The sequence below is a fragment of the Myodes glareolus genome, chromosome 1 (genome assembly GCF_982192425.1).
Source record: "Myodes glareolus chromosome 1, mMyoGla1.1, whole genome shotgun sequence".
Taxonomy (NCBI): Eukaryota; Metazoa; Chordata; class Mammalia; order Rodentia; family Cricetidae; genus Myodes; species Myodes glareolus.
In genome coordinates, this window is record NC_142026.1 from 61227800 (window position 1) to 61367895 (window position 140096).

General features: G+C 48.2%; 6 protein-coding genes across 13 annotated transcripts; 2 read left to right on the top strand and 4 right to left on the bottom strand.

Annotated features, from left to right (window-relative positions):
• Positions 1-6443: 6443 nt before the first annotated feature.
• Erfl (ETS repressor factor like) lies at positions 6444-11101 on the top strand. Its single transcript, XM_087907888.1, has 5 exons — positions 6444-6510; positions 8986-9220; positions 9452-9647; positions 9759-9876; positions 10560-11101. The coding sequence occupies exons 1-5, from the start codon at positions 6444-6446 to the stop codon at positions 11003-11005; spliced, it is 1062 nt and encodes a 353-aa protein (XP_087764014.1). The 3' UTR covers positions 11006-11101.
• A 1169-nt stretch (positions 11102-12270) lies between these two features.
• On the bottom strand, positions 12271-32915 carry Arhgef1 (Rho guanine nucleotide exchange factor 1). The gene is given in 30 exon segments (XM_048440505.3): positions 12271-12299; positions 12302-12365; positions 12438-12592; positions 12943-13029; positions 13109-13176; positions 13437-13523; positions 13613-13700; positions 14422-14589; positions 14674-14749; positions 15087-15164; positions 15424-15524; positions 15611-15725; positions 15877-16002; positions 16164-16246; positions 16519-16665; positions 18950-19095; positions 19402-19569; positions 21242-21347; positions 21796-21936; positions 22288-22323; positions 22402-22498; positions 22636-22735; positions 22935-22964; positions 23279-23525; positions 23723-23765; positions 23955-24053; positions 27318-27431; positions 27766-27849; positions 27951-28001; positions 32762-32915. Coding segments are annotated over 29 exon segments (2901 nt in total). The 5' UTR covers positions 27981-28001; positions 32762-32915; the 3' UTR covers positions 12271-12282.
• A 1103-nt stretch (positions 32916-34018) lies between these two features.
• On the bottom strand, positions 34019-48890 carry LOC125404549 (B-cell antigen receptor complex-associated protein alpha chain). Its single transcript, XM_087910476.1, has 9 exons — positions 48820-48890; positions 48506-48606; positions 45360-45543; positions 44877-44931; positions 38598-38661; positions 36999-37295; positions 36675-36793; positions 34586-34654; positions 34019-34444 (listed from the first exon to the last, which is right to left on the bottom strand). The coding sequence occupies exons 1-9, from the start codon at positions 48888-48890 to the stop codon at positions 34331-34333; spliced, it is 1074 nt and encodes a 357-aa protein (XP_087766602.1). The 3' UTR covers positions 34019-34330.
• An 8824-nt stretch (positions 48891-57714) lies between these two features.
• Positions 57715-64470, bottom strand: Dmrtc2 (DMRT like family C2). Of its 3 annotated transcripts, XM_085694199.1 has the most exons (9): positions 64337-64470; positions 61769-61996; positions 61542-61696; positions 60591-60667; positions 60159-60339; positions 59887-60013; positions 59221-59281; positions 58908-59082; positions 57715-58229 (listed from the first exon to the last, which is right to left on the bottom strand). In XM_085694199.1, the coding sequence occupies exons 2-9, from the start codon at positions 61990-61992 to the stop codon at positions 58060-58062; spliced, it is 1170 nt and encodes a 389-aa protein (XP_085550325.1). In that variant the 5' UTR covers positions 61993-61996; positions 64337-64470; the 3' UTR covers positions 57715-58059. The 3 variants fall into 3 exon arrangements, with proteins under 3 accessions (XP_085550325.1, XP_085550328.1, XP_048296472.2); XM_085694202.2 differs by lacking the exon at positions 64337-64470 and having other exon boundaries at positions 61769-64162; XM_048440515.3 differs by lacking the exon at positions 64337-64470 and having other exon boundaries at positions 58080-58212; positions 61769-64161.
• A 97-nt stretch (positions 64471-64567) lies between these two features.
• On the top strand, positions 64568-70317 carry Lypd4 (LY6/PLAUR domain containing 4). Of its 3 annotated transcripts, XM_048440518.3 has the most exons (6): positions 64671-64963; positions 67728-67821; positions 68164-68350; positions 68741-68884; positions 69477-69803; positions 70048-70317. In XM_048440518.3, the coding sequence occupies exons 3-6, from the start codon at positions 68284-68286 to the stop codon at positions 70248-70250; spliced, it is 741 nt and encodes a 246-aa protein (XP_048296475.1). In that variant the 5' UTR covers positions 64671-64963; positions 67728-67821; positions 68164-68283; the 3' UTR covers positions 70251-70317. The 3 variants fall into 3 exon arrangements, with proteins under 3 accessions (XP_048296476.1, XP_048296475.1, XP_048296474.1); XM_048440519.3 differs by lacking the exons at positions 64671-64963; positions 67728-67821 and adding an exon at positions 64568-64649; XM_048440517.3 differs by lacking the exon at positions 67728-67821 and having other exon boundaries at positions 64672-64963.
• Positions 70318-125943: 55626 nt separating this feature from the next.
• On the bottom strand, positions 125944-138650 carry LOC125404553 (cell adhesion molecule CEACAM1-like). Of its 4 annotated transcripts, XM_087907892.1 has the most exons (10): positions 138482-138649; positions 137299-137658; positions 135496-135771; positions 134775-135026; positions 133176-133451; positions 131377-131652; positions 130240-130515; positions 128960-129235; positions 127481-127756; positions 125944-126603 (listed from the first exon to the last, which is right to left on the bottom strand). In XM_087907892.1, exons 1-10 carry the CDS (start codon positions 138543-138545, stop codon positions 126257-126259), a joined length of 2679 nt encoding a protein of 892 aa, XP_087764018.1. In that variant the 5' UTR covers positions 138546-138649; the 3' UTR covers positions 125944-126256. The 4 variants fall into 4 exon arrangements, with proteins under 4 accessions (XP_087764018.1, XP_087764020.1, XP_087764024.1 ...); XM_087907894.1 differs by lacking the exon at positions 130240-130515 and having other exon boundaries at positions 138482-138650; XM_087907898.1 differs by lacking the exons at positions 128960-129235; positions 130240-130515.
• Positions 138651-140096: the final 1446 nt, after the last annotated feature.

Consider the following 140096-nt stretch of genomic DNA (forward strand, 5'->3'; position numbering starts at 1 on the left):
TCTCCCTGATTCAGTCTCTCCTGTCTCTCAGTCTCTGTGGGTCCAGCTTCCTCTTTCTAGCCTAGCTTGGGCCAGTCCACTTTATCTGTTCTGTATCTCTTGCTCTGTCTCTGGTCTCACTGCCTCTGTTGGCCCTTCCCCTCTTTCTATGACCCTCGGTGTCCGTTACCAGCCCCCCAGCCTCTTCCATGACTCAGGGTCTCTGTGAGGAGTAGCCTAGGCTGGGCTGCTTGCATCTCCACTTCCTTCCCCTCCCCCAGCACTGTTTGGTAGGCGGGGTGCGTGGCACTGCAGCTCCCACCTCCCTGGGGACTCTCCCTCACCACTACCCCCACTGACATCGTTCTGAACGCTGGCTGCAGCCCCAGGGACATCTGTGCTGAGACTGGGGCTCCAGGAGAGAGACAGAGACTCAAAGAGACAAGCATGGCTCCAGACAGAGATACCTAAAGAGAGAGAGAGATAGAGACATGACTAGGTGGGGTGTGAGTCTCCATTCCTGCCCTTCCAGGCACTGGGCTCCTCTGCCCCTTGCCTGGTATGTCCTGACCAACCCAAATCTGGTACCAGCTAGACCTTGTCCAGACCCTGGCCCTGCCGTGCAATGAAGCCTTGTCAGAAGTCCCCTTGCGTGTGCCTGTGTGTTGCAGTACATGTAAATATGGCATGTGTCGATTGTTGTGCGTGTCCCCAGGCACAGGGATTGGGTGTGTTTACGTGCGAGGTTGCAGGGCTGCGCAAAGCCGCGCACACCATGTCCATGAATGTGACAGTGGGACACGTGTGGTGCCCAGCTGTGCGTGTCTAGTATGACTGCCCAGAACGTTGGGTTGTGCTGTGTTTGGTGTTTCTGCATCGTGTGGCTGTGCAGGGCTGTGCAGGGCTGTGGAGTGACCAGGGTAGGACAGCCCGTCCCTGAGGGTGAGGAGGTAAGGAGACTGAGTCCAGGAGAAGCCTGGTGGGAGGGCGGGCGGTGGGGGGGGGGGCATTGGCAGTGGGGTTGCTGAGAATGAGGGGCCCACCAGGGAAGAGCAGCAGGGCATGGCTCCAGAGGTCCCTGGACCTGTGTCAGACCCCAGCTGTGTGGCAAATTGATTTCAGTGGGAACTGCGTCTCTGAGCCCACGTCCGACTCTGGCTGTGGATGCTGATGGTGTTCTCTGTGTGTGCATGCACATGCAGTCATTTGGGAAACAAAGTGTAGTAGGCTGGATAGAAGGCTGATCTGCAGCTGTGTGTGTGCATGGCCAACCCTGAAGAATGCTAACAGCTGTGTGTGTGTGTGTGTGTGTGTGTGTGTGTGTGTGCACACAATGTGAACTTGGGCCAATGCTGTGTGTGAGGCTGTGTCTATAAACGACATGTGAGAAAGTGTGTTTGGGTCACCGTGTCTGCCTCCATGTGGGCCTGCGTATCATGGGTGACTCTGTATGTAGGGGTTATAGGGGATTTCAGTTCTTGCATTTCCTGTGTTTGTGTGTGTCACTAAGTAACAAAGGCTGTGTTTAATGTGTGTGGGAGGTGTCATGTGTTTAGTATCTGTATGTGATGTGTGAAATTTGGTATCTGTGTGTAATATGGGGATAGCATGGGTAGCATGTGGAAGTGTGACATTTGAAATATGGTATCTGTGTGGTTTCACACATACCACATGGAATGTGCCTTTGTGTGGCATATAGTTTCTATGTAACCTGCATGTGTAGTATGTGTGTGGTGTATATATGGGGGTGTCATGGGTATGTGTACACACAGTACGTGATAGGTTTGTGACATGTGGTATGTAGTGTTTGTGTATATGTTACATGGGAATGTGGTGTGCTATATGTAATGTATGTCGTATGTCATGTGCTGTGTGTATGGTATATAGGAGGAGTATATAGTTTTGTCTGTGGTGTATATATGGTGTATGGTATGTGTGCAGCATGTATGTAGAGTGTATACAGACAATCTGCTGTACATGGTGTGTGATGTAAGTATGTATACTGTGTGTATATGGCATGTTACATGTGTACAGCATGTATATGGTATGTGTGATATATAGGATGTGAACTATGGAGTGTTGGCACAGAGACACTCCTGCCTAAGCGCCAGGCCAGAGTGTTTGGTTGATGACAGCAGGGGTGGGAATTGAGTGATATTTGAAGTAAGGGTGGCAGATACTGGTCTGACAGCACCTCCAGACCTCTTCTTTGCCAGGACAGCCATGGGTGTCTTGCTGCCTATGGTGAGGTAGTCCCTGAGTCTGCCTTTGTATATACCAGACATGGCTAGAACCTGGACAGATAGGTGTGTTGAGTACAGGCACCCCGTTGTATGTGACTACAGGGACCACAGCCCTACACTGGGTGGAACAGGGTACGCACTGCTTATGGAGAAGGGTTCATAATCAGGGGCTAGCAGCATGGCCCTGGTCTAGGGGTGTGTATGGTCTGCATGTCTGTGACCGAGCAGCGTCCTTGTGCATCTGGACATCTGGACTGTGTGCACAGCTGTGTCCACACAGACATGTGATATGAAGAAGGCTGCATGCTCCAGGGTGTGGTGTGTGTGTGTGCGTGTGTGTGTGTGTGTGGTGTGTATTCAGGGGCAGTGGGGGGAGAGGGGTCTTGGGCCGTGTCTCTCTCCTCTTTAGACAGAGCCCTGGAGAAGATATGAAATTTAAAAAAAAATCAATTTTCATTCCACTTGTGCAGATTGTGTTAAGGGGAGGTGGGAATGGGGGGGCCTGGGTGAGGGATGAAGGGGCTGGGGGCGGTGTGAGGCCTGAGGCAGCTCCCGAGGCGGCCAGCGCAGCTTAGAGAAATCAAAACAGCTGGTTAAACCCCAGCCCAGGGGGCTGGGGTGATGGGGTAAGGAGACAGAGGCAGAGAGGCCCAGAAGCCAGGAGGGACAGAGGGATGGACCCGGAGCCGGAATCAGAGGTACACAGAGATGAGCAACAAAAGACCCTCAGTGACAGATAGACAGACAATGAGGGGGATATGATTGAAGACTGACGACGAGACAGTATGAGGCAAGCACACGTTTTGAACACACACACAGAGAAATGTTGAAAAGACCCGTAGACGGTGGCCAGACAGGCCCATGGTGGCAGCAACAGCAGTGATGCCAAGGTCCAGTCGGGCACCTCTCAGTGGGCACCCTCTCTGGGGGTGGGGGCTGCTACGCAGGTTCCCCACTGTGCAGATTGTTCTGGGGACAATGACTGTGGCTATGTGTCTGAGTTGGCCCCAGACACAGAGCGGCACAGCCAAGTCAGCAACGAACACACAGGGCCACATAGACAGGCACCAGAGACCCTCCGCCAAACACACACACATTGGGTCCTGTGCAGACAGGCACACAAAGCATCCCTGACATAGACGGGTGTGTCTCTGTTTTCCCTGACACTGTCTATGTGTGTGACTGTGTGCCCGTGATTGAAGGTCTGCCTTCCCATATTTGTGACCACTGGTGAGTGACAGTGTGCCTGTGTTAATATGCATCAGTCTAGTCAGATCGTGTGTTTGCTACTGTTGAACATGACAATGTTGCTGCTGTGTGTAGCTTCAATGATGTGTGTGGGCTGGGCTGCATGGGTTGTGTGTGACTGGGGATGTGTGTGATTCCCTTGATCTAGACAGGGTGTGTTTTGTGTGTGATGGTGGAGTAGGGGACGTGGTAGTGTACGTGTGACTGTGTTGGCCTGTGTGATGTGAGCTGTGTGCTTGCAGTAGGTGTGGGTCTGTGTGATTGTGCTTGGCAAAGAGCAGAGGCGGGCAGCCCCTGCCCGCCCAGCCCCTCTCCAACTAGCTGCCTCACACGCTCAGCTCACACATTCGGTGCCATGGCTGCGGGCGCTAGAGATGGGGGTGAGTGGGGTGGAGGAAGCAAAATAAAATTAAAAATTAAAGCTTGCCCGGAGTCCCCATCCGCACCGTGCCGGCCGGTGGGGAGGAGCACATGATGCGGCTGCTCCCCCTCCTCAGCCACTGGGGCTGGGGCCTTCTGTCCATCTGTCCAGTGGCTCTGTGAAGCTCCTGCCTGGTCCTATAGCCCCAGGCCGCAGGCCCTACTTCCTCCCCGGGTCGATCAGCAATCAATGGGGCCAGGGGGGTGCCAGGGGCATGGCGAGATCAAAGGGGTCCCAAGAGAGGGACACTGGGACTGAAAGAGAGACCTGGAGATAGACATGGAGATGGGGACTTCGCAAGAAACAGAGACTCAAGACAGAGATGTGGAGACCCAGAAATGGAGAAAGGAGCCCTGTGGAGACTAAAGACCCAGAGACCCAGGGACAGAGAGATGTGGAGACCCGGAGAAACACTGGTCATGGGTGGGACCCAGCTGGAGGGGCCAGTCGCGTCCTGGGGTGTGTGTGGGGGTGCTGACACACACAGGACAGAGACTAAACACAGGAGATATAGAGAAAAAGTGGCGGCAGAGACTGCAACAAGGTAGAGACGTGTGGAGAGACGACGGGAGGGAGCGTGGGAGCAGGGCCCGGAGCGCCGATCCCACGGCTCCTCGTTATAACGTGTCCGGAGGAGGCGGCGGGGAGTTGAAAGCGTTGGGAAGAGAAATCAAAACCAACACGGAAATGAGAGGGGCCAATGGGGGGTGGGGGTGGGGAAGGGAGGAGGGGGGAACACAGAGAGGCAGCGAGAACAGGAGGGGGGAGTTAGATGAGGGATGAGTGTAGGGAGAGAGATAGGGAGATGGTGGAGACACGCGGCAGAGAGATGGGATGGGCGGGGCTGAGAGGAAGGGAGCAGAGAGGAGGGGAGAGAGAGAGAGAGAGAGAGAGAGAGAGAGAGAGAGAGGTGGGGAGGTGGATGAAGTGAGGGTGGAGAAGGAAATAGGGGTGGGGGACCAGGAGACAGCCGTGGGAGGGGGTGCAGAGGCAGAGAAATGGGAGAAAAGAGTTGAGGAGAGATGCAGGAAGACACTCCAGGTGCAGGGAAGAGGAGGCCAAGTGCAGGGAGAGAACGGGAAGAGGGAGAAGCAGAGATAAAGAAGGGCTCCCAGAGAGATGGAGTATGGGAGGGATGGCCATGGGCAGGGGAGACCCCAGGGCTGAGGTGGGGTTTATTATGGAGATGTGGTAGGGGTGAGGTGTGTGGGTGTAGAACTGCAGAACTGCGGGTGCGAGAAGACCTAGTGGGTGGGTGTCTGGGGGGTGCATGGGGATCTCTGAGTGCAGGCGGGATAGCTAAAGGATTTGTCTGAGGCTATCTGCAGTGGAGGGGGGCAGAGGAGTGGGGGGCAGAGGAGTGGGGGGGGCAGAGGACTAAGGGTGAAGGTGTCTGAAGGGCAGAGCTCATGGAGGGGGGCAGTGCTAGGAAAGGGGTGAGGTTTCTGAAGGAATGGGAATTCAAGGGGTCTGTGCAGGGAGGAGGCAGATCCAAGGGAAGAGGCTGTCCTAAGCAGGGGCACTGCCAGAGGAAGTGGTGTCCGAGGGCAGAGACCAGTTGAGGAAGGGGTATCTAAGTGGGGATGCCAATCTGAGGGGACTGGTGTCTGAGGGAGAGTCTAGGGTGAGGGCAAGGGTGTCTGTGGGAGGATACCAATCTGAGTGGACGTGTGTGTGGAGGACTCTCTGCTGGGAGGGAGTATCTGAGAGGGAGGCTGGCTGGTCTTCGAAGGAATGGCTGGAGAATCTTTGAACAGCAGGTTTGAGGCAGGGGTCCATGGGTTCTGTTCATCGTCTGCAGGCTTGGGTCTGCTTTGGGAGGAAGGGAAAAGACTACTGGTCTGAGGGGAAGGACTGGGGGGGGTTGGAGCTCCTAGAAGGGGTGCCTAGAGGGCCAATCTCAGGGGAAAGGATGATGGAGAACCTTTGGTGAGCGACAGGTTTGACAGGAGGGTCTGTGGGCTCAGAGGACAAACTAGGGGTGTGGGGGAGGTAGTGTCTACCTGGGGAAGAAAGGGAAGGGCTGGGTCTGCTCCTCCCAGCCCGGCTAGCAGGTACCCAGCTCTGCTATCTCTGAGCTGGCCACTGCTGCAGCATGAGCCACAGAGGGAGCTGCCGGGGGTCAGCCAGGTGGGGGCGAGTTTGTGTTTCTGTGCGATAAATCTGAAGTAGCTGGAGAGAGCCACGGGCACAGGGAGACACCCAGGGACCAACCCCTTACTCCCCCAGAAGTCAGGCGGGAGGCAGGATAGCAAGAAGTGGGCCTGGGGCATCGGGGTGAGTGGAGGGTGTTGAGAGCCTGCGGCTGGTGAATCCCTCACTGGGCTAGAGTGAAGAGGACCAAAGAGATGGGGAGGCAAGGAGGACGGAAGGGGAAGGATGGTGGCTCTAGTTAGGGAGCCGGGCTGCCAGAAGGGAGAGAGTGGGGACTGAGGGCAGCTGGGCGGGCTGATAGCAGAGAGCCTGGGAGGGGGAAGACCCGCAGCACCCGCTGGCTGACCCGGTTCTCTCGCTGTCCTGTCTGTCCCGGCTTCTGCAGGGCTCGCTCTGCCATGGACTGTAGCTGCGTCTCAGACCTTCTCTTCGCCCCGCCTGCCCTGCCTGCTCTCTGGACCCCTGGTAACTGTAACTGTCCTGTCCATCAGCCCTCCCCGCTCCGCTCCCAGGGGCTGCACCCTCTCCTGTATATTCCCTTTTCCTCATCTGTCTTATGTACCTGTGAACCTGTCTGTCTGGGTCTCCATCAGTCCCCTAACTACAAACCCTTTCTTGAGGAACTTGACCAGAAACTTCAGGGCCCTCTCTCTCCCTGCCACCTGCTTGCTGGGACGCAAGGGTTGAAGGTCTTTTGGAGGATGAGGACCAAAGGAACTGAGATCTGGTATTTCTCTGCCATGTACACCTAGTCTGCACCCACTCAGGACCTACTGTGCTGAGGGCAGAGCCTATACCTCTAGGATAGGCACAAGGGGAGGGATTCAGCCTAAAGAGAGGATGCAAGAAGATGTGTGTGGTACTCAGGGGAACAGGACCTGCTTGGGCATGCAGGGCTCACTAATAGGGGTGAGTCTTTGAGAACCAACCGTTTGGCTGGTTGCCGGGAATTTCATTGTGGCGTGTTTGCAGGCATCACATTTCAGTGTTCCTGAGGGGGTAACAGGGCAGTGTCTGCAGGAGGCTGTCTTTGTGTGAACTTGTGCCTGCTCCACAGACTGCACCCCAGAGGGAGGCCACAGGAGCAACTCTGGGCTCAACATCTCGGGGGTCATGCATGTGTACATTTGGCATCTGCCAGCTCGTGTGCTATGCCTCTGCCTTGGTGGGGAAAGGAGGCTGTGCCTGTCTCTGGTAGTCCGTGGCATCCTCAGCAGGTAGCTGAGGTACATTTTGGAGTGTGTGGATAGATGGCCCTGGACCTGTATATCAGATCTGGGCTTGGTTTTTGGGCTGTGTCTCTGTGTGCCTCCCATTGCTTGGTTCTGGGGATTGTCTGTGTCTGCTTTCTGTAGCAGGTCCCCTCTCCATTGAATCCCTTCTTGTCTTTTGGTTGTGCAAACATGTTTGTGACGCAATGGCTTTCCCGAGGAAGGGTACTAGGAGTAAGGCTAGGCCACTGTCCATCTAGACTGATTGATCATGGCATCTGAGGTGAGACTGACCCTGATTAAAAATCCCTCTTCCATGGGGAATGGACAAGAACTGCCTGTCCTTCAGCAGGTAGGGCATCATGTGCCCACTTACACACCAGAGGGCAGCCTGGGTGGGACTCTGCAGCTCCTTGCCTGCCTCTGGGACCTCAATCCAGAGAGGGCAAGGAATGTTCCCCTGGCTGCACAGCACTAGATCCAAGGACACAGGTCTCCCAGCTCAACACAGTCCCTTTCATCCCCAGCTCTGCGGCGGCTTCCCCGAGCCCTCTCCCGCTTCTCTTGCACTGCTCCCAGCCTGCTAGAGGTCAGATTAAACCATGTGTTCACACCTGGGTCATGCCAGCTCTCGGAAGGTAGGAGGAGATGGAGGATGACATAGGAGTTGCTGTGGACACTGGGACCCAAAGCCTTCTAGGTTGGGATGACCAGGGGTGGGCAAGATCTCTGCCTGCTCCAGGCTTCTAGGGGCATATGGATAGTAGATGCTCCTTCCAGGGTGAAGTAACACCAAGTGGGCCATGGGAGCGCTGACATACACATGCCTGGATGTGGCCATGGGAAGGGAAGTTGTTCAGTTATCACTGTTACCCTGCATGTGTTCAGCTGTCTATCTGGGGACTTTGGTGTCATTGCTTCATTGTCTGTCACACCAGGTATTAGCTGGGCTGTTGGGCTCATGTGTCTCTGTCATACACTTGTCAGGGGGACCAAACAGAGGCCTTTAGTGTATAGTGGTGATTGTTGCAATGGGTGCACAATGCTGGGTTTGGGGTCCTTATATCTTAGGCAACCTCTCTATCTGGTGTTGGCCTTAGTGGCCCCAGGCAGGAGTGTGGCACTTGGGTGAGATTGTGTCCTATGGGATAACATTGCAAGTGGCTGTGTGATCTGCTGTCACCATGGGAACCTATAGGTCTGGGCCTGCGTGCAGACACACACCTCACATTGGAAAGCTTGAAGATGGGTGCATGGATGTGGGAGGGGACACATTAAAGGCACATAGATACATACATGGATACATGTGTGCTCCAATGGGGCCTCAGGGAACCGGCCAGTTGTGAGAGCTGTCAGGACACAGGAAATATCAAAGGTTTCCTAACAGTGTAGCAGGGTTAAGGGTGATCACTGTGAGGGTGTGCCCTCTTGGCCACCCCTCAAGATAGCCATGGATGCAGGAAATGTGTCCCCCTCAATTCCATTCTCCCCTTCCTTGGCTGAACCTGGGGCAATTGCACAAAACATGTTGGGAGCACAAGCCTAGGGGCTTCTTCCAGCTGTTTAGGTAACTTGGGGAGCAGACTCAAGCAGGAGAGGTCTGAAGAGTGACACACAGGCCCCTAGAGATGCTCCTCAGAGACTGAACATCTCAGCTGCAGACTCCAGTGAGACCCAGAACCCTATCTCAGCTTCCTAGCCCTAAAGCTTCCCTGTCTTGTGTCTCTAGGGTTTGCCTTCCCAGACTGGGCCTACAAGCCGGAGTCCTCCCCTGGCTCGAGGCAGATCCAGCTGTGGCACTTCATCCTGGAGCTGCTGCAGAAGGAGGAGTACCAGGGCGTCATCGCCTGGCAGGGGGACTATGGGGAATTTGTCATCAAGGACCCTGATGAGGTGGCCCGTCTATGGGGCATTCGCAAGTGCAAGCCCCACATGAATTATGACAAGCTGAGCCGGGCCCTGCGGTGAGGAGGGGCTGTGGGCCAGGCTCCCATCATGCTCTCTTCTCCCTTCACTGTCCCTTCTGGTCCCCCTAAAAGGTGGGGGTGCTCCCTCTGTATCCTAGAACTGAATTCCATTGGATCTCAGTACTTGTGAGTGGAAGTTGGGTGGGGGTGGCAACAAGAAGCACTTGAGCCCAGCTACTGCCTCACCCTCCCCTGCCCCTCCCCAGAACCCCATCCTCTCTCCCACAGTTACTACTACAACAAGCGCATTCTCCACAAGACCAAAGGGAAGAGGTTCACGTACAAATTCAACTTCAGCAAAGTTGTGCTTGTCAATTATCCACTGCTGGACATGGCTGCTGCTGCTACTGGCTCCCCACTCTTGTTGACACCTGGACCCTTTGGGGGGGCGCCTGGGCCAGATGCTCCACCCCTGACCCCTGAGGTGAGTTTGGATACTGCCATCTTAGGGCTGGATCTTAGTGGGGTGTCCCCTACATCATGACCCTCCCCACAGAGGGCTAAGCAGTACTGCCTTCCCTACTTTCCTCTCTAGACCCTGCAGAACCTGTTCTCTACCCCACGCCTAGGAGAGCCAGGGGGTCGGACACCCCTATTCGCCCCAGAGACTGATAAACTACGTTTGGACAGTCCCTTCCCATTCCTGGGTTCTGGTAAGGGCCTGGGGCTGGGGGTGGGGGGATCTGCTCATGTGGAAAAAGAGGCCTGCAGGGGACAAGACAGAGGGATGTCCAGGCTGGGGTGTCTGGAGTTTCTGTGTGGTTGCATGTGTTTAAAGGCCAGGGAAGGGGGTGACAATGTAGCTCAGCTTACACAAAGCCTCAGGTTACCTACGCAGAAGCAGCTGGGTGTGGCGCACATACCAGTGACCCAGAGGCGAGGGGCGCACTGGAACTGGAAGGTCAAGGTCAGTGTCACGCTGGACTACACAACCCAGCATTCAGGAGGCAGGGAGATCACAAGCTGGAAGCCAACTTGGCTCACACAATTGGAACACCTCACAAAACCAATCAAGGCAGAGACGCTGCTGCTGAGCAGCTTGCCGGGGAGCTGGCAACTTGGCAGGGTTTTGGGGGGAGGCAAGTTAAAGAAATAGGTAGGAGAATGGAGAGATGACGTGGAGGAGAGGTGGGAGAGCCTGAGTAGAAGTACACTGGGGAGGTCCACCTGGTGCAAGCTGGTCCCCTTGGGCAGTGGGCCAGTCTGACTTGTTCCCTATGTCACCCCCCAGGTCCCCAGTGGGCAGTGGGCCAGTCTGACTTGTTCCCTATGTCACCCCCCAGGTCCCCAGTGGGCAGTGGGCCAGTCTGACTTGTTCCCTATGTCACCCCCCCAGGTGCCACCAGCTACTCCAAGCCCCCCAGCCTGTTGGGTCCTTACGGCCGCGCCTTCCCTGACTACCCCTGGAACTTTAACCCATACCTCACGGGCCCTTTCCCCAAGTTGCCTACCTCTCTCTACCCACCTCACTTCTACCCTAACCCATTGGGTTCCCTGGGACACTTGCCCTCTGCAGGAGCAGGGGGAGGTCCCATGGCTGCACCCCTGCTTGCTGCAACAGGGGAGGGCCTGGGCCCTGAGCGCCCCTCGGGGCTGGCAGTCGCCCCTCGTCTGGCACTGCCAGGGGCGGGAGGTCCAGAGGCCACTCAGGGTGGGAAGGAGGACAGCGACTCTGAGCTGGAGATCACCGACGTCAGCGGCTGCAGCTCTGACAGTGAAGGCGATGAGGGTCTACCCGCATCCCCCAAGACCAAGACAGGCAAAGGGGGGAGCGGCAGCTGAGCGGTGCAGGGTGGATTCCGCTGGTGACCAGGGTAGTCTGGTCTGCCCTTAACACCAGCCCAAGGCCCAGGACTAGCCCTTGGCACCTCCTGGCCATCTCCTCCAAGACCTGAGTGGAGGTCACACCTTCTCCACAGAGTGGGAAAGGGAGATGATGGCCTCCAGTCTCCCCCAGGTTTCAATTTGAGGGGGAAAACCAACTGGCCCCACTCTCAAAGTGCAATATGGCGCCCAGCCTCCCCGACCTCCTATGTGCTGTGACCTGCGTGTTTGTGTGGCAGTGTCCCCAATCCAGTGCCAGCCCCCTCTTGAAATTCTCCCAGTCAGGTCCCCCTGGGGACAGGGAGCTCAGAGCAATAACCCCGCCCCCACCCCCACCCCCAGAAGGGGTCCCCTCCCCATTGGCTCCCCTTGAAATCCCACAGCCACTTCCAGAGTTTACTACAACAATAAAAGAACACGAGTGTGAGCTATGGGCTACCTGGCTGGCATTCTGGATGACCATGGGGCTCCAAATGTGGGGGGGGCACACACCTCATATCCACTGTATGTGTGGTGTCACTGTTACAAGTGAATGGGGACAAGATGGTTAAGGTACAGATGTTTGTTGTCAAGCCTGACGACCAGAAGGAGGACGGAGAACCAACTCCCACAGGTTGTCCTGACATGGCACCCATGTGTGCCCCACCACAATTTACTAACTAAAAATGTAAGACAAGTGAATAAATGGATGGAGAGCCGGAAAGGAGCCAAGAGTCATGGAGGTGACGTGGGTCAAACCCAGACATGGGGCCCCATCGCTCTCACACACACAGACATCTCCTTAGATAATATATATTAAAAATAAACCTCCATTCAGGGTATAAAAACAGAGCAAAGGCACTTGGGGTGGGGGGATGGAGGGGTAACCCCCCCATAGGCAATACTGAGATGGCCTGGAAAATGGGGATTATGGTGGTACTCTGGGGGTGAAGCCCTGAGCCCCGAAGCAAAGGCAGGAGGGAGAAAGGCAGAGGCCAGTGTGGGAGGCAGGGACTCCAGCAGGTCCCCTATCAAGTGTGGCCAGTCTCCCTCTCCTCAAGGCCTCTGGGGTGAGACGCTGTGGCAGCCGCGGGGGTCTCTTCACGAAAGGCCTGAGGGTTACAAGAAGCAGATAAGGAGAGATGGAGGAAAGAGGTTGAGAAAGTAGTGGTAGGGAGGGATGGACTGAGACAGATAGGACAGTGGAACAGGGTATCCTGGCCCCAGTTCCCGACTCACTTGTCTGAACAGAGCGCTCAGGTACAGCCAGGCTAGGTGACAAAATTCCGCTAAGCTGAGACAGGAGGGATCTCAGGCGACAAAATTCTTCCTCTAACTCCTGGAGAGGACCATAGATGAGGAATGCCTTTCCTTCCACGGCCTGCCCCAAGTCCCCTGGCCCCAAGCATACCTCCAGCTGCTTGACAACCTCCTCTAGGCTGAGCAAGTTCTCCTGAATCTGTGCTGGGCCTGGGGGACCACCACCAGGCACCCCATCCCCATCCTGGGGAGGCCCCAGTCCACCGTCTTCCCCAGCAGGCAACAGGAGCTGCTTCAGGGACAGCACTGGCCAAGGCAAAGGGGGGCAGGGTCATGAAGGCAGAGGGCTTGGGATTCTGGCTGTGTGCAGAGAACTGGAGATAAGGGCCAGCTGGGAACTGAGGGATGGGGGTGAATATCATTCAAAAGGATTAGGATGGGGCAGGGGACCTGAAGTTGGAGAAACTGAACTCAGCATCCAGGGTGGGAGAGTAGCTGAAGAAGAAAGATCAATGTGGGATGCCCAGGATCTGTGGGCAGGGCAGAGTTTCTTGATTTGTGGACAAAGAGAAATCTGAAAGACGGAGCCTTTCTCTAGTTCGAATTGAGGCACTGTTCGGCTAGCTCCCGGACCTGAGGGTGCAGAGCTGGCCTACCTTTCTGCAGGGCTGTGGCAGCAAGCTGGCCCTCTGGGCCTGGTCTGCAGAAGGGCAGGAGATCGCTGAGAATGCGCTCTGTCCGGGCTGGGGAGGCAGACAAAGAGGGAGGCTCAGATCCTGCCTGGTTTCCAGTCACCTCCCCCAGCCAGACCTTTGGACTTACCATCAGCTGGAGGCATCTCTCGGCCTCCAGTGCCATTCTCCGAGCTGCTGAGCAGGGGTTCTCGGATGCTAGGGAGAGAAGTGATGGGGGTGACCAACCCCACATCCCGGACCCCAGGGAGTGGCAGGGGTCGGGGGACAAAGAGCTGGAGGAGGCCTGAATAATAGGAGACAGAGGCCTAGAGACAGGAGGCAGGCCATGATGGAGTCAGCACACACATACATGTATACATGCTTATGCACGTGCGTGCACAGAGACAGGCTGGGGCTCAAGTTCGTAGATGCACAGGGACATGGTCTCCATTCCCTGGGTCTCTAGCTCTCCTTACCTGCTTGGGCTGGGCCGGGGCTTGGGGCGGGAGGTAGGGGCAGGGACCTTTAGGGATCCGGCAGTCTCAGTGATGAGAGAACACCAGCTGGGGAGACAGGCCAAGACCAGAGGCATTCAGCACACCTGAACCCTGTGTGGGACACACACCTTCACACCATCCCTGAGGACTCTCACTTCTTGCGCTCTGACGATGTCTGTGCCACCAGCTCATATATCTGGGCCTCCTGGTCCCAGGTAAAAATGACGTAGAAAGCTTTGTGATCTGCATAGGGAGGGGAGAGACAGGGCCTGGTACTGAGGTTCCCAGTATGGATCCCTCTTGGGGTAGTGTCTACTATTTTTTCCTTATGCAATATAGTTCCCAGTCACTGTCCAGCTAATACTGAGGTCTTCTTCCGCGGCCCATCACACCAGGCTGGAGTGCTTAGGCAGCCTTGACCTGCAGTTACCCCTCCCCCAGCTCCACCCACCATCAATGACACTAGCACAATTTCCCCCACAATGCTTGCCAAACTCTCTGCATGCAGTTCCACCTTATGTCCCAAGTACAAGTCAATGTTGTGAAAAATCTCCATGAGGCAGACCATGCTTCTCTGTAAATGTAGGCAGTTTCCTCTATTTTTATTTATTTTTAGTTTCTTTCTTCCTTTTCTGACACAGTGTTTCTCCGTGTAGTACTGGCTGTCTTGGAACTCACTCTATAGACCAGGCTGGCCTTGAACGCAGAAATCTGCTAGCCTCTGCCTCCCGAATGCTGGGATTAAAGCCATGCACCACTAAGCCCGGCTCTATTTTTAGTAGGCTGATTTCAAACCCAAGGCACCACGTTTGCCACTCTTACTTAGTCCCGCCCATTTCTGCCTCTGTCAGTCTTTCTACCTTTCTCAGTCTCTGGCCTGTTCCAGAGAGGGCGCTATGGCGCTTTTAGGTTCTACTCCCTACTTCATGGGGCAACTCCACTCAGACAAGCTGCCCCAGCTTACCAGTGGCCACCTCTCGGGTCATGGCAGAGGTGAGCCGGAGCACAGGCCGCAGCATGGTCTTGCCATCAGGCGTGGGTGTGAGCGTCCGGCTGTGTGATTTGAGCAGCAGCTTCTCATCCTGGCGCTGAAGCAGCAGTAGCAGGTCGTCCAGCAGTAGCACGTGGACCTCTTTGGGTGAGGCACCAGGATCACACCTGACCTCTATGACCACCAACCCCACCCCTCCTTCCCCTGGCTGGAGGGAGCACTCACCTATAGCCTTGTCTTTGGTTACCCGCCATGTCAGTGGACCTTCATGGACCAACTTCTTCTTAGTGATGTCCAGGTTCTAAGGTGGGAAGGAGCCATGGTCAGTTAAGTGGCAGGAGGGGATACAGAAGGGAGAGGAAGGCAGCAAACAGAACAGCCAAAGACCAGGGAGTGATGTCAGGGGTCACCATGGTCAGTTAAGTGGCAGGAGGAGAGACGAGAAGGGAGGGCAAGGTAGCAGGCAGAACAGCCAAGGACCAGGGGGTGAAGTTGGGGTCACCATGGACACACATCTGGGAAGGAGGTGGGGACAGCGGTTCCTTGGGTGCATTCTCAGCTGCACATATTATATGCAGGAACCCGTGGGGCAGCAGAACCAAGGTGAACTGAGGAGAGGCAAAAGCCACTGGGTTCACCTTGAACTCGCTCAGCATGGGGTCACTGCTCTGGCGTAGGTGAGTCAAGTCCAGGCGCCTCTGGTAATCCTTGAGTCTCTAGAGCAGAGAAAGGAAGGGTTCCAGGGGGCTAAACCAGGCACAGATGCTGCCCTCAGCGACTCCAAGGAGGGTGAGTAAGCAACGAAGCAAGGCCAACTTCTGAGGGACATGCTGAGGTCCAGATCAGTCTCCCAGCAATCCCAAGAGGAAGACACTAAGGGATAAATGACCTTTGGACACTGACCCCAAGGGAGCAAAGGCTATGTCTGATCTCTGAGCAAGGTGAAAGTATGACCCTTGCCATGCCCAGGCTCACCAGCAGATCCTCCATGTCACGAACGGCTTGGTTGACATGGTGCAGAATCTCCCGGCAGCACTCTTCTGCGCGGTCCACTTTCTCCCGTTCCGCAGGCTCTTCTGCAGGCAAGGCCAGAGGTGTAAACCCCCACCGTGTCACGTCCTGGCTCAGTGGTCATGGTCAGAGGAAGGCCTCGGGGGGGTACCTGTGTTCTGCCCGATGCTCTGCAGCAGCAGTGGGTACTTGGTCAGCCGCTGCATCTCAGTGGGGATCATGTCCTTTAACTGCAGCCGTCTGCACCGAGGGCGGCTCTCAGCTTCCTGGGGAGCGAACAGCACTGAGGTGGCCCAGGGCCATGCCTTTCTCTAAGACCCCAGAGTTTAGCTCTAGCCCTCCTCCCTCACACGCAGAATACCCTGATGTTTGTGTGATGTGTCTTGATCAAACCCGAGGCCTGTGTCCCACCCTCACCTGCACAAAGGCACAGAACCGAGGCTCCTTGCGCTGTTTGACTTTGAGTTGCTCTAAGGCGAATGACTGGCGGCTACAGAAGCGGGAGGAGATCTTCTGGAACCACGAGCCCTCAGCACCATCGAACTGCAGGGAGATTCAGGCAAGGGAAGGTCTCAGGGGGGCTGTCAAAACAGCCTTGTTTAGCGATGGAAGCTAAAGTGGGACAGGCCTGGGGCCCGGATGGCTGGGGGATGTGGGGACGAGACTAAGAGGCAGTGCCTGAGGCCATGCAGGGGCACCCTCACCCGGGCCAGCAGCACATCGCCAATCTCCTCAATGAGGTAGCCGCTCTCTTGTCTCCGCTTCATCAAGCGATCGAGGAACAGGGCTGTGGAGGACACAGGAGGTGCTTGGTTGGCGCTTAGGAGACTGAATTGCCTGCTTGGAGCTGCTGCTGGCTCAGGCTGCAGCTCTGTGTCTGACTCTTGGGGCTGGTGAGCTGGCATACACATGTCATGTGCATGTATGCACCTCTGGGGTGTGTGCTTTGGGGGTCAGAGTGTATGATCCCTAGGAATAGTCCAGGTACTCAATGGAGAAGGCCCAGAAGAGGGAGCTGATGAAGGGTGTGGATTGGGAGGGGTTGTGGCCGGTACTCACAGTGCACCTCAATGAGTTCATCCAAGCTAGGGAAGATGTTCTGCAGTTCCTCCAGAGGGAAGAAGCCCCCGTCTGCCATGGGCTGGTAGAAGAGGTCATGGAGCACCCGCAGCATGCGCACGTGAGCTGCCTCCGTCACCAGCAGCTCTGTGGGCCCAAAACCAGGAAGTATCACTAGGGAGGACGCAAACTGTAGGGGAAGGTTCAAAGGCAGGCTGGGAGAATGGGGAGGTTCAGGAAGGATCCTGAGAAGTTTCTGAGGTCAGAACATACTCTGGATAGAGTCATTACTGCCTCATGTAGCCACTGAGGACAGACAGACAGACACACACATACAGACACACAGCTATCTACCTATTGACAGGGACTCTCATGTGGTACAGGCTGGCCTGGAACTCAAGTACCTTCTACCTCAGCCTCCCAGGTGTTGGGAATACAGATGTCTGGCAACACATAATGATTCCTCTAATACAGGTTGGTAGCTTCAAGTCCAGGGGCAACCCCATTCCTCCACAAGCAACCAGTCACTGGGTACCTCAATGAGTTTCAGGGGCACACAAGTCTAAGACTAAATGCACCGTGTGATGATGATGATGATAATGTGTGTGTGTGTGTGTGTGTGTGTGTGTGTGTGTGTATGAGAGAGACAGTGTGTGCAAGAGAAGTGTGTTGGGAGAGACAGAGTGTGTATGTGTGTGAGTATGTGCGTAAGAGAAGAAAGTGTGTGAGTGTGTGTAAAAGAAGTGTGTTGGGAGAGAGAGACTGTGTGTATAAAAGAGAATGTGAGAGAGACAGTGTGTGTGTGAGAGAGAGGTGAGAGTATGTGTGTGTGTGGGAGAGTGTGTGTATGTGATGTATGTATATATGTGAGGAGAGACAGACAGACAGAAGGTATGTGCGTGTGCATGTCGGGGGGGGTGTTTCCTGAAGCCTGGTTTGGTCTTGCACTGGCTTTGCAGCTGAGGGTTACCTAGAAACCCTGGCCTCCGACCTCCAGCTCTCAAGTGCTGCAAGTGCACTGTGCGTCCCCATCTCACTGCCCTGAACACTATTCCTTGTAAGAGGCAGCCATGTAAGCTAATGGGAGGGTCGCTAGCCACATGCTGCTATTTCCACTGTGGCTACAAAATGTAAATGAAACATAGAGCACAGTACTCGGCTGTGGCCACCACACTTTGAGAGCTCCACAGCCAAGCTAATGGTGCAGTCCTGTAGGCCCAGCTACTCAGGAGGCTGAGAGAAAAGAATCTTGAGTCCCAGGCCAACCTGGGCTACAGGGTGAGACCCTGTCTCAGAAAACAAAAGTCAGAGCCAGGCCTAGTGGTACCCAACTGTAATCCCAGCACTTAGGAGGCTGAGACAGAAGAATCAGGAGTTCAAGGCCACCCTGAGCTACAAAGGAAGTTGGAAACCAGCCTGATCTACACGAGACTCTAGCTGAGAGGCTGGAGCGCTGGCTCAAAAGCTGAGCGTACTGGCTCCTCTTGCAGACTTTTAGCCCTCACACAGCCGCTCACAACCATCTGTAACTAAAGCCCCAGGGAACCCAGGGACAACAGGCATCCACATGTAGACAAAATACCCATACAGATAAAAATAAGCAAATTAAGTCAAATACAAATGAAAAAGTTGAAAATGGCTGGGCGTGGTGGCACACCCCTTTACTCCAGCATTCAGGAAGCAGCTGGATTTCTGTGAGTTTAAGGCTCTACTCTACAGAGCTAACTCCAGGACAGCCAGAGCTACACAGAGAATCCCTACCTCAAAGAAACAAAAACCAGAAACAAACTGAAACTGAAATGCCTAAGAAGAGCAGAGGGGGAGCAGCTTCATATTGTTTCTGGCTCCTTTTTCCTTTTTGTTTGTTTGTTTTTAAGAGACAGAATCTCTTGATGTAGTCCTGAAACTTGCTATGTAGTTTAATCTAGTCTGGAGCTTACAGAGATCTGCCTCCCAAGGGCTAAGATTGAAGTGAATATCCTCAGTGTAAAAAATTACATTTACACATACACACACAGTATGTGTGTGCAAACGCATGCACATACATGTGCATACCATGGCACCCATGTGGAGGTCAGAGGACAACCTGTGGAGGTGGCTCTCTCCCAGCATGTGGGTGGATCCTGGCGCCTTTTACCCAGTAAGCCACCTCATGGGTCCTGGCCTTGAACCTCTGATTGTCTTTCCCTTTGGCCTCCTGACCCTCCCCAGACCATCCCCAGGGATGACAGTGGTTGTGCCTGGCTCCTGACATCAGAACTGCTGCACCATCTTTGGAAGCATGGCTCTGCTAGCGACCCTGGCTTTCCTGCATCTCTTTTGCAGCTGTGCATCCAGCTGTCCTCTGTTGGAAGCCTCGGCCCTCACGCTCCCGTCTCTGCCTCAGCCAGCATGGTACCCCTGCTGCTGCAGGACTCAGGGTGGAACTCACCGCTGATGACCTCTTGCCGCTTCACTTGGCTTTTGGGCAGGCTGAGCAGGGTGTCTGGGGGCACGAGTTCCCTCCAGCCGGGAGGTTCCTCTGGTTCCAGTTCCAGGCCTGTCCGTCCCTGCTCCCCATCATCTCCAGGCTCAGGGCTGTGGACAGAAGCTTTGTTAGGCCCCAGCCTTGAGCATCCCAGGGAGCTCTTCTTGCTCCTTAGTTACAACCCCTTAGTGTCCTCGACATTTGATGCCTCTAGGTGACCCATGACACAAACCAATCAATCCCCAGCTCTCTAGACAGCAATGTCCCACCTCCCAACTCTTCAGTGGCCTGTACTGTCCATAACTGGCCCTCAGCAACCTAAGTCTTTGGCTAGCTATTTCCTTGAGAGTCTACCATCAACCCACCACCTCCCAACTATCTAGGCTTCTTCAGTTAATGAGGGGGAAGTGACGTACGTGGCTCGTCGGGTAGGGCCAAGCACGGCCGTGGCGGAGCCGGGGTCCATGTCCACGTCGCTCCGGGAGCGGCCCCCACCCCGGCCCTTAGCCCCGAGGCTGCCCCGGGAAGGTCGGCGGCGGTCACTCACCCGCAGGCTCTCTGAGCGCCCCAGACGCCCTGATAGCCTGGACCCCGAGGCCAAGGACAGAGTCAGGCAGAGGCCAGGGCAGAAACAAGGAGAGACCAGGACAGGGACAGGACAGACCAGGACAGAGACAGGGGAGACCAGGACCCAGACAGGGACAGGGAAGACAAGGACAGGGACAAGGGAGACCAGGACAGAGACAGGAATAGGGACGGGGGTGACCAAGACAGGGATAGGAACAGGGTAGACCAGGACACAGACAGGGGCAGGGGAGACCAGGACACAGACAGGGACAAGGGAGACCAGGACACAGACAGGGGCAGGGGAGACCAGGACACAGACAGGGACAGGGGAGACCAGGACACAGACAGGGACAGGGGAGACCAGGACACAGACAGGGACAGAGGAGACCAGGACACAGACAGGGACAGGGGAGACCAGGACACAGACAGGGGCAGGGGAGACCAGGACACAGACAGGGGCAGGGGAGACCAGGACACAGACAGGGACAGGGGAGACCAGGACACAGACAGGGGCAGGGGAGACCAGGACACAGACAGGGACAGGGGAGACCAGGACACAGACAGGGACAGGGGAGACCAGGACACAGACAGGGACAGGGGAGACCAGGACACAGACAGGGACAGGGGAGACCAGGACACAGACAGGGACAGGGGAGACCAGGACAGGGATGAAACAAGCAACAGAAGAGAGAAGAGAGTCAGAAGTCGTGGATCTTGGGGAAGTACCTGGGGTGGGAATGGCCAGGAAGGGTAATGAAACTTGGTATGGGGGGGGGATGGAAACCAACTGTGGCCCACAGGACAGACCCCCTCCCTTCCCTGAGGTGGAGGTGGGGAAGAGGGACAAGGAGAAAGGAGTTCCATACTTAGCTTAATCGGGAAGGTGACATACCTACCCACCCCTCCCCTCACAGGGGGTGAAGGGGAGGAGGTGGCCATGGGGAGGGGGAGGGGCTGGGAGAGATGGGGGAGGGCTGGTCCTCCCCCCACCCAGGGCCCAGGCACCCACCTCTTCCACCTTCTGGGGAGAGAGGGCACAGGGTCAGAGGTGGACCAGGTGTGCCCCAACCCAGCTCCCTAGCCCCACCAAGGGGTCCCCAAAGCAGCAGCACAAGGACGGGCAGGGGGCAGAGCCTGCCCCCCAACTGTGAGGGGGACAAGGCCCCCAGAACACAGCGTGGAGCACAAAGGGGCAAGGGACACCAGGAGCAGGGCCATGAGGGAGGCAGAGCTTACTGAGAAGAGGGGAAGGACGGAGAATGAACAGGTGAGAGAAGTTGAGTGGGGAGGGGGAGAGGAGGGGAAGAAACCTGGCCAGAGGGAAGGTCACAAGAGAAGAGGAAGGAGAAGAGAAAGAGAGAGAGAAGGAGAAAGAGAAAAGCTAAAGAAGAAAAGAGAAGAGAAAGAGAAAATGAAGAAAAGAAAGAGAAGATAAAGAGAAAATAAAGAAAAAGAAAGAGAAGAGAAAGAGAAAATAAAGAAAAAGAAAGAGAAAGGGGAGAGCAACATAGAACAAGGGAGGAGAAGGAGAAAGAAAGGGAGGAGAAAGCAAGAATGGAAGGAAGGCCCAGAGGTAGGCAGACGAGGGGCCAGCAGGCGCAAACTGCAGCAGCAATCCCAGGCACCCGCCCTGGTCCCACTATGCTGCCCCTGCCCTGCCCAGGCCCTCCCAGCACCACAGGCGGACACCTCTCTGTCTCTGCATTCTCCTCCGTGCTCTCTGGGGCTGCCAGGGGCTCCAGGCTTGTAGGGCCTTGTGGAAGTATGTCCCCCAGCTCCTGGGGGGTATCCCCACCTGTGGGTAGAGGAGAAAACAGCTGGCTAGCGAGGTCTACCCTGACTGCACTGGGACAGCCCTTCCCAGGAGACAGTCTGACTGCAGCGCTAGGAGGGATAAGGTTCATTGGCACAGCACTTGGCTAGGACCCACCAGTGAGGGTGACAGAGGGCTTGCCTAGCAGAAATAAGGGAAAAGTTTCAATCCCCAGTGCTGAAAACCCCCAAAACAACAAAACAAGGAACCTAGTTCAGGGTGAGGAGACATGTGCTGGGACAGAGGTCAGAACCCAAGAAGAAGGCTGTGGAAAGGGTAAACTGAGGTAGGGGGAAATCACTACTCCTGACCAGGAGCTGGAAAAAAGATGCTACAAACAAAGGAGAGATTCCTAATGGAGACAGTGGCTTCCATCTGAGTGAGGGCTGAGGGGTTGGTGGCATTCCAGTCCCCACTCCGAAACGCTCACCAGGTTCCCGGTGGTCAGGGCTGTCCACAGACAGAGGGTGCAGAGAGACTCCTGGGTTGTCCTGCCCAGGAGTCCCAACAGTCCTGTCCCGAGAAGGCATACCCAGGCCTCCCTTCCGGTCTGTAGGGCCTGGCTTCTCACCTGGGGAGACAGCAAGGAAGAAGTGGAAATTTAAAAAAAAAAAAAAATAGAGGCTTCAGGTCCCATCTGCCACTATACCCCAGGGGAACCAAGACACTGTGTTCTTAGCCTTCTTAATCACAGCAGACCATCCTTTCTTGCTCAAGGTTCAGGGATTCCCTACAAACAATCTTCTCCCTTAGACACAAAGGTCCAGGCCCAGCCTCCTCCCTCAGACCCAGGGGTCCAGCCCCAGCCCTCCTCCTTCAGGCACAGGGGTCCAGACCCCACCCTCCTCCCTAGATACAGGGGTCCAGGCCCAAACCTCCTCCCTCAGATCTAGGATGGATACCCTAGCTATGAGTCCATTACCATCAACCTCGACCTTTAGATGTCGAAAATCTGGAGCTGAAACAAAAGAATGGGACAGTGAGCTGTAATGGCCTGGGTCAACAGGGCAGGCAAGGCTTAGGCTAGCCCTCTTACCAGGTGGCTCTCCCCGGTTCCAACGAGCAGGGTCTAGGATACTGCTCAGCCCCTTTTTTGTCTTGGGGGGTTCGTCTGACCGCCGATTGCCCATCACCTGTGGGAAGAGGGGGAAAGGGAAGACTAATATTTCCAAAATGATACAAAGCAGAAAAGGACTCCAGGTGTTCAGTCTCCAAGCCTAGTTCCCCAGGGGCAACTCAAAGAGGAGAGGGCCAGACTTGACCTCAGCACCTTTTTCCGGAAGAAGTTCCTCCCTGACTTCTTGTCCCCACTCTTGGTCCGAACTCCAAGGTGGCGCATGTACAGGCTGATGGCAGTGACCACAGCGGCACTGAGGGGGAGACAGTGAGGTGAGGCCCCAGTTACAGACAGACAGGAGCACACTAGTCCTTAGAGAGAAAGACACAGTTCCCCACAACCCCTTAGCCACTTCCTGTGGTTAGAGGAGCAAGGGTGATGCTCCAGGGAGCATAGCTCCCCACAGCCCAGACCATCCGCCTTTCTCTCCCAACACTTTCCACGGCCATCACCTCTTTTCTTCATCTGTAGAGATGGTATGTCTGCAAAGAGAAGAAACTTACAATAAAACCATGCAGCCTGGCTTCCTTGTGCACCAGGGCACACTTCTGGGCTGCTATCTCTTTAATAAACAGGGTGAGAAGAAGGGAAAGTGGATTAGGAGGGCCTTGGAAGGTCCATTCCAGAGGACAAGTGCTAGGCCCGAACATGGACAAGGCCCAGAAATGTCAATAGAACCCCAAAGTTCTAAGAGTTAGGCTGAGTGACACCTCTACTCTTGTGGTGCGAGAATAGTAACACTAAGGCTCTGATAGCGAGGGAGCCGCTTGCGGGGCGGGACTCCTAGGCCACTCACTGCATCTCTTCCAGGTGGGAGAGCAGCCGCTCTGCAACGTGCCGCTCCCGGGCCTCGTAGTTGCTGCGGTCTTTCCCAATCCACGGTTCCAGCAGGCTCAGCTCCTGCTCCCAGGGCGTCATGCCCATGAGCCGCTTGGAGCGGAAGTCCTCCAGCTGACGGCTCACGGCTGCTTGCTGGCTCTGCACCACTTCTTGCATGAACCTCTTCTGGACATCCTCAGAGATGAGGTCAGGCCTCGTGCGGTCTACAGATATGTATGCAAGGGCTGGTGTTCATATTCAAGGGGGTCTGGCTCCCACCTTGGATCAGTGTCCCCACCCACCCACGGATTCCAATGTTTCCCTGGGCTGCCGCCACCAAGAACAGATTCAGGAATCATGGCTTCCAACCCAGGACTCTCCTGGGAGGCAAATCCCTGCCAGAGACCACTCCTCTCCTTACCAAGTTCAAAAGCGACGTTGGGAGGAACTGGCACCCGCAGAACCTGCTCAGAGGAGACAGGAGTGAGTAGCAGGAGATACACCTCAGGAGGCCTTGGTGGGAAGGGTCTGAGGGGAGACACTGGGGAGGGCCAGGGTTGGCAGTCACCTCCACAGGTGGACACTGGGAGGCGCACTATAACTCCTCAGAGCTACAAAGGGGTAAAGGCCTGGTGGCAGGAGGCGTCTCTTACCGCAGTCTTCTCCAGGAAGCTGTGATAGAAATCGAGGAAGGCCTTCTTGGCTTCTTTGGGGCCCAGGGAACTCAGCATGTCCGCATGTAGGCAGCAGAGCTAGGGACACACGGAGTGTGACTCTTTCCTGGCCCCACCAATCACATGCCCTCTTTGGAGAGCCTAAGTGGTTTTCTGACCACTGGATGTCTGTGGGGTCCGAACATGACCTCCCCTGTGAAGTACACCCTGACTTCTCTACCCTAAACGCCAACTCCACAGCGTCGCTTTTCCTTTGCAATTCTTACTAGCCAGCTAATCTAAGAATCTGGGGGTACCCAGAGGCCATTCTGAGCCCTTCATACACATTCAAGAACCTATCCCATCAGAGACCATCACTATCACACTTTGCAGGAAACACTGAACCAGGGGCAGTGGTGCATGACTATAACCCTATCACTTTCCAGGCAGAAGCAGGAGGATCGGGAGTTTAAGGTCATCCTTGAGCACACAGAGAGTGTGAGGCCAGGCCCGGCTACAGACTCTACTGCCTCTAAAAAGCTGTGGGAAAATGGGAGTTCAAGCTAAGAGTGCTGGCACAGGCCTGCAATCCCAGCCTGGAGAGTTCAGGCAGGAAGACCAGGAGTTCAAGGTCTCTGTCTCAAAAAATAAATCACCACCACAAGGAAGGAGAGAAAACCTCAAAATACAAGGTAAAGCCAGCATCACCGGCACACCCCAATGTTCTGAAAACAGAAGCAGGAGGACCACTGCGGGTTCAAGGCCACCCTGGGTGGGCTTGAGCAAATCAAAGGAGGGGCTACAAGAGGGTTCGGAAGGGAAAGCACAGGCACCATGGGCATCACGAGCACCCAAGTCTGCAGCTCTAGTACCCGTTAAAAACTAAGCCTGGAGGGCTGGAGAGATGGCTCAGAGGTTAAGAGCACTGACTGTTCTTCCAGAGATCCTGAGTTCAATTCCCAGCAACCACATGGTGGCTCACAGCCATCTATAATGAGATCTGGTGCCCTCTTCTGGCATGCAAACATACATGGAAGGAATGTTGTATACATAATAAATAAATAAATAAGGGGGAAAAAAAAAAGAAGCCTGGCAGCCTGTGCCTGGAGCTCACGGCTTGGTCAGATGAGCTCCCTGATCATGAGACCCTGTCTTAAAAATAATGTAGCTAGCCAGGCGGAAGTGGCACACGCCTTTAATCCCAGTCCTTGGGAGGTAGAGGCAGGAGGATCTCTTTGAGTTTGAGGCCAGCCTGGTATACAGATCAAGTTCCAGGACAGAGAAACCCTGTCTTGGAAAAACAAAACAACAACAAAACAAACAATACAATTTAAAAAAGAGAAAGAACACAAAGTAGAGAGAGATCAAGGAAAGACACCCAGCGTTGACCATGAGCACCCACATGAGCACATACATATATCACATAATACATTAAAATGAGGATTGGGATATAGCTCAGTGGTAGAGTACTTGCCTAGCATGGCTAAGGCCTGGGTTAAGTACTTAATAACAATAATAAAGATATAGGCCTGCTCAATGTCCCATGGCAAAGTTGGGTTCAAAGGCAGGCAGCTTGTCTCTGACTGTCTAGAAATACTGTGAGCAGTTTGGCTGGGGTGCAGAATGGGTTCTGATTCCTGTATGCTCAGACCAGTGCAGTGTACAGTGAGAGCTGGACAGACAGGCAGACGAGCGGGGCTTACTCATTTACTCCAGGCATCTCCTGAGGTTGCCTGTGTGTCAGCCTTGGAGGGGCGACCCTGGGAATGCAGAGGGACTCTGCCGGTCCTGGCTCCCACAGCTGCTGCCTGGCGGGTGTGTGCTTGAGGACTCACTCCAGTACAGGCAGAACTTTTTATATTTATTGGTTTCAACAGATCGATGTCTATTCTCATGAATATGGTGGGGTGCAGAAGCTGCATAAAGACAGCTCTCACAAAGCCAGAAGCCATCTGTGTCACCTCAGTTTCCACATCAGTAGAACAGAGCAGTTAGCATGCTTTTCTGAAGGATGTAGGTGGGAAGATTGTGTCAGTTTTTCAATTTTCTAAAGCGTGGTATCAGGACAACTAGCCCCAGCCTTGCAGTTCATGTCTTTTTTCTTGAGACAAGGTCTCATGTAGCCTAGGCTGGCCTTAGACTTATGTAGCTAAGGATGACCTTGAACTTTTTTTAAAAATTTATTTAATTTTATTTTATGTGCATTGGGGTGAGGGTGTCAGATCCCCTGGAACTGGAGTTGTAGACAGTTATGAGCCACCATATGATTGCTGGGAATTGAACCCAGGTCCTCTGGAAGAGCAGCCAGTGTTGTCTCTCCAGCCCAACCTTAAACTCTTGATCCTTCTCCCTTCTCTTGCTGAGAGCTGGGGTTACAGGCCTGGGTCACTATGTTTGTTATGTGATGCTGAGGCTCAAACCCAGGCTAGTCATGTATTCTACCAACCGAGCTACATCCAGCATGCCCCTCTCTCTTCACCTCTGGGTGTCCCAGTCCTTGATTTCTTTTAGTCTCTTAGTTTTCTGGGGGAGTCAAGGTGTATCTTCATGTAGTACAGTGTCCTGGGTCACCTTCTGGCAAGTTGCTTGTGCTGGGTGCTACTAAGTCTTCTTAGGAAAGGATCTAACCTCCCCCCACCAGTGCTGTAGCTTCTTGCTAAATCAAGGGGCTGAAGTTTTCTACTCTATAGGTGTTTTTGGACCACATGGTTCTATATCTGCATCTCCCAGTATCTTCTGTCTAGCCCTGACAGTTTTTTTTTTTTATTTGAAGCCAGGTCTTGCCTCAGTTGACCATGAAGGTGTGGCAATCCTCCTGCCTCAGTTTTCCACATGCTAGGATCACAGGTGTCAGGCTAAGCTCAGGAAGTTTCTAGGTTAGCAACCACATGGGGTTTGCCTGGGTATGTGATCAAGGTCTGCGGTGCCCTCCAGGTCTGAGCTGGCTAATGGCACCAAATCCTGAATGCCTGACTAGTGACACCAGCTGGAAAAGCCTTGCTGGGCGCCCCTCCAAGTCCCCCTGGGTGAGTGGCAGGGCTACCAGTTGGAGAGGCTGTCACAGGCCTGGAAGAGCACTGAACATCGTTTCTGCCAGGACGCTGGGTTCCACTGACTCTTAGTGTATGTACTTAGGCCTTGATTCACTGCTTTCTGAGGCTCACGGGGGCATCTGCAAGTCCTTCTAGATCACATGCCTGCTTTCTCCTTCTTGTCTGCAGTCCTATCTCTCGAACTCACGCTGTGTTCTGGATTTTCCAGAGTCTCTTGGCTGATCCTCACTGGTCTAGTCAGCTCTCTGAAAGTCTGATCTGCTCAACCTCATTCCTCCTCTATCCCCCATACTCCCTCCTGCATCCTTACCAGGGGTCCTGGCTCAAACTGCAGGGCCACATGCTGCAGGAGGGCCATGAGATGGGCCGGGCGTCGCTTTACCTGCTCCAGGCTCTGGAACTGGCTGTTTTGATCTTCCGAGTTCTGGAGGGTGGAGACAAGGGTGCTGAGTGCCACAGAGAAAGAAGAGGCCTCTCAGGCTTGCCCTACCCAGTCCCTGGCACTTCTCAATGACTCTAAGACAGGGAAGATCCCGGAAGAGTGGGTGGATATGTCTACACTACAACCTTGACAGTAAGGGCAGGTAGCTGGGAAGAAGGGATGAGAGTCATACTAGGTGGGGGGTAGTGATAAGTTGGGGCTAGAGGAGTAAGGGTGGGAGTTGGGAGATGAGGAGGGACTAGGAAGACGACAGACGACAGGCGAGCCGAGTGTACACGGCAAAGGATGGAGAACTTTCCCACCCTATCCTGCTCACCGCCTCCAGCTCATTCTCAAAGTCCTCATCCTCAGCTCCGATGATGCTGACGGGCATCACGCCAGGCCGGGGAGGCCCTGGGGCCTGCAAGGGGAGACAGGACTTCAATCCCCAGGGCTCCCCTCCTCACAGAGCACCAGAGTCCCCTCACCTTAGATCAGCTCTCCTCCTGGCACTGCACTCACCGCCCCTCCGGCTGCGGCAACTTCTCCCATCTCTGGGACTCCTCCACAGGGCTGCGAGAGGAGGAGCAGCGGTTAGGGGGCTGGCGGGAGGAAGTGCCTGAGGCTGGGCAGTTACTCACTGATTCCTGGCCCAGGTGCGGAAGGTGAGTAAACAGCCCCCCCCCCTCAGCTGCGTTAGCTCAATGGAGCCTCTGTGTGGCCACAAAGAGCCCTTCACAGGCCAGTTGAGGCGGGGAAACCGAGGGCAGAGAGCTGAGGGGGGGGCGGGTGCTAGAGCCCAGACCATGGGTCCATGGGTGGGCTGGGCGGCTGTGGGTAAAAGCCACCAATTTGGGTCACTAAAGCAGGAAGAACCAGCGACCCAGGGGGCTGGCTAGTCCCTAAAGGGGCAGGACTTTGAAACAAGCAAAATTAATGTAAAGGTCCTTTAGGAGAGTGTAGGAAAAGTGAGTCGGGGCGGGGCAGGGGGGAGCTATCCTCTCATCTGTGGCAGGCCTGAGCCAGGATATTGCCTCTGAACCCACCAGCCCCATTTCCTGTGACAGGAAGTGACAACGGTGAACCCCCAACCTCCAACACCCTCTATGCAAGAAAACAAAACTGAGTCCTTTTCTGTAAGGCCCCCTGAGCTCTTTGAGCACAGCGGTTCCCAGCTTTCAGTTATTGTCCCCGAGAAAAGATGGGAGGTGAACCCCAACAGCCCACTCTCAGGTGGGTGCCTTCCCCTTCAATCCAGTGTGGTAGTGGCTCCCCGGAGTCCCTGTCTCCACCTCTCCTCTCCGACCTGCTCTCCTTCCCATTTCTGCCTGCCCCTCCTTTGGCTCCCTAAGTCTCCTCCCCCACCTCAGTACAGCTGTCCTTCCACAGCTGGTGTCGAGCTCCAGCCCCACACTGTGGTGTCTCATCTTTCTCCATCCCTTGTCTGCCCCATCTCGGTTTGTCTTTCCCATCTTCTCCCTGGGTCCTTCCAGCAGTATCTTCTAGGCCCTAACTGGTCTGACTAGTGCTGTGTAGATCGGGTGTCAGAGAAGGAACTGTGGAAAGAGGGGTGGGGTGGACCAGTGGGGGGTGGGTCCCCACACCCCAAGCTATTTATAACTCTGGCTGCCTGAGACCTGCCCTTCTCCCTCTTCCATGAGCCTCCTCCCTAGCACTCACTCAATAAGCCATAGCTGTGATTCTGGTTTCTGAACAGTGATGCTTCCTGGAGTACCCAGGAGTAATCCTTGGGGGTTCGCCCAAGCAGGCATCATTTGTATCCTTTCTCAGAAACTGTATCTGCCCACCTTAAAAGCTTGGCTAATTTCAAGATTTGAACATTGTTGAGTGCTTAATAAATAAACTTGCAAACCAAGACAGCAAAGTAATAGTAATTATTATGAGAGCTAAACTTATTTATTTATTTATTAATTTATTCATTTATTTCGGAGACAGGGTTCCTCTGTAGCTTGGGAGCCTGTCTGGAACTAGCTCTGTAGACCAGGCTGGCCTTGAACTCACAGAGCTCCACCTGCCTCTGCCTCTTGAGTGCTGCGATTAAAAGTATTCTCCATCACTGCCTGGCATTCCAGGCATAATATTAACTCAGTTTTGTTTTCTTTCTTCAAGACGGGGGAATCTCACTCTGAAGACTGACCTCAGACTTGAGGCCATCCTCCTGTCTTAGTCTCTCAGTTTCTGGTATTATAGGTATGAAGCACTGTGTCCAGCTCTATTAATTCCATTACCTTCCCAACTACAAGCATCCCATGCTATGCTCACCCCTCTGAGAACCTGTGATGGCTTCAAAGACCATCCTGGCCAGCCAGACCTTCTAGGCCAGAAGCAATGACCACAGACCTGGAACTCCCACACTTAGCAATGAATATCTTCAACTGAGAGATCCCAAAGGGCCAAGGAGGGTTTTAGTGTACAGCTCAATGACAATGCTTGTTTGGCATCTAAGAAGCCTTTAGTTCTACCTCTAGCAGCACCAAACAGAGCAACCAAATCAACCAAAGAGAACAAACCCATTTCTCTGAGACCTACACTCATCTTTTCATTCTTTCTTCCTTTCTTTTCTTTTCTTTTCCCCTTCCTTCCTTTCTTTTCTGAGACAGTTTCTCTGTGTAACAAACAAGCCTCTAACTCAGAGATCCACCTGTCTCTGCCTCCCCAGTGCTGGGATCAAAGATGTGTGCCACCACACCTGGCTCTCACATGTGTCTTTCAAATGACCCCTTACCTCTCATGCTTAAGTCTTTATTAACTCATTTCCCCAAAAAGAGAAGCCAAGAAAGGCACACAGTTTGAACAAATGTCCACTGCTAGACCTGATTCCCACACAGCTAACACGCATTATCTCCGTGTTCCTCATCACAATAGCATGGACTAGCTGACATCCGAGGTTTCTCAGTGTGTTGACAGACACAGCAGTGCTGGCGTGTGCACACACACACACACACACACACACACACACACACACACACACACCTCGGTTCAATGCAGGGCTCAGGCTCTGTCGACAGGTGTTCATGCATTTAATCTTCTTACTGACCCAGTCTGGCTTCACATTTTAAACATTTAGCACACTATACAGCTTGTTTTGTTTTGTTTTGTTTTCTGAGACAAGGTTTCTCTGTGTAGCTTTGGAGCCTGTCCTGGAACTTACTCTGTATACCAGGCTGGTCTCGAATGCACAGAGATCCGCCTGCCTCTGCCTCCCGAGTGATGGGATTAAAGGTGTGTGCCACCATCTGGCTACACTGTACTGCTTTGAGGCACCCCCACCCTCAAACACAAACACATCAACCTTAGGACACTAAAATCTGCCATCAATGCTCTGTCATCAATGCCATCTAATGGTGCCTGGGGAAGTCATGTGGCTGCTGTGGCCTCAGCAGTCACCCAGGATGGACCCAGCAGCTCCAGAAGCCTGGGCTTCGAGAGGGAGGGTTTGAAAATTAGGATACAGGTAAAGCTGGCAAAATGAGACAACTGACAAAGTCTCCTTTGTCCGGCAGATGGAGCACTTTGCACTTAGGGCTGGTGTGTGTGGGGGGTGAGGGCAGGTTTAGGTTTATGCAGTGGGGGTCTGGTGAAGTAAGAACATAAGGGCGCCTGAGTTTTAAGGATTCAGGGTCTCCAAGTCTTTCGATTGGATTGTTCAGGTCTCCAAGAACCGCTAGGAAAAACCTAAATGAGGCCTATGGAATGTATATGACCCAAGAATCTATTTGATAGAGCGGGCCTCAAGAAACCAGATAGATGATTTTAAAGGTTTATGGGACCTCGATAGGGGTGTGTGCTGAGTTTTGTAGGACCCTGCATTGATCTAGGAGAAGCCTGTGTTTATTAAAAGTCGGGTTTCCGTGAAAGGCTTCCTGAAACCTGAAAGGTATGTAAGATCTTATAACCTATGTAACGTGGCGGTCTTCACGAGCACTAAATCTTACACCGGACGTGGCTAATTTACACGGGCGCTCAGTACTACAGCGATTGTGGCAGTATGGATGGCAGGAAAGACGTGCAGGGTCAGGTTTGACGGCAGCCAAGGCTGCGGATCTCACCTGTCGGATGGGATGAGAAGCCACAGCAGCCTCCGGAACCGAAGCCTCCGCGCCTGAGCTCAAGGTTCCCCCACCCGCGCCGCAGAGTCGCTCTAGCCGAGCCAGAGGCCACCTTTGCGTCCAGCTCCACTCCTCCCTCTGGCCGCTCTAGCCCGCCTCCTGCCACTCTCCGGCCTCTGCAACTCTACTCCTCCTGCCGGCCGCTCTATCTCTCCACGGCGCCACGCTGGCCCGATAGAGCCACTCTGGCCCGTCTTGGAGGGCCCGCGTTTCCGTATCTCGACTGCCTCTGTCACTCTCCCGGGCCCCACCCCCTTTGCGGGAGTGGTGGATGGTTCCAGCGCCAGGTTAGCGCTCAATCTCGGATCTCCAAGTCGCTCAGGTGCTAAGTGCCTACTCGGACCTCGTGTGGGGTCTTCCCACCTTGTCTACCTCCCCACCTCGGACCTGTTAAATTCCCAACGCTGTATACCGGCTCCCTCTGTCACCCCTGTCAAGTCCTCCCGCTGTACTTGGAAAGCAAAGCAAAACAAAACAAAAAACACCCATGCGCTTGAATATATCTTTCCTCCCGACAGATTAACCTGCAAAAAGCAATGGCTTCCCCTTAGGACTCAGTCTTTCCATCTGTTCAGTGCGGATGTTTCCGGCTCTCTCCCCTACAGCCATCTCCCAGAGTATATAATTAACCCAGAAAAAAAAAAAAGCTTTCTGAGACGTTTTCAACGATCTGTAACTCTCAGCTTCATAATGGCCCGCAGAGATACTGTTTATTTTAGGTACTTCTAATTAAGCATCCATGATCTCTACGACGAGGAGGTCCGACTCCTTGGACCTCAGATTCCCAACTGGTAAATGGGTGTTATCGTTCTGAGCTGCGCTGAACAGTGGGTAGTCTGGGTCCCAGTCTATTTCATCTCTATCTGCTGTGCACTCGACAAATCTCTCTCTCTCTCTCTCGTTTTGTTTTTCTTTTTCAGGCAGGGTCACGCTAGGTTGCCTAGGCTGGCCTCGAACTCAGGGCAATCTTCCTGCCTCTGCTTCCCAAGTTCTGGGATGACAGGCGAGCGCCACCACGCCGGGCTTTCTCTTTGCTCTCTTTGACAGATGAGAAAACTGAGGCCCGAGGAAGGGAGGCTTGCAGGCTCACTGTCCCCCACCTCCGAGGCCCTCGGCGCCGGGCCCCCTCCCTGCTCCTCCCCATCCCCCCCCCCCCCCGGCTGTCGAGGGGGAGGAGGCCGGGCGGGGCCAGGGACGATGTACCTGGTGTCCGCGCGGGGAGGTGACCGGCGGGACGCCCGAGGTCGGGCTCGGCGATCCGGAGCCCGGCGTCCCGGCTCCAGCTTCCTGGCTCCAACGGGCAGGAAGTCGGGGCGTTTTTCCGGAGCCCCCGCCCGCCGCCCCTCCCCGCTTCCTGCCGGCGCCCCGTGCCCGCCCGGCACCTCGGCTTCCTTCCCCTTCTCTCTCACTCGCCCGGCTCCTCCTTTCCCCGCGGGTGCGGCCCCACCCGGCCCCGCCCGGCTCCCCTTCTTTGCCTTTGTCCTCCTCTGCTGTCTACTGCCCTGCTGCTGCCCAGCTCCTGCCCTGGCCCTTCCTCTTCTCTTTCTCTTCTTAGTTTGAGACAAGAACTCACTGGGTAGCCCTGGCTGGCCTTGAACTCGCTTAGTAAACCAGGCTAGCCTCGAACTCACAGAGATCCTCCCGTCTCTGCCTCCGGATTGTAGAGGTTAAAGTTAAAGGCGTGCACCACATGTCAAAGCTCCACTCTCTTGACCCAGCACTTTCCCCGGAAGCTGTTTTCCTCCCTGGCCTCTGCTTCTTCACCAGCCCTTCTGCTCCTTTTATCACTGTGAGTCCTTTTCTTGCCGCTGGTCTCTTTCATCCTCCCAGACCTTAGGCTTTGTCCTTTTCCCAACTGTTGTTATCCCTCAGGCTGGGCTCACTGGACAGCCAGTTCATGTCTGCTTCTCGCCTTGCCTTCTAGCTCTGTGTCCCTGTCTCTTGGGATTCCCGTGTTTCCTCTTTGCTTCATTCCTGCCCTTCACTGCCTTTCTGCATCTGCTCTTCCCATGTTAGTGCCACTGGGTCACACCGCTGTGCATCTCTCCACCATCCCCAGGATCTTGACAGAAACACTCTAAATCTGCCTAGACAAATTAACCCAGGAGGGAATTAGGTCCGACCCCCAGGAAATAATACCTCGTGTTTTCAGAGTTTAAATATGCATAATAATTTGGTAACACCCCCCTGGTTCCCCCTTTCTTAGGGACACAGGGAGGGTGAGGCCCTATAAAAAGCTAAACCAGCCCTTCATTTGGGGTGGGGACTTCCCCAAGAGACTTCCTGTTTCTTGGAGGGATGGGGGTTGGGGGGCAAGACAGACTGTCTAGTCCCAGATGTCAGAAGTAGGCAGGTGAGAGCTTAGGTCTGAGGGAGGAAGGGAGCTTGGGCTTCCTGCTCCCGGTTGCCTGGCACTGTTGAGGAACAGTCCTCATGAGATCCATGACTCCTGCCAAGGGCTGCTTTAGGAAGGATTTATTAGCACTTAAGTGGCCATGACAGATCTGGGAGGAGGGGGTGACACTAACGAGGCTGCTGTAATCAGCTCCCCTAGAGGCAGCGATTAAGGGCTCATTACCCACTGGAGAGGGAACCCGGGACAGACTTGGGGAAGGACAAGATTAGGTGGGAGAGTAGGGTGGGGTAGTCTGGAGGCAAGGGTGGGACACTCTGGAGGGACAAAGACTGGGAAGGGGAGACTCCAGGGGAAGAGAAGTGAAGCAGGGATATGGCAGGTGGGGACTGACAGCACAGCAGGATGGGGGATGTCAGTCACGGCTTTTCCAGCTGGACATCTCCAATGTGGAGACTGCCCACATCCTGGTAGGTGCCCTGGAGTCCCCTGGAGATGTCCTCATACATAGAGCAGTCATCAAGATTCAGGCCCTGCAAGGGATAGAGAGTAGATATCAGTACCCTGGCAGCTGCGGTCCCTGTTCCCAGTCAACCCCAGAGTTCTCACTGCAGACGTCCCCCCTCTCCCTGTACACCGACCCCCACTGCAGCACCACCCCATCCAGTGCCCACCTCATAAAGATTTTCATCTTCATAGTCATCTGGCATGTCCACACCAAACTTCTCGTTCTGCCACCGCTTCTGTAGGTGATGAGATAGCCTCAGTGAGCAAGGGGAAGGTGAAGGGTTTTTCAGACCCTCACACACCAGCAAGTGCTTTATCAGAAAGTAGAATGGACAGGGGGCTAGGGAGATGGCTCAGAGGTTAAGAGCACTGGCTACTCTTCCAGAGGTCCTGAGTTCAATTCCCAGCAACCACATGATGGCTCACAACCGTCTATAATGAGATCTGGTGCCCTCTCCTGGCCTACAAGGATACATTCAGGCAGAATACTTTATACATAATAAATAAATAAATAAATCTTTTTTAAAAAATTATTTATTTATTTATTACGTATACAATATTCTGTCTGTGTGAATGCCTACAGGCCAGAAGAGGGCACCAGACCCCATTACAGATGGTTGTGAGCCACCATGTGGTTGCTGGGAATTGAACTCAGGACCTCTGGAAGAGCAGGCAATGCTCTTAACCTCTGAGCCATCTCTCCAGCCCTAAATAAATAAATCTTTAAAAAAAAAGGAAGGGACATGCCCAAGGCCACATATTGGGAATCTTGGCAGATTCTGTTCTCAGATCCTCTCCTCTCTTTCTCCTTGTGGGTTCTCCTGCATCACTTTCCAAGGAGTGCTGGATATGTTTGCTACTATATTCCACTAACTTCCTCAGCTTTCTATCTAGCATGAGATGCTGGGAACTCACGAGGTGGACTAGGCTGGCCTTGAACTCCCAGAGATCTACCTGCCTCTGCCTTCTGAGTGCTGCTGGGATCAAAGGTCTAATGCCACCATGCTGGCCCGCTACTGTTCTCCAGTGCTGAGGAGTATAATAGTAAGCCGGAAGTGGCGGTGAATATCTGTAATCCCAGTCCTTGGCAAGCTGAGGCAGGAGGATTGTGAATTCCAGACCAATATGATCTATAGAATGAGTTCTGACCCAGCCTGAATTACTTAGCAAGATCCCGTCTTTTTAACCTCCCCACTAAAAAGGAAAGAGAAAACTGGTGGTGGAAGCACATGCCTGTAATGGCAGTACTTGGAAGGTGGAGAGAATCAGGCCAGCCATGGAGATAACATGTCTGAGGCTAGCCTGGACCAGGATCTGTCGTGAAAGAGAGAGAGACAGAGACAGAGACAGAGACAGAGACACAGAGAGAGAGAGAGACAGAGAGAGACAGAGAGAGAGACAGAGACAGAGAGACAGAGAGACAGAGACAGACAGACAGACAGAGACAGACAGAGAGACAGAGAAAGAGACACACAGAGAGAAACAGCATTTGGGAGGCAGAGGCAGGCAGATCTTTGTGAGTTCCAGGACAGCCAGAGCTGTTACACAGAAAAACCCTTCTTCGAAAACAAAGGAAAGGAAAGGAAAGGAGAGGAAAGCAAAACAAGTCTGGGAGATACACAGCTGGTAAATCTGTTGCCATGCAAACCCGAGGACATGAATTTGGTCTGGGCATCCTAAGTGGAAGGAATGAAGGGACTCCAGAAAGTTGCTTTGTGACCCTGCACACTCACATGCCCAAACTCTCCCACCCACTATCCATGTACACACACCGATGAGAAATAAAGAAGGGCAGGCAGGCATGGTGGCACACACCTTTAATGCCAGCAGAAGAAATTGAGAGGCAGAAATAGACAGATTTCTGGGACTTCAAGGCCAGCCAGGGTTACACGGTGAAACCTCATCTAAAAACATTAAAAAAAAAAAAAAGTTGCCTTGTGGCCTAGGGAGAAGTAGAGGCTCTGAGGGGACACTGGTCCCCTTTGTCCCTGGTCTTGGCTGCATTTGCAGGGGACTGCTCTTCAGGCAGGGCAGGAGGAGAGGGAGAAGGCATCTAGAGAGGGTCAGTGGGGACATAGTGACACCCCTTGAGCTTAGTATCACTCACAATTTTCTTGCTACATTAGGGGGTACTCTCAATCTTCCAAATTTTGGAGGAGAAACCTCAGAATCTAGAGGACCAGCTAGACACTGGGAGTCAAGGTCCAGGCCCAGGCAAGCCCAGATGACTTGTGGGGTGTCACTTGGGGAACTCACCCTGAAGAGTAGCAATGTCCCTGGCACTACTGCACAGAACAGCAGGATGATGCCCTCGGCTGTGATGATACGGTTCTTGGTGCCTTCCCCCATGTCCAGGAAGGGTCTAGGGATTGGCTCTGTGAAGACAGAGAGTCTCAGTATCCCCTCCTCTCTCAGCCATGCCCCTTGTGAGGTCAGGGAGCCCCGAAGCCACCATCTTGCCCGGTGAAAACCTGTGTGCTGCTAGTTCATGTCCAGGAGGGAGGAACTGGTTCTGCTCGCAGGCAAGCAGTGTTGTGGATGGAGCAGGGAACCCGAGGGGCAGCGTCCCTTGCTACTCACTACGCACTCGAAGGTAGGTGCCGCAGGAGAATTTCCGCTTGCCATTTTCTTCCACGTGGCAGCTGTAGAGGCCCCTGTGGCTCTTGTTTACATTGGGGATGACCAGCTCACTTCCGAGCCCCTGACCATAACCCATAAACACTGGGGGGATGGAGTTGTTGGAGTTGTACACAAAACTGTACCACCACGTGATATTAGGTTTGTTGCCATTGTGCTTGCAGGCGAGGCGGGCCTCATCCCCCAAGTTTACTGTCACTGATGGTGGAACGTCTATCTTCAGGGCCTGGCATCCAGGGCCTGTGGAGAGACAAGAAGAGATAAGTAAGTCAGACACTGGACATGGCCCTGACTGCCCCGATCCAGAGCCCTTCACACCAGTGCTCTTGGGAGTGGAGTGGTCCCGATGGTGATGACACCTCTAGAAAGAGAGTAGATGCTGGGAGAGCCACCTTGTAGCTTCTTGCCACCATTGCTCCATTGCATTTTGCTTTCCTAACACCAGCAGGGTCCTGCTGTAGAGAGCTCCCCAAACCCTCTCAGGGACTTCCCTTTCATTGGGAAAGAATGAGAGCCATTATTCCCAGCCCTTAGGAACCTCCACTGGCCCTGGGATAAGGGCCCAGTTTAGACCCAGGGTGGGCAGGGCCCAGCATCACTCCCTCTATTGGAAGAGGTGGTACTCCCCTCCTGCAGCCTCCCTGAGTCTGTCCATTTGTGCCTAGGCTGTTTCTGCCTCTGCAATTTAAATGTCAACTTAGGGATCAGGGGCTGAACTCTGTCTGGGGGGAGGGAGGTCTGAGAGACAAGGGTGGACTGGTGGCTATGGTGTCCACTCTGTGTTTATCTTTTTTTTTTTTTTTTTGAGAAGCATCTTAGCTCACTCTGTGTTTATCATGAAAGCCCCTGTTATCAGCTTCCCCAGGACCACATTGGCTTGTGGCCACCTTCCTGGACATAGCAGGAAAGAGGAAGGCCAGAAGTGAGGAAGAAAAGCTGGAGAAAGAAGAAGCTGGGCAACTTCATGGTAAAGGGCTCAGACAGCCCTTGAGCACTAGAGTGATGACCTTCCCCTCTTAAAGCCTAGGTCAGTGTGGTCACACTTGGGTGGGGGAGGGGAATGGAGTTTGATGAGACACGCCCTCCCTTTCCCTCCCTTAGTCCACACTTACCTCAGTTCCTCATTCTGACTTATGGAGACGTGATTTTGTGTTGTGGGGCATGGTGGGCTTGGGCCTAACAGTGGACTTTCCTGAGCCTCCTCCAACCCATCTGATACAGAAAGCTTCTTCCTGCCCCCCACCCGCCACCCCGCTGGTTCCCTGTTGTTGCTCCTTTTCTGAATAGGTCTCAGTAAGTTGTCCAGGCTAGCCATGATAGGATAGAACTCATTATGTAGCCCAGGCTGGCCTCAAATGCAGTATTCTTCCCTCCTGCTTCAATCTCCTGAGTTCTGGTATTACTTTAAAGGTAATGCATGAAGGTATGCATCAACCTGTCTGGCTTCCCTCAGCTTCTGGCTCCACTATCCACCCCTCCCGTCAGCGGTACCCCCAGCCCCTCTGCACCCCAACGCCAGTACCTTGACTTTGGCCACATTACCTAGGCAGGCTTCTGCCAGAAAGAGAAGAAGGAAAGGCAGGACTCCGAGACCCTCTGACATTTTCTACCAGTGGGTTGGTTAGTCTGGGTTGCAGTAGCCCTCGGGTACCAGATTCCACGCCAAACTCCGCCTCACTTCCTGTTTGGCCCCGGACGGAGATGGGCTCCAGTGGCCCTTATTTGCCATGTGTTTCAGGCATTGAGTGCTGAGGAACAGTGCTGCACCTGGGCCGGCCACAATTCCCTTGAGTCTCTAGTGCTGGGGTGGGGCAGAGGCTGGTTCAGGCCGCTGAACCTGCAGAAGGATCCTGGGAGCCTCAGCTTTGGCTTCAGATCTCATTAACACTGGGCAAACCTGTCAACTCCCCCGACCCTTTTCTTTCCGACCCTACCTTTTCTCTTTTTCAGGAGAGGTTGGTCTTGAATTCACTATGCCGGTGAAAATCTTTTTGTTGTTGTTTATTTATTGTCACCTTTTATTTTTTTTAATCAGTGAAGCTTTATTTATTTAATGTACGTGAGTATTTGCTTTCATGTATGTATGCATGTGTGCCATGTGTGTGCCTGGTGCCAGAAGAGGGCTACAGATCCCCTGGAGATGGAATTGCCGCCACCGCCATCTGGGTGCTGGAAATTGAACCAGCTACTGAAGATGCCCTTGAGATCCCGAGCCTCTGCCTCTGCCTTTTCCTCACTATTGCTATTACAGATGTGGTCCACCAAGCCAGGTTTTCCTTTCATGATGTTGGGGATAAAACTGGGATCTCTTGCCTGCCAGGTGACTGCTCCACCACTGAACTACACCCCAGCCGTGGAGGGCAAAGTAGACCATCTTCCACTTTACAGAGGAGGAAACCCAGGCTCAGTGAGGAGAAGCAACCACTTTCCCGGTGCTGTCCAGTCTGTGGTGGAATGGACTCGCTGAGGGTGTGCTGGCTCATACCTGCAAACCCAGCCTTTGGGAGGCTGTGGTGTAATGAACTGAGAGGCTTGCCTGGGCTACATAAGAAACAGGCAGATGGTGTGTGTGTGTGTGTGTGTGTGTGTGTGTGTGTGACAGAGAGTTCACTGGCCATCCAGGTTAGCCAGTATATTGAGCTCCAGAGAGCCTGTTTTCGTTTTGTTTTAAAGGTGAGGGACTGGTCAGCTCAGTGATTAAGGGCACTCATTTCTCTTGTTGAGGAACTAGGTTCAATTCTTAGCATTCACATGGTGGTTTGCAATCATACATATAAATACTAAATAAAAAAAAATAACAACCTAAAAATATTTTTCTTTTTCTTTCTTTGAGACCGGTTTTCTCTGTAGCCCTGGCTGTTCTGGAACTCACTATGTAGACCAGGCTGGCCATAAACTCGGAAATCCTTTTAAAATTTTTTTTGAAGCTAGGCAGTGATGGCCCACTCCCCCCTCCCCCCAAAAAAAAGAAAAAAAATCTGTTTTATACCCAGGGAAATGGAGCGATTGAGAAGTAGTTAGGCATTTTTCACATATGTGAAGACATGGCAAGAGAAATCATTGAAATAGCTGTATTGGCATATGTCTATAATCCCAGAATTTGGGAGGCTGAGATGGATAAAGGCAAGTTCTAGGCCACCTGGTGACTCAGACTCTACCTCAGACAAACCAAACCAAATCAAAACAAGCCAGGCAGTGGTAGCCCATACCCTTAATCCCAATATTTGGCAAGCAGAGGCAGGCGGAGCTCTGTGAGTTTAAGGCCAGCCTGGTCTACACAAGGCCAGCCTGGTCTACACAGTGAATTTCAGGTTGACTGACACTGCAGACTCTCTTCAGACAAAACCAATCAAAATAACAACAAAAGAGGGCAGAGGCATAAGACCCTGTCTCAACAAACAAAGAAACCCAAAACCAGGCTGGAGAGACAAGATGGCTCAGCTGAGTAAGAGCACAAACAGCTTCTGCTGAGGACCTGAGTTCCATGCCCCACACTCACATGGTGGATTACAACTGTTTAAGTCCAGTTTCAGAGGGTCCAGCACTCTTCTGAAGTACATGTGGGCTCACGCACACATGTAACACACACACACACACACACACACAATACCTCCCCAAGTAGAAAAATAAATGAAAATAATTCGAGCTGGGCGGTGGCGGCACGTGCCTTTTGTTATGCCGAGATCAGGAGTCCCCACAAAACCAACCAGGAGACCAAGTCCTGTATGTAAAGGACTTTATTTTCACACAAGTCTGCAAATGCCCAATGTATTGCAGTGATTGGAGAGCCCCAGCTCAGGTAGAGTTGGGTTTTAATAGTAGCAAAGGTGGGGGTGGTTGAGGGATTTCTAAGGTTTAGGACCCCTGATTGGCTGACATTTATCTAGGGATGTTCTGGTGAAAAGCAATGGGTTTGTGCAGGCAGGTGTGATCCTGTCTACAATGGTTGGAACTTTAGGAATTTCCTTTGGATGGTCTGTTCCTGGGTGGTGCCTGGGTAGTCTCAGTTTGTGGTCTTTATCAGAACCAGGTATTGCCGCAGGGTAAGCAAACTGCTGAGACTCAGGCATCTATTGAGCTTGTCATGGTTGGGTCCTACACCTTTAATCCTAGCATTTGGGAGGCAGAGACAGGCAGGTGAATCTCTGAGTTTGAGGTCAGCTTTGTCTACATAGTCAGGAAAGAAACCCTGTCTTGCAAAACCAAAACCAACCAACTAAACAAGAACAAAAAGAGAAAAAGTAGACAGAGAGAGAGAGAGAGAGAGAGAGAGAGAGAGAGAGAGAGAAAGAGAGGAAAGAAACCCTGTCTTGCAAAACCAAAACCAACCAACTAAACAAGAACAAAAAGAGAAAAAGGAGAGAGAGAGAGAGAGGAAAGAAACCCTGTCTTGCAAAACCAAAACCAACCAACTAAACAAGAACAAAAAGAGAAAAAGGAGAGAGAGAGAGAGGAAAGAAACCCTGTCTTGCAAAACCAAAACCAACCAACTAAACAAGAACAAAAAGAGAAAAAGGAGAGAGAGAGAGAGAGAGAGAGAGAGAGAGAGAGAGAGAGAGAGAGAGAGAGAGAAACTAATTTGAAAGCGACTGGGGAGGAGCTGAGCAGTATAGCACTTAGCAGCTTTGGTGAGGTCCCAAGTTCAATTCTTAGAACATCAACAAAACAAAAACCACATTCATTGCAGGATTTTTTTTTTTTTTTTTGGCTTGAACAATCGTGAAACAATTCCAAGGTACATTTGCAGGAGAAAGGACATGCTGTAGTATATTCAATAGGGCAGCTGAAAGCCCCACAGAGCAGCAGTCAGCGTTAGAAATGGGGAGGAGAAGAACCCGGGTGTAGGTAATGGGGTTGACTTGTGTTTCAAAGCGCAAAATGACACTGCCTACTGTTTGGGGACAAAGGCCTGTGATAAAGACAAATGTGTACACTCTTGACTTTCACCTCTAGGGGAAGAGAAAGACTGGGGCTGGGGAAGGATTCAAATAGTTTCACACAACCTTTTTTTTTTCTTCTTTTTTCAAAATGGGGTTTTTCTCTATAGCTTTTGAGTTTCCCATTCTGAAACTCACTTTGTAGATCAGGCTGGTCTTGAATTTACAGAAATCAGCCTGTCTCTGCCTCCCGAGTGCTGGGACTAAAGGCATGTGCCACCATTACCTGGCTTTGACTTTCTAGTGTCCCCCCCACCCCAGAAGGGTTTCTCTATGTTGCCTTGGAACCTGTCCTGGCACTAGCTCTGTAGACTAGGCTGGCCTCACACTCACAGAGATCCACCTGCCTCTGCTTCCCGAGAGCTAGGATTAAAGGTGTGCACCACCACACCCAGCACTGTAGTTTAGTGTCTTTATTCCCTACTATGTTTGGTTCTGTGTTTGGGATGGAACTCTGGGCCTCTCCTGTGCCAGGCAAAGTTGTAGCTACTGAGTTACAATTGATTCCTCATGCATATTTTTTCCTATTTGTCTTTTATTATTTTTTAAGCTATTTAAGATGCTTTGCTTGCATCTATCTATCTACCTACCTACCTACCTACCTGTCGGAGAGTCAGATCCCAGACAGTTGTGAGTTGCTTTATGGGTCTCCTCGAAGAGCAGCCAATGTTCTTAACTGCTAAATTATCTCTCCAGCCCCAAAATACGGTGTTTCTCTGTGTAGCCCTGGAACCTTGGTTTGCAGACCAGTCTGGCTTTGAACTCCCTAGACCCACCACACTGGGATAAAAAGCACTTGCCACCACTGCCCAGCTGGTATTCTGTGCAGATGTCTTGCTCTTGGGTATGTATGTACATGAGTGTAGGGATCCCTGAAGTCAGAGATTTTGGATCCCCTAGAGCTGAAGTTACAGTAGTGAGCCTTCTGATATGGATGCTGGGAACTGAACTGAGGTCTCCTCAAAGAGTAGTGTCCTCAACTGGAGCCATCCTCAAAGCCATGGGTGGGGAGCTTTGCAGGGCTGCTTTGAATACTGTTTAGCATGCCTGAAGTATTTCATAATTTAAAAATAGGTCAAGTGGCCCGAATGAGTGGTACTGACTGTAATCCCAGCACTCTGAAGGTGGACACGGCAGGGGGCCAGGTCATTGGGCTAAAAAAACTATTACTTGTGCTTCAAGACCAAGATCAGCTGATTCTAAGAGTCCATTTCTCCTGTTTGGTAATAATGGCCCCCTTTTAAGAGCTTGGTGATATTACTAAGAGAGCACTCAGTAGTCCCTGAAGCAACTTACTTCCCTTACTCTCCACAACAGGCCACCTCCCTCCCACATTTAGAGGTGCCTGCTTTTAGAGGGCAGGACGCTGGAGTCCCAAGCTGTTACTCAGGGATCCTCAGAAGAGGCAGAACTCAACTTTTATCAGTAGTGGCTGCCCCCTAGTGGCTGAAGTGAAGTAGCTTATTCACGACGTGTGACCAGCTGGGCTAAAACATTCCTCTTTACTTGACCACAGAAAGGGACATTCCTGTGTAGCTTGGGCTTGAGGTGGGCTGCATGGGCTAACACAAGTCACATCTTCACAGCCTTGGAGCGTCCAGTTACCCAGGAACTCGTCCCTTCAAATGCTGTAGGATATCCATCCCAAGAAGCTTGCTGGATACAGCAAACTGCCTGTCCCTATGTTTCAACCCAGGAGGGGCGGCACTCATTTCTCAAGGGTTGGAATAGTCACTGGCCACTAAGCAAGATCCAGAACAGGATCCAAAGCTACATACAGACACCCGGGCTTAAAAACTCAAGGGTTCCTTCCTTCTGCAGGGAGCCAGTTTCACCTGGCATGTTGCCGATTGGGGAGGAGGAAGGTGAGGCACAACAGACATACAATATCAAAATTCAGGGCCTCCCTTGAGATAGGGCTGATTGACCAACAATTTAGCACCTGGGAAGCTGCCAGGCTCGCTTTCTGGAGAGCTCAGGCCCAGCATATTCAACTGTACAGTTACTTGGCTGTTCTGAAGTTAAATCTGCTCAATAACCACACAGGGGCACCCCTTACAGGCACCATGGCATCAGGCAGGGATTGCAGCATCCACCTTCATCCTTAGAGGATGGTAGGACAGACACACTATTATCACCACAGCTCTACTGGTGTTTTGGGATTCCCAGGGAAGCCCTGTACTGAAAAACAAAAACCAAGAAACCAAAAGCAGACACACAGACCAGGATTATGAATGAGGCAATTTATTAACCCAGCATCCTTTGTTCTAATGCTTCTTGTTGGCAGCTGCCACCTGTGAGAAGACAGAAGGATCATCAGTGAGGGGTCTAAAGGCTTTGTCACGGTTCACTACCCAGAGCCACGCCCTCTGCCCCATTACTGCAGACACCTCCAGCTTTGTGATCACACATTCACTGTTCTGAGGGGAAGGTCACTGCCAACATTTGTGTCTGGCCTCTACTGAGATCCCAAGCTCAAAGCTAAAGTCTTCCAAGAACCCCAGGAGAGGTGCAGTCTGTAGGGCAGAGAAAATCAGGCATGGGTACCTGTCAGACCCCAAGGGCTACTGTTTACACCACTGTTTTTTGGAGGCGAGAGATCACCCAACCCAAAAGGTATTGGGAATGAAGTCACTCTACAGTGACTTGGTCTGTGCCTGAACCAGTCTACCACCCCAATATCCACCTCTCCTAAATTGCTTGCATCTGGTGCCCAGTAAGTATGAGAACCAAGGTGATCTGTATGGTGGGGAGGGACACTGTGCAGACAGATACAGCTCACAGAAGTCCAAGGCAGCTTGGGTTATGCAGCAGCAGATTTTAGTGTGACCTTCTCTGGCCCATCCCTGTCCCAATGGAGGAAAGGAGCTGGTGCACCCCTCACCTGTCCGGCAATCCTGTCCAGATCTCTCTGTCCCTGAGGTGTTAGCTTGCGGCCCCTGTGCAAAAGAAAAAGAAAAATTAGTCCCTAGATGAGCACAGCACAACCCCGCCTCTTGGGGGAGGACAGAAGAAAGCAAGCACCCAGCAAGGGAACCACACTCTTCTTGCCAAGCCCCACTCGTGGCCAAGCCAGCTGCATCCTAAGGAGCTGGAAGGCAGGAGTGGGAGACCCCTGGGAGCTGACGAGATGTCGTTTGTGCAAGCATTAGATCAAAAGCCCCGAAAAATCAATTGGGCAAAGTTAACGAGCAGGCTAATGAAAGCGGACAGTCGCTAAATTACCTTCCCAGAGCCAGAGAGGTCTGGGTGAGGGCCTCATTGCTTGCTTTCTGAAGGCCCTGTACCTCCATTTGTAGGGAGGCCCAAAAGCTTAACAAGTCACAATGGGCAATGACCACCCTAGTTTAGGCACAACCCTGCATACCCATCTTGGTCCTTTTCCACCATTTTCAGCCCCTCCAGGGCTTGGAGAACGCGGCGGGCCACACTCTTGGAGCCTCTGCTGAAGTGGCTGGGCCTGACACCGTTTCTCTGCCGTCCTCCATAGATCTTTGTCATGGAGCCAACCCCGGCACCACCACGCAGGTACAGGTGCCGTGCTGTAGAAGCTGGAGGTGGGGCAAGAGGGAGTCTGAGGATCAATCTTTCTACACTCACCGTGTGCAGTGAGGCAACTTCTCACCACTTTACAGGGCAAACAGAACATACACCAAAACTGGGGCTTGACACCCTGGTTCCCCCACCCCCCGTAACTTTCCCAAGGGTGACCATCTCCACGTGCCTGTGGCAGGACAACCGAGAGGGAACTGACCACTCTACAGTACAGCTTAGCCCTGGAGACACAAGGCCAAGATCTGGCAGGGCAGTCACCTTCAGTTGTTGAGTCCTGTAAACTAGGAATCTGTCATGGAGATACAGGACTACTGTTCCTGCGGGCAGACTCCTGGTCTGTCAAACAAGCTTTGGCAAAACCTTGAACGCCATGCCCCAAGGCGTTGAGTGGTGCTGCCTGCCATTCTCTGCACCATGCTCCTCCTTCACATTCTCAAGCAGAAAATAAAAACAAGTCTCAGGAGCTATGTGACCCTGGGGCCCAGGCGATTCAACAGTCCTGCAGAGCACTTAATGACAAAACTCACAGCCCATGCACTACTACCCAGGTCCCATGCCATCTAGGCAACAAGGGACTTAGGTCACCTGGCTAGGAGGAAACAGTCTTCCTCCCTCTTAAGCAAAATCAGGCAGTCATCTTAAATCCAGCCCCACTGCTCCAGGGTTGTGTGACAACCCGCTGAGTGGGCTCCCCTGATCTGTTCATTCGCCTTGCTTCCACAGCCCGCCTCTAGCCTCAGATTTCTCTTTTTAAACCATATACCTGCCAAGATTGACAGACTCACTTGGTGTCACTTCCTATCTTCTTGCAAGGTGACACCACCAGACTCCACCTTTAATGCTCCACAACCACTACCCTACCTCCAACGCCAGAACCCATCATCTCTCTTCCTCAGGGCAGGGGACCAGGGATTAGATTAGCCTGGACACAGCAGGTGCCTGAATCTCCTGCACTACTACCCCCCCCCCCCCCCCCGTCTGCACAACAACACCAAAGGAAAGCCAACTGTCCCAGCAGGAACAGTGGCCAGGAAGAGAGGAAAACTGCAGCAAAGCTCTCCAGCTTCTCTAATGGGGATTTAGAGTCCCTTTCAGTACCACAGACACATCTGTGGAGAACCAACCATCAGCTAATTATAAGGCACTCACTGCCACCCCAAAGTCTACATGCATTTCCTTTTGATTTTTGAAAGGACGTAGAGGCTGTAAGCAGCAAGATGAAGCTTATTTCTTTCTCATTCTCTTCCTCAACAAGACCCTGGGCTCTCACACATTTTTAAGGTAAAACTTTAGGTAAATCCACAGAATTGTTGCTGAATTTTAGATGGTTAATGAGACAGGGCATTGGTCCTCAATGTCTTCCCACTGCCCTAGGGAGCTGTGCCCAGGAGGGGTTGATGTCCTTCATTGGAACTTATTTGCAGACCTTAGTTCAGGAGGCATTGTAGCTTAGCAGTGCTAAGTGCAGAGTGGTGGCCCCATCTTCACCAAGTGTCGCACGAGGAACCTTGGAGTCTTTCACCCCGACCCTTTCTCAGCCAAACTAAGGAAAAACTGCTTTCCTATTCCCAATTCACCCTCCTACTGAGAAGCCAATGGAAGTGGCTTCCTATCAGTCACTGAACTTCTCTGGTTCTAACCCATCACCTCTGAACCCCATGCCCACAGACTTTCCTCACCCCAAGACAAACATGAGCCCCCTACCTTACTGCACTCTAGCCCCCAAAACAAGTACATGCGCTGGGATTACAAGCTTGCAGACATGGTTCCAAACTCAACACTGCCCAGCAAAGATTCCATTCATTGCTAACACCTTCCCTAGCATAAACAGAGCACAGAATTCAACCCTCAGCACCTGGGAGGCAGAGGGCAGCCTGGTCTCTCAGCGAATTCCTGGCCAAACAGGGTGTACATGGTGAGACCCTGTCTCCAAACACAAGGCAGCAGTGACAGGTGGTAGTGTCACATGATCAACTGGTCGACCCAGGACATGCATCAACTCCCCAATACCAACCCTGAAAAAGACAACAATTCTGCCTGGGAGCTACAGAACACACAGCATGTCCTAACCACTCTACCCAGAGAAAACCACTCATTCCTCTTGCAATGCCAAATCCGAGCTGCGCCAACCAGAGCACTGTCAATGTCTGTGTGCTTGCTTCTGAGACGGGAAGAAGGGCTTATTTTATAGCTAGGCCTCATCACTGCATTAGGCAGGGAAGCCACTTTCCCTACATCACCCTCATCCTTAAAAAAAAAAAAAAAATTGTGTTGGCAGGTGGATGCACCGACCTTTTCCCACACTGTGGAATTGACCTTTTGGTTTTCAGAGTTGTGTTGAGTTCATGATGGTCCCTGTGCCCATGCCAAAGCCTGAAACAAAGTGGATCCCATGGACATTTGACTTAATAAACGCCAATATAAATTTATAGACGGCTTCACATTTTGAAGTGACTAGCAACTTGTTTCCTATGACCTGGTGAGTTCTCAGGAAGGGGGTCCCTTAGCAGAGACCCATATAGATGCTGTGACCTTGGCACAACCCAGCACTGATCCCATCCTGCAGAGTTAACCAGACTATAGCTTACAGAACACCAAAACATCCATACAGGAGCCATAGCTCCAGAGAGAAAAAAGTTTTCTCTTGGGCGCTCGGAGCCCAAGTTCCCTCCGAGAACAAGGAGCAGCACCCCAACTCGCCAATCTTTCAGCAGAGAATCACTTGATAGAGATGGATCTGAATTAGAATGCTACACAATGGATACCGTCAGAGATTCTCAAGTGAGCACCTGTTTAAGTAAAATATCAACAGTTTTCTTGTTCCTAGGTTTCCTTTCACGTTCAGAGATAGTTATTAGAGAATGAGGTCTGTCTCTTCCCAGCACAGTTGAGAGGGGAAGGGGTTCCTGCCTGGGGTCACCCAGCTCCCCATTCCCAGCCCAAGGCCCCAGTCCTCACCAGCTCGTGTGTAGAACCAATTTTCATCATAGGGGGCAAGCTCTTTATGTTTGGCCAGCTTGACTGTGTCCACCCATTCGGGGACTTTCAGCTTCCCGGACCTGGGACCAAAAGAATCGAGAAAGTACATTTTAGAAATTTCCAAAAAATTACTTCCGATCCCCGAAACCATTAAAAAGCAGGATAGGTGTTAGCATATGAGCTTACAGGACAACACGGAAACATAGCCATCCTAGGCCTAATTCAGAAAAGGCTAACAAGAGGCCATTCAGACAAGCCACACATTGGGGTCACAACTCCGTCCCGACACTTACTTTTTGAGGAAGGCTGCCAGAGCTCTGACGAACTCCTGCTGGTTAACGTCTTTTACAGTAACTCCAGGCATCTAGGAGGAAAGGCAAGCATATCAATAGGAGGCTTGATTCGAAACGCTGACGCGGTTTCATGTCAACAGCAACCCCGCTACTCCCTCATCCAGACCGAAGCCCCAACAACCTCCCCGCCTTTCTCCAAGTGCAGCCCGGCTCTTCCAGGACCAACAGAGCTCCTGGGTTCCCACGGCATGCGGATCACAAGTCGGCGTGGTGACCGCGTGGGAGACTCCTCCACACCCCTCTCCCTCAGCCCACGTTCCCGGGCACTCCACTCACCCCTCCGCTGCCCACCTATAACCCCTTTTGGGCTCCCGGATTTGTGGCCATCAGGCATGTCCGGGCCTGTCGCTCGCACGTGGCCGCGGCTCCAAGGGGCGGAGCGACCCCGCGCCGGGCTTCCTACGGTCCCCGGCACGAGCTCTTGGGGCCAGACAGCCCGACCCCGTGGCCCCGCGCACAGTCGGACCCAGAGCTCTCGCTTACCGTGCGGCCTCCGCGCTGCTAGCCAGGGGAAAGGGAACGACGGGGTTTCCCGGGCGCACAAGTCGGGCGTCGAGTCTCGCGAGAGTTCGGAGTGCTCGCGAGAGCGGCTAGACCAGAGTCTCCGCCTCTCTGAGGGCGAATATGGCTTCGTCTCCACCTAAATGGGAGGGCCTGTAAGAGGAAGGGGTGGAGAAGGCAGGAGAAGGGACCAGGGACGAGAGGAGGGGGGGCTGTTTCCTCTTTCCGTTTTCTCGGGCGTGTTGCGAAACCGGAGAGAGTGAGGAGAACGTGGCTTCGTTTGAGCCTTGTGTGTCTGGTGGGAGCAGGAGTGGCGGAAACTACTGAGGGCGGAAGGAAAGCGGGGTTCAGCGCGAGACCCTGTTTCCTAGTAAAGTGGCGTTTTCCCTGGCCGGAAGTGGGAGTAGTAAGGGCGGAACCGAAACGGGAAATGTAGGGAAGTGGCAAGGATGACATGTGGCGATCACCCACTTTTGTCCTAGCGCTAGTATTCGCGAGACCGGGACTACACGGAAGCCCCACCCTTCTTTGGGCGGAAATTGCTTCAGCTTATTTGCTGCTAGCGGAGTGGAACTAAGGCGTTGGAAGCGGGGGAGGAGATTAGGGCAGGGACATCGAGGCAGGGGCGGGACCTTGATAGAGGTTCCGCTCTGCCATCTAGCGCTGGAATCCGAATGCTCAACCCGTTAGTCTCGCCTCATTTGCCCCTTTAGAGACATCATTCAGGTTTATCTGTGTAACGTTATTATTTTTGTTGTTGTTGTTGTTTTGAGAGAGGGCTTCATTTAGCCAAGTCTGGAACTTTGTATTTATCCAAGGTTGTCTCTGAACGCAAGATCTCCTGGTGCGGGAGAATTATTTGTATTCTGTCAATCATGTATTTTAATAAAACGCTGATTGGCCAGGCAGGCAGTATAGGCAGGAAAGCCAGAAGCCAGACAGGAAGTAGAGGAGGTGGAGCAAAGAAGCGCCCCCCCCCCCCACCCGTCACTCCTGCCCAGACCACCGAAGAGGCAGCATGTAACTTGCCCAGCTGAGAAAGGTACGGAGCCGTATGGCTAACATAGATTAGAATAATGGGTTAAGATAAGTCATAAGAACTAATAAGTAGCCTGACCTAATGGGCCAATCAGTTTATAACTTATGGAGTCCTGTGTGTGATTTCTCTTTGGGATTTGCTGGTTGTGGGGTACCGGGCGGGACGGAAATCCCAACAAGCCGGCCCCCGTCATATTACATATGGCGCCCAGAATCCACAGAAAGCCTGAGAAAGCCTGAAAAATAATAAAGCATGGTTTCTTGGTAGCAGCAATTTCTCGGGTCTGCTCGGCTTGCTAGAGGCAAGCAAATGCTCTCATCTAAGAGAGGCTTCCTGACTCAGCTTTAGCTGCAAAACCTTGCATCTCTTTTAAGAGGTCCTGCCGCGAAGCACTTAAACAGTGTTGATGAAAAGCTGAACGTATGCTTTTCGGGATTTCAGCAGTAGCAGGAAAAAAGCTGTGCTGTTTTAAAATGCCGGCTTTCTGGGTTGTCCTGCCAGGGCAAACTCTGACTCTTTCAGGCAGGCCGGCCGACTGAGTGTGGTCTGTGAGCAGAATGCGCAGCTTGCTTGCTGGCAAGGACCTTGAAACGCCATAGAGTTGTGGCAAGAAAAATGGCTGCAGCCGGTACCTCAGCCACGAGGCTGGAAAGCTAAGGAATGGGCTGTCAAAGCCACGGCTTTAGTTCTACCGATATTGCTTAGTAAATTAAAGGCTCATGTGATCAGAAAAAGAGAGATATACAGTAAAGAGAGATTCAAAGAGTAAGAAAACCTCTAAATGGTTCACAGTGTGTTAAAAATATATACAGGATAAAAGTTAAAGTTCTTAAAGTAAAAAGAGAGTAGTTGGGTGTGGTGGTACACACCTTTAATCCCAACACTTGGGAGGCAGAGGTACATTGACCTCTGTGACTTCAAGGGGCAGAGGTAGATTGACCTCTGTGATCTCAAGGTGTGGTAGTACACGCCTTTAATCCCAATGCGTGGGAGGCAGAGACAGATCTCTGTGAGTTCAAGGTGTGGTAGCACATGCCTTGAATCCCAGGACTGAGGAGGTAGAGACAGGCAGATCTCTGTGAGTTCAAGGACAGCCTGGTCTACAGAGTTATTCCAGGACAAAGATATACAGAGAACCTGTCTTAAAAAGTAAAAGTAAAAATAAAAGAAATAGAGGTTAAAATAAAGATGGAAAATATACAGAGAATCTTGATACTATGTGCTATTATGCTCTCTTTAAATTGTTTGAATGCTGAGGAAGGAGCAACAGCTGATATAACAAAGATATTTGTTTATAAATATTTGATATAAACAAAGATATTTGTTTATAAATGCTGCTGAATTAACCCAAGATAGGTATTTTATAAATACCCTAGCTTCAAAACTGAAGTCAAAAGGTATGTTACTTTGGAGAAGAGATTTTGCTTTTGTTTCCACAGAAAATGAGAGGTTGTAGATTCATTCTGAGTTAAGAAAAATCCAGTATGATCAAGGAAGACCACCTGAGAAATCTTCAGTAGGAACAGATGGCCCAGATGTCTGAGTTCTACATCCAGAACAGATTCAAGATGCTGCCTGAGATGATCAGGACTCACAGGATACTCCAGACAGGACTTGGTTATAACTCTAAATTTTCTTTAGGTCCCCATAAGATTATCAGTGCTCCCAACCAGCAGGAAGTAGCCTGAAATACTACGCTCACATTCCCAATAAATGGACTATGGGTATTTTCCTTTGTTTAAAAAAAAAAAAAGAGGGAAATGGTGTGGAAGAATTGTCTGTATTCTGTCAATCATATTTTAATAAAACGCTGATTGGCCAGGCAGGCAGTATAGGCGGGAAAGCCAGACAGGAAGTAGGGGTGGAGCAAAGAGACTGGGAGTATTCTGAGACACAGGAAGCCACTCCTGTGCAGACCACCGAAGAGGCAGCATGTAACTTGCCCAGCTGAGAAAGGTACGGAGCCATGTGGCTAATGTTGATAAGGATAATGGGGTAACATAAGTTATAAGAGTTAACAAGAAGCCTGACCTAATGGGCCAATCAGTTTATAACCTTATGGAGTCCTGTGTGTGATTTCTCTTGGGGCTTGCCGGCTGTGGGGTACTGGGCGGGACAGCTACCCCAACAAGCCGGCCCTCATGTTACAATCCTCCTGCTTCAAGCTACAAGAATGTTGCATGCCAGGCTCTGGGTTTAGTCCTCTCCCCAACCCCGCCCTGCGTGCGCATAAAATTTTGAATGTTTGAAGCTGTGGTACCTCCAGACGATTAAATGTTATTCAAGATAAAAGAAGGAATGAGGGCCAATGAAGTGTCTAAGAAGGTCGAAGTGCTTGCCATACAAACCTGATGACCTGAGTTTGGTTCTTGTAACCCACCGTAGGAAAAAAAGAGCGAGAGAAAACCAGCTACAGATAGTTGTTTCTGACTTGCATAAACTCATCCAGTGGCACATATATGTTCACATACCACGCGTGCTCACGCACATCCCCCTATGATAAAATTTAAAATTTAGAAAAGATACTGAAAAGAAATGAGTTACTAATACTTAAGACAGGAGAAAAGTCTGGAGAGAGATGGTTCAACTCTTCCAGAGGACTTGAGTTCAATTCCCAGCACCCACACTGAAGCGGCAGTATCGTTCACCATTTGCTGCATACACCAGGCTAGCTAACTCATGAGCTTCTGGAGACCCTCTGCTTTCCATCTTGCAGTGTGATCTCTGGGGTTACAGATGTGCACTACAACACCTAGATTCACCTGGGTTGTGGGGATTCAAACTCAGATCCTCATGCTTGTATGGCAACCACTTGGACATCTCTCCAGCCACTCAATACAGTTTTCTCCCTTTTATTTAATTATTTGTGTGTGGGTGTTTTGCCTGCAAGTACATCTGTGTATGACATGTGTGCCTGGTATCTATAATGGCCAGAAGCAGGTATTAGATCCCCTGGACCTGGAGTTATTTGACAATTGTAAGCGACCATGTGGCTGCGGAACTCAAACACAGTCCTGTGGAAGAGCCGCCAGTGCTCTCAAACACTGGCCTATCTCTCCAGCCCTTACATCCTCTGTCTAATGTGTAATTGGCAAACATATTTTTTCACATTCTGTAGGCTGCTCCCCAGCCCCTATCCCATAGTTATTGGAAACACTGCTTTCTGTAAAACTAAAAGTAAGCAAAATGGAAAAGAATGGCCCGAGGGCAGGAAGTCATTTTCCTTGGGGTTTCAGTGTTGGCAGTGGAATGCACTAACTTAGGAGGGAACACCATTCCTAAGGGACTGGACAGAACCTGTTTAGTCAGTCATTCATTTTGAGTCCCCCAGAGAGAAAGTCCACAATAGGCCTGTCCTCTTTGGATAACTCTTCTGGGGGTTGGGGACATAGATTGTCACTAACACAGTGACACTAGCACAGCTTAGCACAATCAAGTCTGTACCTCCAAGGAACATAAAGGTCTGAAGAGCTTAACACAGATATTGGTGGGATAAAAGATAAATCATGCTTTTGGGAAAAGCTCTGGATCCCATGAGAGTCTACACAGGCATGACTGCCTGCTATGGAGCTTGCGACGAGTTAAGTGATGAGTCTACGTGAACCAGGAATGAGGATGGAGTAGGTGTCATGAGGTCATTTTCCTGCCTGGACTATAAGTGTGGTCAGCAGCAGGTCATGTTCTGGAGTGACCAGAATATGGATAGTCAAATGACAGAATGTGAAATGTGCCCTTGAAACAAAACCAGGATTGTTGTGGGGAGGGGTCTTGTGTGGAGAAGAGCGAGGAGGGCACTTCCTGGTTGTAAACTTATTGTCATTTCTGTAGAGTATTAAGAGAGGTTGAGACAAAAGCTCAGATCAGGCAACCTTAGGGAGCAGAACAGGAAACCGGTGTTCACAGTCCACTGGCTAAAACTTCAGGGATGCTTAGGGCCAGGAGCCTGGTGCCTCCTCAGCAGCAGGTGAAGGGAGGTGGAAAATGGAAACGAGCAGTTTGTGTGTGTGTGTGTGTGTGTGTGTGTGTGTGTGTGTGTGTGTGTGAGGTCCGTGCAGCAGTGGGGAGGTCAGAGGATAACAAACGTCCTGGAGCTGTTCTCACCTTCTAGCTTCCTGTGGGTCCTTGGGCACAGTGGCCAGCCCTTTCCCCCTGAGCCTTCCCACTGCTCTCCTGTCACTACCCTGTGTCCCGTTTCTTTGTTATGCTGCCTTTTTGCCTTTTCTTTTATCTTTTTTTGGCTGTGTGACCTTGGAACCCTGGGGACCCTTGGTCAGCCCTAGCAGCAGCATCATAGATAGTGAGGTGCATTTGCAGTGCTTCCCCGCTGCTCCATGACTCTTGGGCTCAGTCATCTGTCACTGAAAGAACTCGGCACTGCTAGCAAGGCTTAGGCAAGTCTATTAAAGGGCAATCGTATATCTAAGTTATAACTAGGGAGGGACAAAAGGTGTGAGGCTGGCTGTAGTCTTTTGTTCTCTTACAGCGTCCCCTGATTGTGCTGCAGGTTCCTTATTCTGCGGTCTGCTGTAGAGAAGGAATAGCCCATTTTCTCAAGGCCTCGAATTAAGAGAACAGGGTGTTGTTGGGTCCCACCATCATTCATCATCTTGAGTAAAAAGAGGGATGCGGGTAATGCCAGGAGAACAATCAGTTATCAGGTATGTTGCTGAGCTCTGAGCTCCCCACACACAGGAGGAAGGAGCAATAGCTCACCAGGGGTCCTGTCTGCAAGGACTCCAAGAGGGCTCCACAGCCGAGGACTAGCAAACAGATGCTCTGTTATTAGCTGGGCCTGGTGGCTCATAGGAGCCTTGTAAACCCTGCACTCAGTAAGCTGGGGTAGGAAGAGTGCCACGAATTTGAGGCTAGCCTGGCTCACAAAATGGGTTTTAAGTCAACCAGGTTAGAGCTAGCTCCTATCTCAAAACCAACTAACTGGGTCGGCCTGGAGAACTGGTGCAACAGTTAAGCACATTGGCTGCAGTTTCAGAAGACCCCAGGTTCAATTCCTAGCACCCACACGGCAGTTCACAGCCAAGCGTAATTCCAATTCCAGAGGAACCGACACCTTCTTCTGGCATCCTTGGGTACTGCATGCACACAGTGCACAGACATAAATGTTGACAAAAGAACCTTGCGCATAAACAAGAAAAAAAAAGGTCTTTAAACAGTTGGACTGTATGCCAAGTGTGGTGGCCTACATCTTTAAACTCAGCACTCAGGAGGCAGAGGCAGGTGAATCTCTGAGTTTGAGGCTAGCCTGGTCTACAGAGTGAGTCCCAGGACAGTCAGGGCTACACAGAGAAACTCTGTTTTGTAAAACAAACAAACAAACAAATTGGACTATGTTTTGCACTGTGATATTAATATTAACATGAGATCTTGAGGATAAGCAAGAAAGGAAATTGTTAAATAGCAGCGTGTGTGTGTCAGGTTGACAAGGGGTCAATTGTATTGGTTATTTGTCAACTTGACACAAGCTGGAGTCATCTGGAAGAAGGACCCTCAATTCAGGAAATGCCCCCATCAGGCTGGTCTGCAGGCTAGTCCATGGGCAGTTTCTTAAGTAATTATTGAAGTGGGAGGGCCCAGCCTACTGTATGTGTTACTAACCCTGGTCAGGTGGTCCTAGTGTGTAAGGAAGCAGACTGAGGGACTGGAGTGCTCAGCAGTTAAGAGCACTGGCTCCTCTTCCAGAGGACCTGAGTTCAATTCCCAGTACCCACACGTCAGCTAACAACTGTTTGTAATTCTAAGATCTGACACCTTTACACACACACATACAAGCAGTCTAAACACCAATGCACATAAAATAAAAACAAATAAATAATTTAAAATAAAGTAGACTGGGCACATCATGATGAACAAATCAGTGAGCGGTGCCCCTCCATAGCCCCTGCTTCAGATCTGCCCTGACTCCCTTCAGAGACTGACTGAGGTTCAGATATGTCATTCAAGTAGCCCCTCTCCTCTCCAAGTTGCTTTGGTCATGGTGTTTATCACAGCAATGGAAAGCAAATGAGGACACCAACCCAAAACATTATACAATGACAACCTTGGTAGAAAAAGGGAGAGACACTTGTGAGAACTGCTTCTGCCGGACGTGTTCCCTGTAGCCTCAAATCCTTCATTCCGTGCTTTATAAAATGTCAAGGCCTGGCAACAAGGAGGAATTCTGATTGTTTTCTGGACAATTCCCTTGACCTGCTGGCTAATACTTTCCATTTTCAGTATAGATTACAGAGTTGCTGTTGGGACTCAACAATTAGAAAGCATTCTCTAGTCTTTGATCAAGTTTTGTATTTTCTGGTTTATACACTGTGTGAGATACTGGGTACTGAACCCGGGCCTCATCGTTCCGGGCAGCACTGTGCCACTGCACTACAGGCCTGGCCCCTCTAATTATTTTAAGAAGACAGTGAATTTTCCTAGTTAGGAAGATCCTTGGTAAAAACTAACTTGGTTTTTGCTGTCCTGATTGGCTTCAATTTCCCCATCCGGAAAATGTCATGTTAGATTAGTATCAAATTAGTATTCTATTGGCCAAAGTTGACCAGAAGCTGTGTTATTTGGCCAATATAATATTTAAAGAAGGCTATGCTAATGTTTGAAAATTATTATAAGATGTTGGACACAGAAACATAGTTTCCTAATTTCTCTTGAAAAACCAGAGGATGTGGCAACAAAGGCCAGGTTTCTGCCAGGAATTATCCACGAGGCTAGAGAAGACTGCCCATAGGTAAGACACACAACCCGTTTCCCAGTCTCCATTGGGCTGTCTTCACTCCTTTATTTGCTCTCCCTGCCCCAGTTAGGTATCATCTTGATTGTGGCTCTCTGGATAGCAGAAAACAGGTTATATTTGGTACAGAGCAGTTGATTAATTACCACATTGGTGATTCCCCAGTACCTTCCTCTGTTACTCTTCTACATGCATTTCTAGGTGAAGGTGTGGGATCCTCTGGAACAGGCGTTACAGACAGCTGTGAGCTGCCATGTGGGTGCTGGGAATTGAACCCGGGTCCTCTGTAAGAACAGCCCATGCTCTTAACCACTGAGCCATCTCTCTAGCCCCTCTCTGTTATTCTTATGAGGGCATAATTAGAAGTCCAAGTTTATGTTTTTTACTTTGTTGTTGTTTATAGCTATGTCATAAGCAATCCGACGTCAGCCAGTGAGTGCTGGGATTACAGGTGTGAGCCACCATGCCTAGCTCTGTGGTAGTTATTAAGTAGATGACTTCTATTTTGAGATGGGAGTTGAATAGTCCTGTCAATCAGGGTAAACTCTGTATCTTGATGGCTTAAACAGCAAAGGTTTATTTCTTGCTTACAGAAACCTACATACAATGTGAACATATTCTTGTATTTTCACATGCAGAGACAGACGTGAGCACACAGGCATATATAGAACATAAACTCATGCAAAAATGTATTTAGATATGGGTCCTCTTAAACTGCCCAGCTGCCTCCATTGAGGGACTTAAAAAGGGCGAGAGAACATCCACCCCCAGTCAAGGAAATACCCACACTACAAAAGGAACCTGAAAGCTTAAAAAAGAAAAGGCTGAAGCTTGCATTACACTAAATCCTATGCAAAATGCATAAATAAAATACCAAATATGCAGTGCCTGCAGTTTGTCATCTCCTTGTCCCAGTGTGGCAGACTCCATCTTGGTTTCTAGCTGAGGAGGGAGATGGATCCCAGACGCCCAATGTGCAGAGAGACAGAGGAAGCTGGACTGGGCCGGAGAGGTGGGCCGACAGGCTGGAATCCTCTTCCCCCAGGAGGAGCTGTGGGCAGACAGGAACTGGCAGGCTCGGGTCAAATCCAACCCACTGCCCCTCACTCCTTCCGTGGTCTATGCCCATCCCTCCTGCCCCCAGTATGCCTTCTCCAGTCCCCCACTAAAGCTACCATGCTTTGTCTGGGTCTGAACATTGCCCTGGTCCCCTTTGTTCAGCTGATGGTCCAGACTCAAAAGCCACATCTCTATACTCAGAAGACCCCAGCCTCATCTCTCCCGTTTCCAGCAGATCCTCTAGACAACACTGCATTGGACAGGGGCATTCTCAGCCTTCACCGCTTGTTCCCCTGGAACTTTCTCCTTCTAGTCTTGCCACTGAGCCTTGTGAGGGTCTCTAGGTTCCCCAGCCAGAATGGAAGCTCTTGGGAGACAGTTTATCAGCCCTTCTAGTCCAGACCCTGGTTACTGCTCTCCCTTCCCAGGCTTGAGCAGGAAGCTAGGGTTTAGAGACCAGGCTCTGCTGGTTTTCCTTGATAGCAAGACACTGGACATTTGTCATTTAGAACAAAACTAGTAAAGAGTGACTTCAACTGCAGTCTCAGAGGCCAGGCTGAGAAACTTAGGGACCTGAACCTGAGGACATTCAGCTCATGTCTGGGCCATCTTGGTTAGCCTCTGCTTATTCTAATGGCTTCCACTTACCAACCAATCTTATTTCATTCTCTCTTCTCAGGAAGTTACCTGGTGGGCCACAGGGGTGAAGCAGAGAGATCCAGGCAGGGTTTGGGGGGACAGATGGAGCCAGGCGGGGAGCCTGGGATGAATCTTTCAGACCTACAAGGGCCTCAGCTGCCTCTCGCTGCAACTGCCGCTCTGAGGGGCCAGACGTCCAGGCCAGGCAAGGGGTTCCAGGGGCCTGCGAAGGAGCAGGGAGGAGCAGACTGGGAACCCTCACTTCCACGCACCCTGCAAGTGTTTCTTTCAGCCCCCTGCTTTTCCCTTCTGCAGGTCTAGCCTCCTCCCAGGCCCATGGAGGCCATTTCTTTCCCAAGACCTGTGGCTGTAGCAGAAGAGAGTCCGGGGCTCCACAGGACTGGAGTATCAGAGTTGAACATCTGGAAAAAGGAGAGACAGACACAGTGGGCATTCTGACCTGGGGACAAAGTTCCAGGCTGGCCACTGGACTCTGTGGACTTTGCTTTCTATAAAATGAGAATCTTGCCCAGGTTTTCCCTCCCACAATACTGTGAAGATCATAGGGAAGCAATGGTGTCAGGTTTCCAAAAGCAGATAGCACCCCATAGGACTGGGATTGCTGTCTGCTCCACTAGCCTGCTTTCTCCAGTCCAGCTTTCAGCATTGTTTGTTCAAGGTCAGAACACGTACTAGGTGTTATTATTATGACAACCCCAGACGAGAGAGTACTAGAGATTACTGATATTAAAACAGGCTCTGAGAGGTGCGAATATTGTCAGTGCCTCTCAGGAAACAGTAGGAACAGTTGAGATCTGCCTGCCTGTTAGCCTGAGTTAGTCTGAGACCCTTTTCCTTTTTTTTTTTTAAGTTAAGAATTTTATGTAGCCCAGGCTGACCTTGTGTAGTGTAGCTGAAAATTACCCTGAAGCCCTGACATTCCTGGCTCAACCTCCTAAGTGCTGGGATTACAGGTGTGCACCATCACACATGGCCAGGAATTTTCTTCTGTTGTGTTCTTACTTACGTGTGAGGTAGGTTAGGGGGTCCTTGGGGCTCTCCAGAAAGTGGAGCTGCCAGCACTGAGCGAGATCCTGGGCAGGTTGGGAGGGTTCCATGAGTGGGCAGCCGGAGAGATGTGCCAGGGTCAAAGCCTAAGGAGGGCAAGAGAAGCAGAAAGGATGGGCACAGAGACCATGGATGTCCTTCCTCTCCCCACGTGTCCTTTTCCTCTCCCTTTTCTGGTGCGGCGGCAACCTAGCATTCAGATAACTATCGAGTGACAGGAGGATGTATTACCAGGGAAGGGATGCAGAGGGACAGCAGGTTCCTGGCACAGCAAGCGGCACACTACTGGAGGCGGCATTGAGAGGCCTGGTGGCAGCCAGTGTCCAGGGCCCCAAGGCCCAGGAGGCACCGGAGTCCAGGGCAAAGGCAAGGCTTCCTGGGGGCGGCTGAGCAGCAGAGGCCCATAGTTCTCCTGTAGGGGGAAGAGGGCCCAGGGCAGGGGCATGAGCCTGCAGAAGCAAGCATGCTCCAGGATGAGGGCAGGACCCGAAACTATGTGCGGCTCTTAAAGTTCCACCTTTTTTCACCCACAGGTCCCAGGTGAGTCACTGAAGAGCAACCACAAGTCAGGGGTGAGCTGGAACTCAGTGCAGAAAGCACAGAGGGGACAGTCTGGGCAGAAGGCGGGCAAGGAGCCGTCCCACAGGGCCCCGGTCTCCTTACCTTCCCAGGGGGTGTCAGCACCAGTGGGACTGCTCCATGGGGACTCTGAGGCTGGGGTGCTATGTTCTCCTTTCCAGCTGCGAGGAACCAGGGAGAGATCCACTCCTTTCCTGACCCCTATCCTATCCCAACTTCAGCTAAGTTCTCTCTCTGATTTCTTTATTCTTTTTTTTTTTCCCTATGTAGCCCAGGCTGACTTTGAAACCCCCGATCCTCCTTCCTCCACATGCTATCATGCCCTGGCCTGTTCTGTGGCTTTGCTTCTCTTTCCCAGCCCTTCCACCTTCTCCTCCAGACAGGGTCTAGTTTGGTAGCTCAGTTTGGCTTCCAACTCACTCTCCTCTTTCTTTTCCAGGGCGGGAGTTACAGACATGTTCACCATGCCCCACTCCTCAGCTCTCTTTTTAACTTCTTGTTTGTGTGACATGGTGTGTGTGTGTGTACAGGTCACAGGACAATTCTGGGGAGTCAGTTCTCTCCTTTGGCCTTTATGTAGGCTCTGAGGATCAAGCTCAGGTCACCAGGTTTGTTCAGCAAGTACCTTTACCCTGAGCCACCTCACTGTCCCCATCCCCCATTTTCTATCTTCAGTTGTCACTGCACCCTTGCCCACATTTTAAAATAAAATTTTATTCTTATGAGTGTTTTGCCTGCATGTATGTCTTGCCCCACCTGTGCATGGTGTCTGCTGAGGCAAAAGCCATTAGGTTCTGGAGCTGGTGCTACAGATGTGGTGAGCTGCCTGGAGAGCCAGCGGCCGCTCTGGCGCTCTTGACTGCTGCCTCACCTCCCCAGCCCCTTCAGCACAGTTGACAGTTGGACAGGGTGAGGCCCAGAGAGAGGAAACACCTTGCCCAAGGCCACATGCTGACTGAGTTTAAGGCCAGGGATGCAAGTCCTTACTCTTACTACATCCAAATCCCTGTCCCATCCCCAGCCAGAGGCACTCACAAGGGACCCCTGGTCGAATGGCTCCCTTCTTGACACGGAGGGGAGCTTTCAGGGGGGTTGCCCCTTTCATCAGGCCCTGAGCCAGGTGCCTCTTCAGCTGAGCCTCCTGCTGCCTACGCAAGGCCACTTGGGCAGCCATGACTCTCCGACGTTCCCTAAGAGTCAGAAGTCAGCCTTCTGGAGGAGAACCATTGCCCCCCCTCCCCCCGCCCAAATCTTATACTCACAGGATAAGGACACATTTGTGACACTCGCAAGCCTGAAAGAGGCAGAGGCGCTTGTGGCCCTTGAGATGGGCTGTGACACCATGGTTACGACAGCGGGCACAGGTTGGAGAGCGACTGACAGGTCTCCTGGGAATGAGCTCTGTGCTCTGGGGGACTCTGTCCTCACTCCCTGGGGAAGAGTCAGCAGAGCAGTGGTGGAGAGCAGGTGCTTCATTGGGGTCCATGGATCTAGGGCAGGAGTGGTGGCTCAGGACAGTCACATGGGCTCTGTCCTAACCAGCCCTTCTGCTTTTGGGAAGCCACATCTGTGCTCATTCATCTTGTCCCTCTCAGGACCCAGCTTTCTCCCTGCTTCTCCTGTCTTCAGCCCATAACCTTTCTCGTAGACCCTCCTTTCCCAGAAACTACTCTCTTCTTTCTCAAGTATTTGCTCAACACAAACATCTTCCTCTTTTGCCGTGCTGAATGCCAGCTTCAGGCACAGATACGTTTGCCCTCCTAGAGTTCTCAAGGATGCTTACACTCTATCCTCCCAAACAGGGTTTCCGGGCATCCTCTTCAACGCCCGTCATTGTACCTCTTTGCATTTATCCAGTCCTTAAAAACAATCTTACGTGGCTGCTCAGTCCTAAGCCCCACCTGTGCTAGCCATGCCCATCTGCTCTTTGTATGCCATCATTTTGACTGGGTGTGGGTTTCAGGAGTGTGCACGTGGCTGCGTGGACCTGTGTGTGGAGCTGAGGCCGACACTGTTGGATAGCTTTCCTCTACTGTGCTCCGCTTTGATTTTTTTTCCCCCCAGACAGGGCCATCTTACTGAATCTGAAGCTCACAGCTTTAGCTAGACTGGCCGGCCAATGAGCTTCAGAGATCCACCTGTTGCAGCTCCCATCCCTAGTGGTAGGGTTACAGGCATGTCATTGCACCCAGCTTTTAATGGGGGGACCTGAACTCAGGCATGTGCCCAAGGCACTATTGACTGAGCCTTCTCCTCAGCCCCCTGATTTTTTTAAAAAAATAATCAATTAGCTAATTAATTATTTTTGAGACAAGCCCTCACTATGTGTGTATTCCTGGCTGGACTAGAACACGGTGTAGACCAGGTTGGACCCAAACTCATAGAGACTCATCTGCTCCTACTTCCAGAATGCAGGGGTTAAAGGTGCCTGCCACCAAGGCCAGCTTTGTTTCTGTACTCTTTTTTTTTTTTTTAAAACAATGGTGCTTTGAAAGCCAGTATTTTTTTCTTTTTTAATAATTTATTTATTTTTTACATACATTGGTATTTTGCCTGCATGTATCTCTGTGTGAGGGTGTCTGATCTTGGAGTTACGGACCGTTGTTAGCTGCCTTGTGGGTGCTAAGAGTTGAACCCAGGTCCTCTGGAAGAGCAGTCAGTGCTCTTAACCACTGAGCCATCTCTCCAGCCCGTTTCTGTACTCTTTAGTCACAATATTATTCTCAAGAGATTTCCTATCCCATTTTCATTAGAGGGGATTTGCTTTTAAAAAATGGGCATTAGGTTGGGCCGTGGGGGCACATGCCTTTAGTCCCAGCATTTGGGAGGCAGAGGCAGCCAACCTGGTCTTCTGAGGGAGTTCCAGGACAGCCAGGGGGACACAAAGAAATCCTGTCTAGAAAAACAAAAACACAAACAAACAAAAAGGCATTGAACCTAGAACCTTATAAACAAATGCTAACCAAATGTTCTCCCCCATCACCCCCCTTTTTTTGAGACAAGGTCTTGATAAATGGTAAGGGCTAGCCTTGAATTTCCTGTATCCTTTCTGGCCTGTATCACCTGCTTATTAGGTATTTTTCTTGGACTCCATTAGTTTAATAAACATTTACTGAACCATGCCTGCTGACTCATTTCTGTAATCCAAGCAGTTAGGCGTCTAAGGCAGCAGGATTGCTGTGGGTTCCAGGCCAGTCGGGGCAACTGGTGACTGTCTTAAAAAAACCCAAAACTGACTGGGTGTAGTAGCACGTGCCTGTAACACGAGATCTTGGGGGTGGGGGTTAGAGGCAGGAGGATCAGGAGTTCAAGGCCATCGCTGCTAGGAGTTGAAGGCCGGGCTTTCTTAAAAACAAAACAAAATCAACCCCTTCCAAAATGGTTATTGAGTCCCTGCCATTTGCGATGACGACCTGATGTAGGTCAAAGGTGTTTTCCTCAGGACACTACTTTCTCCTTTGAACCAAACTGCATGGGTTTCTTGAAAATCCATGTAATCACTGCTGCATGCGGCACTTTTATCCCTGAACCCCATGCCCAACAACAGTCAATAGCATGCACTGTCCCTTCCCAAGCAACCATTCCGTGGGTGCCCTGGTTCCGGCAGCCATCCATTACCCCCAAATGCTGGACCTGTGGCGCCCCTCCCGCTCCAGGGTCCCAGGGAGGGGGCTGGGCACGAGGACCGCGCTCAGAAGCCGGGGTGGGGGTAGGGAGGTGGGGTGGGATGGGTGGATGGGGGAAGTGCTGAGCAGCAAAGGGAGTCCATGGTGGGGACCCAGCTCAGGAGAGGGGTTGGGATCATTGTCATGCCGCCAGTCGGTGGTTACCACAGCCTCGAGCCGAATCACACTCAGCCAGGAGAAGGCCCAGGGAAAAGGGCGACAAAGTGGCGAAGAGGAACGGCTGGCTCGAGCTGCTTTTCCCGCTCCTTCCTGCAAGGACCAATGAGCTTCGAGGACATCGCCAAAGCTGTGCCGTGCAACCAATAGGGTTCGAGATCCTCCACCGAGGGCCCACCCCTTCCCTTCCTGTCCGCTTCTCCTTGGTAACAGTCCCACCAGCCAATAGAGCGTCGAGTTGAGTCGCACACACATTGCCTCTCTCCTTCCCTTGCCAGATTGTTCTTCACTCTGGAGGCAGGTAGCCAATGGGGCGTCGAATAACCTCAACCAGAGCGAGGCTGGTCTTGCCCCACCCCCACCGCAGGGCCAACAAGGGCAGGAGGCGTTGACTCATACGCACTGCGCGTGTGCACCCTCACCCACTCGGCTGGCCCTTAGGCCGCTTGAGTTTTCCCTTCCATATCTGGTGTTTAATGCCGTCTCTAGCCTGCCTTGTGCCACACACATCTGGGTTTCAGCGCCGTGTGTCTGTGGCATTCCTGGCTAAAGAAAGAGGCGGAAGTGACTGCTAGCGGGACTGCTATGTGGAGGATGGGTGCTGAAGCGGGAAAGGTAGGTGCTTTGTGCCCAGCCTCGGAGAGTGGGGCTGGAATCGCCTGAATGGCTGGTCACAGAACCTGAGCTTTGATTCAGGAGGAGGGATCCGAAAGGAACAAACACATAAGCGGTTGGCCTTCGAGCGGTACTTATTATCTATCTTATTACGACCTCCGTATCCATCTGATTACTATCCACAGTGATCCCCGTATCCATTTTATCACTATCCACAACTACCCTAGGGGATGGATAATCCCTACTTTTTTGTGAATGAAGAATCAGGCAGAGTTACGACATCGCGCTTAAAATCTCCCAGTTTATGCGGAGTTGGGAGAGACTGCAACTTTGGGTTAGCTTGGAGCGCTAAGCCTGGGAACTTTGTAGCCCTTCCCGCATGGTTTTTAAGCATTTCCCATTCCTGTGAACCCCGATTTTTCACTTTAATTCCCCAAGCTTCCCATAGGCCGCCGTCCTAAAGTGGTTAGTATGTTTCTGATCTTGTGTGTGATCCCTGGAGATGTGTAGTGTTTTGTATACACGCATATTTTGGGGGTGTGGCAATATATATATAAAAGCACTGTGCTTTTAGGGCCAATCCCTGTGCACGTGTACATCTGGAAATGTTTTTGTTTATTTTTTAAAATTTCACATGCATTGGTGTTTTGCGGGCATGTATGTATGTGTGAGGGTGTCAGATCCTTTGGAACTGGAGTTACAGCCAGTTGTGAGCTGTCACGTAGGTGCTGGGAATTGAACTTGGGTACTCCGGAGGAGCAGCCAGTGTTCTTAACTGCTGAGCCATCTGTCCAGCTCATTTTTTAAATTTTTTTTGGACAGGGTCTCAGAACTGACTCTGCAGACCAGGCTGGCCTTGAACTCTGCCTCCCGAATGCTGGGATTAAAGGCAGGCGTCACTACTGCCCAGCTGCACTGAGTACATCCCATCAATTCTTCTAACTGTGTGATATTCCTTGGTGTGCCTCCCTGCAAGTTGTGCACTCCCTTAGTTTCAGGAGGGGTGTTCCTTTTCCCAAACCCATCAATCACAAAAAATAAATCCTCCTCATTTACTGGAGGGTGGAGATTTTCATTATATTTAGCTAGAATATAAGGGAAGTGTGTGTTCATAAACCTAATCTGGCTGTTAGACTTCTCCCTGCAGGAGGCTGGAAACACTGCTGGGAATTCCCACTTCCTCTTTTCCCAGGGGTGGTCTATCCTTCCTTCAACCACTGCATAAACAGCAGAGCAGGGAAGTGTCCTTATTACCAAAGGCCTGTTGGGCCTGTTGACACAGGCAGCCTGCTGGGTGTGTCATGAGGATACATTTTGCAAGATGATTGCATTTCTCAGGTTGCAGTTAGATTTGAGCATCTCCTCCAATGTCTGCTAGCCTTTGTGCCTTTCCTCTTACAGGATAGTTTCTTCACAGGCCTAGCCTTGGCTTGCTCTCTTTTTTCTTGCTGCTGAGATCTTGTTGGCTTGAAGTATTATATATTTTCTTGTGCCAGTTTGCTTTGAATGGTTTATGTGTTTTATGTAGTTTTTGTTGTTTTATGTTGACCCAGGGTTTCATGTAGGATAGGCTTGCCTTGAACTTATATAGTTCAAGGTGATCTGAAATTCTGGTCCTGCAGTCCTTCCCCTTACAAGCTTTGGGATTATATGCTTACGTCACCCTGGTATAGTAACATAAAGCTGACATTGGTGCCCATATTTAGTTTCTTGCAGATTTTATGTGTGTTCCTGTGTGTAAGTGATATGCACCATGGGCGTTATTGTTCGCTTCTAAATGCTTTTTAATTTCCTTAGCAAACAAAGGGATTTGGGAATATGTTAATTAACATCTACTCTCTCACAGGCCTTTTGTACTTGAGACAGGGTCTCATGTAGTGGGTTTGTTTGTTTTTGTTTGTTTGTTTGACTTGGTTGGTCTTAAACTTAGGTCAGCCTCCTGTGTGCTGGGACTACAGGTGTGCAGGTGTGATCCACCATGCTTTGTTTGCAAAGTTCTAATGCTCAATGTAGCATGAATTCTAATGTTTTTTTTCTTTTTCTTTCTTTCTTTCTTTCTTTTTTCCTGAGGCAAGGTTTCACTGTGTAGCTTTGGTGTGGAGCCTGTCCTGGAACTCGCTCTATATACCAGGTTGGCCTCGAACTCACATAGATCTGCTTGCCTCTGCCTCCTGAATGCTGGGTAAAGGTGTGTGCCACCACCGCCCGGCTCTCTAATTGGTCTTAATAATAAAAACTTAGAGTCAGTTATCGGGGTGAAAGCTGAAGGATCAGAGAAGCACAATGGCCGGTCACTAGAGCTCTTTCCTCTACCAATATTCAGACCAAAGGGCGATCTTGTCCTCAGACTGACTGTCTCAGACGGCACTGCCCCTCAGACTGCACTGCCCCTCAGACTGCACTGCCCCTCAGACTGCACTGCCCCTCCGACTGACTGCCCCTCAGACTGCACTGCCCCTCCGACTGACTGCCCCTCCGACTGACTGCCCTTCAGACTGACTGCCCCTCAGACTGACTGCCCCTCAGACTGACTGCCCTTCAGACTGACTGCCCCTCAGACTGACTGCCCCTCAGACTGACTGTCTTGGACTGACTGCCCCTCAGACTGACTGTCTCAGACTGACTGTCTCAGACTGACTGCTCCTTGGTCTATGCTGCTCCTCAGACTGCCCTGAGCTCCTGTCTCTACCTCCCTAGTGCTGGAATTAAAGGTGTGGGATCCCAAGTGCTGGGATAACCATTGTGTGAACTGTTTCTATTTTAGACTGGATCAGTTTCATGTAGCCTAAGGGTGGCCTTGAGCTGGCAGAGATACATCCATCTCCTCCAACCTCCCAACCCCCATCCTAGGATTAAAGGTGTGTGCTACTACTGCCTGGCTTCTAGTGTCTTAGCTCTGCACTCTGATCTTCAGGCAAGCTTTATTTGTTAAAATACAAACAAAATATCATTACACTGCAGTTTGCTTTTTGGTGTCCTCACTTTTGGCTGGAGAACAGCCTGTATGATGGTGGGTCTTTGGAGCAGCACCGTGGTCAGAAGGAAGACCTAGGCAAGGACATGAGAGGTGTGCTTTGAGGCACAGATAATGCTGGGTGTGAATTATTTTGGAGGGGAGACCACAGAGGTAGGAAACCTATGTCATTGAAAGATTCAAGGGAGCCCATACTACAGCAACTAACATGGTCAATTTTCTTTAGGAACAGTGACCCGTAGGCAAATGGACAGAGAATTCAGGGACTGACAAGAACCAAACTTGAGACTCCATAAGAAATTGGCTCCAGACTGATCTGTCACATCCGGGACCCTGACAGAGAAGCATGGGACTCCAGAATTTGCGATCTCTGCAGCTGCTCTGCCTCTTAGAGGCCATCTCTTTATTGCCTTGTATGTCCTGTAGGGACTGCATACTATAAGGCCCCAACACTTGGGAGGCTGGACCTACATACTGGTGGAAGGTGGGCTGAGTCTCCTTAGGGGATAGGCTTTCTGTGTGCTGATGTTAAGAAGGTGATGTGGAAAGCCAGGCATGATGGGTAATGCCTTTAGTCCCAGTACTGGGAGGCAGAGGTAGGTGGATCTCTCTGAGCTCAAGGCCAACCTGATCTATAAGGTGAGTTCCAGGACAGCCAGAACTATACAGAGAAACCCTATATTGAAAAAACCAAAAAGCAAGCAAGCAAACAACAGAACAAAAGAAAAACCCCAAACAAAAATCCCTACAGCAAAAAGAAAGTGGTGGGGAGGCAGATAACTGGAAGAACATTCTCTCTTTAGGGACTGGAGCTCTTTTGTGCTATGAGGCGACAGCTTCGGCCTTCAGAGCTGTGACCCTGCATAAGTGGAACTGGCTTCTCTTGAGGAGCATGGTGTGTAACCTGAAAGAGGGTTGCGAGGAGACGATAGTGTACATTGAGACAGGTGATACACCTCCTTCTGCTCCCCCTTCTGCTCCCCCTCCTTCCTAGCCAGGATTGGGATTACACATGCGTGCGTGCGTGCATACACACACACACACACACACACACACACTCATGAGCACATGTGCACGCACACCTGTATATAATTTGATAGTAAAAGCAAAGTGCTGATTATTATTACCACATGCATCAAATGAAAAGGTATGCTTGTGAAGCACTTCCTGTTTCCTTGAGGACACACAAAGTCAAAAGAAACACGAGTCACTTTAGAGTGACAGCTTTTGGGGAGGTTAAGGAGTAAAAGTGAGGAGTAGGGAACACTGGCTAGAATGGGGTAAGTCTCAGATATCTCTATATCTCAGATATCTTCTAGGATGGAAGTGGACAGGTCCCTGGGGGAGAGGAAGGATGAAGACATAGGAGCCAGGGCAGCAGAGGGGCTCTGGTAAGAAGGACTAGGAGACACAGATAAAGACTTCTCTGCCCCATGCAGGTGCAGTGAGTAGGCACAGGAAATAGAAGGGCTAGGAAGGGAGGCAGCCTGGGAGGGGCCAGTGACACTGATTCCACCTCTCTGACCCCCTGCTTCTCAGGGAACAGCAGGGGAGTTGTGAGCTTTAAAGGCTGCACCTCAGCCTTATCTTATCCCCCACAAATCTCCTACCTCGTGTCTCCACCCGGAGTGACGGTCGCCTCCTACAGCAGGGTCTGCAGGACCTATCTCTGCAACAATATAACCAACTTGGAGCCCTTTGTGAGGCTGAAGGCCAGTGAGCCTAAGTACACAGCGCCTTCTGCCAAATACTGTCCAACCTGTGTGGGCAGGCATGACCAGGAGTGTCTTCCAAACTTTGTCACCACAGAGACCTGCCCCTTCTCTGCCTCTTCGTGTTACAGTTCCACCTTAAAGTTTCAGGCAGGTGAGAGAACAGCTTTTATCAGGTTACTGTCATGTGTACTGTACACCCGAGAGAGTGGCGGGATCCCGAGATGGGACTGCGGGTGCAGGAGACAAGACACATGAACTCTAAGTAAGAAGAGTACGATTCCTGGTGTCCACATCTCGATTGGGAGAGCGGGTGTCCTGATTGGTGAGACCTCTGGGAAGGGAGCAGGATCCTTGGGTCCGGAAGTATCCTTGATTCTATTCTTTCTTCTTTGTAGGGAATCTCAATACTACCTTCCTCATAATGGGCTGTACTCGTGAAACAAACAAGCTTTTAGAACATTTTCAGCATATTGGAAGCATTAGAGTGAGTGAGGTCGTCAACATCCTAGACAAGTCCGAGACTGTTGGTGCAGGGCACTGTAGTCAAGGTCCTCCGTGGAGCATCCTCTTAAGCCCTCTGCTCATCTTCAGAGACTGACCACCCAGCGAGACTGGACACATACCAGATCCCCTTGTCTATGGAATAAAACATGGAATTATCCTTGCACTTTGTCCTGTGGTCTGTGAGAGGGTAGAGGTGCAGAGAGCAGAGAAGGGCCCAGCATGTGTAGGGAGGGGACACAGGAACAGAAGAGTCTGAGAGTGTGGTTCCTAGATTACGGCTGCTTTCTACTTGGGAGCCAATCCTTAGGAGATGAGAACTGGTGTGGAAGAACTCAGTTAAGAGCTGGCGAAGAAGGAAGTTGTGCGTCACCATCCACAAAACTCCTCCCCTTGGAACTCAGGTCTGGAAAGATGCTTCTGTAGGCAGGAAGGCTGCTGCCACCCAGGCCATCCACCTCCTCCCTTCTCTGGATGGAAAAATCACAGCTTTGGCCAGCTATCTCCCTCCCGCCTTCCCTCCCTCCCTCCCTCCCTCCCTCCCTCCCTCCCTCCCTCCCTCCCTCCCTCCCTCCTTTCCCCTTCTCTTCATTTCCTTCCTTTCCTTTCCACTCCATTCCCATCCTTCCTCTACCCTGGAGCTGGCGTTTAATCTAGGACTTGAACATGCAAGACCAGACCCCTCCCAGCTCCCGGAGTTCTTTAGATAAACGTATTTTCTTCCAGTGGAACCTCACAGCACTTTATGTACTTTGTGGTACTTACTGCACAGAATTAGAAAAAAATAAGGCAGATGTGGAGTCCTAGAACTCCCTTTGTAGACCAGGCTGGACTTGAACTCACAGAGATCTGCCTGTCTCTGCCTCCCAAGTGCTGGGATTAAAGGCATGAGACCCCATGCTTGAATTTTTCTTCCGTTTTTCAATCCTCAAACCAAATCATTTATCATTAATATCTTTGGCTGTTGTGAACCGTGTGAGGATAGGTATAGGGCAGTGTAGGAGCCAGCAGAGGACTCCTGACGAGGATGCCATCACCCTGGGAATGTGAGTTTATGGCCATCACTGGCAAGCAGAGCACAATAATACTGGTGGGTAGGCATGGGCAACAAGGATAGAGTGAGAACATTGAGCACAGGGACACCTAGACACAGGGGGAGAGCAGTAGATAACATAGAATATGCTTAGGTGATTCTTAGCTATGAGAAATAGGGCTGGAATTCTGGGCCATTGTGGAGACCAGGCTGAAGGCTTCCTACTTCACTGCTCAGGCCCTGGGCTGGTAGGCAAGACACACTGAGGTGGGACTGAGTAGCAGTCCTTATAGCCACCTAGGGGAACTTGTGACAGCATCTTCAGATCCTAAGGCTGAATTGTGCCTCCACGGTTCTTGTTACTAAGTTACTAAGGTACTGTAGCTTCAGGAATTATGTACTGTAGCTTCAGGAATTATCGTTTAACCAAGATGGCCTGGCCACAGTTTACCATTTCCCCACTCTTATTAGGTAGTTGAAAAGATGGGGCATAATTTTTGTTTTTGTAACTGTTCACCCCTCCCCCTGCTCTGCACTGCTGGACAAGGGCACTATCTTCATTTGGGAGCTCTTGCGACAGTCTTGGGTATAGAACATTTCAGAGGGAGAGGATACTGTGAGCGAGGGCCCCCAAGCTCACTATTATATGTCTGGCTGCTTAACATTCTTCCTTCAAGAGTTGGGACCCTAAGGTCATATAGGAGATAAACATTAAGTTACTTCCTACTCTCCCTGGCTGAAATAGAGGCATCAAAGCGTTTAGGGTCTCCACCTTTGCTGACTTGCAGGTTTTAGGGGATGATCAAAGGGACCCACTTAGGGAGATGGTCCCAAGACCATCTGAGTGCTGACCAACAATGGAATGGTGGGTTTGGTATGTTTGATTTTGTAGGTCTTCAGCAGAATCATTAGGAATATGCAAATGGCATTTTATTTGAGGAGGCAATCTGCTTGGTCTGTCAGCAGCCTGTGTTCAATGTTTATTTAGTGAAGCCTTTATTATTTGTTTATTTTTATTTTATGTACATTGCAGTGGTTATCAGGTCTTCTGGAACTGGAATTACAGACAGGTGTCAGCTACCATGTGAGTTCTGGGATTTGAATCCGGGTCCTCTGGAAAAACAATCAGTGCTCCTAACTGCTGAGCCATCTCTCGTGAGCCAGCCACACGAAGAGGCCTTTAACACCTGGGTGTCCTAAATTAACCGTTTCCTTCTTTCCTTCCTTCCTTCCTTCCTTCCTTCCTTCCTTCCTTCCTTCCTTCCTCCCTTCCTCCCTCCCTCCCTCCTTCCCTCCCTCCCTCCCTCCCTCCCTCCTTCCCTCCCTTCTTCCTTCTTCCTTCTTCCTTTCTTTTCTGTTAAGGCCAATGCCCTGGCTTTCAGGATCCCTCTGGCTCCTTTAGCCTTTCTTTTGGCAGTGGTGCCACCTGCTGGGGATGAGTCAAGACCTCTGCCAATGCTTTCCTTCAATGTTCTCTCTACAGAATACTCAGGGATTAGAGTTCATCTGTGTGGTCTTCATGGCCTCTTAGATCTAGAAAACATAAGAGACTCCCCAGAGCTACAGGACTTTTCGAGAAACGTGCCACAGTTTCCTGGGACTTAGAGTTAAAATATTGTTTCTTTTAGGCGCTCTGTCCACATAGGCATAAAGTTTGCCCTATGTCCACGTAAGTATAAGGTTTGTGCTCTGTCCACGTAGGTGTAAAGTTTGCCCTCTGTCCACGTAGGTGTAAGGTTTGTCCTCTGTCCACGTAGGTATAAGGTTTATGCTCTGTTCACGTAGGTGTAAGATTTGTACTCTGTTCACATAGGTGATGGGGAATCTCAGCCAATCACATTCGGCCTAAGGTGTGGCCATTCGGGCTATAAAAGATCGAAGTGCCTTGCCCCCTGCCCCTTCGGTTTTCCTGCTCCATTGGTGTTCTTGGGATCCCGGGTCTTGTAAGTTTTCCCCTTTTTATTGAAAGCTATATCTTTTATATAGTATTGGTCTGTTTATTCTATCGATCGACCACGCCTGCTACACATAGGCGTAAGGTTTGTGCTCTTTCCACGTAGGTATAAGGTTTGCGCTCTGTCCACGTAGGCATAAGGTTTGCACTCTGTTCACGTAGGCGTAAGGTTTGTGCTCTGTCCACGTAGGTGTAAGATTTGTGCTCTGTCCACATAGGTGTAAGGTTTGCAGAGGTGGTTGTTAAATACCCAGAAGGTGGTTACACCAGTCTAGTACTTTACCCTTTGCATAACATTTAGGTAAAGCTTAACAAAATCAAACCCTTGAAAATAAATCTTCTTTAAACATTTTGTTCTTTAAGCCATCCTTGTAAATGGCAGTGAACAGATCACTAACAGAATTCTGAGGGTTTAGATATTTGACTGGATACAATGAAAAAAAAAGATTTAGTTTTTATATTTGGTGTGTGGGTGTTTGTTGGGAGGCCCTACTGATCAGAGGTTGTAGTCTATCCTGGCCTGGCAACTCTTCCTGAGCTCTCCCTCTCCCCACAGCAGGGAGGCTTCCTGCTCTCTCCCTGACCTTATCTAGAGACTGACTTTCCTCTAGTGCGACCCTTGACACAGTCCCCTGCAGAGGCTTTCCCCTTGACGGCCATCTTTTATGTCTCCCCTCACTCTGGAATGAAGTTGTGTTGTCTCAATGACAATGTCTCTGGGAAGGCTGTTTCTGTTGAGTACATGGGCCGTACAAAGTCTCTGTACTTCCTCCCCTTTGTCCTCGTGGACTGGTGGCCAATGGACTGCAAGGGAAAAGGGGACACCACAGGTGTTTTGTCTGAATGTGCATGTCTGAGTACCAGTTATGTGCATGGTATCTTCAGAGGTCAAAGGGCATTGGATCCCCCTGGAACTGGATTTACAGGGTGGTTGTGAGCCACTATGTGTGTGTTGGGAATGAAGAACCCAGGTCTGGAAGAGCAGACTGTGCTCTTTTTTTTGTCTTTTTAAAATTGATTTTATTGAGCTATACATTTTTCTCTGCTCCCCTCCCTTCCTCTCCTTTCCCCTACAATCCTCTCCCGTGGTCCCCATGCTCCCAGTTTACTCAGGAGATGTTGTCTTTTTCTACTCCCCATGTAGGTTAGATCCATGTATGGCAGACTGTGCTCTTAACCACCGAGCCATCTCTCCCAAAGATGCGTGTGTGTGTGTGCGTGTGTTTGTGCATTGTGAATATGTGCCACTGATATGCTTGCAAGTGCTCATGGAGGCCAGAAGAGGGTGTCGGGGTTACAGACAGTAACAAGCTGAGGGATGAGAGTGCTGGGGCTCAAAGGTAGCAGATGAAGGAGGCAAGTGCTTTAACTTAGTCTATATGACTTTAAATATGTCTTCCCCTAATGGTTGTTTAAGTAAGGTCTTACCTTACTTAAATGAACAAACAGACCTAATGTTTTCTTTGCCTATCATCTTAATAAAATCAAATTATTATCCTTTTATCACCGAGAAACAAACAATCTAGCAAAACTCTTAAATATTTTAAAAACATAAAAGGATTTAGAGAGAACAGTCCTTTCCCTAGTGCTGGAGGGAGTCATCTTCAGTCTAATGGTCTCATCTGGCTATCAGAATACAACACAGTGGCCTGGGTACATGCACATTGTCCCTAGCATACACAGACCACCCTAAGGAAGAAGTACCGCAGTGTACATCTCAGAGAGAAGGCCACAGGGGAAGATGACTTTAAAAACACTAACCACTTCTCAGTTGCTAAGAAGAATATAAAATTGCTGTGTGCAGGAACTTTCTGTCAAAGAACATAGACACAACATAATCTCCCCCCCCCCCTTAAGAGTTAACCCACATGTCTGTCGATGTTCTGCACAGGAAAACACGCCTCAGGAAGGCTTTCTGTGCTAGAGACTTTAGAAGACGCACCCAACCCGCTTTGTCATGTAGCCCGTGGTCCCCTGGCCATTGTCCCCTCTCGCTCCTTGACAGCCTTCCATCTGCCGATGTCCACCCTCACTTGAGCATGGCTCCCGTCATTCTCTAAGCAACCTGCCAGTCTCCTACATGATAGGCTGAGTCTTGTCTGAACCCCTCTGCCAGGTGTCTGGACTGTGGTGCTGGGCAGAGGAGGGGACAGAGTGAGATTCTAGAGCCTGCACCTCTAACTGCTTGAATGGAGCCCTTCCTTTGAAGGCCAGAGCAGGTTCAGATGAGGAGAAACAAGGGAGAGGGGTATGGCCCCTTCCTCCTTTGGAACTCACTCACCCGCTCCTTTAACCTCCTTTTGAGTGGGCAGAATGCAGGTGCGCAGGCTGAGGATGAAAGCCGTACAGCTCCTGTCTGCTGCACGAGGAGCTAAGGGCACAAACGTGATCTCACACTTGAGGCTGCAAGAGTGCCCAGTCTCTCCAGAGATATCTGAGAGGAAGCAGGCAGTGAAAGTGGCGGGGCTTACCTCATTGGGAGACTTGTCATGGGGCTGTGACCTGCGGAAGCAAGAGAAGAGTCACCAGAGCCGGAAGTGCAAAGCTGATCTAGACTTGCGATTTGGAGCTGAAGGAGGTGGCAGGCGGTGGCGGCAGATGTGGGGTAGGGTGTGGGGGGGTGATGCTCATGGCCAGTTAGAAGATTTGCATCCTAGAGTCTGCCTTGCAGACTCAGGTTTTTAGGACCAGAAGAGAGGTGACAAGGACAGAGCCCTGGATTATTCAGTCCAGGAGTTCTCCCAGCTCACAAAGCCTTGATTATCCCCCTTCCTCAGTGGTGTTTGTCAGTGACGTGCTCCTGTGACAAGGAGGTGCACAGTGCCCCGTGACACCCGGACCCACACAGCAGAGAGTCTCCTAAGGGAGAATGGACGTCCATGACCTTCACACGCAGCAGGGAGGGCATCAGGATGAGGAACTTGCTCCTGGACACGTGGTTCCCTGAGGCCAGTCTAGCCTAGGTGGACTGAGTCTTCCTTCAGCACTGACTTGGTCCCCATGGATGGAGGGGGACGGTGAGGACCTACAGCCCCTGAGGGCTGGTCTTGTACAGTGTTTGTTTAACTAAGTAAAGATGTGCTGCTGTTTTACCTCGCCTGCCAAGGTGCCTGATTGGTCCAAGAAAAGCTGAATGCCCAGTGGTGAGGGAGGAGGTATAGGTGGGGCTTCTGGGCAGGGAGACCAAGTTGGAGGAGGAATTTAGGCTCAAGAAAGAAAGAAAGACCAGGGGCCAGCGGGCCAGACATGGAGGAAACAGAAAAGTAGGACATACAGAAGGAAAGCAAGCCCCGAGGCAAAATGTAGATGAGAAAAAACAGTTTAAGGGCACAGTTTAAGGGAAGGAGCTAGTGGGGCAAGCCTAAGCTATAGTGCAGCATTTGTAATTATTAATAAGCCTCCACGTCTTCATTTGGGAGCTGGTTGCTGGCCCAAAGAAAATGGCACCTACAGGCTGGGAAGAGAAGATCTACTGTGTTAAGTCAGACAGGAGACAGTGGCTGGTGTCCAGGATGCCAGGGAAGGTCGGGCAGGTGGTGGAACCTTCTGGATTCCCTAGGGTCAGTGCCTTTACCTACTGTGGGTTGATGGTGTCCAGTTGTCCTCACTGAGCATTCTCTTACTTCTTGCCCTAAATAAATGGGAGACACAGTCACTGTTGTTCGGCTGCTGAGCTGGGACGGACCCTGGGAGCCGATGATCCTGGGAGCTGCTGGGTGTCCGTGCTGTGCCTTCACAGCAGGGCTGCCCCTGCCCCTCCTCGGGTCTGACCCTGTCACTGTCAAGTTTGCTGTCTTTCTAACTGGTGCTGTGATGCTACTCTGGTGGAGTGGGATGCGCCGAGTCCTGAAGATCGCTTCTCTTCAGACCCACACCCCCTTTGTCTCCCATGGGCAGGTTCCTTTTTGTCCTGGTTGTCCCAGGGGACCCTGATGCTTGTCTCTCTGGATCCTTTGTTGGCTGACACATTCTCCTGCTGCTCTTTTTCTTTTTCCGTTCCTTTTGTTCTTTTTGCTTCTTCTTGTGTTTTTCTTTATGGCTCTTGATTTTCTGACTGGGAGACAGAGAAAACAATGGGTCTTTTGTTCTAAGTAACATGGGTATGGGAATGACCATGACCGGCAGAGTGGGGTTTTAGGGAGTGGGAAGGCAAGGATTTAAGGATGCCAAGAATTAGTGAGAAGCCAGTACTTAGGAAAGGCAAGAAGAAATCCAGGCTAGAGACAGACGAGGTGAGGAAAACCTTTTCCTTTTCCAAGCAGGGAGGAAATAGAAGAGGAAATGTCACCATACTTGTGAAGTTTCTTGAAAAACGTGAAGTATGCCAGGCTTCCTAGGATAGCCAGTCCAGCCAGAACTTCAACAGCCAAGGCAGCAGCAATAGGGGTTGACATCTGAAAATTTCTTTTCGATCTGTCCTGGAAGGATATCAAGAAGGAAGAAAGAATCAGCGTAGAGCCTTTTACAGCAGGTACCCGGGGAAGCTCACTCAGCATGGGATGTGATCCCTGTCTGTCCCTTCTCGAGTGTGCTTTCTGTAAGAAGGTTGGCTGGGCCAGGAGAGGTGTGAGTTTGGATGACAAAGTGAACTCTAGAGCAGCCTGGGTTCAAGAGAGAAACCCTGTCTCAAAAAACCAGATTGAGAATCCCAACCAGAATACTCCTTTGTCCGACTGCATTCCTGTAACTAAATGATTTTTTTTACGTTTATTAATTTGTTTTGTGTCTGTGTACTGCGTGTATTTGGGCATGTGCCACGGACTGTGTGAGGACATCAGAGGATGACTGTGGGAGTCTGGTCCTGGGGACTGAACTTAGGTGGTTATGCTGGACTGCGGGCACCTTTGCCTGCTGAAGCATCTCGACTGCCCCTCAGTTACTTCTGACAAGAGTCCTGGGAGTCGAATGCAGGAAAAGACCCCTTTCCAAAGACGATGTTTAGAAAATCAGATATCCACTCTGCCAAATAGTTTTCCCTAGTACCACCTACAAAAACAGTGCTAAACATATCTAAATCACAGAACTAAAACCTCTAAAGCTTTTAGAAAAAGGTAGATGCTTTATGACATTGGATTTGGCTGTGTTTTCTTGACTGCGACAGCAAAGCAGAGGTGTCAAAAAATAAATTTGGCTTCCTGAGAAGGAAAATCTTCTGGGCATCGAGGGCTTGCCAGCCACCTGATTTTGTACTTGGTGGGCTTTATTTGCATGCTATGTAAATTGTTCAGATGCGGGCTTCTACCTCATGAAAACCAGGTCCTAGGGTGGACCTCTGCAGAGCCATGAAGGCCCTCTGCTTGTCCCATGTTTCTTCCCGAACCCAGCTGTCTGTGGCTTAGTAAACTGGCTACTGAACACTACCTCTGCATCCCCAACTTTCTTAGAAATAGTTGGCCTGGGGCTGGAGAGGTGGCTCAGTGGTTAAGAGCACTGACTGCTCTTCCAGAGGTCCTGAGTTCAATTCTCAGCACCCATATGGCAGCTCACAACTGTCTGTAACTCAAGTTCCAGGGAATGTGACACCTTCACATCAATGTACATAAAATAAAATTAAATAAATTGTTAAAAAAGAAATAGCTGTCCTGTCGTCTTCCATATCCTGATATTGCTGGGGATTTTGTGTGACGGTAATAGTGTTCTTAATAGCTCATATCAGCCAGTCAGCCCCAGACTAATTTCTGTCATAGTCCCTCAGGCTGTAGAGGCTATAGCTTTTGGCTCAGTACGAATGGGTGGTTACAGAGCTCAGTTTCTCCACTTCCCTGGTACTCAGACCGATCCCTCCATCCTCAGACCAGAATCCTCATAATCTAGGCTCTGATTGGAGCTTTTGTTGTTTGTTTAGAAACCTTTCCCAATTCAAGCAGTTCAGGGACCGAGTATTCAGGATCATCATAGTTTTTGGTATTGAACCTCCCTTAAGGCTCCTGTGTGCTAACACTTGCGATGCCCTGTGTTAGAGGTCAGACGTGAATGGAGTCTATCTCTCCCTCCGCCTACTCTTTCTTCTTACTCTCAGTTGATCCCATGGGTTCTCTGTGCAGCTGTAAGCTTGAAATAAACTTTCTTCTATCACTGCCTTGGTCACTGTGTCTTCACAGTGACAGAAAAGTAACCGAGACACCACCCCATGCCAAGAAGAAGAAGATGGCTTCTCAGAGATTCTGCCAAACGGACATGCCATTCTCAGTGTGCTTGGTTTTGGTTTTGTGCCTTACTACCTATTACGTGCACTGTGCAACCACAGGTATATCAAACAGGTGTGCCATCCCATGTCCCACGAGGACAGCTAGCCATCATGTAAATGCGTCATGGACTTTCCACCGTCACAGTGGTCAGCCTCGGTTGCCCCTTGCAAGAGGCCTTGCAATCGTCTTTCCTCAACTCATCTTTGGTTCTGTCAGCCCCTGTTCAGATGCCAGCTGTGTTGTGTGAATTCTCCAGAGGAGATGTTAACAGATGGCAGATCAACCTGACCAGACTGTTTGCTCAAGTCTAGTTTACTGAGGCAGGGAGTGTTTTTTAGGGCTACAAACACACTCCCCTTCCACTGCCTGGGATGCAGAGTGAGTCCTTCTAAAAACCCACCCAGCAACAAATAAAGCAGGGTACTATTAGACCCAGTAATTGCGTATCTGGGTGTATGTCCAGGAGAGTTGGATACATTGGTGCAGGGATGCCCACGGACACCACCCTGGCAACTATCACACACCCCCCCCACTGATGGATGAACAATAAGGAGATGTGGCAATCCACACACCGGTACAACCATAAAATAGGAAACTATTGTCTCAAAAAAAATGAATTGAGCATGGTGGCTTATGCCTACATTTGTATTATTCAAGAGACTGGAGCAGGAGGATTGAGAACTCAGACTAGAACGAAAAAAAATTAGATTCCTGTTTCAAACGAAACAAAATGGTAACTTATGATATGCGGCACATAATGGATAAGCTCCCCAAGTGTTGTGCTAGGTGAAGAAAAGCCATGTGAAAGGACTGTTCATGTGGTACTCTGCCCACGTGAGTCGGGTAGCTGGATAATTGTAGACTGGTAGTCACAGGGCTGAAGGAGGAGGGATGGGAGCTTTGTCTTTATATGAGACTGCATGTGTTCATGCGCACACATCTGTGTGGAAACCAAAGGCTGAAGTCGAGCTCGTCCACAGCCACTTCTCCACTTGTTTTCTTTCTCTTCCTTTTTTTTTTTAAAGATTTATTTATTATGTATACAACATGCCTTCCATGTGTGCCTGCAGGCCAGAAGAGGGCACCAGATCTCATTACAGATGGTTGTGAGCCACCATGTGGTTGCTGGGAATTGAACTCAGGACCTCTGGAAGAACAGTCAGTGCTCTTAACTTCTGAGCCATCTCTGCAGCTCTCTCTTCCTTTTTTGGAGACAGAGTCTCCTGTAAACCTGTAGCTCACCTGTTGGCGGGATTGGCTGGGCAGTAAGCTCTGGGAATCTCCCTGTTTCTACCTTGCCATTTCTTGCCACACCCTGGTTATACATGTGTGTTATGATTCACACGTATGCTTGTCACTGTTTGTTCCCAGAGTTAACATTTAATGGCTCTAAAGGCTTGTATGTTAAAATGATAAAGTTATGGGGATGGACCATGGCTACACAGCATTACAAATGTACCTGCCACCACTGAAAATAGCTAAGGCAGGATATATCATATGTTTACTATAAAATCAGCACACAGAAAAGAATCTGTGCAAGGTCACACTGTGAGTGACAGACACAGGAGAAGAAACAATAAGAGTTGGGTGGTGGTGACTCACACCTTTAATCCCAGCATTTGGGAGGCAGAGTCGGACCTGTGACTCTGTGAGTTTGAGGCCAGCCTGGTCTTCAGAGTGAGTTCCAGGACAGCCAGGGCTACACAGAGAAACCTTGTCTCAAAAAATAAAAGAAAACAAAAAACAAAACAAAACAAATAAACAAAACCAACCAACCAACCAAACAAAAAGAAACAAGATCCATCAAGATTTCTTCATTCACAGATCCATCCATAGCCCTGGATCAAACCAAAACAGTTAGACATATTTTTTTTTTAATGTGTAGCCCAGGTTGGCCTCGAACTCATGATCCTCCTGCCTCTGCCTCCTTCAGCAAATCCTACCGGCGTGCGCCACCACAACCGGCAGCAGTTAGACATATTCAGGAGAATCCAGATGTGGGTGCACATCTGTAAGAGCAGCACCTGGGAGGTGGAGGCAGGAGGATCAAGAGCTGAGGACAGTCATCACTGACGTACTGTGAGGATACCTGGGCTGCATGAGACACTGTCCTCCCAAAACCAAAAGATCCCAACAAACAAAACATTCCAGAACGATTGTCCATGCACTGTGAACGGCACAGGCATTTCCGGGCATCGCTTCTCACTAACAGAGCAGCTCTTTGCCTAGCGCTGCTCTGTATCACGACGTGCAGTATGTGGGACAGCATCCATCCACAGGGTCTGATATCAGTGCTTCCTGGAGCCAGTTACCCATGGATACCCAGGACCTCATGCCTGACTCAGAGCTCAACCCTTAACCACTTGCTAATTGGGTTTACAGTCTTGGTTTTATTTACTTTTAAACACTTTAGAGACAGGGTCTTGCTCTGTAGCCCAGGCCGGCCTTACTCTCCATTCTCCTGCCTCAGCCTCCTGAGTGTGGGGTAGTAGGTGGGTGCTACACTGCCTCACTGTCCCGGTGTCTCAGGTGACAGTCTCCCCTGTGCTGTCATCCATGTTGCACATTATCAGTAGGGACCCCTCCCCCCCTGCAGTCAGAGGCCTTAGTGGAAAAACAACTATCTGAGTTGGATCCCTATAACCCAGATAGAGGTGGGAGAGAAGAACCCACTCCATAAAGCTGCCTTCTGACCTCCACACATGCACCATGGTACTGTGTGCTACTCAATAATAATAAAATAAAAATTTGGGGCTGGAGAGATGGCCCAGTGGTTAAGAGTACTGGCTGCTTTTCTAGTTTTAATTCCCAGTACCCCACATGGCAGCTCACAATTGTCTGTAATAAGTTCCAAGTGATTTTTTTCTTTTCTTTCTTTCTTTCTTTCTTTTTCTTTTTCTTTCTTTCTTTTTTTTTTTTTTTGGTTTTTCAAGACAGGGTTTCTTTGTAGCTTTGGAGCCTGTCCTGGAAATAGCTCTTGTAGATCAGGCTGGCCTCAAACTCACAGAGATCTGCCTGCCTCCACTTCCTGAGTGCTGGGATTAAAGGTGTGTGCCACCACTGCCTGGCTGCTCCAAGTGATAATATATATATATATATATATATATATATATATATATATATTCTCCTGTCAAAACACCAATGTAGATAAAGTAAAAATAAATAAATCATTAAAAAAGAAAAAAAATTTAAGAAGTCCCCTACAAGAAGTGCTAGGAGAGAACTTGGGTCACTCACAGAGTACACCCAGACTGACTGGGTCACTCAACCTGGAAATGAAGGTGTTGGAGACCTCACACTGGTAGGCCCCAGCGTCCTTCTTTGTGATAGGGCTTATGATGAGCCTTCTGTTGTCCCAGGGGAGCACTGTCCTGTCCGTGGCCTTCATTCTCTCCTTGTTGAATGTTCATCGTATGGAGACTCTGGGATTCTCCAACACGCAGGCCAGGGCCACAAAGTGACGTTCTGGGACAGTCTTATTTCTGATCTGGATATGAGGCTTTGGCAAGTTCTCTGAGAGCAAACAGAAGAGTTTTTCTGTAGAGGTTTCAGCCTGCTCTTGGGGGCTGGAGTGTAAATTGTAAGATGGCCTGGATGTTGTCTCCAGTTTTGGAGATGTCCAGTTTTGGTTCAGGAGACAGTCTATAGGAAGAGTGAGGGACCCACTTGAACCCCCATTCATCTACTGTGTCCCCCGACTTGTCTGTAGGGCATGTCCCTAGCTTTCCTATCAAGAATCTCTTCTAGACTCCAATGTCCAATGCCTTCCCCATCAGGGAACAGTTTCCTTCTTTTAAACACTCAATTGTAAATTTCCAAACAAAAGAATGCGTTTTGTTATGACCCTTCCAAGAAATAGATGCCGTTAAACTCGGCTCACACACCTCCTGCCGTGACTCTCATTTGTCCCTCCCATCTTTCTGGTCACTCCATCCTGCCAAATTGTCTCCCTTCACTTCTCATGTTCATAGACACATCCATCCATCATAGACACATACACATCCAACAATTGTGTATGTTGTCAGTAAAGCCACAGTGAGCACGGGTGTGCAGGTACCTCTGTGGTGTGCCAGCTTAGAGGTTTTTGGAGCATACATGCAATTATGTGGAGTCTTGTTTTTGGTTTTGAAGACTCTCTACTGTTCCCATAGGCTCCATATAGTAATTTAAATCCCCACACACAGTATATAAAGACCCAATTTTCATTTCTAGTCTGTTGATCATGTCTCATGATCAGTGGGCCAGGGCAGGGGTACTTTGTGCTTCCCTCACCAAGATTGGGGTTCCAGGTGCCTGCTGCCTTACCTGGCTTTCTGTGGCTGCTGGGAATCTAATGTGTTCCCACCTGTTTGCAATGGCAAATGCCTTATTGGATGAGCCATCTCACTGTACTCGTCCACGTTTCCTTTCCCACAGCGCAGCACATTTACTACAGCGCACAGCTCGTCTTCAGAGCTAGGACGCAGCTTCAAGACAACTGCCCCAAGGCTCACTTTCCCCATTATCGTACTCCTGGCTCTATTGAGGCTCTGGCATTGATTCACTTCAGACTTTACTGAGATTCAGGAAAGGTCGTTCAGGGTAATTCTCTACCCATCCTGTCGTACTCTAAATGGAGTCAATACAGAGCCAGTCACCAGGGCAGGAGCAGAACTGGGGAGAGCTGTGAACTCCTGCCCACCATCTTTCTGTTGGGGGTGATGTATTTCCATCCCAAAGGTGAGCATGTCCCGTGTCTGGGTGTTCCCTCATGGAGAGTGTAAAGGAGAAGAGGAGACGTGAGGATGACATGGCCCCATCCTCCTCCTCTTCCCTGAGCAGCTCTAACACGGCCTGAGGCTTGTGGGACTTAGAACCCCAACTCAGCAGAGAGAAGTCAGAGTATTTAGGGGAGGAGGGGCTCCTGGATTAAGGTGCTTTAGGGGAGGACCAGGGTTTGCTTGCAACTGTGGACATGGGCCGTGGAGTTCCTTTTTTGGGGGTGGTGGTTCGAGACAAGGTTTCTCTGTGTAGCTTTGGCTAATGTCCTGGATCTCGCTCTGTTAGACCAGACTGGCCTCAGACTCACAGAGATCTTTCTGTCTCTGCCTCCCAAAGTGCTGGGATTAAAGGCATGCACCACCACCACCTGACTCCTCCCTCCTCTTTACAGAAAACTAGACTGTACCCCAGAGATTGATCCTGATGTTACAAGAAGCTACTTACCCATTATTGTAACTTCTTTGATTTTGAAATAATCACAGCCAGTTGTTGGTTATTGACGAGGCAGGTATAAAATCCATTATTACTTACGCTGAGCTTGTGGATAAACAAGCTAAACCTCTTGTTTAGATTTCCAGAGTTCTCCATTGATATTCCAGGAATGCCATGCTTCGGGGTAAGAGGTTGCCTGGCAGGATAGCCATAGGCTTTTCCCTTCCACAAAGTATTTGTCTGGGGGAAATATTTTGGGGGTATCTCAGCCATCTGGAGGAAAGAGGAAGGCACATGATGCCATGAAGGAATAAAGAAAGATCTTGGTCTGTAGGTTCGTGAGTCCCCGATGCAGGTGACAGCCTTGCTTTACAATTGTCCCAAGCTGGGCTGTCAATTAGATCCATTGTAAAGCAATTTTTGAAGGACCCAGAAATAGAAATGTAGAAATATGAAAATATAAATTTGTAAGCCTAAAGAAACAGGAACTGACAGTTATCAACTAGGGATTGACTTTTGACAATGGTTTTCTTTGCTTATGACTGGCAGCTCTGGCTATGACCAAGGTTAACTTTTTACAATGGCTCTTTGCAGCTAGGGGATTAGTTTTTTTTCAATACTATCCTCCCCCAGCCACTTACAACTGACAACTGCCATGGGCCAAAGCTAACTTTTAATAAAGGTTTGTACAAACTTCTAGCATACATCCCATCCCATGAACTTTAACCAAATGCTCCTATGTGACTTTCGGCTTCACATTGTTTCTCATCCTTCCCTGCTGTGGGAAACAGCAGTGCCAGAAAAGCTGCAAAGTTCCTTGTGAACGTTATTAGCTGGGAAGGAAATCTACAGGCTTTGTAAACATGATTTAACTGAATTCTTGCTAGTGAAAATTGTAAATCTTAAAATACAGTATGTCTCTAAGCTTAATCTTGAAATTGTAAAAGTTTCTCTGTCCATGCCTAATGCTTACTTCTTATTATAAAAAGGGGTCCAGAACCTGCCCCCATTGCTACAGTTTCAGAAGCCCAAACGCTGGCTGTGGTTCCAGTTAGCTGACAAGTTTTTTGTGCCCAATGGTGATTTTTGGAATAAAAAAGTTTGCTTCTGGTTTCATAGACTTCATTGGTCTATCTCCCATTATTTGCCCCTAGACCCAACAATTGTAAAGGTAGGTATTTTGAAAATACCTTGGCTTCAAAACTGAAGTCAAAAGGTGTGTTACTTTGGAGAAGAGATTTTGCTTTTGTTTCCACAGAAAATGAGAGGCTGTGGATTCATTCTGAGTTAAGAAAAATCCAGTTTGATCAAAGAAGACCACCTGAGAAATCTCTGGTAGGAACAGATGGCCCAGATGTCTGAGTTCTACATCCAAAACGGATTCAAGATGCTGCCTGAGATGATCAGGTCTCACAGGATACTCCAGTCAGGACTTGATTATAACTCTACATTTTCCTTAGGTCCCCATAAGATTATCAGCGCCCCAACCAGCCAGAAGTAGCCTGGAAAACTATGCCCACATTCCCCAAAAATGAACTATGAATATTTTCCTTTGTTTTTTTTTAAAAGGGGGAAATGGTGTGGGAGAATTGTCTGTATTCTGTCAATCATATTTTAAATAAACGCTGATTGACCAAGCAGGAAACATAGGTGGGAAAACCAAACAGGAAGTAGAGGCAGGGCAGGGAGAAGGCTAGGAAGGAGGAAGCCCATTCCTCTATTCCTGCCCAGACCACAGAGAAGCAAGATGTAACCTGCCCCACTGGAAAAGGTACTGAACCACATGGCTAACACAGACAAGAATTATGGGTTACCATAAGATGTAAGAATTAGTTAATAAGAAGACTGAGCTAATGGGCCAATTAGTTTATAATCTTTTGGAGTCCTGTGTGTGATCTTCTTTGGGGCTTGCCAGCTGTGGGGTACTGGGCGGGACAGAAACCCCAACAAGCCGGCCTTCATGTTATACTTGTTTCTAAGAGGAATGGCTCTCTAGAGCTGTAAGGCTTAGGCCAAAGTCTGAAGTCCCTTAGGGTCACATGTGGTTCTCCTATAGAGGGACAGAACTGCACACAGGGAAGTTTGCCTCAACTTATGTTATGTTAAATGTAGAAAAATGCCATGTCGTATAAGTAGGTTCCAGAGTGGATGTTTGCAGCTGCTCTAGAGAGTGGCAAGGCAAAATGGACAGGAGCCAATAAATGCACTCAATATGGCTTTATCCATTTATTTTTGATCCCAGAAGCCACAACTACAGCCGTTTCAAATTCTCCCAACTGGGGCAAGTTGACAGTGAACTCCTAGATTTGAGTTGACAGCACTTCCGTGTGTCACAGTGTAATTCACTTTGTTATAATAGTGACATCCTGGGCTGGAGAGATGGCTCAGCGGTTAAGAGCAGTGCCTGCTCTTCCAAAGGTCCTGAGTTCAATTCCCAGCAACCACATGGTGGCTCACAACCATCTGTAATGAGGTCTGGTGCCCTCTTCTGGCCTGCAGGCATACATGCAGACAGAATACTGAGAATACTGTACACATAATAAATAAATAAATCTTTAAAAAAAAAAGTGACATCCTGAGAACACAGCTGCCTGTGCAGGTGGGTTAGCCCATGCCAACCCTGGTTGAAACAGCTCCCTCTTGAAGGCTCTAGGAAGCAGGGACATATTGAGAAGGGCCAGGAGCTTTGTGGCTCAGTCTCTCTGAAAACAATCAGTTCACTGTAAATCAGTATGGTGAATGGAAGCGGCTTCTCTGCCCTATGTGTGACTTATATCACATGCCAGTCACAGAAGAGCCTGGGTCAGACAGGGGCAGCTAGACCTCTGCCTAATGGTGGAGCCTCCTGGAAGCTTCTGCTCTGTTGTTTTCTGTGTCCACGGTGAGGGTCTGGCTGCAGGTGTTGGCAGGAAGGGAACTGGACAGTCAGCCACTACTGTGGGAAGGTAAGGGAGAAACAAGCTGGGCAGGGGTGTTGTGGAGTATTATTTTAACTATGCAATAGTGTGTTATATCTGCTTATGCTGCAGAATAATTACTTTAACTCTGCAAAGGTGTGTCACTTTTGTTTTTGTTGCATTTGTTTAATGATGTAAGGATGTGTGTTTAATTATGTAAAAATGTGTTGCAACAGATGCGCGGTGGTGGTGACACACACCTGTAATCCCAGCACTTGGGAGGCAGAGACAGGAGGATCTCTGTGAGTTTGAGGTCTACAGAGTGAGTTCCAAGACAGCAGAGCTGTTACACAAAGAAATCCTGTCTCAGGGGAGAGGGGAAAGATATGTAGCATTTGTTTCACCTTACCTGCTTAAGGCACCTGATTGGTCTAATAAGGAGCTGAATGACCAATAGGTAGGCAGAGAAAGGGAAGGTGGGGCTGGCATGCAGAGAGAATAAATAGGAGGAGAACTCTAGGCTTGAGAGAGAAGGAAGAACGAGAGAAGAGGAGAGGATGAGGGAAACGCCTGGGACAAGAAGCCAGGCAGACTCCAGCCAGACAGCAAGAAAGAAAAAAGAAGGTGGAAAAGCCCTGAGGCAAAACATAGGTAAAGAGAAACAGATTAAATAAGAGCCAAGGTCAAGCATTCATAACTAATATTAAGTCTCTGTGTCATGATTTGGGAGCTGTTTGGTGGCCCAAAAGAAAAGCCTGGCACACAGGGGAGGTACAGTACTCCTTATCATAAGAGAGGAAAGTGATGGGTAATTAGCAGAGAGATGGCAGGGTCCCACTGTCATTTCTAAGTCGTCATAGATCACAAGCTCCACAGCTACCTCAGGAGTAAGCCAGAAACTCTGAACTGGAAGTCAACTTGTGAAAAGGTTCCTGGGGTGGCCTTAGGAGCGTGTGCGTGTTCACAGGAACGGCACAGGATCTGCCTCCAGTACGGACAGGGACAGAGTGGACATGTCCAGAGCTCTAGACTGTATGTAGATACATTGCAGCATCTAAAAGACTTGCAGGTTCATTCCCTCATTCACTGCTCACTCCTCAGTGTGTCTGAACTGGTCCAGAGGTGTTGGCAGTCTTCCAATCCTGGCCTTCCAAGTGCTGGGATTGAAGGCTAATGCCATCTTGCTTGACTTTCCCTGATTCTTTATCACACAGCTATTAGGAGTTGTCTATTCATTGGGGCCTGTCCTGGTCCCAGGTCCACTTTATCCTCTAAAGGGAGTGTCCCCTCCCCAGTCAAAGAGATACACAATTTTGAGGAGCATAAGCTAGCATGTGCCTGGAGGAAATGGCCAAGACATTCTCTTGACTCGTGTGGTTCTGTTGCAGTCTAGAAAGGATTGTGTGTATGCTCTAACCACACACCAGTCTCTCCTGAGCTTCCTGTCTATGGGGAAAGCACCTGACCCAGCAGCTCCACAGGTGCCCCGGAAGAAACCCAGCCATAAAGGAGGACTGTGCTGTAGCGGACATCTCCTTCTCTGCCCAGCACTCATCCCCCCTCCCCCTCCCCCGCCCCCTTGTGGCCCGGAGTCAGCATTTCCCACGCTTTGGTTTCCTTTCAGCAGGGTAGCTGGTGTGGGGATTACTAGCTTGTCTGTAGATGACCCTCACGGTGCTCTCAGTCACCTGATCTTGGTAAAAAGACCTCCTTCATGAGAACCCAGGTCCCTTAGCCAGTCCTCAACTGAGTCCTCAGGATTTTCCCCAGAGCCATGGTCCCTGGGACAGGGACAGGCGTGGCAGACTTTCCGCAGTGTGGAAGCAGGGGAAGGAGTCTCCTCTGCTCAGGTCTGTTTCCACCATGGGTGTCCTCCACTAAGTGCTCAAAGCCTAGTAAGGCACTGTGATGTAGAGAGGACATAGGCCCGGTCGGGACTGAAAACCTGTGTGTGAAAAATGCCCCGCTCAGCTGCTAGCGACCACAGGGAAACACGGTATATGCGGACTTCCACAAGTGTTGATTTTTGGTCAAGCTCTGCAGAATGGATATTTAAGCTGTAGACTCCAGATTGTTTCAAAGTGACATTCTGTAACATCAAGGATCCATTAGGGTTTAGTGTCTCTCTAGCACTGTGTAACTTTCCTTGTTTAGTTCCTTGAGATTTTATTTCATATATTATAATTAGATTTTCACCCAGTGAAAGGTTGTCTGGCAGATTGTGAGCAAGTAGAAGGACGTTGTTCCCTTCGAGGACAGCAGGTGACACCGGACTCAGTGGTGGGTTCGGCAGCGGTGGGCACATTCCATATGGTTAAAAGTGAGGCTACAAGGAAGGAGAGAAAAAGACTTCAGTGTGTGGACCTGAGTCATGAATAGGTAGGTGTCTCTGTTCAACATGTATGTGTTCTCTCACACATGTGTGTTTGTATGTGTGCGTAGTGTGTGTATGTGTGTGGTGTGTGTATATGTGTGTAGTGTGTATGTGTGTGTAGTGTGTGTGTGGTGTGCATATATGTATGTGTATATGTGATGTATGTATGGTATGCATATGTGTGTATGTGTGGTGTGTGTTGCGTGTGTATGTATGTGTGTGTGTGTGTGTCTGGTGTATGTATATGTGTGTGTGTGTATGTATGTGTGTGTTTCCCTCCTCCTCTTACTGTTGAGGTCAGCAGCATGTTATTCCCTCAGCTTCCTAAACTTCTCACGGTATTGTATAGTATAACTTTTTCCCTAGATGTCTTCACCATTCATTCACTCTTCTCTGTCCTCAGATGCAGGGACCCCACACAAGGGCTCAAAAAACAAAACAAAACAAAACAAAACAAAACAAAAGCAGAAATCTGGACCTTTATAAATAAATGATCGAACTTTAGCTAAAGCCAGTGTATGTAGATGCTATCAACCATGGCTTCCTTCTCTTGCATATTTACAGTCTTAGACCCTTCCTCTTACTGAGATGAACCAACCCGCCTGCCTCCTGGTCCTGCTGTATAGACTTGTCTCCTCAACTCAGATGTAAAATAAGCGCGTGGAGTGTCTAGGCCTCTGGAGGTGTCTCTATCAGAGCACATGGTCCACCTGATCCCAGTTTTCCTGTGCGTGTGTCTGTGTGTCTGTCTTTTTTCATGCCTCGCTGCCCCAGTTAGGTTTTCAGGACCCAGCCTTGTGGGCTGCTGCCTAGGGCCTTCATTTTCTGACCTTTCTCCGCTCTGCTCTTTTACCAATCATGGAACTCACTTTAGCTCACTTTCCTGATGCCTTTGGTGGTCTGTCTTCCTGCCTAGGATCTTATCTCTGTGAGGATGGGGATTAATTTGATCCAGCTGTCACCTCAGTAGCAATGATAGGCTCAAATGCCTGTGTAGGAATGAAGAAGTGTTCCTGTGACCCTGGATGTCGAGAACTTAACTTTATAACTGTGGATAGGATTTTTTTTTTGAGTTCTTGTGTGGGGCCCCTGCAAGAATCAGGCTGGCTAGGGAAATGATATGGGTGAGATAAAAATAAAACTCAGTTCAACCTGATTTAGCTGGTGCTGGGCCAAACTTTTGGAGTCCGACACCAAATGGTTTATTTTAGCCATATTCAAGCAGTGTACAACTTTGGAAAAAGTTTCCTGATGTCAATTAACTCAGTCCAGTGTACAACAAACTTAAGAAATGAAGCTGACCAAGGAAGTGAGAGAACGCTATAACTTTAAACCACCGAAGGGAAAAATGGACAAAGACACCAGAATATGGAAACACCTACTCTATCGGGTCCCAGTTAATCTCATCACGTGTAATTCATCCACTTGAGCAGCAGCATCTCCTACCTAAGGTCCGGCACAAGGAAAAGGAGGACAGAACTCTTCAAATGTCTTGGTGCCCAGCGCACCATTTTGGATCTTGTAGAATTAGTGAAGGGCATGGTTTCTGGGCCTTCCCCATGTGGAGGATTAGGTTTACACAGTGCACCCACTGTAGCATTGCAACTTCTCCCGAGCCTTAAAATTCCTTTAACACTAAGCCAAGGATGTGAGGCATCTCCGACTCTTTTCAGGAGGCCATCCTATGACAAATGCTTCCTCTAGCCAGTCAAACTTTGGACACTTTTCAGGAGGCCATCCTATGACAAATGCTTCAGCCAACCAGCCACACTTTGGACACTTAAAAACTTGTGGGTTTTTTTATTTTTAGTTTAACCCTATTAAAGCAAGAATTTCTGGGCTGGAGAGTTGGCTCAGAGGGTAAGAGCATTGCCTGCTCTTCCAAAGGTCCCGAGTTCAATTCCCAGCAACCATATGGTGGCTCACAACCATCTGTTATGAGGTCTGGTGCCCTCTTCTGGCCCGCAGGCATACATGGAAGGAATGCTGTATACATAATAAATAAATAAATAAAAAAAGAATTTCCGTGGCTCATATTGATAAACTCAGCTTGGTCGAGTTCCTTCCACAATCATCTCTAACCCTTATCCATTCCCATATACATATTCCTCAGACTCTGGCTTGAACGAATTAGCAAACTCATTAAGCATAAGGTTGCAGTGCATCTCCTCATGGACCACACTTTCTGTTTCCCCTAGGAGGATGCTTAGCCTTAAGTCTGGTTATAGGCCATGCCTCGCATTTCCTTTAGGGAAGTCAGTGCTGGTCATTGACTTACCAGATTAAGTTCCTCAGCAAAGGTGAAGAGGGCAATATTGCAGCAAGGTGGTGTGCGGATGCATCGTCTGCAAAGATGAGAGAGATTATTTCTTTGAGTGAAACAGACCCTTGAGAATCTGTGGTTTCAAAGTTCTCTGTTTCAGGAGCACCTTCCCGCATATCTTCATCCCAAGTTACAGGATCCCACTCCTGGTACCAGTCTGTATGCATCAGGGTTCTTGAAGGAACTGAACTGGTTCACACACACACACACACACACACACACACACACACTTGTATACACACACGTACACACACAGGTGTGCACACAATGTACACACAATGAACAAGCACACATACAAAATGATAAGATGGTCTTGAAAGTTGTGGTGGGCAGAGCAAGGTCACTCAGCGGTGCCAGTATGAAGGCTGGATTGTAACTCAGTGGTGGAGTGTGTGCAAGGCCTTAATAAATGTGTTCAACCCTGACAAGTCCCAGCATTCTCAGCCTATGGTTGTGATGGGTGGCAAGGGAAAGATGCTGTAGAGTTGCGATTTGTCCAGATCACTAGGTGCAATGTTTACGAGTGAGAAGAGGGGGTGTGGGAGAGTTGGAGATGAGAGGGGTGAGGATGGACACAGGGATGAGGAACTTCAGGACACCACAGTGTTGGCTTAGGGGTGAAGGAAGAAGCGACAGTCCAGGAGAGCAGGCACCCTCAGGGAAGGGCTGAGAGTAGTGGCCCAAGTGTGTGAGGAGGCTGCAGGTAGCCATCCTGTGGGCCATGTTGGGGAAAAGACGACATGTCCTGTCTGCATGAAGCCTGGAGAGGAGGTTCATGTTGAGAACCAGGGGGTTCTATGTGGACACTGGGGTGTGGAGAGGAGGTTTGACAGTGAGACCCAGTCAGGGACAATGCGGAAAATGATAGGCTTGGTGGTATAGAGACCAAAGGAGCAGTTCTTGCAGGGCATTTCTGGGGGCTTGGCCCTGGATATGTCTCCCACTTGGTTACTATGATGGGCCTGCTCTGTGTGTTCACATAGGTGAAAGTGTCCTGAGTGCTGGCTTGTGGGCAGAGGAGAAACTCAGTATCCAGAGCAGGGCACCCTGGAGTGTGAGGGAGTGAGGACCACTGGGTGCTGTCCTGGCTGCAAGGCTCTTGAGAATCTCACTCTATCTAGTACTTAGTCCCCGACTTTCGCCCTGGCTGAAGCGCTTGTCTCGTGGGAGGAGGGGACTAAGCTGGAACATCTGGCAGGTGATGTCTCCCTGCATGGCAGAGGAGAGAGTTCTTGCAATTCTGTGCAGCTGTCTGCTAAGATAAGTCCCTGCAAGCACAGACAAGCAAAGTGATGGGAACGGGTCGCTATGCAATTCCTTTTCCTGGTGACCACGAGGTCTTCCAGTGTCCCTGCCAACCTCCAGTCTTTTTTTTTTTTTTTTGGAGATAGAGACCTTGATCTTTCCCATCCAGGGTTCAGGGCGACCAGTCAGAGTCACAAGAAACCCAGGTGGCCAACCTTCCCAGGCCCCAGAGCTCACTCCAGAGCCACTCTCCTTGTGTCACCTACCTACCACTGTCTGCGTGCCCAGGAGACCACCTGTGTCCTCCTGAGAACAGTATCCAACGTCTCCAGGCCCGGACCCACCCGGAGGAGCTCTCAGCCATGGCCCGGCAGTGCTGAAAGCCCTGTCCCCAGCCTCCCTCCTCTGTTTGGAACCCCAGAGGGTCCTCTCACTGTTATTCCCAACTCTCAAGTCAGATGTGGAGTGAGACAGGCTCTGGGTCAGTGGGACAAGAGACGTTTTCTTCTGTTTGAACAATTTATCTTTATTATTTGGGTCTTATTTTATTTTATAAACTATTCTTTTTACATCTTTATTTGTATTTTTCCTTTTTCTTTTTATGTATATATATATATGTATATTTATTGAACTATATATTTTTCTCCACTCCCTTCTTTTCCTCTCCCCTCCCCTTCTACCATCTCTCAAGGTCCCCATGCTCCCAATTTGCTCAGGAGATCTTGTCTTTTTCTACTTCCCATGTACATTAGATTATGTCTCTCTTAGGGTACTCTTTGTCTTCTAGGTTCTCTGGGATTGTGAATTGTAGGATTTGTTTTTTGCTTTATGCCTAAAAGTCACATATGAGTGAGTACATATATTTGTCTTTCTGGGTCTGGGTTACCTCGCTCAATATGATGTTTTCTAGATCTAAACATTTGCCTGAAAATTTCAAGACGTCATTATTTTTTTCTGCTGTGTAGTACTCCACTGCATAAATGTACCACATTTTCCTTATCCATTCTTTGGTTGAGGGACATTTAGGTTGTTTTCAGGTTCTGGCTATGACAAACAAAGCTGCTATGAACATAGTTGAGCACATGTCCCTGTGGCACGATTGAGCATCCTTTGGATACATACCCAAAAGTGGTATTATTGGGTCCTGAGGAAGATTGTTTCCTAATTTTCTGAGAAATCACCACACTGACATCCAAAGGGGTTGTACCAGCTTGCATTCCCACCAGCAATGCAGGAGTGTTCCCTTTTCCCCACAACCTCTCTAGCATAAGTTGTCATCAGTGTTTTTGATCTTGGCCATTCTTACAGGTGTAAGATGGAATCTCAGAGTTGTTTTGATTTGCATTTCTCTGATGACTAAGGAAGTTGAACATTTTGTTAAGTGTCTTTTAGCCATTTTAGATTACTCTGTTGAGAGTTCTCTGTTTAGGTCTGTACTTCATATTTTTTTATTGGATTATGTGATCTTTTGTTGTCCAATTTCTTGAGTTCTTTGTATATTTTGGAGATCAGACCTCTGTCTGATGTGGGGTTAGTGAAGATCTTTTCCCATTCCGTAGGCTGTCGTTTTGTCTTGTTGACCGTGTTTTACAGAAGCTTTTCAGTTTCAGGAGGTTCCATTTATTAATTGTTTCTCTCAGTGTCTGTGCTGCTGGGGTTATATTTAGGAAGTGGTCTCCTGTGCCAATGCGTTCAAGTGTACTTCCCACTTTCTCTTCTGTAAGGTTCAGTGTGGCTGGATCTTGCCCATTCTTACAGGTTTAAGATGGAATCTCAGAGTTGTTTTGATTTGTATTTACTGATGAATAGGTATTTTGAGCATTTCCGTAGGTGTCTTTCAGTCATTTTAGATTTCTCTGTTGAGAGTTCTCTGTTTAGGTCAGTACCCCATTTATTTTATTGGATTATTTGTTCTTTTGATGAGCAATTTCTTGAATTCTTTGTATATTTTGGAGATCAGTTCTCTATCAGATGTGGGGTTATTGAATGTCTTTTCCCATTCTGTAGGTTGCTGTTCTGTCTTGTTGATCATGTCCATTGTTTTACAGAAGCTTCTCAGTTTCAGGAAGTTCCATTTATTAATTATTGCTCTCAGTGTCTGTGCTGCTGGAGTTATATTTAGGAAACGGTTTCCTGTGCCAATGCATTCAAGTGTGCTTCCCACTTTCTCTTCTATGAGGTTCAGTGTGGTTGGTTTTATGTTGAGGTTTTTGATCCATTTGAACTTGAGTTTTGGACATTAGATAGATATGGATCTATTTGCATTCTTCTACATGTTGATATCTAGTTATGCCAGCACCATTTGTTGAATATGCTTTCTTTTTCCCATTATTCATTTTTTGCTTCTTTGTAAAAAAAATCATATGTTCATAGGTGTGTATATTGATATCTTGGTCTTTGATTTGGTTCCATTGGTCCTCTTGTCTGTTTTTATGCCAATACCAGGCTGTTTTCAGGACTGTAGCTCTGTAGTAGTTTGAAGTCAGGGATTTTGATGCCTTCAGAAGCTCCTTTATTATACAGGATTATTTTGGCTATTCTGGGTTTTTTGCTTTTCCATATGAAATTGTGTATTGTTCTTTTGAGATCTGTGAAGAATTTTGCTGGGATTTTGATGGACATTGCATTGAGTCTGTAGATTGGTTTTGGTAATATTGCCATTTTTACTATGTTAATTCTACCTACTCAAGAGCATGGGAGATCTTTCCATTTTCTGGTGTCTTCTTCAATTTCTTTCTTCAGAGATTTAAAGTTCTTGTCATACAGGTCTTCCACTTGTTTGGTTAGAGTTACTCCAAGACATTTAATGCTATTTGTGGCTATTGTGAAGGGTGATGTTTCTCTGATTTCTTTCTCAGCTCATTTATCATCTCTGTAAAGGAGAGCTACTGATTTTTTTTGAGTTAATCTTGTATCCTGCTACATTACTGAACGTGTTTATGAGTTGTAGAAGTTCCTTGGTAGAATTTTTGGAGTCACTTATGTAAACTATCATATCATCGGCAAACAGTGAGAGTTTGACTTTTCTGATTTTTATCCCCTTGATTTTCTTTTGCTGTTTTATTGCTCTAGCTAGGACCTCAAGTCCTATATCGAATAGACATGGAGAGAGTGGACAACCTGGGACAAGAGACTTTTATCACCCTCATTTAGCACACAGATAGAAGTGGCTTCCCTGGGCTTGGGGCTGGGGGCCTGTGGAGGGGAGACAGAGATGTAAGATGACAGGATGGGAGGTTTTTAGTTACTTGCTTTAGGTTTAATCTTGAAAACACAAATGGGAGACTCAATAAAACTTGTCACTAAATGAATTACATAGCAGTTTATGAGTTAGTAGCTTTTTTAAGATTAGGATTTTACAGTTTTTATCCCTGTTAAGTTTGAGTCTTAAAGATTTGAGTTGAAGATTCTTGAGTATCTCAATAAAACTTTAAACTAAACATGCACTAAACTTTAAACTGCAAATGCAGCCCATGGAGAGACTGGGGCTTTCCTCACCTTGTTAATAGTGGACCTCTAACCTTAGTCAAGACGTCTGCAAATCATATGCTTGTTATTTAAAATATCTATTGTTTCAGTGGATCTATTTTTTAAACAAGTCAGATCCCAATTACATATATAGCATATTGTAAACAAGAGTTGAATCCCTAAACAGTAAGTTGTAGGAAATTAAGATTACCCATGTATAGATGTTTTTTAAATATAAGCTTTTTGTTATAAACTTTAAGCCAAGTTTTTATTGCAGATTTTATAGATTTTTTTTAAAAGCACACCCTTACAAATCCTGAGATGGAGTTTGCAGCAGAGTCTTGAGAGGATTTTGAGAGTAGAGCTCAGAGAAATCACTACAATGGAAGGTTTTTCAGCATGGGAAGTGGAGAAACCTTAGAGATAAGAGACATTTGGAGGTGGAGAGTGGAACAAGTTCAGATAGAAGAGGTTTGGGGGTCACTGGTTTGTGCAGTGGCAGAAGCTGTTATCATAGGAGAGGATTTGAAAAACAAGCTTGCCAGTCTTTGGCCATTGAGCTGGACTGAGGCCAGGTTGTTTGGAGTCCAGGGAGGGGAGAGACAGGGTTGCAGAAGGAAAGTCCTGGAGTTCTATGAGCTTCAAGAGGGAGCTGAGATGGAGAGAGCATAGTGGCTGTGGACTGCAGGCAGCTCCTGGGGAGGGGACAAGGAAAGGGTAATAGGAAGTCTCAGGTGGGAGCCCAGAGAAGGAGCAGAGCTGAGCTGGATACAGTGTGGTTGTGACAAGGATTTCCACTGGGGTATCTCCAAGCAGAATGGGAAACTTGCCGGAGAGAAAAGTGTTCCGGACCACAGAGGAAAGGCGTCCCTTGTCTTTGTGATTGGGCCCAGTGGGTCGAGAGGAGCTTCCTGACACACCGGTGTGGCTTTTGTAGTAATAGTAGACAAAGCAGGCAGCTAGGGTTTACATCCTGGTGAGAGAGAGGAGAGGAGAGAAATAGAGACTTAAGAGAGGAGACAGACAGACAGACAGACAGAGGAGAGAGCAGCTAAGGCTTTTGGGAAAAGGAAGAGGCTAGGTGTCGTTAGTAGAAATATGTGCCCACGTGGGCATAACCTGGCCGGGTGTAGCAGGCCCGAGAGGAGAAATGCAGGATGAGTGCCCAGGCGGGTGGGCGTAGGGCATAGAAGGCTATGGGAGCGAGAGAGACAGGTCTGCAGCAGAGAGGGGGTTAGAACAGGGGGAGGGGAACAGCAGCTGAAGGAGCAGACTCTAGAATCTGGAACCAAATGCGGCAGAAGCCAGCAGAAGCAAAAGATTCATACATGCTTTAGGAGAGGCAGATCAACAGCTTGGTTCGGAGCAGCCGAGTCCCTAGGAGGGAACTCATGCATGCCAATCCCGCGATCTCTCAGCTTTAGCTATGATGTGAGATTTGTCTTACAAAATAAAAAAGACACATGCAAAGAGGCCTGGGGCTGCCCACAGCACAGGTGGGAAGAGGCAGCGGATGTGGGATTCGGCTCTAACTAGGAACACGGTCCAGAATGGGGAAGCCGGCACTCCTGCCGCACTGCGACTCTGGCTCGACATTCTGAAAATTCAGTTTCTGCTCTGGTTTCTGCGCTTCACCTGGGCACGGGGACTTCAGATTACATCACTTGGGGTAGCACTTGGAGGGTGTTCTCTGGTACCGGCTGGCTTCAGTGCCTGCCGAGAGCAGGACCAGGACTGAAGAGAGAGCACAAGATGAGACCGTGCCCCAGAGAGCCAGCTCCCGGGAATCCTACATTTATTTCTCGGCAGTTCAGGCAGGGCTAGATGTCTGAAAACGCCTGTCATGGTGATTTCAAGGGCGACATTGTTAGAGCTCGGCTTGGAAACTGGGTGTTCCACCAACACCGAAGTGTTGGGAATTATAAAACCTTCACTTTCCGGGCCAGCAAAATGGCTCCTCAGTGAGGGCTCCCATCACTGAGCCTAGGTACTGGGACTCGCATGGTTTAAGAAGAGAGCTGACCTGCAAGTTGTTCTCTGACCTCCGCTGGTACACAGTGCCCCCACCCGAAACAAATAAAACTATAACAAAGAAAAATATAACAAAGAAAAAAACCTTTTCATTTTCAAATGTGACAGTGCTCTGTGATGCGGGCTGGATTTCACCTTTCTACCTGCTCTCCAAGAGAATGGTTAAGTATGTTTCACCAGTCATGGTCACAAGGTGGCAGCACCGCTTCACTGATGTTTTCTAGTGAGCATATCAGCCAGGTGAGCCTTCATCCAGTGACAGATGGAGTCAGATGCAGAGACCAGTGGCCAATCTTGGGGCCGATTTCCGGGAGTCCTGCTGAGGAGAAGGGATTGTCGGAGCCAAAAGAGTCAGGGACATCGCAGAAAACCCCACAAAAAAGGGTTAGCCTAGCTCATGGGTACACACAGAGTCTGAACCAACAACCTGCAGGGAACTGACCTAGGCCTTCTGCAAATATGTAACAGTTGTGTAGCTTGGTCTACCCCTGGCAATGGGAACAGGGCTGTTCTTGATGCTTTGGCTGTGAACAGAATGTTCAGTTCAGAAACAGGAATGCTTAAAATATTTTCTTTAATAACTTCATGTACACATACTTACAGTTGAGTTTAAGTTACACACACACACACACACACACACACACACACACACACACACACACACAGTGTAAAACTAGCTTACAATTACCTAAAGTTAAATCAAGTATCAAAGTATCACATGGATACTAAGCAAGAGGAAGCTGGCTTCATAATCTCTGACTCAGCTGCCAGCAGAGAATGAAGGACAAAGCAGATCTGTTACAGGCGAGTAGGGTCACTGTGTGAAATGAATGCCTCAGTGGGCCCTACCAAGGCATAACATCATGCAAACACACCGCATGCAACAAAGTCAGTGTAAAGAGTTGGGGACAAAGGAAAGACAATGAACTGGCTTTTCCTAGCAGGGATTTTGAAAAACAGAGCTAGTGGAGAAAAGGCAGGTGGTGACAGGTGATGACACACATGTTGGGGCAGGCTGAAGCAGGCACCACTTTTTATGGGCAGAACCGCTTGAGTCTGCAGCTCCGCCCTGCCCCAGTCACCACCCAGAAATGAGTGGCACAGTCAGGTGGCCATCCTAGTAAAGATGGAAGTTAAGACATCTAACCTGCCCTTAGCCAAGATGGTGCCTGCCCACATGTTGCAAGATCCTGAGAAACCATGTGTTTTTGAGAGCAAGCGTGCAAATTCCAAATAGACTCAATTAACAAGACAGACATACAGGATGCATGAGTTCAAGGCCAGCCTGGTCTACAAGAGCTAGTTCCAGGACTGGCTCCAAAGCAACACAAAAAAACCCTGTCTTGAAAAATGAAACAAAACAAAACACTGAAAAAAAAAATCACAAAACACCCCCCCCAAACCCAACATATATTTAAAACAACCAGAATCACACCCATGTGGATACAACGTTCACACATGCTTTCATACATGAAGCAGACAGGAAACATCCCAAGCATACAATGCCAGCCCACAGCCAGGAGGGAAAGAAGAACCCAGAACCCGTTTGCCCAGGCTGTGGCTGAAAGGGTGGGAACAGAGAGAGAACAGCAGCGTAGCCAGGCGGAAAAGAAGGCCCCACCACCCTGAGATGGTTGGCAGCAGAGACAGGACAAACAGAAGAGTGAGACATTGTGAGTAGGAGCATGAGATGCTTAGAGAAACAGAATGTTCCCAGGTGGAGAGAGGATCCTGCCCTGAGACAGCTTAGCCATGGCGGGCCGCAGCAGGAGGCTGCGCTGGTGGGCAGGAGAGAGTTTTAGCATGGCTAGATCACACGCCAGAAACAAGAAGCACACAAACAAGCAAGGACAACAGGGAAAAGAACATAGGGACTTTAGGGCAGGGGTGGAAGAAATTGATAGTGTGAATATAGAGAAAGGGGGAGTCTGTTTCCATCTACTGGCTCACTGGCAGACATTGAGAAGGTCTCATGAAATGGCGGGATCTAGAGGGCTGGCAATTGGCTGTTTGGATTGATGTCTGAGAGGGGTATTAGGGCAGGCACAGTTCTCATGAATGAGGCAGAGGGTCCAGAGGAGGTACCCCGGCATATCAAAAGTTCAGTGTGGACCGTGGCTCAAGTTGCTAGGTTAGGGGCCATAGTGATTGAGTAGGCACAAATTGCACCCAAACACCGCCATGTGGGTACAGTGGCTGGAAGGGCTCTGAGCTCAGAAGACACGTGTTTTCTCAGTGCTGGGACTTTCGACTGGAACCAAAAAGCAAGAAATCATAGTCACGAGACAAATCCTCAGCCATGGAGCACATAGTCAGAGAGGCAGGTGGCACACCACTACTGCCGATTTTGCTGGTGTTCAATGTAGAATTCAGCAATCCTTACTTGGAACAGTGACCCAGGTTGAAAGTTACAGGGTTCTGGTGGTCTTCACACTGCCAGTTCAAAGAAGGAATGTATAGGAGAACCTGCCCAGTCTTATGGCATGAAATGTTGTAAAATGGTGGGAGAGGGACCTTGGAGGATGAAAGCGAGAGGCCCCACGGCGTACAGAAGACAGAGCTTGAGTGTGAAGTTTGTTAAGAGAAGGGTAAAGGGGAGGGAAGAGAGACTGAGGAGGGGGTGAGAGGCAGAGATCTGTTTGTCTCTTCAGAAGAAGACCAGAAAGAGAGTAGGAATGGACAGAGCTTGTCTCTTAAAGGGACCTTTTGCACTGCATATAGTCTATGTAGTGACATAGCAGCCATAGGTGCCTGGGCTGGCCAGAGCACTGCCTGAGTGCATCCTGCCAGATGACATCCTGCCAGGTCAAAAGAGATATAGTTTAGATAGACATGTCATCTGCAAACATTCTAGAGATATACAGAATATGGCATTTAAGATGTTTTTATTGTTGCTCTCAGCGTGTGTGCTACCGGAGTTATATTTAGGTGCTGTGGGAACTCCTTCAGCCTACAGTATTTAAGATACTGGCCCACTTTGGGCACCACCTCATGTACTATAGCAGATGAAAAGTGGGCATGGTTCTGTTGCTGCTGGATTTGGTTCCAATTCCCAGGGCAAGCAGAGGACTGTAGATGGCTATTCTTTCTGTTAGTTTATCCCTAGATAAATAAACCTTTATTATACTACAATCCAGACCATTGTAGAACTATTTTGAAAGCCAACAAATTGGCACCAATATGGTCTGCATCCATGTTACTGCCAGGCCCCTGCCCAGGGCTCCAGAACCTTCTCCCACCCCATGCAGCTGAAATATACCCCACAGCTAAACTACCCCTTTGTGTAGCTGTGCATGGTTAGGCTCAACTGGCCTGCTGCAGCAATTTGGCAATTTCCTACTGGCTCATGCCCGTGTGGCTTGGTCCTGTCTACAGCCTCCTGTGGCCTGTGCCCACGTGATTTGATCTGGCCTGCTACTGCCACTCTCCTGCTTTCTACCACAACTCCTCTGTGGTTTCCCTGGCTTCTGCCAGGCCTGCTCTTATTAGACCATGCTCTGACTCTGATGAGGGCCATTATGCTGATCCACAGAGTCAAACCCTTTATAATGAACACACCTTGTCCCTATACCATAAAGCAGCCTTGAATTCTTGGAACAAGATTCAAGAACCAGGAAGAAAAAAATTTGAATCATATACTATGATCATACAAGGTCCAAGAGAACCCTTTACAAAGATTACTAAAGCTGTACAAATAGGGGTAAGAGATCCAGAAGTTAGACGAGTACTTATTGAATCTCTAACTTTTGAAAATGCCAACTTAGAATGCAAAAAAGATTCTTGGTCCTCTAAAGGTCAGAGCAGCACCAATGGATGATTGAATCCTGCACAGAGTCAAAGTTGACTTATTAGATTAAAATACTGAGGCTTGGGTAGGAGAAGCGATTTCCAAAGGTGTGAAGAGACATCAAAATACCAAATGTTTTAATTGTTGTAGAATAGGACATCTGAGAAGGGATTGTAGACAAGGTATTCCTAGAAAAAAATCTTTCCTCTGGGAATGTCAAAAATAGAAGATTTCAATCTTCTGGATTATGTAGGCGATGAGGCAAAGGCCAACATTGGACCAATGAATGTAGATCAACAAGAAATAAACAAGGCAACCCATTACCATTGGGAAACTCCTCGGGGGGCCTCTCACAGGCCCCCAGGACAAATGTGGTCTAGTCATTCCCAGTCACTGTGAAGGACATGCCTCCCAGGAAAATTAAAACATCTAGTGCCTGTTGTAAAAAGCCATACTTCTCTGGATGATAGAATAATCATAGAGGATGAAGTAAAAATTCTAATAGAAAACAGGAAACATTTTTTTGGCAGACTTCTATAAATGATCAAAGACCAAAGCTGAGAGTATGAATAAATAATATTATAATTGAAGGATTACTGGACATGGGTGCAGATGTGACTATTATTACTCTAGAATCTTGGCATCTGAATTGGCCTCTTCAGGAGGCTGCTGTTCAATTCCTAGGAATTGGAACCCTATCTGAAGTAGAACAGCACAAGATGGGTTGAATGCATAGGACCAGAAAGACCGAGAGAAAGGCCGAGGCCATATGTGTCTAATATAGCATTGAATCTATGGAGTCATGATCTGTTGCATCAATTCAATAACCATATTAACATTCCTGCAGTCACAGAAAATGAACATAAACAACTCATGTTTCTGGGAAGGATATTATAAGGTGCTATTAAAAACAGTCACCAACTGTTCAGGCTATACAAAAACACAATATAACTAGCAAACCTTCAGAGGTATCACTGACTCTATCTTTGAAATGGCTAACTAAAAAACCAAATTGGGTTAAACAGTGACCTTTAACAATAGAGAAAATGCATGCTTTAGAACAGCTGCTACAGGAGGAACTAGGTGCTCAGCATGTGTTGTCTGAGGTTTCTGTCCTGCCCAATTCCCACAATCATTAAATCCCAAAGAAATCACACAGAGGTCTTCATTAATCATAGACTGATTGGTCCATTAGCTCAGGTTTCTTATTAACTCTTATAACTTATATTAGCCCATTATTTAGTATATGTTAGCCACATGGCTCGGTATCTTTTTCAGCAACATAGTCACACCTTGCTTCTTCTGTGTCTAGACAGGACTGCAGAGGGAACTTCCCTCTTCCTAGAATTCTCCTGCTCTCATTGACCCACCTCTACTTCCTATCTGGTTGTCCTGCCTATACTTCCTGTCTGGCTACTGGCCAATCCGCATTTATTTAAAACATAATTGACAGAATATAGACAATTGTCTCGCACCACTTCCCCCTCTTTTTTTTAATTAAATAAACCAAGAACATCCATAGTCCATTTTTGGGAATGTGGGTGTAGTTTTCCAGGCTACTTCCTGCTGGTTGGGAGCACTGATATTCTTATGGGGACCTAAAGAAAATTTAGAATTATGATCAAGTCCTGACTGAAGTATCCTGCGAGTCTTGATCATCTCAGGCAGCAGTCTTGAATCTGTTCTGGATGTAGAATTCAGACATCTGGGCCATCTGTTCCTGTTGGAGATTTCTCAGGTGGTCTTCCTTGATCAAACCTGATTTTTCTTAACTCAGAATGAATCCACAACTTTTCGTTTCTTGTGGAAACAAAAGCAAAATCTCTTCTCCAAAGTAGCATATCTTTTGACTTCAATTTTAAAGTCAAGGTATTTTCAAAATACCTATCTTGGATTAGTTCAGCAGAATTTATAAGCAAATATCTTTTAGCAGCTGTTGCTCCTTCCTCAGCATTCAAACAATTCAAAGAGAGCATAATAACATGCAGTATCAAGATTCTCTGTGTATTTTTAATCTCTTTTGGCTTTATATTAACCTCTATTTGTTTTATTTTTACTTTTAATTTTTGGCTTTTTGAGACAGGTTCTCTGTGTATCTTTGGCTGTCCTGGAACTTCCTCTGTAGACCAAGCTGTCCTTGAATTCACAGAGATCCACCTGCCTCTGCCTCCCAAGTGCCAGGATTAAAGGCATGTGCCACCACACCCTGAATTCACAGAGGTCTGTCTACCTCTCCCTGCCAAGTGTTAGGATTAAAGGTGTGTTCCACCATGCCTTGAACTCAGAGAGGTCTGCCTGCCTCTGTCTTCTAAGTGTTGGGATTAAAGGTGTGTACCACCACACCCAACTACTCTCTTTCTTTCTTTTTTATTTTAAGGACTTTAACCTTTTTCTTTTCTCTCCCAAGCCTGAATATATTTTTAACACACTGTAAAACCTTTAGAGGTCTTCATCATCTTTGAATCTCTCTTTACTGTATATCTCTCATTTTTCTGACCATGTGAGTCTTTAATTTGCTAAGCAATATGGAGAGAATTAAAGCCATGGCTTTGATGGCTGGATCCAGCCCATTCCTTTGCTTTCTGAGATTCCAACTTCTTGGCAGAGGTACTGGCTGTAGTCATGTTTATTGCCACAACTCTATGGCATTTCAAGGTCCCTGCCAGCAAGTAAGCTGCAGAAGTCTGCTCACAAACCACACTCAAATGCTCTATTGCCAGACATCCTTCCTGAAAGAATCAGCGTTTGCTCTGGCAGAATGGCCCAGAAAGCCAACATTTTAAAATGGCATGACCTCTTAAAAGAGCTGCAAGTTTTTACAGCTAAAGCTGAGTTAGGAAGCCTCTCTTAAATGAGATACATTTGACTCTAGCAAACAAAGCCCACCTGAGAAAATGCTACTATCAAAAAGCTATGCTTAACTCTATTCTTTTCTGTCTAGAATTACTTCACAAGCTCTGTCAGGCTTTATATGGATACAGTCGTCCACATGTTGGGCACTATTTGTTGTCTGAGGTTTCTGTTCTGTCTGGTTCCCAGAATCATTAAGTCCCAAAGAAATCACACAGAGGTCTACATTAATCATAAACTGATTGGCCCATTAGCTCAGGCTTTTTATTCACTTATATTAACCCATTATTCTAATATATATTAGCCACATGTCTTGGTACCTTTTTTTTAGCGACGATGTCACATCTTGCTTCTTCTGTGTCTGAACAGGACTGCAGAGGGAACTTCCCTCTTCCCAGAATTCTCCTGTTCTCATTGACTTGCCTCTACTTCCTGTCTGGTAGTCCCGCCTATACTTCCTGCCTAGATACTGGCCAATCAGTGTTTATTTAAAACATAATTGACAGAATATAGACAATTGTCCTGTACCAAGCATATTGAAGAATCAATCAGTCTTTGAATGTCCCTTTATTTATTGCTAAAAAGAAATCTGGAAAATTGAGAATGGAAAAAGATCTAAGGGCTATTGATAAGGTGATTCAATCAATGTGCCCTCTATTGCTATGGACCGGCTCAGGGGAGCCACTCAGACCGTGAGGGAACAGGACGAAGGACGAAAGATTTCAGGATATGGCGGAGGAAATTGACAGACAGTCACTCTCAATGTATTTTGAAAATGCTGCTGCGTTTTTACTTTTTTCAGTGCAGGATTATATATTTTTTTACAATCAAAGAACTTGGCAAAGGCATACATCATCAAATCATAGAACAGAAAAGAACATCATAAAACAGTTTACAAAAAGAATCTTTGAAGATGCTTTGACTTGGGCACAAGGACTTCTGCTCTCTCACACTTTGCAAAAACAAACTTTCTCCTCTTGCCTTCAGAGAGACCACTGCCCTTGAGCTAGACCATCTTTATCAGCTTGCAGGTGGCTGGTTGATTTGAGCTAAGTGACTTTGTGTGCCTGGGTGAGAAAGAAAAAGGTTACTATCTCCCTGGGAAATCTTTCTGCTAGGAAATTTCTAATACATAGTCTTGAATCTCTCTGAAGTTTACTTTATATCACTAACTTCAACTCTCCTCCCTTCTCAATTCTCAGGCTCAGATATTGTCAGCTTAGGCTAGGTCTTTTTCTTCCCATAAGAAAGGTTTCATAGGCCTTCTATTTACAACTGTACATATTTCTCAGGCAAATGCCTAAAGCTTCTAAGGTTTTTCCTAGTAAAATTAACTCCTTTTGTTCCACATCATCAAGGAATTGTCCTAATGATGATTCTGCCAATTCCCAGAACTGGCTACTTTTTTAAGGCTTTAATTAATAGTGGAGCAGAATTCAAAAATGTCCTCAGCAGTCTTGTTTGTATCCACAACTGCCTGGAATAGTCTGATCTGTTAGCAATATGCAAGGATCACAAAGAACACACAGACAAGGGAAAAGACAGATATATGGCTTCCAAGGACAGTCAGGTCGAGTCAATACAAATGGCGACTCAGGTGGCATTACACCACAACTGATTGCCAAGGGACAGCCTGGGACTCATCTCCGTGGAGCGCGGATCCCAATCCTCCGGCAACACTTGCCTGCCTAATCAGCATTTCTGCTACACTGGCGAGACAGCCGTGGATGTAGCACTCTATAATCTGAAATTCCTTTGCCTTCCCTATTGCCTAAAGGATGGAGTCTTATAGTTATTGATTTAAAAGATTGTTTCTTCACTATATATACCTTTACAAGAAAAAGACAGAAACAGTGCCTACTTAAAATAATTCTCAGCCTACTAAAAGATATTAATGGAGGTTTCTCTCCAGGGAATGTTAAATAGCTGCCTTGTGCCCATATTTTTTAAGTCAGCCATTGGAAATAACATGTAAGCAATTTCCTAAATCTATAGTTTACCATTACATGGATGACATTTTTTTTTTATTTTTTCATGGATGACATTTTGCAATCTGATTTAAATGTTGGTATTTTAGAAAGAATGTTTGAAGAAGTAAAGAATGTTTTGCCTAGTTGGTGATTATATATTGCCCCTAAAAAATATAAAAAGGAGATTCTATCTATCTAGTTTATAAAATAAGTTTACAAAAAATTAGAACATAAAAAGCTTAAATTAGGAGAAATCATTTGTGGACTCTTAATGACTTTCAAAGATTGCTAGGAAACATTTCCAATCTATGGCCCACTTATGGGATAGGACCTGATCTAATAATTAATTTAAGCAAAACCTTAGATGTTGACAAAGACTTAAATAGTCTCAGGGATTTATTATCTGAAACTGAGGAACAATTGACTTTGGTAGAATAGAAAGTAATGGAGGCACATGTGGTTACAGGATTGTGTGGATCCTGATCTCAATTGCATTCTGGTCATATTACCCTGTGAATAGATTTTATTTTTTTAATTTTTTTTAACCAAATCCTCTGAGTAAAAAATTAAAATCTTATGTGGGAAAGTCTCTGAATTAATTATAAAGGGAAAATTGAGACTTCATCAATTAGCAGAAATAGACCCAGCAGAGAATATAGTGCCTTTTACTGATGATGTAATTAAAAATATATTGGAAGACAATGAACCCTGGTAAAGGGCTTGTACTAATTTTTGGGAGAGATTAATAGTAACTGTCCCAAAAAGTGATAAAATTAGCCTTATAAAGAGAGAAAATTGGATCTTTCCCACATTGTATGTGACCCACCAATAATTGGAGCCCCCACATTCTATACCAATGCAAATAAATCAGAAAAGGTAGGTTACAAATCCAAAGGTTTAAATAAAGTTGAACAAAGCCTTTATGATTTCGTCCAAAAGTCAGAAGTATAATCTGTTCATATGGTAATAAAAGATTTTAAAAAATCTCTCAACATAGTTACTGATTAGCAGTGTGCATGAAGAGTTGTTTTGCATATTGAAACCACTGAATTTATACCAAGTTATATAAAATTGACTTCATTATTTCTTCAGGTTCAAGATATATTCAGGAATGGGTTTTGCCCCATACAAATAACACACATCTGATCCCATATGGGTCTTCCATGTCCTCTAGCGCATGATAATGCAGAAACTGATCAATTATTGATTGGAAATGTGCGGAAAGCCCCAGAATTTCATAAAAACATGTCAATAGCAAAGGTTTGAAAAAGGACTTTTCTATTACATGGCAACAAGCTAAGGAGATGTTCTATTTGTTCTTTGCATAATCAAACACCACTACCTGCAGGAAGTAACCCAAAAGGTACTCAAAAGAATTAAATCTTGTAGATGGATGTGTTCCACTTTGTAGAATTTGGAAAATTAAAATATGTACTCCATACCATTGACATCCATCCAGATTTTCAATGGGCAACTACTCTGAGTTTGGAGAAGGCTGTTTTGGTAATCATACATTTACTAGATGTTATGATCATCATGGGTATACCTTGCACAAATAAAGACAGACAAGGGTCCAGAATATATCTCTAAGAAAATGAAACAATTTTTTTGCTTATTCTATATAAAGCATAATACAGGTATACCACACAATCCTATAGGTCAGTTATAGAAAGATCAATTTGAAGTATAAAGTATATGTTAAACAAACTGAAAGGTGGCTGGAGAGATGACTCAGTGGTTAAGAGCACTGACTGCTTTTCCAGAGGTCATGAGTTCAATTCCCAGCAACCACATGATGGCTCACAACCATCTGTAATGAGATCTGGTGCCCTCTTCTGGTGTGTGGGTATATATGGAAGCAGAATGTTGTATACATAATAAATAAATAAATCTAAAGAAAACCTGAAAGGGATGAAAAATACCCCCAGAAATGAATGCTTAATGCTTTATTAACCTTGAATTTTCCTAATGCTAATGAGATAGGAATGACAGGTACAGAGAGACATTAGATAATAGAAAAAAAACTTCTGAATTAAATCAGTTGGTGTATTTCAAGGATGTGTTGACTTCAGAATGAAAACAAGGTGAGGTGGTACACTAGGGAAGAGGTTTTGCTTTTGTTTCCATGGGTAAAGAAAAGCTATGGCTACCATGAAATTTATAGCAGACAACAATATTGAAACTTAACCATCATTTTATTTTTTACAGGATTCCATTGAAATAATATTGTACCCATAACAGCTGAAAGTAATTCTAGAAAATGACATCCCCTCTTCCAACAAAGTTTGTTCTCAGTGTTAGGAACCTTATTTGGGGTTGCTTATAAGTGATAGAGGGTTGAGGGTGGAAATAAAGTAAGCTCAGGGATCTCTTTTGATAAAAAAAGGGATTTGATGGGATGGGATAATAGATTAGTGTGAGTTTACTCACACTAATAATAGTAACAGTGAGATTACTTATGAGCTATTATTTATAAACAATTTACATTGGTATAGATTCTTGGATATTGATACAAATTTAAATTATATTTGTTATATTGATTATGATCCTATATCTGTTTACAATATTTGTGCACCTATTCAAAGTTATTTTGTCATGTTGTAGCCTGAATGTTTCACCTCTGCTTAAGATATTTTGTATATTGATGCAATTTTAGGTTATATTTATCATATTGCACTACACATTTCTAGCTTTGATAAAGATACTTATAAATTGTTTACATTCTGAGGTCATTAGTCTCATTTGCTGTACATTTGTTTAAAGATTGTTTTATTTTTTTTAAAAATGAAGACTTAGTCTTTAAGCTATATAGGTATTAAGAATTACAGGCCAATAGTCATCCATATTTTTCATACATAAAGTTAGAGAAGTCAGATTCTTTAGATGCATAGAGATTATATTCTACATAGATAGGTAATCTTCAAACACTTCAAAGAACTGTAGAATATTGCATTTAAATAACTTAGAGAATGTTGGGTACCGAAGACCCTCCACTTGAAGTTTGTTTTCTTCTTGGCAAAACTGACCTTTGGGCAAAAAACTGCCCCTGCCTTGACCACTGACAAAATGCATGGTGTCCAGACTGGCCAAACAGGATACAAGCAAAAAGACTGCCAAACCTTTCCAAGACAGGGTAAGATGGTTTTGAAGATTTACCTGCCTCTGAAAATGGTCTGTAGCCAAAGTTGGTTGCCCCAAAGTTGCAAAGGAGACTTTGGGTGATTGCCCAGGTAGCCAGTTGTCTCTTTCATTTTCTGCACCTTTTGGAAGTTGCTTGATTGCACTTCCTGTTTACTCAAGTAGTATTACTATCTTTTTCAGATCTTTGCTGGGGTGAAAGGCTAGATAGTCATAATTAACTTTCCTCTCGTGACTTAGCCAAACCATTTTTAATATAAGACTTAGACTCCTTAGGATGGATAACTTTGAAACATTTAGCATATGTTTCTTGTTTGATGTTGTTCATGTTGGTTGTAATTCTAATTTTTAATGTATGTTTTTGCCTCTTCTTTTCCTGGATAATGCTCGATATTTGTTCTTATCTTATTGAAATTCTACTCTTATTTGTTCGATAGTTTTGTTCTAGGATTAGAGCTTGCATATTTAGACAAAAAGGGGAGGTGATGTGGGAACACCTTTATCCAATAGCCTTTAAGATACCAGCCCACTGGGGGCATGGTCTCATGTATTATAAATACAGACAGATGTAAAGGGTATGAAAGCCTCTTGACTACTGAATTCAGTTCTAGTTTCCAGCACACACAGAAGACTACTGATCACTACTCTTTCTGTGAGTTTATCCCCAGATAAATACATCTTTGTTATACTCCATTCTGAGCTATTGTGGAACTCTTCCAAAACTTAGGAAGTGGTCTTCTGTGCCAATGTGTTCAAGTGTACTTTCTATTTTCTCTTCTCTGAGCTTCAGTGTTGTTGGTTTTATGTTGAGGTCTTTGATTGATTTGGACTTGAATTTTGTGCATGGCAATCGATATGGATCTATTTATATTCTTCTACATGTTGATACCCAGTTATGCCAGCACCATTTGTTGAATATGCCTTTTTCCCCATTTTATAATTTTAGCTGCCTTGTCACAGATTAGATTCATAGGTGTGTGAATTGCTATCTGGGTCTTTGATTTGATTCCATTTGTCATCCTGATACCAGAGTTTTCATTATTGAAGCTCTATATTAGAGTTTGAAGTCAGGCATGGTGATGTCTTCAGAAGTTCCTTTATTGTACTAGATTGTGTTGACTATCTTGTTTTTTTTTTCCCAAATGAAGTTTAGTATTCTTCGTTCAAGGTTTGTGAAGAATTTTGCAGGGATATTGATGGAAATGCATTGAATCTGTAGACTGTTTTTGGTAAGATTTTCATTTTTACTATGTTAATTTTACCTACCCATGAGCATGGTAGATCTTTCCATTTTCTGGTGTCTTCTTCAATCTGTTTTTTTCAAAGATTTAAAGTTTTTGTCATACACGTCTTTCACTTGTTTGGTTAGAGTTTCTCCAAGATATTTTGTGCTATTTGTGCCTATTGTCAAGGGTGATGATTCTCTGTGACCCTCTGAAACTGAGAAACTTCTGTAAAACATAGGACATGGTCAACAAGACAAAGCAGCAGCCTACAGAATGGGAACCTCACATCAGACAGAGGAGTGATCTACAAAATAAATAACTCAAGAAATGACATAATCAGAACAAATAATCCAATAAAAGATTGGGTACAGACCTAAACAGAATTCTCAACAAACACATGTCAAATGACTGAAAGACACTGAAGGTAATGTTAACATCCTTAGCCATCAGAGAATTACAAATCAAAACAACTCTGAGATTCTATTGTACAACTGTCAGAATGACCAAGATCAAGAAATTAGGAAACAATCTACCTTAGGACCCAGAAATATCACTTTTAGGTATATACCCAAAGGATGCTCAATCATACCACAAGGACATGTGCTCATTTATGTTCATAGCAGCAGTATTTGTAATAAACAGTACCGGGAAACAACTTAGACACACCTCAACTATAAATGGATAAAGAAAATGTGGCACATTTACACAAAGGAGTACTACTTAGCAGTTAAAAAAAATGACATCTTTAATTTCAGACAAATGGATGAATCTAGAAAAAACCATACTGAGTTAGGTAACCCAGATTCAGAAAGATGAATATAATATGTACTCACTCATAAGTGACTTTTAGACATAAAGCATAGAATAACTAGTCCCAGAAAACCTAGAAAACCCCACAACCCCAGAAAACCTAGACAACAAAGAGGACCCTAAAAGAGACATGCATGGTTCTACCTAGGAAAAGAGAAAGACAAGATCTCCTGAGTAAATTGGGAGCATTGGGGCATGGAAAAGGGTAGAAAGGGAGAGGGGATGAAGAGAGGCAAGTGGAGAAATAAGTATAGTTCAATAAAAACAATTAAAAATTAAATTCAATAAAAGTATCTAAAGTCTGTGAAATTTGGTGAGGTCATTGTTAGGGCAGATGAATGGAGCAGAGTGTTTGAGCATTCAGCAACTAAGATGAAAAAATAATTAGGTTGAGGTGTGTTTAGCTGGGAGAAGTTTGCCAAAACTTAGTTATATATTTCAAAGGGAAATTTCAGGACTTTGCAGAGTGTTTCATGTGTATTTGCCTTACTGTATAGAAATGATGCAAAGGGCAAGCTAGTAGCATGCAGTCCACAGTTGTCTGCTATTGTGAGAGCGGCAAACAGTGGTTTTCTTTTTTAAAATTTCTTTTATTTTCTTTTTTAAGAGTAAACAAACTATCTCTATTTATTTTACATGTCAATCTCAGTTCTCACTCTCTTCCCTCCTCCTATTCCCTATACCTACCCTCTACCCCACCCTCCATCCACTCCTCAGAGAGGGTAGGGCACATTGCTTTGGGGAAGGTCCAAAGCCCTCCCTACTATATCTAGGCTGAGCAAGGTATCCAGCCAAAGAGAATAGGTTCCCAAAAAGCCAATACAAGCAGTAGGTATAAATCCTGGTGCCAGTGCCAGTGACCTTGCAGTCTGCCCCAGCCATGCAACTGTCACCCAGATTCAGAGGGTCTAGTTTGGTTCTATGCTGGTTCCTTCCCTGTCTGGCTGGAGTTGGTGAGCTCCCATTAACTCAGGTAAACTGTTCAGTGGGTGTCCCCACCATGGTCTTGACTTCTTTGCGCATATTCTCACTCCTCATCGTACTCTTTAGCTGGACTTTGGGAGCTCAGCCCAGTGCTCCACTGTGGGTCTCTGCCTGTTTCCATCAGTTGGTGGATGAAGGTTCTATGATGACATTTAAGATATTCATCGATCTGACTACAGGTCAAGGCCAGTTTGGGTACCTTCTCCTCTATTGCTCAGGGTCTTAGCTGGAGTCATCCTTGTGGATTCCTGGGAATTTCTCTAGTGTCAGGTTTCTTGCTAGTCTCATAATGTCTCCGTCAATCAAAATATCTTTTTCCTTGCTCTCATCTCTGCCCTTCTTCCATCTCAACTACCCTGTTCCCTCAAGTTCTTCTCCCCACTCTCCTTCTCCTCTCCTCTTCTTCCACCATCCCTTTTCTCCCTTCCCCCATGCTCCCATTTTTTCAGGAGATCTTTTCTATTTCTACTTTCCAGGTGGAGCTATGTATGTTTCTCTTAGGGTTCACTTTATTATGTTGCTTCTCTAGGATCATGAACTATCGACTCAATATCCTTTGATTACAGCTAGTATCCACTTATGAGTGCTCTACAGTAAATATTGTTTTTTTATTGTACTAATAGTGTCCTTTTGCTCTTTCAAGAGATAATGTCTTTTTATAAGATGTAAATTGTTTTAATATTCAGATATAAAGCCATAAGGATAAAAAAGCAATGTAAAGTATTTAAGTTTGAGAGACATAAAAAGATAATTTTAAGTTGGTAGTTCAAGTTTGAATCAAAAGTAAATTAGGTACAACACTTTGGACTCACCAAGATAGGATAGATAATGTAGTAGTTTCCCTGAATTTGTTAAATGCAAATGGACTAGACATTGTTGATGTATGCATTGCCAGTATATTTTGTATATAGTTACCGTACTAATTATATATAGTTTTTCTTCTATTAGTTATAACTTCCTTTTTTACTTTAGACAAAAAAGGGAATGTGATGATATTTTGTTTATGACCTAACAAATAAAGCTTGCCTGAAGATCAGAGTGCCGTTAGCCAGTGCAGAAGCCACTGGTTTGCCCTAGAGGCCAGGTGGTGGTGGCACACACCTCTAATCCCATCACTTGGGAGACAGAGACAGGAAGGTGTATGGCTGGGGGGCGAGAGGAATATAACGTGGTGCAGGACAGGCAGTGAGTCTGAGGACAGGATCGCCCCTTTAGTCTGAGCATTGGTAGAGGAAAAAACTGTAGAGCCTGGCTGCTCTCCTTCTCTGATCCTTCAGCTTTCACCCCTGATCGCTGACTTCGAGGTTTTATCATTAGGATCAATTAGAATTCATGCTACAAGGTTTTCCCTTATTCTGTATAATTTTATGTCTTTGTGTTAATTAAAAATAAATTTCATTTCAAAGAGCCTATGAGTTTGATAGAGAGCTGGAGGGTGAGAATTATATAGGAAGGGCTTGGAGTGGGGAAGAGGGAGGAGAGAAACTATTTGATTGTATGATTGTATTTTTATTTTAAAAAATTGCCAAAGTTCAAAGATTTAACATACAAAACTAAAGGTAAGTGTCAGGGGGCCAGCCTCGACAAGATTACCTTTCTTCCAGAGTGGAGGCATGGGAATCTAGAAACTTAGTAAGGAATACCGAGACATGAACAAAAATAAAACACAGAAACACATAGGATAGTATCGGGAGGGAATTTCAGTGAGTACTGAGAATTTGTCCCTGTTTAATTTACAAGAGCTTAATATACCCCTGATTTCAAAAGGAAGGACTAGAACAAAAAGACTGCATTAAACATACAAATTGAAGGTCATGGGGTACATTCATCACTCATGTCCTTGACTCTTGCTCTAGACATAACACTCTGTAGGCAAACCACTTCCTGGGTGGAATCCCAAGTTATTTCCATAAAGGGAACAAGAACTTAGTTGGATCCTTAGACTTTTGTTTTTAGGTAGGAGCCAACTACTTCCCTATTTCAGGAGCATGGGGTCTGGCAACTAGCCACACCTGTTTACAATAGCCTTGAGAGAGCAGAACTCTGATTTACAACTAGGTGAGACCTTTGTTTGAGTTAGAAGCACAATAATCTCAAACTAAAAACAAGTCCCCAAACTCTGACCTTTGGCTTCTTTGGGCCTCCACAGGTAAGCAACACAATTTGCTGACACTTTGATTTTGTATCTCCTGAGCTATGATGAGAATAAGATCATTTGTTAGGGTTGGGTTGTACTCTGTGGTAGAGCACTAACCTATCACGTGTGCAGTCTTGTGTCCCAGCTCTAGCACTGCTAGTGTAACATGCACTCGTGTGTACGCAGACTCTGTTTCTTAAGTCTGCAGGTAATTTGGTTTGCTTGTTTTTGTTTTTTGAGAGAGCGTCCTGCCAAGTATTTTTGTCTGGTTTGATTTTCACTGTGTAGATCAAGATGGCCTGGCACTTGTGGTAATCCTCCTGCATCAGCCTCTCAAATAGTGGGATCACAAATGAATACCACTATAGCCATGTTGTCAGGGTTTTCTGTCCTGCCCAGTTCCCACAGTCATTAAGTACCAAAGAAATCACACAGAGGTCTACATTAATTATAAACTGATTGGCCCATTAGCTCAGGCTTCTTATTAACTCTTATAACTTATATTAGCCCATTATTCTTGTCTATGTTAGCCACATGGCTCAGTACCTTTTTCAGCAAGGCAGTCACATCTTGCTTCTTCTGTGGCAGGCTCACAACTGCAGAAAAAAGCTTCTTTCTTCCCAGAATACTCCTGTTCTCATTGACCTGCCTCTACACCACACCCAGCTGTGTGTACTCTGGCATGACCAAAGGACACAGCGGTGGTCTCCTGTTTCACATTACATCACTCAGCTGTTTGGCTTCCTTGTCCCACTTTTGCAGATCAGGACCCTGAAAGATCTCTCTCAGAGCAGGGCTGTGCATGAGGTGCTGCACAGAATCCTCAGCTGGCCCCTCTGCCCGAAACTAGAATGTTGTTCATGTCCCACCTCATGTCCGTGGTTACATTAACTTGTGGTGGTCAGGATTTGGAAGATGTGTTTGTGGGTATAAAGCAGCTGCTTTTGTTTAAGAAGAGATGGCCTATGTGGATATAATCTACTGACATAAGCCATCCTTTGCTTAAATGGAGGTGACCATAGACCAAACAAGATCTTGGATGTGCCTCCACCTGTCATCAGGGCAGAGTCAACCACAATCTGTCATGCAAGGAACTGAGCTAGTGAACTAACAAGTGTTGTTTTAGCAGCTACACATGGTCACATAGTGCTGACTGTGTAGCTCAGTGGCAAGAGGGTCAGCCTGGTGTACCAGAGACCCTGAGTTTGATCACCAGATTACCTAAAATAAGGCAGTGGAGGTACCCAGGCTTGTAATCTTGGCTCTTCCAGAAAAGGAAGCTGGATAATGAGGAATTCAATCTCACCTGGTCTCTAAATAATAAAAGGAAATTCTGGTCTAAATATGATAATTTATTACACAACAATAGAATGTGAGTATTGGTGTTTTATATCTGATAGATTGAATTAGGTACATATTTTATCATTCCAAATTGAACCAAGGACTGAAGAGATAGATGGTTTAGTCATTAAATGTTCAAATATGAACTGCTCTTCCAGAGGACTCCAGTTTGGTTTCCAGGACCCATATGAAGTAGCTCACAGCAGCCTGTAAGACCAGATCCAGAGGAATGTGAGATTTCTGATCTCTGAAGTTATCTGCACTCACGTATGCACACTCCCCACTCCTACCCAGAATATATATACATAATAAAATTGAGATAGAGAACCATCAAGTCTGATAAACTGAGTGGATCCCTGGAGCCCACGTGGTGGAAGGAGAGTCCTGAGTCTCACAGCTGTTCTCTGGCCTCCACATTAATGTCATGGCAATGTCTCCCTCCAATATAAGTATGTGCATAGAAAGAAAAAATAGATAAAATTCAAATCTGTTGATGTGTACCTTAGTCTTGGTGCTGTGACTTTGTTTCTGGCCTCACTCTCCAAGTCTTTGTTCTGTCAAGCCTGCATCCTCTCTTTGGACTACTTTCTAGTCTCTGCGCTATATTTTCTTTTGTGTTAAGGGACCTGCTATGTAGCCTAGGCTGATCTCAAACTCCTGGGCTCAAGCAACTCTCCTGCACCAGCCTCCTCACTAGCAACCATGTCAACTTACACCCTGAATTTTGGTAAATATGTAATTACCACTTGATGTGTGATTTGACTCCAAAATATCTTTGAATACCTTTGCAGTATATCCCACCTTCAAGTGTCAATTCTTTTTAAAAACATAATAAAAATTTCTATGTATGTGAATATTTTGTCCACATATTTTCTTGTGTACCACTGTGTGCCTTGGTGCCTGAGAAAGAGACTTCCCTAGAACTGGAATTACAGACAACTGTAAGCCACCATGTGGATGCTGGGAATGGAACATGGGTTCTTTGGATGAGCATGCACAGCTATTTACTGAGCTAACTCTCTAGCTCCCAAGTGTGAATTCTTAGCACTAGTAATTAGAATGATCTGCTTTTGAAAATTTAAATGGCATAATGTGCTCTTTGTGTGTATGGCTTGCTGTGTATGTGGTGATACTGTTAAGATTTATCTTTTGTCAAAATCTTCATTTTAATTATGTTTAATGTGTGTGTGTGTGTGTGTGTGTGTGTGTGTGTATGTGTGTGTGTGCATGCAGTAATGTGTACATATGTACACAGTGGCCAGAAGATGGTGTTTCATTCCTTGGTACTGGAGTCACAGGTGAATTTGACCTGGCCAACATGTGTGCTGGGAACCAAACTTGGTCCTTTGCTAGAGCAGCAAATACTCTTAATTCTGGAGACAGCTCACTAATTCCTCATCTTTTGTTTCTTGAGATACAATTTTCCTGTGTTTAGGATGACTTGGACATTTTGGGCTCAAGTGCTCAGCTGTGTGTCATAGTATCCAGCAGGATCCGTGCATTTTGTTTTACACATTTATCTCTTCACTAGTTGCGACGCGCTTCCTGACCAGCAGGAATGAACGCCACGAAAAACGAGAATTCCTTCCCTGATCATGTCTTTATTCGGAGCACTTGATTGAGGAAAATTGGGGGAAGGGAAGAGAGAGTGCAGGGACGAGAGAAAGCTTAGAGAGAGGAAGCAGAGCCCAGAGGCAGCTGCTTTTAAACGGTGGAGAGGCTTGAATGCTGTCCTGATTGGTTAATGCCATTTGCTGGTCTGCGCATGTGCAGGCAAGGGTTCTCAGCCCCACGTGGCTAAGCCAGGTATGGACTTGTATACCTCCAAACTGCAGGACCACCTGTGCCTCCAGGTGGCTCCCTACAGTTCCCCTTCTATTGTTACTAAGAGCAATAAGGCAAAATTATTTTTCAATCTGGTCCCCACCTCATGATGTGTGGACCGGTTAAAGAAAAGAAAAACAAGACACACCCTCCGCCAATGCATACCTTCCTCTGTGCCTTGTGGGACTATCTGGTCCCTAGAGGGTGCAAAGGCTATGCATGGCTAATTGCCTATGAGCTCTTTAAGGCTGAGAGCCAAACTTGGGGTGAGGATACACATTCCAAGGCTGCCAAGGCCTGCGCCACAAAGGCCTTGTCCCTCCTCACTTGGGCTAGCATGTAGCACACCAATCAAAGACATACAACACTTCCACCTAGACACAGCATGCCAAGAATATCTCTGTTCCCACCCATCCCCAAGGAAGGAAAAGGCAGAATAGAGTCAGTCAGAAAATTGTTAAGAGATAAGAGGTTGCACAGGGTGCTGCTCAAGGTGATAACATGAAACAGCTGATCTTGACACCGCCCAGAGGGTCATCTCTGCTGCCTCCACATGAATCTTCCACAGCAGGACACTCAGCATCCACTGGGTCATCTTTCTTCTTTATTTCTCTTGTCAGTCTCGCTGGCATCCAGATGTATGTCAGCATTCCTAGAAAAACATAAACAAAACTCTCCTCCCAAATTAACATTTAAGAGTATTAAAAATCTCAGTGTAAAAATTCAGCACAATCAGTACTGGAAGTAGACTGGTTTTGAACTTAAAGACCTGTAGGTCTCTGTTTCAAAGAGCAAATCTTGTTTGCCTGTGCCATTAAAGCAGGCCTTAGAATTAGACGGAATTGCTTTCAAACAGAGCATGTCTGTCTGCTGCTGTTTTTCCAGCAAAATTTTGAATTAAAAATTATTTGTAGAGAATGCAAGCAAGAGTCCTTTCTCTGGGGGAAGCTGTCACTGCTAGTCCCCCTCTTTTGTCTAAAACCAAAATAGTTGTCACTGGGAATTGAACTTACAACCTCAGGAAGAGTAGGCAGTGCTCTTAACCGCTGAGCCATCTCTCCAGGCCCCATTCAGATGGAAAAAAAAAACCTCTAGGTCTAGTATTGTTTATTCCACCCGTTGCCTGAGGTAATAGGTCCGCCTTTGTTACCTAGGATACGGGTAACCAGGTTGACGCGCTTTTATTATGATAATTACGATCAGTCCTTTGAGGGAAAATGGGCGTCGACAGTCGAATCTAGCTGCTTCCTGCTGAAGAAGGAACGATGTAGATTTTGGGGGGATAAATGTTTTTATCTGACTGAATTTTTGGCGGCCGCGGCTGTGAGCTGCGGCAGCAGCAGCGGACGGTGGCAGTGGCGGCTGTGACAGCTGCGACAGCTCTGCCTCTGAGGCACGGCCCACTGTGGCGCGCTCCGCACGGCCCTGGTTCGTTCCCGGGTTTCGGCACCAGTTGCGGCGCGCTTCCTGACCAGCAGGAATGAACGCCACGAAAAACGAGAATTCCTTCCCTGATCACGTCTTTATTCGGAGCACTTGATTGAGGAAAATTGGGGGAAGGGAAGAGAGAGTGCAGGGACGAGAGAAAGCTTAGAGAGAGGAAGCAGAGCCCAGAGGCAGCTGCTTTTAAACGGTGGAGAGGCTTGAATGCTGTCCTGATTGGTTAATGCCATTTGCTGGTCTGCGCATGTGCAGGCAAGGGTTCTCAGCCCCACGTGGCTAAGCCAGGTATGGACTTGTATACCTCCAAACTGCAGGACCACCTGTGCCTCCAGGTGGCTCCCTACAACTAGTAGTTGAATAGTTTTTACCTGTGGACACACAATGATCTCTTCAGTTTCTCTGTTGATGAAATTTTAAGATTATTAGTTGTTATGTATTATGATGCTATGAACATTAATGTACAACTCTGTGCATGTGTTTATGGGTTTTTAAAAAATAAATATCTAGTGATTCCATGAGATGGCTGGGTTGTAGAAGTGTGTGTGACTCTATGAGTAATTATCAAACTTTCTTCTAGAGTGGTTGTACCAGTAATGTATTCATAGCGCCATGAGCTGAGTCTTATGCTCACACATTAATGCTACTGAGTCCTCACCCTCCATGGGATTGGAATTGTTGCTTGTGATGCTGGGCTTGGGTAGTGGTGCTATGTGTTCAAACAACAGAGAGAAGGTTGCCCTGTGTGGTGCCTCTGATTCTTGCAAGGGCCTCTTTCAACAGAGATTGTCTCCGATCTTCCCACAAACCTAGAACCTCAAAGAATCAGGCAGGAAGCAAATTACAGGCAGATGGAGTAGCTGAGCTCTCAGAGACAATGGGGCCTCCGGTGCTATGGGAGAAGCAAGGGCTTTCCCAGGAGGGAATTGAGCTGCAGTGTGTGGTGATGGACAGACTTGAGACTTGGAATCAGAGACCTCATGTTATCTCCTGGTCCTCACTGACACACTGCATGTCTTGGGACACAATGTGTGAGTCCCTTCAGCTGCCCTGACCTCCACTGCTCAGTGAGGACCAGCACCTCCAAGCCTTTGCTGCTTAGGGTTCTCCTACACATAGGTCATGGTTAGTCTTCCCATTGAGCTTCCCTGAGAACCTGACAGCCCAACAGAGATCGCACACAGATCAGGATCTGGCTGCCATTCAGGTAGGGCTGGGCCACATGTGAGACATTCTTGTCAGAGGTTTGATGTTGATTGATATGAATCAGGGAACCTTAAGAGAAACCTGAGCCTACAAAATGAACTACAAGACTTAAGGACACCTAATAAAGTCTCCATGGTGGGGAGGCTGGAGATGCGGTTTCTGCTGCCATTTTCTGTTTCATTAGCATTTAGAAAATATAAGGATAGTAAGGCATTATACAGTCTGTCTCTGGGGGTCCTCATATCCTCCTTCTGTTTAGCAAGCATCTCTTTTAGGGTGCAGTTAGATCTCTCAACAGTTTCTTGTCCTGTAGGATAGTATGGTATCTCTACAATATGTATTATGTTGTAACATGTAAAAAACAGTTTCATTTTTATTGGAAACGTAAGCTGGGGCATTACCAATCTTAATTTGTGACGGTATGCCCATTAGAGCCATTGTTACTAATAAATGTGTAATTATAGAATCGGAGTTTTCAGAATTTAAAGCAAATGCCCATTGGAACCCCAAATAAATGCCAATGATATGAAGGTCATGAAAGAAAACTCTATTGTCGGTAGATAGGACACCCATATCCTCCAGGATGTCTCTGCCCCAGAGATTTCTCGGTACCATAGAAATTGTAGGGTAAATGGCTCCCTTGTTACTGTCAAGGTCTTTCCATTGGACCAGGTAGGTGGTAAGTTTTGAATCTTGTTGGCCTCCCACTCCACTGATGGGAGGGCCAGGTCTAAGTTTCCAGTGGGGAAAATAAAGTGTGTAGTAAGAGAAGCGAGGGGGCCGTTTCCCACCACCTGGCTACCAGCTAGATTTACCCAAAATAATTAGACGGAAACTGTATGCATTTAAACACTGCCTGAACCATTAGTTCTTGCCTCTTATTGGCTAACTCACATCTTGACTAATCCATTTCTAATAATCTGTATGTCACCACGAGGTTGTGGCTTACCGGGAAAAATTCAGCATGTCTGACCTGGTGGCTGGCTCCATGGCATCTGCCTGACTCTGCTTCTTTTTCCCAGCATCCTGTTCTGTCTACTCCACCTTTCTAAGCTGCTGTCCTATCAAAAGCCAAGGCAGTTTCTTTATTAACCAATGAAAGTAATACATAGATAGATGACACACCTACATCAAAAGTGCCTCCCTTTCTGTTAATATGGTGACGTCTGCACTCATGTCCACCAAGCCTCTGCCAGCTTGCCCATCAAGATTGACGGTCAGCATTGGGAAGCATGGAGAAATGGGCAGTGTTCAGTAGATTTTTGTATTACCAGAGCCTCCTGTAACTGCCAGGGCTGAGGAGCACCCTGCCTGGAGTTTAAAGGGGCAGGTGCTTCAGCAGGCTGTGATCTGCAATCCTTTGCCCAATGAAACCCCTTACTGCATCTGGGGCTTCAGTTTCTAGGTTTTGTCCAGGGGAAGTCACACCACAGAAGGCCTTGTTTGCTGCATCCTCAGCAAGATCTATCTAGTGGGATGTCTGCGGCTGTGTTCTCGGAGTACGGTATGACCACAAGGAGGGCATCCAGGGAAGCCATGAGAGTAGCGATGGAATTGTTTCTCTTGTGGCCAGTGTCTACTTGTGAATGTCCTCATTGCAGACTGCTGTGACTGAATTGCATATTGGGGGCATTAAGACTTTTCCAAACCAATTGTTTGACTGACATTTCCCTAGTGGGGCCCAGGTCTACTCTCCACTCCACTGCCTCATTGACACATATGAGAAAATCAGTAAGATGTTCCCCGACTGTGGGATGATACTGCGGAAATAAGCTGAAGCACCCCGTGGGGTGCGTGTCTTAAGAGCCTTGAAAGCCAAGGCACCAACCTTTTGGCAGTAGGCTTGATGGCCAGTCTGTGACTGACGGAAGGAGCGGACAAAGTGACCTCATCCAGTGAGCATGTTAAGGATCACTGGAACATTAATCGAGAGGTTCGTTTGTGGCGTTTGTCCCCGGTTGACCACGAAGGGCAGCCCGAGACAGTGAGGCTGTGGTGGTTGGGGGTCAAACCGAAGGGCTAGGGAATTTCCGCCTTCAGGGGCAGGTGGATACTGAGCACTTCCCTCCAAGGGTACCACAGTGGAGGTGTGGCTTCCTGCTGCGGGAGTACAGCTGTTGGGGAACTGCTGACGGGGGAGCTACATACTCAGTCTTAACTATGGCTGTGCTCTCCTTAGCATGTTTTGCGGGGCTTGAACTGCCTTTTTCTCATTGGTTGCCATAGAGAGATCAGACGTGGAAGGGGTGGAGGTAAAGGAGAGGTCACCCATTTTGTAGACAAACCGAAGGCGGGCAACAGTCAGAGGGTAGATGGCAGTCAGCGGCGGTGGAAAGCTGTGTTGGATCTTGTGTTTTATGCCTTTTAGTGGGTGACTTCTGAGGTTTTTTTAAACCATGGCTGTATGCCCACATTGTATCTCCAGATGAGGGATGGCATTCTGGAGCCGAGCTCACCTCCTGCGGTGGAGGGGGGTGTCAACCCCTATGTGGAGGCTCTGGGTGAATTAAAACAGAAAAATGTGCCTTCCTAAATGGATGGGCAGAAAAACATGGCAGACAACACAAAAGAAGGAAAGAAAGGGGGTCACAACATTTACCTGCTGCTGAGACCAAAACCATACAACATCAAGGAGTCTTCTCACGGAAACACACCATCTTGGGGTCTTCTCATGGAAACACACCATTTTGGGGGCACTGTCCAGCTCTGCGAGTGAGCTGATGGAGATGACTAGAACCCACTGGCTGCCAGTTGTTGCTGTGTCCTAGCGGCTTCCACAGGACAAAGGGTGGGAATACATGGTATCATGGCATAGGAGTCAGGAGTCCGGTAAAGGGCACACAGCAGACTCATTTATTCACCAATTGGGAGAGCCTTATATACCCTCCTCCCAGCACCCAGGGTGTGTTCTGATCCATTGACATCGCATAGTCAACCCTCATTGGCTAGGCATGAGCAGGACCTCTGACAGTGCCTGCTGCTAGACTCTCAGGTCAACTCCAGGTTGGCAAAATCTCTTGACCTTGTAGGCCTTGTCTTCCTACAAGCATCTCAGATCCTGGGCAGAGTCTGACATACCTGGGCTGAGTTAACTTACCCCCTCTTCTTGAGGGGTAGATTCAAGTGAGGCAGCCTGATTTATTGTTCCTTCCATTCTATGTCCTTCACTAAACGCTTGAACCACAGTGTGGGGACCATAACACAGAGTCATCCAGGAGTGACAGTCCTATGTGTGAAGTAGGATTCTGTCCACCCATGACACAGAATGCTGGAGTCCAGGCCCGCGGGGTTCTGTGCCACAGGATGGATGTGTGAAGTTGGCAAAGAATGAAGATTCTGATCACCTGTTGTGTTTCAAACTGATGGCCCAACTAGTTCAGACTGTCTTTATTCACAGAAGTTCTAATGCAGTCAAGCATGAGCAGTTTCAAATCATTTCTCATTAATCATTTTCCAAGAATCATTAACATTTATTCATTTTAGTTTCTCTTCTTCCCACTCCCTTGACATCATTGACCTTTACCCCATATCATTATAGTGCACGCCAAATGTTTATATCTGGCCAGGCACATCTTATTTATACTGTGCCCTAGCTGGCGGTAAACATCCGATTACAAACTAAGAGACTTAAGCCCTGCGATTAGCTCTTCACAATGTGATACTTTCATATCATTGTTGCCAGCTGAGTGTATTGTCACACCTAGGATATCATTTTCAGGTATGTGCCAGTTTCTAAGTAGTCTGTGGATCACCTTTATGTGGACTATAGTTATAATTCAAATCTTTATAAGTTCTGAAAATAGTAATGATTAATACCTAATGCTTAAACTGCTGGGACTAAATTTTTATTCTTCCTGGCAATTTTTTCAAGTACATTTCTTTTAGGAAACCAGGAGTTTTAGATTCCTTTACTGATAACTTGATATTGGGAAAATATCAGTGTATTCATATCCTGGCACCAGAGAGATGTCTGCCCTCTCATGTCCTATATCTTTTCCTTGTATTTTCCTATAATTTTTTAATGTCATCCTTTAAGAAACCATTATTTATTATTTATTATGCATATAATATTCTGTCTATGTGTATGCCTGCAGGCCAGAAGAGGGCACCAGACCTCATTACAGATGGTTGTGAGCCACCATGTGGTTGCTGGGAATTGAACTTAGGATCTTTGGAAGAGCAGGCAATGCTCTTTACCGCTAAGTCATCTCTCCAGCCCAAGAAACCATTTTCTAAGTTCTTAAGTTCTTTGGAGTATAGTTGTCTCTTTTGGAACTGAATAAGCAATAATCATAATAATCATTAACTTTAGTGAGCTTCTCCTGCTCACTCAGGATGACTACAAAGGCAGCCAGGGGCAAGAGGAGAAACTGGTTTTGTAACAGATCAGAGAAATTTAATTTTCTTCAGAATCTTTAGTTCCCAGTAAACTCAGGCACAATCATGACTAACAAAGCAGAACTAAGAGTCACCCTAGGAATAAGCATAACGAAAGTTAGAGAGGCCTGAAGAACATGCATCCCTAGGATCAGCACAGAGGTCTGCAGTATCCTTTCCGTAGGTCCATGACAAAAGGGTGGGATTCTCCAAAGGACCTTGCCTCTAAAGAGCTCCATTTGCAAAACATGTATGTGTCATTCCCAGGGGTGCCAGCACGGCTTCCTCCACCACAGGTTACAGAGAATTACTTAGGGTGCACATGGATGTGCACGGATGCCTTTCTGATGTCAAGGTTTCTCATTTCCATACGTAGCATGTAGGCTTCTGCATCTTTCTGAGTGACTATCCGGAAGAGCAAGGATCCACTGTGGTGTATTTTCTCTCTGATGCTGCAAGCAGGCCTTGTTTTATTTGTTCTTTTGGATTCTAGAAATCGTGCAATTTTATTTCTCTTAACCAAAGTTTTTCCTTTGTACCAGAAAAAGACTTGGGCTGTATCTGGCAAATTATGGACACGTAGAAGAATGTTCTTCACTTCAGCAATGTGGGATAGAACTGCATCTACAGTGACTTGGGCAGTGGTAGGAGAGGCTAAGGGGAAGAGAGAAAAATCCATCAATATTAGGACCTTTGCATTTGGTAGAAATTTGAAACCTGAGTGTGTTCAACTCTCAGCCTTGGTGTGTGTATGTCCTATTGGGGGGAGGTCAGCAACATCACCCCCATTCCTCAGTACCCCTGAATCTTTCCACTGAATGAAAATGAGTTCTCGGGTGTCTGCAAAGCTCACCCCTTACTCCCTCAGAAATCTGCTCACACTCAGAATCATTGGTGAGTGTAGGCATGCCTTCTCTGACCTCTAAAGACTCCATGCCTTCATTTTCTGTCCTTCCCAGCTCTATTTCTTCTGAAGTGCTAGTCAACCCCAACCCCAGCTTCTAGATGTCCTTGCTGCTCTGTCTTCCTGCCCAGTAGCACCAGGACTCTGTGAGGAGGACTGGTTTGATTTTGGTTTAAACCCCACTGCCTGGAACAGGTTCAAATACCTGTTAGCAAATCAGTGTCCCAGAGCCTGGGGTTTACTTGTGGATTCCCCAGGGTTGTATGTAATGATGTTGCTTAATGGCCCCAGTCTGGGTTTTACTTGGAGAGTCACCCTGACATTTGTGAATGTCAGTTCTCAGGATATCATTGCCATTGCTGATAAACAAAGGCAAGGGTGATTGGGAACTCATAAAGATACACTTTCTCTGCCACTGGTGTGCTTTGTTTAAAGGCATGCAGCACCGTGCTCAGTTTGCTTAGCGTTTTATCATGAGATTAACATGCATCCACCACCAAGTTGACTGTATTTGTATTTTGAGCCATGTTTTTCTCCTGGTGACTTTTACCCATTTTGCACACTGCTGATAAAGAAAATGCCCCAACCCCAACACTATGGGGTAAGAAGAGAAGGGAAGTCACTCACCTATTATGTCCAGCTGGATGGAGTTACTCCTCTCAGAACTGACTGGATTCGAGACCTCACACTGATACTCCCCGGAATCCTCCCTCCTGACAGGGTCTATGCTGAGGGTGCTGTTGTCCAGGGACAGCTTCATTCTGTCTGTGAGCCCCAGACTCTGGCCATTGAAGAGCCAATGGATGGAGATCCCAGTGTCGTTTGAGGAGCAGGTCAGGGACACAGAGTCCAGTTCTTTGACTGTGGAGTTGCTGACTTGGATGAAGGGCTTAGTCACTGGCTCTGTGGATAAACAGTGGAGGAGACAGTTGAGAGTCCTTCATCCTCAGAGATCTCAGCCAGCTCACAGGGCCCACAGAATGACATGGCCCTCTGGAAGACTGCATATTTGGGTTTAAGATACAATCTGTAAAGAGAGAGCTGAATCTTCCTCCTACCCAGAACACCTACAGTGACCCTTGACTCAGGGTATATGTGCAGGTTCCACATAGGAGCCCCTTCAGCCCACATAACCACAAATCTCATGGAGGGAGATGTTTTCCCCATTGATTTTTGTGCAAATTCTTGCTCACACTTTCTGTGAGTGTGAACAGTCAGGTCCCTCCATTATGAAGTAGAATTCTCTTTCTTTTTCATTAAATAATGTGTCATGAGGTTCAGATGGCCTAGCTAATCTTAAAGGTGAGGAAGCCTATTTGCAGGGCTGGGAGAAATCCCCAAATGGAATTTCTATTTGAGCCGGACAGTGGTATTAAACTCATAGGTTGATACCAGTCTGGTCTATCGAATGAGTTCCAGGCAGGCACCAAAGTTACACAATTAAGCCATGTCTCAAAACACCAAAATAAATAAATAAATAAATAATTTCTGTTTGAAAGTAACCTTATTTCCTGCTTCATGGAGTTTTAAATACCACAAGGAAGACATGAATGGCCATAGTGTTCACCACAGCTTGCTGCTCTAATCCTCCTTATGGATTTTTGGATTTTTTTTGAGAAACGGTCTCCCTATGCAGCCCTGGCTAACCTAGAGTTCACTACAAAGACCACGGAGGTTGGGAACTCATTGACATTCACCTGTCTCTACCTCTGGTGCACTGACTGTGATTCAAGGTGTGCAGCACTATGCTCAGATTGTGTGGTGTTTATCAAGATATTAACATGCTTCCATCACTAAGATGACTACTATATTTGAATCTTTCTTTCCTTTTTTGATTTTATGAGACAGGGTTTCTCTATTGTTTTGGCTTTGGAACCTGTCCTGGAACTAGGTCTTGTAGACCATGTTGGCCTCTAACTCGGAGATAGCTGCCTGCCTCTACCTCCTGAGTGCTGGGAGTAAAGGCATGTGCCACTACCGCCCAGCTGTATTTGAATCTTGAGCTTGTTTTTATCCTGGTGACTCTTACCCATTTTGGACACTTCCGATAAAGAATTTGCCCAACCCACAACACTATGGGGTAAGAAGGGAGGGGAGGTCACTCACCTATTATGGCCAGCTGGATGGAGTCACTCCTCTCAGAACTGCCTGGATTGGAGACCTCACACTGATACTCCCCAGCATCCTCCCTCCTGACAGGGTCTATGCTGAGGATGCTGTTGTTCAGGGACAGCTTCATTGTATCCGTGAGCCCCAGACTCTTGCCATTGAAGAGCCAATAGATAGAGACCCCAGTGTCGTTTGAGGAGCAGGTCAGGGACACAGAGTCCAGTTCTTTGACTGTGGTGTTGTTGACTTGGATGAAGGGCTTAGTCACTGGCTCTGTGGATAAACAGTGGAGGAGACAGTTGAGAGTCCTTCATCCTCAGAGATCTCAGCCAGCTCACAGGGCCCACAGAATGACATGGCCCTCTGGAAGATCGCATATTTGGGCTTAAGATACAATCTGTAAAGAGAGAGCTGAATCTTCTCCTACCTAGATCGCCCATAGTGACCCTTGACTCAGGGTATGTGTGCAGATTACACACTAGGAGCCCCTTTAGCCCACATGACCACAAACCTCATGTTGAGAGTTACACAGAGAAACTCTGCCTCCAAAAACCAAAATAAATAGATAAATAAAAAGAATTTCTATTTGAAGCTAAAAATATTTCCTGCTATGTGGAGATGGGATAAATACAGCAGAGAAGACCTATATGGCCACAATGTTTTCCACAGTCTGCAGCTCTAATCCTCCTTACTGATTTTTTTTAAGACAAGGTCTCACTATGCAGCCAAGGCTAACCTGTAGCTTACTACAAAAACCATGGAGATTTGGAATTCAGAGACTTGTCCACTTGTCCCTGGCTCTGGAATGCTGGCTGGGATTCTAAGTGCGCAGCATCATTCTCAGATTGTGTGGTGTTTATCAAGAGATTAACATGAATCCATCACTAAGATGAATACTGTATTTGAATCTTCTTCTTCTTCTTCTTCTTCTTCTTCTTCTTCTTCTTCTTCTTCTTCTTCTTCTTCTTCTTCTTCTTCTTCTTCTTCTTCTTCTTCTTCATTTTTGATTTTATGAGACAGGATTTCTCTGTAGCTTTGGCTTTGGTGCCAAATCTGGAACTAGCTTTTGTGGACCAGATTGGCCTTGAACTCACAGATATCCACCTGCGTCTACCTCCTGAGTACTGGAATTAATGGCATGCACTACTACAGTCAGCTGTATTTGAATCTTGAGCTTGTTTTTCTTCTGGTGACTCTTACCCATTTTGGACACTGCTGATAAAGAATTTGCCCCACTCCCAACACCGTGGGGTAAGAAGGGAGGGGAGGTCAATCACCTATTATGGCCAGCTGGATGGGGTCACTCCTCTCAGAACTGACTAGATTAGAGACCTCACACTGATACTTCCCGGAATCCTCCCTCCTGACAGGGTCTATGCTGAGGGTGCTGTTGTCCAGGGACAGCTTCATTCTGTCCGTGAGCCCCAGACTCTGGCCATTGAAGAGCCAATGGATGGAGATCCCAGTGTCGTTTGAGAAGCAGGTCAGGAACACAGAGTCCAGTTCTTTGACTGTGGTGTTGGTGACTTGGATGGAGGGTGCAGTCACTGGCTCTGTGGATAAATAGTGGAGGAGACAGTTGAGAGTCCTTCATCCTCAGTTATCTCAGGCAGCTCACAGGGCCCACAGAATGACATGGCCCTCTGGAAGATCGCATGTTTGGGTTCAAGATACAATCTGTAAAAAGGGAGCTGAATCTTCCTCCTACCCAGATCACCCACTGTGACCCTTGACTCAGGGTTGTGTGCAGGATCCACACTAGGAGCCCCTTCAGCCCACATGACCACAAATCTCATGGAGGGAGATGTTTTCCCCATTGATTTTTGTGCAAATTCTTGCTTACACTTTCTGTGAGTGTGAACAGTCAGGTCCCTCCATTATAAAATAGAATTCTGTTAGTTTTTCATTAAAGAATTTGTCATGGGGTTTAGATGGCCCAGCTAATCTTAAAGGTGTTAAAGCCTACACTTCAGGGTTGGGAGAAATCCCAAAATGGAATTTCTATTTGAGCCAGGCAGTGGTACCACATGCCTTTAATCCAAGCACTCAGGAGGCAGAGGTAGGTAGATCTTTGTGAGTTTAAAGCCAGGTTGGTCTACAGAGAGAGTTACAAGTAGGCACCAAAGTTACACAGTGAAACCCTGTCTCAAAAAACCAATTTCTCTATTGTTTTGGCTTTGGAACCTGTCCTGGAACTAGGTCTTGTAGACCAGGTTGGCCTCTAACTCGGAGATAGCTGCCTGCCTCTATCTCCTGAGTGCTGGAAGTAAAGGCGTGTGCCACTACCGCCTGGCTGTATTTGAATCTTGAACATGTTTTTTTCTTGGTGATTTTTACCCATTTTGCAAACTGCTGATGAAGAATTTTCCTCACCCCCAACACAGTGGGGTAAGAAGGGAGGGGAGGTCACTCACCTATTATGTCCATCTGGATGGGGTCACTCCTCTCAGAACTGACTGGATTGGAGACCTCACACTGATACTTCCCGGAATCCTCCTTCCTGACAGGGTCTATGCTGAGGGTGCTGTTGTTCAGGGACAGCTTCATTCTGTCCGTGAGCCCCAGACTCTGGCCATTGAAGAGCCAATGGATGGAGATCCCAGTGTCGTTTGAGGAGCAGGTCAGGGACACAGAGTCCAGTTCTTTGACTGTGGTGTTGGTGTTGGTGACGGAGGGTGCAGTCACTGGCTCTGTGGATAAACAGTGGAGGAGACAGTTGAGAGTCCTTCATCCTCAGAGACCTCAGACAGCTCACAGGGCCCACAGAATGATGTGAATCTTTGCAAGATTGCTTGTTTGGGTTCAAGATATGCTCTTTCAGGAGACAGCTGTGTCTTCCTCCTACCCAGATCATCCACAGTGACCCTGACTCAGGGTATGTGTATAAATTCCACACTAGGACCCTCTTCAGCCCATATGTCTACAGATCTCATCTTAGGAATGTTTATTCCATTGATCCTTGTGCAAATTCTTATAATAGGATTGATAAAAACTTAGAGACAGATATTGGGGTTTAACCTGACAGCCAGAAAAGGAAACCAGTCAACCACTGACTGTTACCTCTACCTCAGTCTGAAATGGTGATCCTACCTCCAGGGATCTCGGCACAAGACTGACTGGGAGCTGTTTCCTCCCATTGTATATTCCTCTCTAGTTCTGGGAGTAAAGGCTTGCACCACTACTGCCTGGCTTCTATGATGAACTAGTGTGTCTACTGGGATTAAAGTTGTGTGCCACCACTGCCTGGTCTGTAAGGCTGATAAGTGTGGCTGTTTTACTCTCTGATCTTCAGGCAAGCTTTATTTATTAAAATACATATGAAGCATCACTACATTCCCCCTTCCTTTTTTTTTTACTTAAAATAAAAAAGAATAATCTATCTCAGTTAGTAGAGCATGGGACTCTTAATCCAAACATCATGGGTTCGAGCCCTATGTTGGACACCAAATATAACAGTATTAATAAACCCAGAGACAGATATTGGGGTTCAACCTGAAGGAGAGAAGAGCAAAGCAGATAGGCACTGGCAGTGACCTCTACCTCAGTCCAAAGTGGTGATACTACCTCCAGGAATCTCAGCATGAGACTGTCTGAGAACTGTCTCCTCCCATCTTATATTTCTCTCTAGTGCTGTGATTAAAGGCATGCACCATACTGCCTGGCTTTTATGGCCAACTAGTGTGGCTATTGGGGTTAAAGTTGTGTGCCACCCCTGCCTGGTCTGTATCAATGGCCAGTGTAGATTGTTTTACTCTCTGATCTTCAGGCAAGTTTTATTTATTAAAATATAAATGAAATATCATTACACATTCTTGTTCACATATTCTGTGAGTATGAACAGTCAGATCCCTCCATTATAAAATAGTTTTTTGTTTCTTTTTCATTAAATAATGTGTCATGGGGTTAAGATTTACCATCTAATATTAAAGATGCCAAAGCCTAGATCCCAGGACTGGGAGAAATCCAAAAATAAAAAGTTTATGTTTGAAGAAAATTTATTTCCTGAAGCATGGAGATGGGATAAACACCACAGAGAAGACGTGAATGACCACAGTGTTGACCACAGCCTTCCACTCTAATCCTCCATACAGGTTCTCACAATGTAACCTGGGCTGGCCTTGTGCTCCTGTTCCTCCTGCTTCTGTCTCTCGCTGATAAAGAAAATGCCCCAACTCCAACACTATGGGGTAAGAAGGGAGGGGAGGTCACTCACTTATTATGTCCAGCTGGATGGGATCACTCCTCTCAGAACTGACTGGATTGGAGACCTCACACTGATACTTCCCGGAATCCTCCCTCCTGACAGGGTCTATGCTGAGGGTGCTGTTGTCCAGGGACAGCTTCATTCTGTCCGTGAGCCCCAGACTCTGGCCATTGAAGAGCCAATGGATGGAGATCCCAGTGTCGTTTGAGGAGCAGGTCAGGGACACAGAGTCCAGTTCTTTGACTGTGGTGTTGCTGACTTGGATGGAGGGCTTAGTCACTGGCTCTGTGGATAAACAATGGAGGGGACAGCTGAGAGTCCTTCATCCTCAGAGACCTCAGCCAGCTCACAGGGCCCACAGAATGACATGGCCCTCTGGAAGATCGCATGTTTGGGTTCAAGATGTGGTCTCTCAGGAGACAGCTGTGTCTTCCTCCTACTGAGATGATATACAGTGATCCCTGACTCAGGTTATGTGTATAAATTCCACACTAGGAGCCCCTTGAGCCCATGTGTCTACAAATCTTATTGTAGGAATGTTTATTCCATTGATTCTTGTGCAAATTCTTGCTCACACTTTCTGTGAGTGTGAACAGTCTGGTCCCTAATTATAAAATAGTCTTCTGTTTCTTTTTCATTAAATAATGTGTCATGGGTTTAAGATGTCCAAGCGAATCTTAGAGGTCAAAGCCTACATCTTAGGACTGGGAGAAATTCCAAACTAAAGAATTTCTGTTCTAAGAAAAAAATTACTTCCTGCTCCATGGAGATGGGATAAATACAAAAAAGAAGAGAGGGATCACAGTGTTGATCACAACCTGCCACTTTGAACTTTCATACTGAATGTCTTTTGAGACAAGGTCTGACTGGAGAGCCCTCGCTAGCCTGGAACTTGCTATGTAGACCAGACTGATCTCAAACTCATACTATTTCCCTGCCTCTCTCTCCTTACTGCTGGCCTTAAAGGCACACACCACCACACTCAGCCGACATCTGTTTTTAATCCTTGACAAGAGTAAGGGAAAGAGCATCATCAAGTTGTCAGTGACATGTTTTACCCCGAGTCAGAACAGGGCTCCCAGGTGCCTTCACCACACTTCCCCTCCCATGGAGTCAGAGCTCAGCCAGTCACCCCTGAGACAGGAGCAGAGCTGGGAGCAGAGCTCTGAACTGCTGGTCCCCATCTGTGGGGAGGGAGTTTTCTCCTCACATTTGGAGAAAAAGAATGTGAGCACAGTTGAAAGCCCTGGGTGTTCCTCTAAGTGATGGAGGTCATAAGAAGAAAATGGAGGGGTCAGGAAGGGCTGTGTTAGTGACAGAAAGAAATCTTGACCTTAAGGCTCTCTGTCCCCTGGGAAGTCCCTCCCATAACCTGAGGTTTCCAAGGCTGGGAAAAGCTCCTCCTCACATTCCAAGCTCCATCCCTATCAGCCAGAAGTCAGAACAGCAGGAGAAGATGGACATAGTAATGGATTAGGACGCTCGGGGAGAATGGAGTTTTGCTTGTTCTCATAGAAAAGGGCTGGAAATTAAATTCTTCTGCATCTTCTCAGAAAGCCAAAAGACTCTACTCCAAACCTGGCACTGATATTTCAGAGATCCACTTACCAAGGACTGTAATGTTCTTGACTGTGGTCTTCATGATTCCAAAGACATAGTTATAGATGAGGCAGGTATAGGAACCACTGTTATTAGTAGTGATGTTGGGGATAAAGAGCTCTTTGACTTTTGATAGAATCTTTCCATTAAAATACCAATAGAACATTGCAGGGCTAGAGGCTGCTTGACAGGAGAGGCTGAGGTTTGTCCTTGAATGGAAATGAATATTTGAGGGGGATATGATCGGGACATCTGGACCATCTGGAGCAAACAGAACAAAGTCACATGTGATGTCAGTAGAGGGAAGGGCAATCCTGGTCTGCAGAAGGCCACACTGTCTCTCTGAGCTGTGCTATAACCTCAGCTGAGCAGGTCCCACCCAGAGCTGGGGTGCAGATTAGTAGAAGAGTATTCATGCAGCAGGCACAAGTCCTGATCCATCTCGAGCACAGCACACAAACATCCCCACTGCACACTCACTGTGCACTGAGCCTGAGTCTGAGCTGTCCGCTGTCTCCATCACCCCGAGTCTCTCTAGGAAGAAGTCTCTGAAGTCCATTCCAGCTCAGTGCTGGGCTTGGCTCCAGTGTACCTGCGCTGGGTCAGGAGGCCCTGGTCAGCCTAGGTGTCTGTGTGGTGGGTCTGTGTCATCAACCCAAGGGGACTGAGTGTCCTAGTCCTAACTATTTGTATAGACAGATGTAGCCAGGATGAAGCAGACAATACTCACAGGTAATGTTCAGAGTAAATGGGTCACTTCGGGCAGTGCTCACTGGGTTCCGGGTTTCACACTCATAGGGTCCTGTGTCAGTCCTCACAACACTGAGTAAAGTGAGAGTCCTGTTGCCCTCAGAGAGCTTCAGCCTGTTATCTTCTGAGAGGCTTTGGCCATTTCTCCTCCACAGGTAGCTTGTATTCTCAGTCTCAGGCTCACACATTAATGCTTCTGGAGACCCCTCCCTGGCATAGAAATTCTTGCTTGTGATTTTGGGCTTGGGTAGCAGTGCTGTGTGTGCAGACAACAAAGAGAAGGTTGCTCTGTGTGGTGGCTCTGATTCTTGCAAGGGCCTCTTTCAACAGAGATGGTCTCCTATCTCCCCACAAACCCAGAACCTCAAAGAATCAGGCAGGAACCAAATTACAGGCAGATGGAGTAGCTGAGCTCTCAGAGACAATGGGGCCTCCTGTGCTGTGCATGGCAGAAGCAAGGGCTTTCCCAGGAGGAAACTGAGCTGCAGTGTGTGGTGATGGACAGACTCGAGACTTGGAATCAGAGACCTCATGTTATCTCCTGGTCCTCACTGACCTATTGCATGTCTTGGGACACAATGTGTGAGTCCCTCCAGCTGCCCTGACCTCCACTGCTCAGTGAGGACCAGCGCCCTCCAAGCCTTTGCTGCTCAGGGTTCTCCTACACATAGGTCATGATTAGTCTTCCCATTGAGCTTCCCTGAGAACCTGACAGCCCAACAGAGATCGCACACAGATCAGGATCTGGCTGCCATTCAGGTCAGGCTGGGCTTCAGCTGGGCCACTCTTGTCAGGAGTTTGATGTTGATTGTCATGAATCAGGGACCCCTAAAAGAAGTTTTAGTCTAGGAAATGATCTGTAAGACTCAGGGGCACCTAATAAGGTCTCCATGGTGGGGAGCCTGGAGATGTGGCTGTGGACAGGTAGCTTGTGCCACCCACGGCCTACGTGACCCTGACTCAGCGACTGTGTTTCTTGTCTCAATTTCCTCAGAATAGGACACAGGGTAAATGATCCTTTTCCATGCCTACAAGTTAACCTTAAATGTGAGCAATGACCTGACCTTCCACCAAGCAGTTTCTCTTACTATTTGCCTGCAAAAAATAAACCCAGGGTTGGACCCCAGAGGCAAGGAGCTGCCATTTGTACACTTTTCTCCCATTTCTTTATGGCTCTCCACCCTCCTGCGAGGTCTCAGAAGACCATCAGGACAGCTGGTTGGTTGCCTTTCATACCCCTCGACCTATGCTGAGCACACTGAGTCTCAGGAGGAGATGCCCAGGTGACCTACCTCTGACATGGCTCTCACAGGCTGACAGTCAGCAGGCTACCAGCCTACAGTCAATCATTGTCCCCTGTCAACTCCAACAGCAAGTCAAATTTCAACCTAGTCTATAAGCTTCTCAGGATTCCTGGTCCAGTCTGAGGCAGAGATCTGGAGCAAAGCTTCTGGTGTTCATGTCTCTGTGAGAATCTCATGGTTTCGTAGGCCAGGCCCTGCCCGGAGTCCTGGAGGGTCTTTCTCAAGGCCATGTTCATGATGAACATCTAAGACCCAGGGCAGAGTCTGACAGCCTGGGCTGAGTTACCTCACCCCCTCTCTCTGAGGGTGGATTCCAGTGAGGGATCCTGATTTATTGCTGTTTCCTCCACTCTGTGTCCTTCACTAAAGGCTTGAACCACACTGTGGGGACCATAACACAGTCATCCAGGACTGACAATTCTGTGTGTGACGTAGGATTAGGTCCACCCATGACCCAGAGGTTACAGAGAATTACTTACGGTGGACATGGAAGTGCACGGATGCTTTCCTTATATCAAAGTTTTCCTTTTTCATATATAGCAGGTAGGCGCCTGCATCTTTCTTAGTGACGTTCTGGAAGAGCAGGGACCCATTGCGGTATATTCTCTCTCTGCCGCTACACGCAGGCCCTGTTTTCTTTATATTATTGGACATTATAAATCGTGCAATTTCTTTTCTCTCATCCACAGTTCGTCCCTTGTACCAGTAAAAGACTCGGACTGTCTCTGGCAGATTGTGGACAAGTAGAAGAACATTCGCCCCTTCAGCAACGTGGGGCGGAACTGCTTCCACAGAGACTTGGGCCTTGGTGGGAGAGCTCCAGTAGATCAAAAGTGGGGCTAAGAGGGAAGAGAGAAAAATCTATCAATATTAGGACCTTTGCATTTGATAGAAATTGAAACCTGAGTGTGTTCAACTCTCAGCCTTGGTGTGTGTGTGTGTGTGTGTGTGTGTGTGTGTGTGTGTCCTATAGGGAAAAGTTAACAGCATCACCCCCATTCCTCAGTACCCCTGAATCTTTCCACTGAATGAAACTGTCTTCTCGGATGTTTGCACAGCTAACCCCTCATCCCTCAGATCTCAGCTCACACTCAGAATCTTTGGTGAGCGTAGGCATCTTATCTGACTTCTTCCTCTAAAGACTCCATGCCTTCATTTTCTGACCTTCCCAGCTCTGTTCCTTCTGAAGTCCTTGTCAACCCCACCCCACCTTCTAGATGTTGCTCTGTCTTCCTGCCCAGGACACTGTGAGGAGAACTGGTTCAATTTTGGTTTAAACACCACTGCCTGGAACAGGTTCAGACACCTGTGAGCAAACCAGTGTCCCAGTGCCTGGGGTTTACTTGCAGATACCTCTGGGTCGTATGTATGAAATGACCCTGTTTACTGGCCCCAGTTTGAGTTTTACTTGAAGAGTCACCTTCACACAGTAGTGGGAGTCAGTCTTCAGGGTACAGAGGCCAGTGCTGATAAACTCACAGTGGGGAGCCCCTGAGGTTTTCCTCCCCACTTACCAATTCACATTCCCTGCGAGCTTCCTGTTGCTCTCAGGCTTCAAGCAGCAGTCATATATCTCCTCTGAGGCACAGTCCTCCTCCCAGAAGACCCCATCCAGTCTCTGAGCTCCCCTGCTGTCCACACCCCTGAGGAATGTCTCCTCACCTGCCAGCAGGAGTCCCCTCCAGGGTAGCTGCCCTTTGCGGAGAGGGGCTGAGGAGAGCTCCATGGTCTCTGCTGTGGCCTAGACTCTTCCTCTGGACAGGAGGTTTGCCTCTCAGGCTGCTGGCAAGTCAGCTTGCTCTGGTGTCTACTCTGTTTTTCTTCCAGAGCCTCCTCCCAGAGGAGGAAGCCTCCTGGAGTCACATGGTCTGGGGGTGGAGTCTGTGTATCAGTGCTGCCTCCCTTCCTTCTATTTCTTTCTTTCTGGTTCTGTGTTCTAGAACATACTTTGACCCACAAGGTTTGGAAGTGTCCTGTGCCCCTAGAGAACAGTGGCTCACCCCAGGGCCTTGTCCCTGCACTTCCCATAACCAGGAGTGTATTTCCTTGTGACACAAAACTCCAGCAGAGCCCAGTCTGCCCTGTGATCTCAATGCTCTGGGAAAGTGGGAGTTTCCCCATGGAGGGAGTGGCAGTTATCTCTAAGGGCTGGAAAAGGTTTGAATGTTGACTGGGGAGGGACCAGATCCATGGTCACTGCTGTCACCAGTCAGGTGTCTGATCCAGGGATACAAGTTATCTCAGGGGTTCACATCCTGGCATGCAGGAGGAGGTGACCTGTGTGTCCTAGAAAGAGGACTGTGTGCTCCAGCTTCCTATGGAGAGCCCCGGGGAGACACCCCTCCCCCAGCTTCCTGTGCTGTCTGAATGTGAATCAGGTCTGCCCATGCCCTCCCTGACCCTTCTGGGATGTCTTTGTTCTGCTTGGTGACTGCCCTGTGATCTCCCCATCTTTCCTCACGGGTGGTGCGAGGGAGAGGGGACAACATAGGGTCTCCTTGTAGAGTTGGGTTCTCAGAGACACAGGAAATGATTATGTGAGGGAGCTCCAGGTCTGTTGGAACTGGGATGGAGACAAGGCTGCAAGATTTCAGGCCTCAGGGAGCTTCCCTGTTGATTATGTGGCTTCTTGTCGCCCCCTGGTGTCCACGAGGAGCCCTGCAGCTCATGTCTGTGCTGTCACAAGGATGGTAGCCAAGCCCCAAAGGCTGTAATGGAGCTGAGCACCAAGTTTCCCAGGGAAGGTCCCAGTGTGCAGCTGCCTTTGAGGACCCAGTTAGATTTTGCTGGAGACTATAACAGCTGAGGTGAGACTCACTGCGACTTTGATCTGCAGTTCCCTGAAGACTGATGGTGTTGAACCCCCTTTCCCGTGAGTTCATTAGCTTTTTGTACATCTCGTTCAGGGACAGGAATATCCAAGGCCTTTGCTCACTCTAAAATAGCTTTGTTATGACTTTTAAGTTTTAAAGGGAAGTACATTCATCCACCCAGAAACCACATTTTAGAAATATTACATAAAATATAATGAAAATCAAAGCAAACCAAATCGTACAAGCTTCTCAGTGTTGGTAATTCCTGGTGTGTTAGTTTTCGAGCTTCAGGGCCAGTAAGTCTGCATTCCCAGGAGTTCTCCAAAATTCCCCGATTATGATGATTTAAGCATACTTTGGACATCCTTCACTCTCTACAGTTTTTATATCTAGAATTATTGTTTAGAGAACAATACACCCTAAGTTGGTAGTACTTATTTGAACTGCATTTTACAGAGACATTT

Coding starts and splice junctions, on each gene's coding strand:
- Erfl (XM_087907888.1), top strand. CDS start 6,444: ATGGACTGTAGCTGCGTCTCAGACCTTCTCTTCGCCCCGCCTGCCCTG. Junction 6,511..8,985: donor GCCTGCTCTCTGGACCCCTG/GTAACTGTAACT, acceptor TTGTGTCTCTAG/GGTTTGCCTTCCCAGACTGG. Junction 9,877..10,559: donor CTTCCCATTCCTGGGTTCTG/GTAAGGGCCTGG, acceptor TCACCCCCCCAG/GTGCCACCAGCTACTCCAAG.
- LOC125404549 (XM_087910476.1), bottom strand. CDS start 48,890: ATGCCTGGAGTTACTGTAAAAGACGTTAACCAGCAGGAGTTCGTCAGA. Junction 48,607..48,819: donor CTGGCAGCCTTCCTCAAAAA/GTAAGTGTCGGG, acceptor TTTTGGTCCCAG/GTCCGGGAAGCTGAAAGTCC. Junction 34,445..34,585: donor AAGATGAAAATCTTTATGAG/GTGGGCACTGGA, acceptor TATCCCTTGCAG/GGCCTGAATCTTGATGACTG.
- Dmrtc2 (XM_085694199.1), bottom strand. CDS start 61,992: ATGGACCCCAATGAAGCACCTGCTCTCCACCACTGCTCTGCTGACTCT. Junction 60,014..60,158: donor CCCTCTGCATCCCTTCCCTG/GTAATACATCCT, acceptor TGCCCTCCTTAG/GCTTTGACCCTGGCACATCT. Junction 58,230..58,907: donor TCACCCCTGTGGCCCACCAG/GTAACTTCCTGA, acceptor CGAGCCTGCCAG/TTCCTGTCTGCCCACAGCTC.
- Lypd4 (XM_048440519.3), top strand. CDS start 68,284: ATGGGACTCCAGAATTTGCGATCTCTGCAGCTGCTCTGCCTCTTAGAG. Junction 68,351..68,740: donor GGCCATCTCTTTATTGCCTT/GTATGTCCTGTA, acceptor TTCTCTCTTTAG/GGACTGGAGCTCTTTTGTGC. Junction 69,804..70,047: donor CACCTTAAAGTTTCAGGCAG/GTGAGAGAACAG, acceptor TCTTCTTTGTAG/GGAATCTCAATACTACCTTC.
- LOC125404553 (XM_087907892.1), bottom strand. CDS start 138,545: ATGGAGCTCTCCTCAGCCCCTCTCCGCAAAGGGCAGCTACCCTGGAGG. Junction 135,027..135,495: donor ATTTACTCTGAACATTACCT/GTGAGTATTGTC, acceptor TGTTTGCTCCAG/ATGGTCCAGATGTCCCGATC. Junction 126,604..127,480: donor CATCCAGCTGGACATAATAG/GTGAGTGACTTC, acceptor TCTTCCCCTTAG/CCTCTCCTACCACTGCCCAA.